Source organism: Lynx rufus, unplaced genomic scaffold (assembly GCF_022079265.1).
Source record: "Lynx rufus isolate CCGP_SWC_20201006 ecotype Redwood Valley unplaced genomic scaffold, mLynRuf1.p SCAF_9, whole genome shotgun sequence".
Classification (NCBI taxonomy): Eukaryota; Metazoa; Chordata; class Mammalia; order Carnivora; family Felidae; genus Lynx; species Lynx rufus.
The window spans coordinates 20,047,156-20,190,751 of record NW_025814897.1 but is presented as its reverse complement, the minus strand read 5'-3'; the positions used below and the strand labels follow the sequence as shown (position 1 = coordinate 20,190,751).

At 45.4% G+C, this 143,596-nt stretch overlaps 2 protein-coding genes and 1 pseudogene across 4 annotated transcripts; 1 reads left to right on the top strand and 2 right to left on the bottom strand.

Annotated features, from left to right (window-relative positions):
- Positions 1 to 23,715: 23,715 nt before the first annotated feature.
- On the bottom strand, positions 23,716 to 23,900 carry LOC124504630 (COP9 signalosome complex subunit 9-like; annotated as a pseudogene).
- Positions 23,901 to 43,287: 19,387 nt separating this feature from the next.
- BSX (brain specific homeobox) lies at positions 43,288 to 47,010 on the top strand. The gene is made up of 3 exons (XM_047070678.1): positions 43,288 to 43,549; positions 45,535 to 45,731; positions 46,771 to 47,010. The coding sequence occupies exons 1-3, from the start codon at positions 43,288 to 43,290 to the stop codon at positions 47,008 to 47,010; spliced, it is 699 nt and encodes a 232-aa protein (XP_046926634.1).
- Positions 47,011 to 68,348: 21,338 nt separating this feature from the next.
- On the bottom strand, positions 68,349 to 126,916 carry JHY (junctional cadherin complex regulator). Of its 3 annotated transcripts, XM_047071769.1 has the most exons (8): positions 126,515 to 126,916; positions 112,566 to 113,082; positions 93,216 to 93,329; positions 87,044 to 87,705; positions 80,879 to 81,173; positions 72,374 to 72,454; positions 71,455 to 71,583; positions 68,349 to 68,661 (listed from the first exon to the last, which is right to left on the bottom strand). In XM_047071769.1, exons 1-8 carry the CDS (start codon positions 126,847 to 126,849, stop codon positions 68,464 to 68,466), a joined length of 2,331 nt encoding a protein of 776 aa, XP_046927725.1. In that variant the 5' UTR covers positions 126,850 to 126,916; the 3' UTR covers positions 68,349 to 68,463. The 3 variants fall into 3 exon arrangements, with proteins under 3 accessions (XP_046927725.1, XP_046927726.1, XP_046927727.1); XM_047071770.1 differs by lacking the exon at positions 72,374 to 72,454; XM_047071771.1 differs by lacking the exon at positions 93,216 to 93,329.
- Between the last annotated feature and the right edge of the window lie 16,680 nt (positions 126,917 to 143,596).

The window sequence follows — 143,596 nt, the reverse complement described above, 5'->3', positions numbered from 1 at the left end:
GACGCTCAACTGACTGGGCCACCCAGACGTTCCTGCTTATTTTCTTCTATCTGCTTGTGGTATTAGCCATTACTATCATTCCCCATCACCTCTGCATGACTGAACCCTAATTTCTTTTTATCACCTCTGCATGACTGATCCCTAATTTCCTTTTACAAAACCCACTCAAATGCCACCTGCTACAGGAAGTTTCCCTTGATTTATCTCTCTCCAAACTGGAAAACATTTTCCCTCTCCCGTGAGTTCTTCTAGCATTTTAAACTAACTTCTTCATGGCTCTCACAGTATAGCTTTTTTTAAAACTATGTTATGGTTATTTACTTGCTATATACATTTTAATCTCCTTGTGGGCTGAATTCATGTCTTATTATTGAGTTTTATATTTCCACCATCTGGAAAATCAGCTAACACATATTCACTGAGGGCCTAGTCTGTGCCAGACATGGTTTTTATTTTATTTTATTTTATTTTATTTTATTTTATTTTATTTTATTTTATTTTATTAGTATTTTATTTTTTAAATTTTGTATTATTTTTTTAATGTTTTAACTTTTATTTATTTTTAATTTTAAGTTTATTTATTTATTTTGAGAGGGAGACAGAGAGAGTGACCTGGGGAGGGGCAGAGAGAGAGGGAGAAAGAGAATCCCAAACAGGCTCTGTGCTCTCAATGCAGAGCCCGACGCAGGGCTCTATCTCATGAACTGTGGGATCATGACTGGAGCTGAAATCAAGAGTCGGATGCTTAACTGACTGAGCCAACAAGGTGCCCCTCTTCGCGTGTGAAAAAAACCCATTTTTCTCTGACCTTCCTCCTAAAGAAGTTTCGTTTGCTCTTAAGCATCCTCACCAGAGCAACTCGGGCAACTGTGGACCCTGAGAATCCAAGGTGGGAATTCCAAAGGGAGGGCAAAGGAGTTGGACAGGAGACCCGGGGGATCTGCCCTGGGGAGCGTGAGGCTGCCTGCAGGATCTGCATTGTGGGATGCTAGAGACTAGGGGGGCCCGAATGCCTGTGCTTGGTTATAACGCCCCAGGGTAGCCCCGTAGGCCCTGGATATTTACCGAGCACTTCCTCTCTTAGTTATTGTAGCATATCAAACTACTCTGAAACTTAGTGGCTTACAACACTGATAATCGTTTCTTTCCTCTCATGATTTCTGTGAGGCAAGAATTCAGGAGCAGCTTGGTTGGGTCATTTGGGCTCAGGATGCCTTGTGAGACTGCAGTCAGGATGCTGACCCAGGCTGCCTCATCCGAAGGCTCGGCTGGGGCTGGCCGGTGTACTTCTAAAGTGATTTCACCCACACGGTTGGCAGCTGGCACAGGCTTTTACCCGGAGGCCTTCATTGCTCTCCACAGTGCTGGTTGAGCATCTCTATTAGTATTTTAATGCTGCATATTTAATGCATATTTAAATGCAAGCACTTAGTGGCTTCAAACAACACCCATTTATTATCTCCCAGTTCTGTAATAAAAAAGCCCAGGCAGGCTCAGTTGGGTTCTCTGCCTAAGGTCTTACAAGGCCAAAATCGAGGTATCAGTGGGTCTGGGCTCTTCTCTGGAAGTTCTGGGAAAGAATCTGCTTCCAGACTCATTCAGGTTGTTGGGAGAATCGTTCCTTGCAGTCATATAGGAGTGAGCTCCCCATTTGCTTACTGGCTGTCAGCTGAGGGCGGCTTCCCGGTTTCTAGAGGCCACTTTTAGGCCCAGCTAAGTTACAACAGTGCATCACATCTTTCTCATGCTTTGAATCTCTCTGGTGCCCCCTTCTGCCACCAGCTGAAGAAAAGCTCTCTGCTTTTAAAGGACGCCTATGATTTGAGGCACCTGGGTGGCTCAATAGGTTGGGCATCTGACTCTTGATTTCGTCTCAGGTCACGATCTCACGGTCTGCGAGATAGAGCCCCAAGTCGGCTCTGTGATTGGTGTGGAACCTGCCTGGGATTCTCTCTCTCTCCCCGTCTCTCTGGCCCTTCCCCACTCTCTCTCTCTCCAAAAAAGAAAAAAAGGGACTCATGTGATTAAATGGGACCCACCCAGCTCATCTCCCTATCTTAAGGTCAACTGGTCAGTAACCTTAGTTACATCTACAAAAGCCCTCTTGCCATGCAACCTAAGATAATGATGGGAAGACAGTAGAGAGCAAAGGTCATTGGGGCCAGCAGAATATGAAGATTGCTGTCCATCCTCCCAAACACTTGGTATTATATGTCTTTTTCTTTTTCATTATTCTGGTTGGCCATTTAATACCATTCATTTAGCAGGCACTGGTCAGGTCCCTACTATGATGTGCTAAGGGTAGCATCTAAAACCGTGTCTAATCCAGATGGCCAACTGACACATGAAAAGATGCTCCACATCACTCATCATCAGGGAAACACACATCAAAACCACAATGAGATACCACCTCACACCTGTCAGAATGGCTAACATGAACGACTCAGGCAACAACAGATGTTGGCGAGGATGCGGAGAAAGAGGATCCCTTTTGCACTGCTGGTGGGAATGCAAACGGGGGCGGCCGCTCTGCAGCACGGTGTGGAGGTTCCTCAAGAAGTTAAAAATAGAACTGCCCTATGACCCAGCAATGGCACTATTAGGTATTTACCCAAAGGATGTAAAGATACAGATTTGAAGGGGCACACGCACCCCAACGTTTATGGCAGCATTATCAACAATGGCCAAACGACAGAAAGAGCCCAGGTATCCCACGACTGATGAATGGATAAAGATGACGTGGTATACATATACAATGGAAAATTACTCAGCCATCAAAAAGAATGAAATCTTGCCATTTGCAATGACATGGGTGGAGGTAGACTGTATTATGCTAAGTAAAATAAGTCAGTCAGAGAAGGACAAACACCATATGATTTGTGGAATTTAGGAAACAAAATAGGTGCATATATGGAAAGGGAAAAAGGGAGGGAGGCAAGCCATAAGAGACTCTTTTTGTAAAAAAAAATTTTTTTAATGTTTATTCATTTTGGGGAGAAAGAGGCACAGCACAAGCAGGGGAAGGGTAGAGAGAGAGGAAGACACAGACTCTGAAGCAGGCTACAGTCTCTGAGCTGTCAACACAGAGCCCGATGCAGGACTCGAACCCATGAGCCGTGAGATCATGACCTTAGCCAAAGTTGTATGCTTAACTGACTGAGCCACCCAGGCATCCCAAGACTCTTGAAAAAAAATTTTTTTTATGTTTCTTTATTTTTGACAGACAGTGTGAGCCAGGGAGGGGCAGAGAGAGAAAGGGAGACACAGAATCTGAAACAGGCTCCAGGCTCTGAACTGTCAGCACAGGGCCTGACACAGGGCTCAAACCCACGAACCGTGAGATCATGACCTGAGCTGAAGTCGGACGCTTAACCGACTGAACCACCCAAGCGCCCCCGGGCATCCAAGACTCTTAACGGTAGAGAAGAAACTGAGGGTTGATGGAGGGAGGTGGGTGAGGGGTGGGCTAAATGGGTGATGGGCATTAAGGAGGATACTTGTTGTGATGAGTACTGGGTGTTATATGTAAGTGATGAATCTCTGAATTCTACTCCTGAAACCAATATTACACTATATGTTAACTAACTAGAATTTAAATAAAAATTTGGAAAAAATTAAAGAATAAAATGCTAAGGGGCACCTGGGTGGTTCATTCAGTTAAGCGTCTGACTCTGGGTTTCGGCTCAGGTCATGATCTCATGGTTTGCGAGGTTGAGCCCACACTGGGCTCTCTGCGGGCAGTGCAGAGTCTGTTTGGGATTCTCTCTCCCCTTCTCTCTCTGCCCCTCCCCTGCTCCCTCCCTCTCTCTCTCTCAAAATAAATAAACTTTTAAAAAATGGGAAGAAACATATTTATTTCACAAGAATACTGTTAATTAAAGGATAATGGTATGAAAAAAAGATAACACATAGTCATTAAATATATCTATAGAAAAAACCTCTATACAGATGGGGAACACTGCCCAGAATCACAATAACAGACAACATCTATTTTTAAATGGAAAGAGGAAGGTTCAGAACAATGTGTATATTAAACGCTTACTCTGTTACAAAAAGGATGTTTGTAAATATATACTGTATAGGGGCAGCATGTCTCTGGTAGAAGATTGCCTTTTGGGAAGAGAACTGGCTCTTTGGAGGCAAGGGTGGGAGGGAGATCTCTCTCTTTTCATCTTTTGTGCCTTTTGAATCCATGCACATGTAGCATCTATTAAAAATAAAGTCCTTTCTTGGAAAGAGATAGTAGGCATTCACCAACCATTTCCTGCTTTCCTACTCCCTTCCCTTAACACAGTCACACACAGCTAGAACTCTCTGCACCCCCCCACACCTTCCTTCCACATGTACACTCTGAACAGTAAACACACAGCCAAATGTTCTCCCTTGCAACCCCAGAGCGCTGGTATGCTCACAAGGGAAGCCGTGCATCTCTGTGCTCAGACATCCCCATGTACACACCAGACAGCCTGCAGTCCTGTGTGTGACATGGTCGTGTATGTATATATGTGTGTGCGTATGTGTATATGTGTGTGCACACACATACGTGTATATGTGTATATGCACATGTATCTATGTATATGCATGTGTACATGCACACATGTACGTATATGTATATGCACATGTGTCTGTGTATGTACACACGTGTATATATGTATGTGTGCACATGCATACATATATATGTATATGCATATGTGTCTAGGTGTATCTATATGCATATATATGTATGTATGTACATGCATATGTGTATATATGTGTGCACATGCATATATATGTATATGCATACATGTCTATGTGTATATATTTGCATATATGTATATATTTATGTGTGTGCATGCATATGTGTATATACATGTATGTGCACGTGTCTGTGTGTATGTATATGCATATGTTTATATACGTATGTGTGTACATGCATACGTGTATATATGTATATGCTTATGTGTCTATATGTATATATGCTTGCATGTATATGTATGTACATGCATACACGTATGTATGCGTATATACACATGTGTCTCTGTGTACATGCATATGTGTATATATGTATGTGTGTACATGCTTCTGTATGTGTGCACATGCGTACATATATATGTATATGCATATGTGTCTACGTGTATCTATATGCATATATATGTATGTGCGCACATGCATATGTATATATGTGTGCACATGCATACGTATATATGTGTATATGCATACATGTCTACGTGTATATATTTGCATATGTATATATTTATGTGTGTACATGCATATGTGTATATACGTGTATGTGCACGTGTCTGTGTGTATGTATATGCATATGTTTATGTATGTGTGTACATGCATGTGTGTATATGCGCGTGTATGTATATGTGTCCATGCATATGAGTATATATGTATGTATATGTACGTGAACATGTGCATATGCATCATGTGCCTTTGACCTAGTCCCTTTATCCTCTACCCTCACCGGTGCCTGCTTCCAATGTGCGTACACCTGGATGGATGCCCCAATTACAAAGTGAAATAGGTTAAAAGTATCCTATTCAAAAGCATTAAAGGGGCCTAATTGTAGGTGACTGTAAAACTCTAATTAGGGGAGGCCTCATTAGCTGCTAAACAAGGAGGAGGATGCAGACCCGAATGACAAAGGCAGCCTCCTCAGACAGGAGAGAGGGGCTTAATTGCCCTTTGACAAAACTGGAATGGGGGGAAGGGAAGGAGGGGAGGCGGCTAATCAAAGGAGGGGGGTCCCCCGGGCAAGGCCTCTCCCCCCTGCTCCTCCAGCATCTGCCTGGAGGCCATTTGTATGTAAACAGTCACTTAGCTCCCATTGCTGGCAGACAAGTAGGGGACAGCATCCTGTTGTCCCCTTGCTCCCCTCTCTGAGCTGCCTCTGAGCTTCCACAGGAATCCCAAGTCCTTCGTCCCCTGCCACCTGTCAAAGTCCATCCTCTGGGGGCTGCAAACACGGGGAGGGCACGTGTTCCAATCCTGGCTCAGCCACCCTCTAGCTGTGTGACCTTTGTGAGTCATTCACCCTGAACAAACCGGTTTCCTCAGTGACAAAATGGACTCACGACCCCTACCTTCCAGAGTTGTGAACAGGCACGGAAGGGTAGATGATGAGAGCGCTTGGCAAACTCCAAGTTGCTACCAAATTATTACCCGTGGTGGTCACATCACGTGTTCCTGGAGGACAGGAATTCGGCCTTAGTCACCTTTGCTCTCGGTCTCCTGCCACGTGTATCTCACAGGGTGGAATTCAAGAGTCATCCTCACGGTGGGTGAAATGGAAGAACGGAACGAATCAGTTGTCTCTGCCTTGGTGTGGACAAATGGACAGACTTCCGCAATGGGACGGAACGGGTGGCTCTACCATTAATTCTTTTTTTTTTTTTTTAAGTTTATTTATTCGGGGCGGGGGGAGGAGGTGCAGAGAGAGAGGGAGAGAGAGAGAATCCCAAGCAGGCTCTGCACCAGCAGCCCTGAGCCCAACGCGGGGCTCGAACTCAGGAACCTTGAGATCATGAGCTGAGTGGAAACCAAGGGTCAGACGCTCAACTGACTGAACCACCCAGGCGCCCCTGTACCAGTAATTCTAATCTTTATCGAGCATTTACGGCATGGCAGAACCATCCGAAACAGTTTCGGTTGCATTCGCTTACTTGCTCGTCACAATGTCCTGAAGAGGAAATGACATAATCAGCATCATCCCCGTTTTGAAGACGAGGAAATAGAATCTCAGCTTTAGGGACTCACCCAAAGCTTCGCTGCTGGTAAGTGGCGGAGCAGGTTTGGAACCAAAGTAGCCTGGCTCTCAGCTCCCACTCTTGACCGTGTAGTTTAGGTACCAGCAAGCTGGGTGGTGAATGACACTTGGGGTTTGTGGCTTTTTTTTGATGCTCTTGAGTTACAGCTAACATTTCTCGAGTGCTTACAATATACCAGGCACCGTGCCTGGTAAGTTTACGTGTGATCTCCTTTACTCCTTCAAACCACCCAATAAAATAAAGGCTACTGTTTCTTCTTCCCATTTTACAGGTGGAGACACCGAGGCCCAGAGAAGTAAAGTAAATTGCCCAAGATCACGGTGAGAGATGCCTTTGGAGTTAATGTCGGAACCTTGTTAGTCTGACTCAGTAGCCACATCCTGAACCGAGTATTATTTTGCAGGTACTTTGCCTAAGCGGTTGCCCCCTTTGTTGAAGCATTAAGACTGTTCTATGTGGTCTGGCTAGTCTGGTTCTGCAAGAGGAGAAAGGTCTGGGCTGGAGGAGGGGGAGGGGGAGCGGCCTTGGAGGTAGAGAAGAGATTGGGCCAATCAGGACCATGTGACAATGACAGTGTATCTTTTTTTTTTTTGTATGTTCTTATTTTATTTTTGAGAGAGAGAGACAGAGTGCAAGCAGGGGAGGGGCAGAGAGAGAGGGAGACACAGAACCCGAAGCAGGCTCCAGGCTCTGAGCTGTCAGCACAGAGCCCGACTCAGGGCTCGAACTCACAAACTGCGAGATCATGACCTGAGCCGAAGTCGGACGCCCAACAGACTGAGCTACCCAGGCTCTCCGACAGTGTATCTTTTAAAAGCAAGATATTTTTCTAGTCGCTTTGGGGTGAAAGCTGTTAGAGGTCTTCAAAGAGTTTGTGGTCTGGAGGTGCACAAAACTAACCCTCAAATGATCCTGCTGTGAGGCTTATGTGTTGAAGAGAGGTGCAGTGAGCTTTGGAGGTTCATCACGGGGAGCATATGGTGGATGGAATCTGAAAAAGCGTCATGGATAAGGAGGAAAGGGTCTTGAAGGGAGGAGAGGATATCAGTAAATGAAGGTAGCTGAGAAGGGCTTTCAGGGGGCTCTGCTTGTGAGGCCTACACCTTTCTCTTGGCAATGGCCCCACACTTGAAAGATTTTGCCTCTCCAAGTGGACCTACCGAGTAATACATTTTCCTATTTATAATTAAAGTCAACAAAACTGTCGGGGCGCCTGGGTGGCTCAGTCGGTTGAGCGTCCGACTTCGGCTCAGGTCACAATCTCGTGGTTCGTGGGTTCGAGCCCCGCGTCAGGCTCTGTGCTGACAGCTCAGAGCCTGGAGCCTGTTTCCGATTCTGTGTCTCCCTCTCTCTCTGACCCTCCCCCGTTCATGCTCTGTCTCTCTCTGTCTCAAAAATAAATAAACGTTGGGGCGCCTGGGTGGCGCAGTCGGTTAAGCGTCCGACTTCAGCCAGGTCACGATCTCGCGGTCCGTGAGTTCGAGCCCCGCGTCAGGCTCTGGGCTGATGGCTCGGAGCCTGGAGCCTGTTTCCGATTCTGTGTCTCCCTCTCTCTCTGCCCCTCCCCCGTTCATGCTCTGTCTCTCTCTGTCCCAAAAATAAATAAAAAACGTTGAAAAAAAAATTAAAAAAAATAAATAAATAAACGTTAAAAAAAAAATTAAAAAAAAAAAGTCAACAAAACTGTCGATTAAGGGGCGCCTGGGTGACTCGGTTGGTTAAGGGTCCAACTTCGGCTCAGGTCATGATCTCCTGGTTCATGAGTTTGAGCCCTGTGTCAGACTGACAGCGCAGAGCCCGCTTCGAATCCATTGTCCCCCCTCTCTCGGCCCCTCCTCAGCTCGTGCTCACTCTCTTTTTGCTCCCTCAAAAATAAATAAACGTTTAGTATAAAAAAAACCCACAAAACTGCTGATCATCACAAATTAGCCAACGTTTATTCAGCAAGCCAATATTTAGCACCTTCTTTGTGTGCTGGGTACTTGGAATACATTCACAGTAGATTGATAGATAAGATACTGCCCTTCCTTCAGGGAAGTCTCTGAGTTTAACAGTTGAAATCCTGCGTTATGTCGGGTAAAAAAATGTACATCTGTTATCAGGCCTTTTGAAATATTTGAAAAGAAAAGCCGGTACCAGGGCGCCTGGGTGGCTCAGGTGGTTAAGTGCCCGACTCCCGGTTTCAGCTCAGGTCATGATCTCACGGTTTGTGAGTTCGAGCTCCGCACTCTCTCTCTCCCTCTCCCTCTCTGCCCCTCCTCTGCTCACTCTTTATCTCTTTCAAAACAATAAATAAACTTCAAAAAAATATATTAACAAAAGAAAAGAAAAGGAAAACGGTTACTATTTATTGAGAGACAGCTGTGTGCTAGGCACGCCTTGAGCACTTTACATGCATTCGGTTTTTTTTATTCATGTGTCCTTTCCACCTTCTGTTGGAGGCAAGCTCCGCATTTTGTCCATTGCTGTATCTCTGGGACCCACAGTGATGCCTGCCACGTATGGGTGGTCAACAAATACTAGCCGAACTGGCCAAGTGAGTTAACTCTTATCTCTCAACAACCCTGCAACGTGGTTGGAATTATTTTTCTTTTACTGATGAGGCATCCAAGACAGAGAGACTGAATACGTTGGTCAAGTTCATGCAAACATCAGTGACAGGACAGGAATTTAAATCTCAGATGTGTTTGACTCCTCCTGTTCTGTTCTTCTGAGCCGCAGATATGCCTAAAGCCAGGCACGGTAGGCTGGACAGCTCTGAGCTAGGACGTGAATATGCAACAGCCTGTTTGAGCAGGGGGAGTAGTCAGCATGCCGGGCAGAGGGAAACAAGGAATGGGGCAAGGCAGTATGGAGGGCCCAGAAGGCTGAGGATGTGACCGGATTTGGAAGGCACTGGGTAATGCAGATTCTCAGTTTGATTGAAATTGTATTTTGGAAAGATTTACAGGATGTAAGAGTGGTTTGGATTTTAGAAAGGTGGGAGGTGACAAGTGTCATTGATTTGCCGACTGGGGGAGAGGTACCCAGTAATGGAACGGAGGCAGTAACAAGCATGGACAGGAGGGATGGTGTTGGGGTAGACTCAGCTGTCCCAGGATAAAGCTTGGAGATCAATTTGCAGCGGGTGAGGCAGCTAGTGTGGATGGTTTTCTCCCACTCCTTAGAGTTATCTCCAGGTGGGTAACAGCCTCTGTTTCAGGAGCACAGCTTCACGCTAGTCATCTTGGCCGAGTGTATGACTAGCCGATTCTTTTTATTTTTTATGTTTATCATTTATTTTTGATAAAGAGAGAGAAAGACAGTGTGTGTGTGTGTGTGTGTGTGTGTGTGTGTGTGTGTGTGTGTATGTGAGCGGGGGAGGAGCTGAGAGAGAGGGAGACACAGAATCCGAAGCAGGCTCCAGGCTCTGAGCTGTCTGCACTGAGCCCGATGCGGGGCTCGAACCCACGAACTGCGAGATCGTGACCTGAGCCGAAGTCGGACGCTCAACCGACTGAGCCACCCGGGTGCCCCTGGCTAGTCAATTCGAGAGAGCAGATGTTTATGGAGCACTTAGTATTATACGCTCATGGCACCACCAGCAGTTTTCTTTGCAACGTGGGTTTAGGTCAATAGAATACCTTAAGGCCATACGGTGTTAGGGTTTGGAGATTCCAGGAGAACAGATATGCGGGACCCTATCAGGCTTCCTAGTTCCATCCGTATGCAACCCCTGCCTGAGGAGTTGATGAGTTAATGCAGGTTAAGCAAATAGCACAGTGCCTGACACACAGTAAGTGACTGGTGTTTGTTTAAGACTAAGCCACTCCCCTCAAGGTCACAGTCATGTCATTGGGTTCATCCAGTTCATCAAGACATTGCAATAATAGACATACATGCAAGGCACAGAAAGTGTTCGAAAAGGAAGTGATTCTGTTTTGTTTCACGTTTATTTATTTATTTTTAAACATTTTCAGAAATGCTTTATTAATTTTTGAGAGAGGGAGAGAGTATGCAAGCAGGGCAGGGGCAGAGAGAGGGGGCAAAGGATCCAAAGCGGGCTCTGCGCTGACAAAGCGAGCCTGATGTGGGGCTTGAACTCACGAACTCAGAGATCATGACCTGAGCCAAAGTCGGACGCTCAACCGACCGACCACCCAGGTGCTCCTATTTATGTATTTTTGAGAGAGAGAGAGAGAGAGAGTGAGCGAGCAGGGGGCAGAGAGAGAGAGGTAGAGAGAATCCCAAGCAGGCTCCCTGTTGACAGAATGGAGCCCGATGCAGGGCTTGATCTCACCAGAGATCATGACCTGAGCTGAAATCGAGAGCGGGACGCTTAACCGCCTGAGCCACCAGGCGCCCCTCGAGGGAAATGATTCTTATAGATACTTGTCTCTTGCTCAGCCCCATCCCTCCCCCTGACAGCCAAGCTCTTCATAGTCTCTGAAGCTACTGTGTCATCCTCATTCTTCTCTGCAAACTCCTTGATGACAAAATGACTTATTAACTCGACCCAAGCCCTATGGCGCTAGGACTTCCCAAGAGTCTGCAAGAGTCAGAGCCTGGAGGCAGTTTTGGAGATGACCTTTATCCCTTGCCAGCTCAGCAGACCTGCCAGGAATTAAATCTTTGCTTGGGACAAATGAGATTATGTTCCCTTTGGAGAGAGGGAAAAAAAAGATAATCTTCAACTCTCCTCGGACACAGATATTCATTTGCCTGATCACCTGCAAAGCAGATGAGCCTCTGAGACGCCCTCTTTCTTGTTCACTTAGGGGTGAAAAATTACCAGCAAGAAACCAATTAGCATCCTCTATGAGTGGGTCCCAAGCCTTCTGGAGTCCATTCTTTTACTCTCTCTTCTGTACATAAGCAGCATCTGCTTTGGGGGTCTTGTCCTAATTGGGTCGAACCTGTGCTGTGATCATTTGTTGATCGTAGCCCCCAGAGGAGAGAGGGAGGGAGGGTGGGAGGGACGGGGCTCTGTGCTTCCTTTGTCTCCAGCCTAGGAGGCGGCAACTGAGAGACAGGGTGATGGGACCAAGGGGTCAGAGGTCAGCCACACAGGAGCCACCTAGATACCTAGGTGGCTGGTTTATATTCAGTGACGAAGAATGAAAAGACTCTTTCTTGAGCGCTTACTATGCACCAGGCACTATCGTCAATGCGTTGTATGGATCAACAGATGTAATCATCACCACTCTGTAAGTTAAGTGTTCTCATTCGTTTCCACTTGACATTGAGGAAAACGGAGGCACCAAGAGGTTACGTACCTGCCCGAGTCACACAACTGGTTGGAAGGGAAACCAAGATTTGGGCCTTGACGTTCCTGCCCCTGCTTCTGCGCTCACGGCCACTCTGCTGCTGTTTCTCGCCTCGGCTGGCCCGCTGCTGTCCTGGGCGAGCCCGGTCGTCAGGTGCACCGTTGGAGCAAAGACTCCGGTTCCAGCCGCTGCCGCTGAGACATAACCAAGCCTCCATCTTCGGGAGCTCCTAGTGGTCTGCTGGGAGAGCCTTGATGAGCATCAGGTATGGGCAGGTCCCTGAATGCAGAGCACTGACCTGGCTGCAGGGGAGGCGCCGAGGCAAGAGAAGCAGGTCTTTCTAGGGAGCCCTGGTCTAATGGGGAAGCCGGATGCACAAAGAATCAAGATCAGCGAAGGCAACGGTTTGAAACCCAAGGCCCAAACCCCCGAGTAAGGCGAGCGGGCCCCTCACTCTGTGGCTTCTGACAACGTCCCCGCCTCAGGGTGCTGCCTTGAATGGGGACTGAGAAGAAGAAATTGTTTTCCTCTAATACAGCCTCTTCTCATGTCAACCCTACTGGCAAAGCCCGACACGTCTCTCGCTGGAGTAAAACTGCTTGGGTGTGAATCCAAACGTCAGATTCCAGTCGTTCTGTTTCCTAGAGCACAGGGCTGCATGCTCAAGTGCCCACGTGGGCCAGGCAGGTCAAACCAACAAATAACAGAGGTACAGTCCACTAGTGAGCGGCCCAGCCTGTCTCAGCCGGAAGAGCACACGTTTCTGCCTAAAGGCATTCAGGGTAAAACGATAAAAAACCACTGGGTGTGTAGCAGGCAAACCCTCCGGGTCCATCACTGTAGGCTCTTAGCTCCCAAGGCGGGAGGAGCGAGCGGAGGGGACCCGGAATTTCTCCTTTCCTGTGGATTCCTTTATGGAAAGGAAACAGCACAGCGGTTCGTCCACACTGTAAAGGCATGCATGGATGCTAAAGCCAATGGCGTGGTTTTGATGCCAGCTCTGCGGTTTATTGTCTCCGTGACTCTCGGACAAGTTGTACGCCTTCCTTTGCCTCAGTTTCTTCATCTGTAAGATGGGGAGAATGTTAAGTACCACTTCGTGAGAGCTATTGTATGAACTAAGTGAGTTATATGTAAAGTGCTTAGCCAGCGTCTGGCACACATTTTTTTCTTCTTTTTTCAATATATGAAGTTTATCGTCAAATTGGTTTCCATACAACACCCAGTGCTCCTCCCAAAAGGTGCCCTCCTCAATGCCCATCACCCACCCTCCCCTCCCTCCCACCCCTGGCACATATTTAGTGCCAACTTTCTCTCTTCCTTCATTTCTTTCTTCCTTCCTTCATTTTTCTTTCTTTCTTTCTTTCTTTCTTTCTTTCTTTCTTTCTTTCTTTCTTTTTCTTTTTCTCTTTTTCTTTCTTTCTCCCTCCCTCCCTCTCTTTCTTTTCCTTCCTTCCTTCCTTCCTTCCTTCCTTCGTTTCTTTTTTGAGAGAGAGAGATTAAGAGCAGGGGAAGAACAGAGGGAGAGGGAGAATCTAAAACAGGCTGCATGCCCAGCGTGGAGCCCAATGCAGGGCTTAATCTCACGAACCTTGAGACCATCACCTGAGCTGAAATCAAGGGTCAGACACGTAACTGACTTAAGCCACCCAGGTGCCCCAACAACTATGTCCACAGCACACGTTTCACAGGTCCTGCATGCTGTGCACGTATAGCAATAATCTACAGTTCTTTAAGCAGTCTGCCAGAAAGGAGGTAATCAAGAGTTATATTTGTGGCAACATCTCTAGCTTTCTGGGTTTCTTAGAGCCCACAGTTACATCTCTACTTATTACAATTAACAGTGATAAATCATTAGCAATACTGTTAGTATTACGTATTTATAATTATATAATATAATTATTATTTATTATATAATAATAAAATAAATAAAAAGTAAGCATGGTAATAGATTACACAGAGTGCTTTCTGTGAGTTGGGCGGCACACTAAATGCTTTCCGTTGGTGTTCTCTCGATCTTCACGGTAAGCCTGTGTGGCGAGAGCTATTACTTTCTCCATTTCTTTTTTTTTTTTTTTTAATTTTTTTTTTTCAACGCTTTTTATTTTATTTTTGGGACAGAGAGAGACAGAGCATGAACGGGGGAGGGGCAGAGAGAGAGGGAGACACAGAATCGGAAACAGGCTCCAGGCTCCGAGCCATCAGCCCAGAGCCTGACGCGGGGCTCGAACTCACGGACCGCGAGATCGTGACCTGGCTGAAGTCGGACGCCTAACCGACTGCGCCACCCAGGCGCCCCACTTTCTCCATTTCACAGATGAAGTTACTGAGGTTTTGAGAAGTTCAGTAATTTGCCCAGTTTTTAAAAAGCACCCCCAAAATGTGCTGCCTAGATTTAGTAGACTCCTCTGCCAATGTCTGCGAATCTTATGGACGAGAAGTGCTAGGGGGTAAGGACCACTTTCTAAAAGGAAGCTTGTCTGGTGCCTGTTTCCAGGGAATGACCTGTGTGCCTAGACCTGAGACACCTGCTTGGAGCAGAAGGAAGCAGAGAAACTTAAGGCTGAGAATGTTCATTTTGAACTTCTGCGTAGCATTTGACATCGTATTACAAAGGTTCTGCCTGCTGCAGATCCTTTTTAAAACAAGGCATTATGTACCTACACACACAGTGTTGTCACATTCTTTTTCTTGAACAACCCTCCACAACAGAACTGGGAGCCAGGCATCATGATCCTCATTTAAAAAAAAATTTAATGTTTATTTATTTTTGAGAGAGAAAGAGAGACCGAGCGCAAGCAGGGGAGGGGCAGAGAGAGAGGGAGACACAGAATCCGAAGCAGGCTCCAGGCTCCGAGCTGTCAGTACAGAGCCCGACGTGGGGCTCGAACCCACGAACCGTGAGATCGTGGCCTAACCAAAGTTGGACACTTCGCCGACTGAGCCACTCGGGTACCCCATGACCCCCCATTTTACAAATGGGGAAACTGAGACTGGGGAGGAGAGGTTAGGCGACTTACCCGAGTTAAGTGCAGGGCTGGGATTCAAACCTGCATCTCACTAGTTACTATCTAGCATTCTTTCCCTAGGCCGTGCTGCCTAAACAAGTTCATGTCACTGCTGATGGAGTCCGTCCAGTCGCCATACCCTCCCCACTGTACTAAATGCCACAGAGGAATCAGAGAGTATCCAGAGTATCCTTTACCCTTTATGGTTAAAGTGGACGGGCAGGATACACCCGGGACAAGAGTTGATGATAGAAGTGTCCCAAAGCGGTTCAACTGGAAATGGAGGGAAAGCAGCTCTCAAATGTCGATGGGGGGGGAGTCAGATTCTGTGCACATCAAAGATTTGTGCACAAAGTATATGGAAGATACTGACCCAATAAAAGAAGCCAAAGAGGACAGAGGCTACTGCCCCGCCCAGCCCCGCAGCCCTACCCGGCCCCCAGCTGAATCACAGAATCCCGTATTACCACAAAACTCTCTCCTCTTTCCTCTTCTCCAGTTCCATGTGTGTTTCATTGTGATTTTGACCAAGGGCTGGGTAATTCACGTCCTGCAACTCTGCTCTCCAGCTTGCTCCTATCACTCTGCTCTGCTGAGCTGACTACTTACCTAAATACTTCTGGCCAACAGGCGGGCTAGGGACGTTGGGGCTGGTGTACCTATCACCTTCCTCCTCTTCCCACTGCAGTGCCGCCCCCATCTCAATTCCAAAGGCCCAGCAGTCTGCATGGGAGTAGAGCAGCTCCATTTTCCTCCAATATTAATAATTATGACATTAGAAGGGTGATCTGTTGCAATTCAGCCTTTCTATTTGCAGGCTGGTGGCTGCATATCAATGGCATGATTAGGCAAATGAAATCAGATTGGCACTGTTATGAAATATTTACATGGCCAGAATGCATATGCTTCAATCTCATTGTTCCCATTATTAAGCCATTTTATAATCTCATAACATTTAGACTCACACTTTGCATTTCTAATTAACTTGAGGAGTGACTTCGCTGGGAATTAATTGCAACTTGTGCATTCTTATACACACAAACTCCCTGAGAAACAAACTCTGGTTGGCAATCATGCAATTCACCCCTAAGATGGACCCTAGGCTGACTTCTGTTCGAAACCGTCTTTTCCGTCAGTTGGGAAAAGTGGCTGGGGACATTGGTTTTCATTAAAATTTGGCTACAAATCACATGCAGGAACAGTTTGAGTGTGAGAGTCCCTTCGGAGGGACTAGTTTCCACCTGAATAGCTTTTCACAAAGAAGCAGTTTGATATGGGGTGATGGTTTTTCAGCCTTTTGGATTTTGTGGATCAATCACATCCCAATAATGATAATGATAATGATAATGATAATGATAATGATAATAATAAAAGATTTGGGACATTTATTTTAAAAAAATTATTTAGTTTTGGGGAGAGCGCAAGCAGGGGAGACGCAGAGAGAGAAGGACAGAGGATCTGAAGTGGGCTCTGTGCTGACAGGCTGACAGCCGTGAGCCCAACGTGGGGCTCGAACTCATGCACCATGAGATCATGACCTGAACCAAAGTCAGATGCTCCACCAATTGAGCCACCCAGGTCCCCTAAGATTTGGGGTATCTAAATAGCTGTTAGAGTGACTTATTATATTGCCTTTATTTAAAATTGCTTCCGTATGAAGAGTTAGCATTTGAAAGTCTCTAATCAAAAGTCCGTACCTCTCAAGTGACTGCTACAGCCACCTCGATGAACTTCACCCCCTGTTCACACCAGCGTTTGCTAATATGAACAACTGGTGTCAGAAAAGGTGTTTTTTTTTTTTTAATTTTTTTTTTCAACGTTTATTTATTTTTGGGACAGAGAGAGACAGAGCATGAACGGGGGAGGGGCAGAGAGAGGGAGACACAGAATCGGAAACAGGCTCCAGGCTCCGAGCCATCAGCCCAGAGCCTGACGCGGGGCTCGAACTCACAGACCGCGAGATCATGACCTGGCTGAAGTTGGACGCTTAACCGACTGCGCCACCCAGGCGCCCCAGAAAAGGTTTTTTACTGGCGGAATGAGTGGTATTCAAGATACGTGGATTGGTTAGAAATATCGATCTGGCACTTTCCTCTCAGGGATGTACAGGGAACGTGCTGTAAGCGTGCCCGGTAGCCTACGCCCTTTGGAACACTGCCTAGCCCTAGAAAGGTCCCTGGTTATACTCTAGGAAGCTTGGACAGGATCTGGTCGCCTGGCTCTGATTAAGAATTAATATATGAATCTACTATGAGCGAACCTTGCTTGCAAGATGCCTTGTTTTGGAGTGAGGATTCTCAGCTGGGGACAATTTTGCCCCTCTCCCACCAGGGGAGGTAGGGGTGAGGAGGATGAGGCAGGAAAGCATTTGCAATGTCTGGAGACGTTTTTGTTGTCGCAATTGTGCGTGTGTGTTGTGTGTGAGGGTTGCTACTGGCGTCTAATGGATATTGGCCAGAGATGCTGCCCAGGACAGCCCCCTCCCCCAAGAATGACCTAATAGTGGCAAGAAATTCTGGAAAAGGACGGAGAGCTCCAACTTCACTGAGCTCATGGAATTGGCTGTATGGCTGTTATAAAAAACAATTTTTTTTAAACTTTATTTATGTTGGGGGAGGCGGGGGAGGGCAGAGAGAGAGAGAGAGGGAGAGAGAATCTGAAGCAGGCTCTGCACTCTTAGCACGGAGCCTGACGTAAGGCTTGAACCCACCGACCTGTGAGATCATGCCCTGAATGGCATTCAAGAGTCGGATGCTTAACCGACTGAGCCACCCAGACGCCCCTGTGTGGCTGTTTCTATATCTAATTGCTAACGTTTGTGCGTGTGACAGTGTTGCAGGATTTTTTGCCTCAAGACCTGGGATTTGTCGTCTCACTGCTTCGAAGAATGGAGAGGCGGGCACAAAATGAGCAGCAGCCGAAAGTGTATTAACAATAAGATCAGGGGCGCCTGGGTGGCGCAGTCGGTTGAGCGTCCGACTTCAGCCAGGTCACGATCTCGCGGTCCGTGAGTTCGAGCCCCGCGTCAGGCTCTGGGCTGATGGCTCGGAGCCTGGAGCCTGTTTCCAATTCTGTGTCTCCCTCTCTCTCTGCCCCTCCCCCGCTCATGCTCTGTCTCTCTCTGTCCCAAAAATAAATAAAAACGTTGAAAAAAAAATTAAAAAAAAAACAATAAGATCAGAAAGTAAGAATAGTATGAAAGCTCTCTTTACAGAGAGGGGACATTCAAAGGTGAACACCCCCGACTATAGGCAAGGGACTTTGTTTTACAGAGTTTTGGTCTCCCCCCCCTCCCCTTCCCCCTTGCTCCTTCTCAAGTCCTACCTTTATTGGCTTGATAACTCCGGATGCTGGGTTGTCCGTTCCCGATTGGCTCGATTCTGCTGGGTGAGGACTCAGACTATGGCCATGCTGTCCCTCGTATAGCGTAAGTGTTATGGTTTACTTATTAGGTAGCTTGATCGTCAGACTCCTGAGGGGAATCTGAGGGAGGGTAGGTGGAGCCTGTTCCAGTCTTAAGAGGAACCTTAAGCCCCAGGGGGTTTGCTGTGGCCGGAGGCTCCTAGCATTGTTTTAAAATGTGTGTTTTTCCAGGCGCCTGGGTGACTCTGTCGGTTAAGTGTCTGACTTCAGCCCAGGTAATGATTTTGAAGTCTGTGGGTTCAAGCCCCTCGTCGGGCTCTGTGCTGAGCTGACAGCTCAGAGCCTGGAGCCTGCTTTGGATTCTGTGTCTCCAGCTCTCTCTGCCCTCCCCTGCTGGTGCGCTCTCTCAAAAACAAACAAACATTAAGAAAATAAAGAATAAATAAAATATGTGTTTTTCCCCACCCAGGGACCTAAGGTCCTAACCTTTCCCACTCAGCCTATTTTATCCTATCTTTCCCTATCATAACAGAATTTGGTCTGTGGCTCTCTTAGTAATATACAACCTGATGGTGAAATTGCAGGAGGGAAACATAAAGCTTTTTTCTTTTCCTTTTTTTAATTTTATTTATTTGCGGGGTGGGGGGGTGGTGCAGGGAGGGACAGAGAGAGAGGCAGAGGAATCCAAGCAGGCTCCACACTGTCAGCACAGAGCCCGATGTGGGGCTCAAACTCACAAACTGTGAGACCATGACCCAAGCCAAAAACAAGAGTCGGCCACTCAACCAACCGACTGAGCCACCCAGACTGAGTCCCCACCTAGATCTTTTTTCTATGTCGACTAGTTAGTGGAGGTTATCAACGTTCATCAAAAAGAGCCCCATAACTGTGCATAACCACGTCGTCTTAGGTCAGTTTGCAACAATGATGCGGATTCTCAGTTTTTTTTAATTTTGGACAAAACTTGGAATTTTGTGAATTCCTGACTTTAAAAAGAAACAACTACCGGGGCGCCTGGTTGGCTCAGTCATTGAGCATCTCATTCTTGATTTCGGCTCAGGTCATGATCTGAGGGTTGTGCGATCGAGCCCCACGTTGGGCTCTGCACTGACAGCATGGAACCTGCTTGAGATTCTCTTTCTCCCTCTGCTTCTCTCCCCCGCTTGTGCGCTATCTCTAAAATGAAAAAAGAAACAACTACTGTCTGCTATTATCATGATATAATAACAGAATAAAAAGCTTCAAGACACCAAAGACATCATTAAGAACAATGCTTTAAATAAAACGTATTTAGGGGTGCCTCACTGGCTCAGTCACTGGAGCACGTGACTCTTGATCTCAGGGGTCATGGGTTCGAGCCCCACAATGGGTGTAGAGAGTACTTAAAAATGATGAAATCTTAAAAAAGAAAGAAAAATAAATTTAAACATATGTTTAACTTTAAAAAAAATCCTCATTTTTCTCAATTCATCACATTAGGATTTGGTCTAGTTTCCCCTTATACTGAAGAACATGCCCAATTTAGAAGCAAATGTTGCTCTGTCTTCAATGTTTTTGTTTGTTTGTTTTTGTTTTTAGAGACAGAGAGAGAGAGAATTGGTTAAGTGTCTGACTCTTGATTTCTGCTCAGGTCACGAGTGAGTTCAAGCCCTGCATCAGGCTCTGTGCTGACATCAGGTGGAGCCTGCTTGGGATTCTCTCTCTCTCCCTCTCTCTCTGCCCCTTTCCTGCTTTTGAACTTTCTCGTTCTCTCTCTCTCTCTCTCTCTCAAAATAGATAAATAAACGTTAAGAAAAAAAGAGACAACTCGGGGCACCTGGGTGGCTCAGTCGGTTGAGTGTTCAACTTCAGCTCAGTCATGATCTCATGGTTCGTGAGTTCGAAGCTCTGCGTCGGGCTCCGTGCTGACGGCTCAGAGCCTGGAGCCTGCTTTGGATTCTGCGTCTCCCTCTCTCTCTGCCCCTCCCCTACTCACACTCTGTTTCTCTCTCTCTCTCTCTCTCAAAAATAAAAGTAAACACGAAAAAGAATCTTAAAAGACAACTCTCCAAGAGAAATTGAGCTGTATGAAAGATTCATTACGGTGTCTTTATTGAACTCGTTTTATCTTAATCAATAAAAAAAACCTCATTACGTGTCACATGGTCCATAGACCGGCCTCTGGGAACTCTGGATCTACTGCTTTTGTCTGCTTCCAGGGACAGATCCCTAAGTTATCCCAGATGGAAGGAAATCAGAACAAAATTTAGATGTAGTCTGGGTTCTCACAGGGCTCAGGGTTCATGGCTCAGGTGGGAGATGGCAGGCGATATGGGCGCCATGGAGTAGTGTGAACCAGGTATCTGTGCTCACAGTGCTTGGCGCTTTGGTGAAACCAGTAAAGTGGCATTTTCCGCCTGACCTTACTTTGTCTGCCTTGCCTACACCCTCGATAGGAAGTTTGGAAATCCTCCAAAACATCCTAGGCAACTTTCTGCGTCTCAGTTCACCGCTGCTTCTCAGCAGCCCTGGGAGGCTAAGTTCATTTCATGCTTAGGGAAACTGAACCCCAGGAGGAGACCATCTGGTGAGGCTGGAATGGCTTTAGAACCAATCCCGGGATCTACTCCGGGAACAAGTCAGAGAGTCCTCTCTGTTCGGAATAGAAAAGGCTGGAAACATATTCTCCAGGTCTCTGTGACAGCAACCTGGTTTGTTTTCTCTCCTTAATTGTTTGGGCTCCACCTCTTCAAAATCCCCCTTCCTACTCTGTCCCAAGCAGTGACCTGGGAGTTCAGGGCAATGAGTTTGCACGGCTAATATCTCTTCCTTGCTGAGCTGTCCAGCAGGCTCCGAGATGGCAGCGATTCAAACACTGAAGATTATACCAGAGAGAGAGCGTCATGAAAAGACAGCAACAAGAGGGGGGAGATGCAGACCCGAAAGTCTGAAACTGGAAGCTTGTTCAGTTAGCTCCCCGGTGCCACCGAAATCCTACATGTGGAAACGAGAAGGCCAGGATCTTTGTCCTCGCTTGACGGTTGGGAAGTAAATACCAAGCTTCCCCTACTCTGCGTGAGCGTGGTTGGTTTTGTTCTTGGGAAAGGGAATCCTGGCTGGCTGGGATCTTTGGGTGACATCATGTCTCTCCTTTGGCCTCCAAGCAGGGCTGAGTTTGCATTATTCCTGGTGGCTTACCAAGATCTCTCTCTTTGGCCTTGAGAAGTATGAAGTAACTTTGTGAGGGAGATGCCCCTCTTTCTCTTTTATTCTTTAGGCCAAGGCTAACAATGAATGTGTGGTCTCTGAGCCCGTAACAACTGAAAGCCAAAGGGAGAACCCCAGGAAGCATGGTTGGATTGAGAGCAACGTCCTTGGAATAGTGCTTGGTCACTCACGGATAATCTTCAACATGCGCCATTAAGAGGTCATTTTTCTGGAGAATATTTATTTTATTATTTCGTATTAAGATATAATGATCATGCAACATTCTAGTTTCAGGTGTTTGGCATTGTGATTTGCTATTTGTAGATACTGCAAAATGATCGCCACAATGAATTTAGTTATAAGCCATCACCATACGTAATTACAGATTTTTTTTTTTTTTTTTCTGGTGACGAGAACTTTTAAGACCTTCTCTCTTAGGGAAAGAGACAAACCAAGAAACAGGCTCTTTTTTTAAAAAAGTATTTATTAATTTCTTTTAGTAATCTCTACACCCAGTGTGGGGCTTAAACTCACAGCCCCAAGATCAAGAGTGCCATGCTTTACTGACTGGGCCAGCCAGGAGCCCCAGCGGACTTCTAACTATGGAGAACAAACTGGTGGTTTGCCAGAAGGGAGGTGGGGGCGGGGATGGGTAAAATAGGTGAAGGGAATTAAGAGCGTACATATTAGGGCACTTGGGTGGTTCAGTGGGTTAAGCATCTGACTGTTGATTTCGGCTCAGGTCATGATCCCATGGTTCATGAGATCGAGGCCCACATCAGGGGGCTTAGGATTCTCTCTCTCTCTCTGCCCCTCTGCTGGAGTGGGTGTGCTCTCTCTCTCTCTTAAAATAAAATAGAAAAAATAAATTTATTTATTTTAATAAATATCTTTAATTAATATCTTTAAATAAATCTTATTTTTAATAAGACACGTGAGCACACGTATCTCTCACTCTCTTTTTTTTTTTTTTGAAAGCCCACAAGTTCCGGTGGTGCTCTTTTTATTTATTTATTTATTTTAATGTTTATTTATTTTTGAGACAGAGAGAGACACAGCATGAGCAGGGAAGGGGCAGAGAGAGAGGGAGACACAGAAGCAGAAGCAGGCTCCAGGCTCCGAGCTGTCAGCACAGAGCCCGACGCGGGGCTCGAACTCACCAACTGTGAGATCGTGACCTGAGCCGAAGTCGGACGCTTAACCGACTGAGCCACCCAGGCACCCCAAGCACACGTATCTTAATGAGCGCTGAGTAATGTATAGAATTGTTGGATCACTATACTGTATGCTTGAAACTAATATAACACTGTATGTTAACTATATTGGAATTAAAATTAAAAGCTTAACAAAATTTAAAAAAGGATTTACTCTCTCTTTGCAACTTGCAAATGTACAGTGCAATATCATTATCTATAGTCACCATCCTGGAAAGGAAATCTTGTATATATAGCATTTATTAAGGTATTTAATATGTATATCCATCTATGTGACTAGCTTAGTTTCTGCTGGCAATAAATGTTGGATTAATTAATTGATCAATGAATGAAATTCAATATGTATATCTATCCAACATTATCAGACCACATTTGGACTTTTATGTGTAGTTGAGGCAGGCGCCCTTTATTTTTTTTAATTTTTATTTATTTGTTTGTCTTATTTTTATCCGGCAAATGATGCCATCATTTTTTTTTTTTTTTAATTGAAAGACAAAAGTTGGTCACATTCGGAGACTAGTGGGCCTCACACAGAGGGTTAAAACCATCCTTCTCTTTCTTGGTTAACCATCTCTTAATTTCAAGTACTGTCCACAAGTTCTTTAGAACCATTTGAAGTTGTTCTTTATTTAAAAAAAATTTTTTAATGTTTATTTTTTGAGAGAGAGGGAAAGAGAGAGAGAGAGAGAGAGAGAGAGACAGAGCGCAAGTAGGGGAGGGGCAGAGAGAGAGGGAAACACAGAATCCGAAGCAGGCTCCAGGCTCTGAGCTGTCAGCGCAGAGCCCAATGTAGGGCTCAAACCCTTGAACTGTGAGATCATGACCTAAGCCGAAGTTGGATGTTCAACTGACTGAGCCACCCAAGCGCCCTGAAATTGTCCTTTGAGGAGATCCACCACACCAATACGTGACAGAGTTGTGACCACACGCATCACTGGACCATACCTCACTGGATACCATCATCATCAAAGAGATCTTCAAAATCATTTAAAAAAAAAAAAAAAAGTCTGCATGAACTGCCTTTTCACTGGCTGCCAAGTTCATCAGGAGCCCGGTGCTGCCTCCTGCCTCTTCCAGGTCCACGTAGAGCCCAGCGCCCTCAGGGAACACCTCATCGACCACTGCCGTCATCTTGCTTCCGGTGCCTCCCACGTCCTCCAAGGCAAGTACCCTTTAAAGTTGAGAACCCCAAAATTGTAAGAGGGTGTAAAACTCCTATGTTATGAGGGGCTGTGCAGGTTCTGGGTAAGAGAATACTCAGAGCAAACAGTAGAGCTTTTAAAATGTTTGTCTTTGTTGTTGTTATTGTTTGTGTTTTAATATTGGAAAAGCTTCTCTGTAGCAGAGTTTTCCATGTGATTCCGGAGGTCAGAACAGGAATCAGTAGTTAGAGGTTATCCAGAAATAAATTGAGGCTTCCTCTGGGGAAGTCATTGAACTGTCCCCGACGTTTTAGGTGGGAGGCCCACTTTGGGTGGAGGTTGGGCCAGATACCCGTTAAGGCCCTTTCCTGCAATAAAATTATACTATACAGGGGCGCCTGGATGGCTCAGTTAATTAAGCGTCTGACTTGATTTCCAATCAGGTCACGATCTCACGGTTTGTGAGTTTGAGCCCTGCATTGAGCTCTGTGCTGAGAATGCAAAGTCTGGTTGAGATTCTCTCTCTCTTTCTCTCTCTGCTCCTACCTCCCTCATGTTCTCTCTCTCTCCAAAATAAATAAACATTTTTTTTTTTTAAAGAAAAATATGCTATACAGCTTACCCACGACAGCACTGGTTGTAAGTGCACGGGTTCACCCACACGCAGATTTGTTTCGGTAAATACAGTGCAGTACTCTCCAGGTATTTTCTCTTCCTTATGAGTTTCTTAAATTTTTTTCCTCTCGCTTACTTTATTATAATACAGTATATAATACATATGATGTGTAAAATATGTGTTAGTCAACTGTTTATGTTATTGATAAGGCTTTGAGTCAACAGTAGGCTGTTAGTAGTTAAGTTCTGGGGGAGTCAAAAGTTATACGTGGATTTGTGACTGCATGGGGTGGGGGTTGGTGCCCCTAGCCCCCCCCCATTGTTTAAGGGTCAACTGTATGTGTGTGTGTGTGTGTGCGCGCGCGTGTGTGTGCGCACGCGCATGTGTGTATGACCTATGGCTCTCCTTCTGTACTCAGATGTAGGTTTTTGTTTGGTTGGTTTTTAATGGGTAAAATGTGGGTATGACTGTTCATTCTCTGAAAGTACACTATTTGGGGGAATGTGAACACGATCATATGTAGATTTACATATAAAGACGTATAAGCACATAACAGGATTGCTTAGACACACTAACCACTTCCCAGGCACTGTCTTATTAAAAGATCCCCACCATCCTGAGAGGAAGGAGGGACCATTTATTTATGTCCCCATTTTACAGATGAGCACGAGGCTCCTGGAGGTCACAGATAATATACCCAAGGGCACCCAGCTAGGTGTGTTGAACATCCAGGTGTATCTGATGACCAGCCTTATAAAAGAGAATGTGTGTGGGGCACCTGCGTGGCTTAGTTGGTTAAGCAGCTGACTTCAGCTCAGGTCACGATCGCCTGGTTCATGAGTTCAAGCCCCACGATAGGCTGTGTGCTGACAGTTCAGAGCCTGGAGCCCGCTTTGGATTCTGTGACTCCCTCTCTCTCTGCCCCTCCCCTGTTTGCTCTCTCTCTCTCAAAAAAAAAAAAAAAAAAAAAAAAATTAAAGTTAAAAAAAAGAGAGAATGTGTGTTATTTATTTATTAAGCATTTATTAAGATAAATAATATCTTTTTATTTTAGAGAGAGAACACACGAGCAGGGAAAGGGCAGAGAGAGAGGGGGACAGAGGATCCGCATCGGGCTCTGTGCGGACAGCAGAGAGCAGGATATGGGGCTTGAATTCACAAACCCCGAGATCATGACCTGAGCCAAAGTCAGACGCTCAACCAACTGAGCCACCCAGCTGCCCCGTGATTTGTATTTAAACACGGACACACATCCGAAGGCCGTGTATGTGTTACAGAGACAAGTTTCAAAGGGTAGAGCCACGTAAACACCTGCTTCTGTGCAGTTCAGTCACCGGCTCGTCAGATGATGGGAATAAAGAGGGGGTGACTTTGTCTTTCTGATCCACTTACCACACCCTTAAGGGGCCATGCTGGGCCCCTGCCACAGCCCGTCACGGGATGTAAATAGCCTCAGATTTCTTTAGTTGAAGCGAATGAAGTTTTCCGTGACTTATTTCTTTTTGATATTTGCGTGCTTTGCGTCTGTGTGTAGCTGTGCACGTGGGTTTTCTTTTTTTTTAATTTCCTAGTGGATGAAGTTAGCTCAGCTCTTTTCAGCCTAGCAGAAGCCTCCAGATGAATAGGGATGGTTAAATGAGAGGAGACGCTTTCCATAATTTGTCTCGAACAATCACATAATGGGCCCAGAACGTTTCTGCGAAATGGGTGAATAGCGTGGGTCCAGCCCCTCAGTGAAGGAAAGCCCGCTGGCTTTTAAGACCCAGGCAGCAGACAAAAAGTGGTCTTTATCCTCACACACCAAATCTGTGCGTCAGTAAAGTGCAGGCCCTGACAGGAATTTCAATTATTTAATCAAAAAGAAAATGAAAGAGGTCTTAAGTGTTGTGATTCGAAGACAGCCTTTTCATAGACCAATCTAGTGTGTGCTCACATTGAATATGAAGCAAAATGGGAAGGAAATTAAGGCAGCTTCGGCTTAAATCATGTGATTGCAAATAGTAAATTAGTTTCTCGATGTTTTCATTTAAGTGTTTAAGTGGAAGGTTTTATTCCTAATGTAGTGTAGTGACACAGAAGAGAACCCTCAGCCAATTCCAGCTTCCCCGTCCTCACTACTGTGATGCATTTGCCCTTGGGAGGGAGAGGGAGGAAGAGAGGCTAAGATATAGAGAGACAAGGAAAAAGCAAAGCCTCAGGCACGTTAAGGTGCTTTTGTTTCAAATTGCTACCAAAGTACGCTTTCACCGCAAACTCATTAATCGAGCAGATGAGTAACGTCTGTTGAAAATGTACTAAGCGAAACGCATTTAATTTGGAAGGGAAATCAGGAACTGCATTAGTCAGAGCAGATAAATGGCAACATCATCCATTCTGCTGTTGTTTTGTTTGATGTGGACCCACTGAATTTGTTCTGAAGGGATAAGGGCCGGGTTAAAAAAAAAAAAAAAAAGGTCAACATTGAGCTTGAGAGAAAAACATACTCCTCGGGCTTTCAAAGGCTTCTGGGTGGCTTTACGCTGGCTCCAGCTAGAGCCTGCTGTTGGGATGGGCTTGGAGGTCAGGAATCTCTCGGGGAAAGTACTAATTGGGTTGGACTGAGTTGACCTCTGACGGTGCAACAAGTAGCTGTGGGTCATTTCTTTGCAAATGAGCGTCCCTTTGTGTTTGTAATTAGCTTTGATTATTCGGCGGCGGCTGGGAGCTCACGCGGTGCACCGTGCACCGTGGGAGGTCAGGCTCTGGGTTCACTCTCTGGACCAACTGTGAGTGGACTTTTAATATCAAATTAGGCAATGAGGCTCGGGCATCTTTGAGTGTCAGACTCACCAGCATCTCTCCTGCAGCCCACGTGGGAGAAGCGTGGAGGTGAGTGTGCCTTTAAACTGACAATTGTCCAGGCTCTGCTCAGACCCTCCGTTCTTTCTGCCCATGCACCTTTCTGTTGCGTTCACCAAGTCCCTCCCCAGGCCAAGACCGCTTTCTTCTCCAGACTCCTAGAAAGCTGTTGGTCTGTTCCTGGGCTGCCTTCTGGACGCTGGGTACTGAGCGTACCCTGACTTAACACACCACGTCCGACCTTTTTTTTAATGGTTGAATAATATTTTTGCTTTTTCTTTTTATTATGGAAAATTTCTGACAAATACACAAAATAGTATAAGGAACTTCCATGTATTGATCACTAAAATTTAAGTTATTTTTTTAATGTTTGTTTATTTTTGAGGGAGAGAGAGAGAGAGCATGAGCAGGGGAGGGGCAGAGAGAGGGAGGGCCAGAGGATCCAAGCGGGCTCCTCCTCGCTGATAGCAGCAAGCCCAACGCAGGGCTCGAACTCTTGGTGAGCTGTGAGATGGTGACCGGAGCTGAAGTCGGGCGCTTAACCGACTGAGCCACCCAGGCACCCCGAAAACGTAGCAGTTATTAACGTATTGTCATATTCATTTCATCTCTACCCCACCCCTGAAGTTTTCTTAAAATATATTCAGACAATATGTTTCACCTAAATTACTTAAAAATACACCTTTAAAAAAATTAGAAGGAGGGGCGGCCTGGGTGGCTCAGTCAGTTAAGCCTCCCACTTTGGCTCAGGGCATGATCTCACGGTTCGTGGGTTCAAGCCCCGCATCGGGCTCTGTGCTGACAGCTCAGAGGCTGGAGCCTGCTCGCACTCTGTCTCTCTCTCTCCCTCCCTCTCCCTCCCTCTCTCTCTCTCTCTCCCTCTCAAAATAAAGAAACATTAAAAAAATTTAAAAAGATATTTTCCTATATAACCACAATGCCATAATCACCTCTAACAAAATTAACAACAATTCCTTAATATTTGAATACCTCGTCTATATTCAAATGTCTCTATTTCTCTAAAAGTATTTTTTTTTTTTTTTTATGGTTGGTATGTTCAGAGCAGCACCCAGTCAAGGACCGCGGACCGTGTGTCTTAAGTCTTGAGTTCTCACTTTATTCTTATTTTCCTCAGGGCATTGCCTTTGCCGAAGGAAATGGGGAGCAGTCCATACAGTGTTGGATATTTCTGAATGCTTCCACATGGTATAGCGTAGCTTGTTTTCTATCCTCTGTACTTTCTGTAGCTTCAGGTAGGGTCTAAACCTGATTGGGCTCAGGTTAAAATATTTGGCAGGAATATTTTGCAGGTGATGGTGTATCTAATGATCATAAATGTATTTATCATTTAGCATCATCACAGGGCACCTGCGATGCGTGTCTGGTTGTCCCACTGTGACGGCTGGTCAGATTGACCCCTGGGTCGATGTGGTGACAGCCTGATCACATCACATACAGTTACACTTGCCTGTTTGTAAACAGCAAGTAACCTGTAGGGGGATACTTTGGTACCAGGCAAAAAATCCAGTTTTCCCCATTTCATTGCAAAATCAAATGAGGGCCAAAGAACGCAGCTTTAGAGAGTTTCCTATTTTCTGTACCGCTTAGGAGGATGAGATATGGAGTAACATTCCCCGAGACCGACTGGTTGAAGGAGTGAACGGATGAGTGGATGGATGCGTGAAGTTTTGAGGGAGTAGAATGAAAAATTGAACATACTGAGAAAGTGTGCAAACCCACGGTGACTGACGTATCGGTGAAAGAATCCAACATCTTTGGGAATCACGAAATGGTAACACTTCAGGGGGTGTAGAAAGACTCTTTTTTTCTCCTACCTCGGCTCTTCCAATAATTTGCTATGTGTGACTGGACAGACCACTGACCTTCTCTGAAATTTATTTGTACAACAAGGAGTACAAAAAGGAAAAAAAATCTCTAAAGTTCTACCCGCCTTAGCATTCTAGGGTTCTAAAAAAAAAAAACCACAAAAACACAAAAAACTATTTGGGCCGGGTAGTTGGGACCTGCAGATCTTACACCCATTCGAATCTGGGTTTTTCCCGGGCACGACGGGCTTGTGGTATTTGATAAGCTTACAGGTTGTCATAGCAACCACCCTCCTCTCGTCTTGTTATCTGCTAACCAGCCTTTCCAACTCCACCGCCACCTACAATCTCGGCCCCATTTGCTACTGAATCAGAGAGGTGAGCAGGGAGGATTAGCCTTCGTGCCACTCTGTGAACAACAGAAAACACATGTAAAGTCGAATCTCTCCGGCTGGATCATCCGAGTGGCTTTCACCTATGTGCTTATTTAGTTATTCACATTACAGTTCAGGGAAGGAGATAAACGACTGAAGAGGCAGTTTCGATACAGTGAGAAAAATACGATGATACCAGAAGTGCGTGGTAGCACACGGGGCAGGGCACCCCTCACACCCTGGGGGCATCCGGGAAGACTTCTGGGAGGAAGCAATTTTTTTTTATTTTTAAAAAGAATTTTTTTTTTTAACGTTTATTTATTTTTGAGACAGGGAGAGACAGAGCATGAACAGGGGAGGGTCAGAGAGAGAGGGAGACACAGAATCTGAAACGGGCTCCAGGCTCTGAGCTGTCAGCACAGAGCCCGACACGGGGCTCAAACTCAGGGACCGCAAGATCATGACCTGGGCTGAAGTCAGAGGCTTAACCGACTGAGCCCCCCAGGCACCCCTGGGAGGAAGCGATTTGTTCTGAGACCTGTCGAGGAGTGAAAGCCAGGGTTGGAGAGATGGTTACAGCAACACATGTTGCTGGCGGGGAAGGTAACAAAACATGCTACCAAAGGATTTTAAGCACGGACTACGGACTAATGTAATCAGATTTGCACTTTTGAATCAACATTGTGGCTCCTGAAGAAAGGATTAGAAGGAGCGATGAAAGCTGTTAGCAGTTAAGATCGTGCCATTATCATGAGGTTTGAAAGTCTGAATAGCAGAGACCATGTGGTATTTATAGTTATATTTTCTTTTTTTTTTTTAAGTTTGTTTATTTATTGTGAGAGCAAGAGCGAGAGTGAGCACATGTGCCAGCAGGGGAGGGGCAGAGACAGAGAAGAAGAGAGAGAATCCCAAGCAGGCTGTCCACACTGTCAGCATGGAGCCTGATGTGGGGCTTGAACCCACCAACCCGTGAGATCATGACCTGAGCAGAAGTCAGAGGCTTAACCGACTGAGACCCCAGGCGCCCCTATATTTATATCTTCTGAGCTATTCTTACCATGTCTGACATCCAGAGAAAGGGCCTCATAAATATCTGTTGAATGAACGGATGGTTGTTTTTTGACTGAAATGGCTGCATGGACCCGTCTGGAAACATCGATACTTTTTGCACTTCTGAGTGCCTCTCCTCTAACTCCTCATGCATAAAGACTTGACATAAAATGTCCTACCACATTATCATCCACAGTTACAGCTCTTTTCGGAAAAACCTTTATTGGCCACTACCCTCACCCCACCGCCCTCCAAATTAAGAATGAAGTCTTCTGAACTATCTTCCAAAGTACCCATCAATAAGGCCCAAACCACATTTCCAAATCCCGCTCCCGGTCTCCACTCCAGTTACGATGGTGTCAGGATCCCAAAAATACACTTGTTCTACCCTCTCGCTCTGAATACTCGTATTTGCTATTCTCCTCTATGGGAACAGTGTCCTCACCTCCTTCCCCCCAAATTCTACCAATTCTTCACGGTCTCTGGTTGTGTCTTGCATGAGCCCCTCACTCTTTCATTATGTTTGGTAGATTTAAATGACATTTTATAAAAATTAAAGCGGTAATACTGTATTTACTTAAATCATAAGTCAAATGCCCAGTCATTATATTGTATACCTGAAATTGATAGAACACTGTATGTTAATTACACTGGATGAAAATAAATAAATACATAAATACATAAATACATAAATAATTGAATGGAAACAAATTATGAGTCAAAGTGAAGTCCAGTGGAAAGAGCTCAGTCTTTGAACCCGTGCAGACCTGGGTTTCAATCCCTCTTCTGTCCTTACCAGATGTGTGGCCTGTTAAGTCTAAGTCCTGTCTCTGAGCTTCAGTTTCTTGAAATAGAAGTCCAAAGCAATTATGCTCACTTTGCAGTATAGAGAGAATACATTTAAGCGTGTAATACAATGCCTATCATGGTTTAAGGGCTAGAAGCGGTTACCCTTAATAGTAATTAACATTTTCCTCTTGCTGGACAGTTTTTAAAGCTCTTTTGCCAATTTTCCTCACAAAATAGTCCCTACAATAGGTCTCTGAGGTAGGTGGCATTGTACCCACTTGGCGGGTAGGGTAACTGAAGCTCTCAAGGGTTAAGTGACCTAAAAACCAGGGTTTTGTACCTGACGTCATTTGCCTGTGAATCACCTGGGGTTCTTTCACGTGCCACGGATGAGAATATGAATTGGTATTCCATTTATGGAGTACAGTTTGGCAAAGAGAGTCCAAATTACAAACTCGAGGGGCGCCTCAATGGCCCAGTCGGTTAAGCGTCTGACTTTGGCTCAGGTCACGGTCTCACGGTTTGTGGGTTCGAGCCCCACATCGGGCTCCGTGTTCACAGTGTGGAGCCTGTTCGGGATTTTCTCTCTTTCCCTCTCTCTCTGCCCCTCCCCCACGCATGCTTTCTGTCTCTCTCTCTCAAAAATAAATAAAATTGAAAAAACAATTACACGCTCAATCCAGCAATTCATCGTCTAAGAATGCCCATGTGTAAAATAATATGTGTATATGGTTATTTATTGCATGTATTTAGTGCAGCATTGTTTGTAACAGCACAAGATTGAAAACATCCTAAATATCTTAAGAAATCATCCTGGGTCTCATAGAAAGAAACTGGTTAAATAACCGTGGCACATCTGTACATGTTACAATGTGCAACCAAAAAAAAGTAAAAAATCAAGGTGTAGAAAGTATGTAGGAGGCTACCCTTCTCCCTTTGTTTAAAAAGAGGGAGACGGGGTGTGTCTGTGTGAGGAATGTATATACATATAGATTTCACCCATACATTTATTTATTCACAGATATGTTTGTTCATGTATACGTATGTGTGTGTATGTACATATATAATCTGTATACGCTTAAAATATGTCTGGAAGGATACTTAGAAAGCAGTAACAGCAATGGGCTCCAAAGAGACGATTGGCCAAGAGAGGGAAAGGGGAGATGTTTCAATTCATAACTTTTTCTAATTTTTGACTTTGGAATTATTCGAATAGATAGCCTATAAAAAATGATCTAGTTGGAAGACAGAACATGGCAATGAAAAGAGATAAACCACGTCAATATAATATTTAGCCTATTTCATTTTTTTTAATTTTTTTTAACGTTTATTTATTTTTGAGACAGAGAGAGACAGAGCATGAACAGGGGAGGGGCAGAGAGAGAGGGAGACACAGAATCTGAAACAGGCTCCAGGCTCCGAGCCGTCAGCACAGAGCCCGACGCGGGGCTCGAACTCACGGACCGTGAGATCACAACCTGAGCCGAAGTCGGCCGCCCAACCGACTGAGCCACCCAGGCGCCCCATATTTAGCCTATTTCAAAAGTGAGGGGCACGTCTGCCAATACTATGGTGATTCAATACCAAGGAGGAGTGGTTTTCTGATGGAGAAGGGAATGATCTAGGTGTAGATTTGGATGGAAATTACCTATGTAGATGGGAGCTGAGAAGGATGATCCTTCCAGAAAGACAGACGAAAGCAATTTTTACTAATTGAATTAGGTGAGGCTAAGACCTCAGCGTGCAAAGCAGAGGTTCTATTAAAAAATTTTTTTTAAATGCTTATTTATTTTTGAGGGACAGAGATGGAGCATGAGTGGGGGAGAGGCAGAGAGAGAGGGAAACACAGAAACCAAAGCAGGCTCCAAGCTCTGAGCTGTCAACACAGAGCCCGACGCGGGGCTCAAACTCACAAGCTCTGAGATTATGACCTGAGCCGAAGTCGGGCACTTAACCGACTGAGCCACCCAGGCACCCCAGAGGTTCTATTTTAGTTCGGTGTGAAGAGACTTCCCCAAATTCACCAGTCCATATCTCTTCCCCCCACCAAACCACATGGCATTAAAAAAAAAAAAAAAGATATGGCGTCACCACACCTTCTTAAGGAGCTGCCTGCCTTTCATTCAATGGGGAGGGATCTGGTAACCAGGACTCAATTATTTTACCTGGCAACTGTCAAATAATACTGCAATCAATCATAGAAGTATTTTCGTGTCAATTTTGGGAAAGTCCACTGTGCAGTGGAAAATATTAAAGACATAGTAGATAAAATTAAATCCTTGGCTTAAAAGTGGAAGCAAAATATACACCTATGAGAAAAAGTCTCCAAATGCATACCCACCTTTTCCCAAGGTACATGTTCAATAAATGTTTGCAGATGAAAACTGAACAAATCACAGAGGTTTTGGCCTTACTGTCTCTATTATTTTCTATTCTAATTACAATTGAGCCTATATCATCTTAGTGATGTTTTCCTAATGAAGCAAAATACACACAGAAGCTCTTGGTTAGTTTTGTTTGTTTTGCATGTTTCGAGTTACATGTATTGTGTGTGTGTGTGTGTGTGTGTGTGTGTGTGTGTGTGTGTCTGTGTATTTGAAGCAGACGTAAGCCTTCTACTTTTGTTTCCTGTACTTCACTACCCTATCTCTCCAAACCACCTCATACAGAGCCTAGCAAAGGTAGGATACTTGGTAGACAATAAATGCTCTTTGCCAGATTGTTCTCTTCTGGTAGAGAACACCACCAGACTTGGTGTTGATCTTACAGTATTTTCTAGTTTAATGTTTTTGAACTCTGGCGGGGGAAAGTTAGATGATGCCATCTTCAATTTTTTTTCATAAATGTTTTTTTTTAATTTTTGTTTTAGAGAGCACGAGAGGGGGAGAGGGACAGCGGGAGAGAGAGAGAGAAGGAGAGAGTCCCAAGCAGGCTCCACACTCAGCATGGAGCCTGATGCAGGGCTCGGTCCCATGACCTGAGCCAAAAGTCAAGAGTTGGATGTTGAACGGTCTGAGCCCCCCAGGAGCCCCAGATGCTGCCTTTTTCCTTAAAATCTTCTTCAAGGTGTCTTCTAGAACTAAATAGATATTCCCCACTTGTTCCCATTTGTATGCAGGAGAGTACTATTTAGGCACTGTCTCCTTCCCAATACCTTCCTTTTTGTTGTTGACAAGAAACTCTTTCTGGGATTATATAAGCTCCTTTTATGTAACGATACGATGTTGGATGTGTTAATCACCCATGTCAATAGTAGTCCCAGGGTTCCAGAATTGATCCTGTGGTCTTGCTTGTATCGGTCAGGCCACCATCAGTCTCCACTATCCCTGATATCACCATCACCAACAGCATGAGCAGTGGTCATAGGATTACTTACTGAGATCTAGCTGTATGCCAGGCACCGAGCAAAATGCTTTACATATATTACCTTTTAAAAATTGAGGTATCGGGGCGCCTGGGTGGCGCAGTCGGTTAAGCGTCCGACTTCAGCCAGGTCACGATCTCGCGGTCCGTGAGTTCGAGCCCCGCGTCGGGCTCTGGGCTGATGGCTCAGAGCCTGGAGCCTGTTTCCGATTCTGTGTCTCCCTCTCTCTCTGCCCCTCCCCCGTTCATGCTCTGTCTCTCTCTGTCCCAAAAATAAATAAACGTTGAAAAAAAAAATTGTTTTAAAAATTGAGGTATCATTGACCTAAAACATTGGCTATGTTGAGGGTGTATACATTCTCTGAATCACTCCCCCTAGCTGTCCTATGAAGTAGGGCTTAGAGGGGTTAAATAACATTCCAAGTTCATAGAGCTAGCATGCAGCGATGACGGAGCCAGACTGTAACCTCCAAGCCCTTTTCTGTTTACCATTGGCAACGTTCACCTTGAAGTGATGATGCGAAGTGTGTGTGTGTGTGTGTGTGTGTGTGTGTGTGTGTGTATTCATATTCCAAAGTTAAAACCTTGAAATATCCTTTCTGGTATTTGAGATTCTGGGTATCGAAGGTAATGGTATGAATTTATAAATCCTCCAAGGAGGACTGGGAAGATGGGTGTTTTAAATCAAGGGCTATCGTTTTAGGTTTTCCTCCAGATGAGAAATAAACAGCATCTGTGGTAGCTTTACTTGTTTATTTTACAAAGATAATGTGGTTGAAATGAACAGACTATGGACGCTGGGGTCAGAGAAATCTGAGTTCATATCCTGACATACAGAGCCGAGTGATCTTGAGTTCATGACTACCGAAGGGGTACTCCATGTCTTTATATGTAAAAACAAAAGAGGTGCGATCTTCAAGTCAGAAAGCAGCACAAAGCACGTGATGTATAATGTAAATACAAGAAATGTCCATATCACCATCATTGAAATAGTCAAAAAGTATTCTTCAAAGACCTTTCTGTAAGTGATTACGTAGGTATTATCCCTAATTTCTGGATGAGAGTGGGGTGTGTGATTAACTTTTTGAAAATCATAAATATAGGAAAAAGCATTGCAGGACCTTTACTAAGGAATAAAACTTTAATGTCCTTTATAGGCAAATGTCTGTGAAACACAACTTTATACTACTTTGGGTTCAGTAACTTAGGGAAAAGGGCTAAAATCATAATGTAACGTAGTGAATTCTGATTTGGACATTTTGGGGTTGAAGTAAAAGAATTCCTTTTTCCTTTAGGTTTTAATTTTAACACGATTGAGTTTTTAATAACACCACATTCATATGATTCCCATTCAAAGGGTACAAAAGGGCATGTAGGAATTGCATCAAAGTGTGAGACTGATTATTTCCCCCACAGTTTTGCCAACAGGAGTGGGCAATTAGATTTTTTTATTTCTTAATTCCATATATTAATGATGCTGTCTCAGTGTAGCTGATCTTTCATTAGGCTTCTTTTTAGCATTATGATTAGCCTCTTTGAAATGTTTAATAGCCACGGGTGCGTGGGTGGCTCAGTCAGTTGGGTGACTGACTTCAGCTCAGGTCACGATCTCGTGGCTTGTGAGTTCGAGCCCCGCATCAGGCTCTGTGCTGACAGCTCAGAGCCTGGAGCCTGCTTCAGATTCTGTGTCTCCCTCTCTCTCTACCCCTCCCCCACTCATGCTCTCTCTCTCTCTCTCTCTCTCTCTCAAAAATAACATTAAAAAAATAAAATGTTTAATAACCATTTATATTTTCTTTTTTTGTGAACTGTTTCTTCGTATCTTTTGCCGATTTTTTTTTTTCAACGTTTATTTATTTTTGGGACAGAGAGAGAGACAGAGCATGAACGGGGGAGGGCCAGAGAGAGAGGGAGACACAGAATGGGAAACAGGCTCCAGGCTCTGAGCCATCAGCCCAGAGCCCGACGCGGGGCTCGAACTCGCGGACCGCGAGATCGTGACCTGGCTGAAGTCGGACGCTTAACCGACTGCGCCACCCAGGCGCCCCTCTTTTGCCGATTTTTAAATTGTTCTCTTGGCCTTCTTCCTTATTGATCTGTAGGAACTTTTTATATATAACAAATTATCCCTGTGTCTGGGATATGAGTCACAAATACTTTCTATCTGTTTTGTTGTTTGTCGTTTTCCTTTGCTTTTGATAATTTTTGGCATGCAGAATTGTGAAAAGTTAATACAGTTAATTTTATCAGCATTTTCTTCTTTGGCTCCCAGGTTTTAGGTTATACATAGAATGACTTTTCTTATTTTCTGTTTATTCAAGAAAACCTCTCAGGGACACCTGGGTGTCTCAGCCGGTTAGGCTCTTTATTTTGGTTCAGGTCATGATCTCATGGTTTCTGAGATCAAGCCCTGCATCCGGCTCTGCACCGTCAGCTTGGGATTCTCTCTCTCCCCTCCTCCTCTCTCTCTCTCTGTTCCTCCCCCCATGCATGGGCTTGCTCTTTCTCTCTCTCTCAAAATAAATAAACATTAAAAAAAAAACACAACCTCTCCAATAGTTTTTCTGCTGTTTCCTTTTAAGATTAACTACCATCTTGGTCATTGTTAAAACCACTTCAATGCTATCCTCTTGTAGTGCAAACATTTGTACTTTCTATTTCTTTTGGTCCACTAACTTGATTGCATTATCAACGAAAGTCGGAAGAGCAAAAATCAATTCGTCCTCGAGAACAGTATTCCCAAACAAATATAGCCGATCCACCATTTTAACAAAAATATACCAACTATTTAGTTCCATGCACAAAGTCCTCTTGGGAAATATTTACCAAGTCATCTCCACGCCTCCTAATAGAGTTTGAAAAGGTTTTACAATCTCTAACATCAGAAACTCGCAGTTCATAATGGTAGCATTTTATGCCCCATAATTTTCAAAGCTATGCATACTAATTTGGTGTTGTTGTTTGAAGTACATTGTATCAATAGGTACCAAATTTTAAATCTGCGAATAGAATTTGGATGGTTTAGAATGGAAGAAAAGGATATTTAAAAGGCATTTTGATTAGCTTATTGCTTTTTCTCCGGTAATACGTTTGGTTACTTTTTTGGGACTTGATGAGGAAAATGGTGGGGATATTCTCATTTCACTATGTGTCTTTTAGAGGATTAAGTATTTCAAACTCCAGGTCTTTCTATCGCTTTATGAAGCATGTTTTAAATCAAGATGTTAAGGGCAGCACAGAAAACTTTGAAAGAGAAATGAACGTTTTTAAAATTTAATTTTATTTATTATTTATTTTTGGGAAATGAGAGTATTTTTTAAAGTTTATTTATTTATTTTGAGACAGAGAAATAAAAAGCATGAGTGGGGGAGGGGCAGAGAGAGAGAGAGAGAGAGAGAGAGAGAGAGAGAATCCCAAGCAGGCTCTGTACTAAGAGAGTGGACCATTAGTTCATGACCTGAGCCGAAGTTGGACGCTCAACCGGCTGAGCCACCCACGTGCCCTGAGAAATGAAAGGTTTTGACCCTATAGACTGACATTGTCCTGAATGAGCAAACTGGATGGTCCTTACCTGAGGAATACTGTGATTTGGATATCTTGAATGTGTTCTCATGGGAGTTCACATCCTAATTTCTGGGGGTAAGGGCATTATTTGAAGATGCATTTGCAGGAAGCATTCAGTGACGCCTGTTCTTTCTCTAGACATATCATCCACTTTGATAGTGCTTAAAATAAAGTACTCAGAAAGTGAGCTGAAACTGACAAAAAGCAATATAAGACAAAATGTTATGAGTAAAGCATGTTACTCGGATCCTTCTAAAATACATTTCCCCCCTTATTTTGAAGGCCACTGTATAGGCAACGTGGCTAATGGCACCAGTCTCTTCCTTTGATCATCAATAGAATTATCTTTTTGGGAAACCAAGTCCCAGCTCAGATGACAGTTTTAGATGAGGCAGACATGAAAGAGAGAAGGATTGTTTAATTATTTGCTCCCCGAAAAATATGTCTTTTCTCTCTTGGAATTCGTAATTCTTCAGTTGAAACCATAAGCGGGAGCTCTATCAGCTCTTGAGGGTTGGGTGGGGGGAAATGCATGTGATCTGTATTTATTTTTTGCTCAGGGCAAATCCTGAGCAACAGTGTGCAATCCTGTTTATATGTCAGCCTATCATATAGCTCCAGCCTGCTGGATCTGGGTGACAGATTTTAGTCAAACGAGAATCAATAAATGTGGGTCCATTTATCTAATGTCCTAAACCTTGGGGAAAGCTCGGGAAGGTGTGTACTGAGTAGCCTGGCATATAGTCGATGTTCGGTGAATACTCACGATAATCGTATATAATGCATGGGTAAAAGGCAAGCCTACGAAAGTGCTAGGGTGGCTTCGGCCACTGCTTCCCATTTTTCTGTGTATGTCTACCTACACTGTAAAGGGGTAAAAGGGATTATGACAATGAACTAGCCATGTGCTTCCCAATAGGTAACTAATAGTTTAACCAGTAGCCACGTGCATGTGGTTACTGAGCACTTGAAATATGGCTAGTAAAAACTGAGATGTGCAGTGACTATAAAATACACGCTGGGTTTTGGAAATTTAGTATGAAAAAGCACGAAGAAATTAATCTATTTGTATTGATTGGATGTTGAATGGTATTCTTGGTATATTGGGGCTAAATGAAATACATTAACGTTTCACCCGTTTCTTCCTACTTTTTGCAGGTGACTAGTAGAAAATTTAAAACTACCTATGTGGCTCACATTATTGGACAGTGCTGGGCTATCCTTTAGAGATAATCCAGGCAATGAAACATCTCTGCTTTTAAGGGGTGAATTGTTTATAAGCTACCTAAAAATATAACTTTGGGGCACCTGGGTGGCCCAGTTGGTTAAGCCTGTGGCTTTTGATTTCGCCTTAGGTCATGATCTCACGGTCTGTGGGATCGAGTGCGTCTGGCTCTGTGCTGACAGCGCAGAGCCTGCTTGGGATTCTCGCTCTCTCTCCCTCTCTCTGTGCCCTTCCCCCCTCTCTTTCTCTCAAAACAAATAAATAAGGTTTAAAAAATTTAACATTGTTGAATTTATTTTTTGAGAGACAGAGCGCGAGTGGGACAGGGGCAGAGAGAGGGAGACACAGAAACTGAAGCAGGCTCCAGGACCTGAGCTGTCAGCACAGAGCCCGACGTGGGGCTCAAACTCACTAGCGGAGAGATCATGACCTGAGCCGCTGAGCCACCCAAGCGCCCCAATAAATAAGTTTTTAAAAAATAAATAAATATATAACTTTTACCCTTTAGGTAGATTGGCCCTAAAAGGGCCAGGCCAGGTGGCAGGGGAAGGCCTATAAGCTCTGGAGTGCCTCTTCCTCCTTTGGTAGGACAGACCAGAATGGAACGTCAGAAGGAGGCTGGACATCTTGGGGGCCTCCTTCACCCCAAAGCAGAAGTAGGATGGGCCAGGCCAGAGCCTTGGGGGGAAGGTAGGGAATGGGTTCTGGTAACCCTAGCATTTCTACATTAGAATACACTAGAAACTCAGCTTCTGCTCAGCAGCCCCACCACCAAAGAGAAACTTCCCAGCTTTCTTGACTTTTCAATTTCCCCCAAGGGTGTGGGCCACAGCTCCAGAAGGAGTCTGAGGCCAGGACTCAACAGGCACGTTTCCAGCACAAGGTTTCCCTGTACGGCCTGCCTATTGGCAGGCAGGGCTCACCCCCTAGAGCTCTCAAGATAAGCCCCAGCTGTGATTATTGGAGCACCCTGGGAGGAGGGGTTCGCCCTCATGGAAAAGGGTGGTGACCGAGGAATCCCTGTCTCCGCCTCCACTTCCGATCCTAGTTCCGCCTCGGCGTCCCCGGGCCTGCTTTGGTGTGGGCTGCTGGCACTCTCAGCTACAGAGCTTTGTTTCCTTTCGGTACAGAAAGGGGAGGCGGAGGCGGAGGCGAAGGAGGAAGGAAAACTCCCGCAGTCTTCGAGGTCCTACTTCTTTCCATAGCCATCCAGTTTCCTCCCTTCCTCTTTCGTCGTGGTAGGTTCCTGCTGGGGCCTAGGCAAAGGCAGGATAACTGGATTCCCCAGGGAAATGCCTTCAACTCTCCCTCGGTGGCGCTCAGCGCTTGGCTCAGGAAAGCGAGTCCCAGCGTGAGCAGAACTAGAAAAAGGGGAGCGTGTCTGCCAGAGAGTGGGGGGAGGGGGGGCCTGGAGAGTTCTGGGGGAGAGCGGGGAGCTGAGTCCTGCTGACGTGGAACAAGGGGGAGGGTAAGGACCCAGCAGGCAGCCTATCCCTCCCCTCCACTTCTCGGATCCCCCCATCCCCCCGCCCCCAGAACACCCTGGTTCTTGAGTAAGGCTAAATTCTGACAAAGGGTTGCAGTGCCTTGACTCAAAGGTAACTGTCACCTAAACACATTTTTAACTGCTCCTGCTCCCAAAGGGACATTCACTAGTGTCCTTATTTCTGTTTCCCAGGCTCAAGTTAGTCTCTGAGCCCAGAAATGAGGCTGAAATACCACCCCCCTACCCCCGCAAGGCTGGGTGCAAATATGTAGGGATGGAGTGCAGGGTGCGTTCAGGGTCTTTACTGAGGCCAGGGTCTGGTTGTACACTGGCCATGCCTTCAGTAGCCACTCAACTCAGCCTTTAGGGTCTTAGGAGACAGGATGGCTTGGCTTTCACTTGCTGTGTAGGGTCTCACTGAGAGAAGTGAGCATCGGTAAAGTGTGGACTGTCACCCCCAGCGCCACTCCCCAAGTCTCCTCGGTTTCGGTTTCCCTCTAGCCCTGCGGAAGATAAACAGACCAGGGCTACAGATGAGGAAGGACTCCTGAAAGTCCACTCTTTTCCTTCTCTGTGGATGCCTGCTCTCGAGTTTTCAGTTATTATAATCAGTTGAAAGAAAGAAAGAAAGAAGAAAGAAAGAAAAAGAAAGAAAGAAAGAAAAATGAATCACAGTTGAGACTCCAGGACAAAGCATTCTGATTTTGTTTGGATGGCCTACTTGCCGAGATCTTATCTTAAAGTTATTTCTCCCCCTCTTCCCCCCTTCTTCTCACTCCTCATCTATTTACCATTTACCAGTTCATCCGTATGGAATACGACGCTCCCACTTCGTGGAGCACCGTAGTTTGGGGCCTAATTGATTCTGGTAATTAATTTGTTCTACCTGCTGGATCAGATGGAAATCCTACCCGAGCGCCCAAGGATTAGCACTTGGCTTTCTAACACCTCCTCTAATTATCTAATAGCATGGGTTGTGAGGACTCAGTCTCTATTAAAACACTTTTACTATTAGCGGTGGTGATTGGAATTGTGAGGACGACTATATTTCAACAAATTAGAGCTTAAAAATGGGGAGATGGAAGAGAAGTGGCTTCTTTTAATTTCCCCGAGTTTAACATCAATAATTAGAGCAATTTTCGGAGATGCGAGCTGAAATTACCCCTGCTGTGCTGTAGATGATCACCTTAATTTTAGCAAATTGACTCCAGGGAAATAAATGGGACAGATTAGAAAGAGACAAACAGAAAAACAAAACAAAACAAAAAAAATTAAAAAACCAAAACCAGAAGGATTGGGAGTGAGGGAAGTGAAAAGAAAGGCTGGGAAATAGAACAGGACACAAAAACCGAGGACAATTATTTGGGGGGGGGAGCTAGCATGGAAAGGGGGTAGAATAGCAGAACTAGGAAGCTGTGTGAGTGGAATGAGGAGGAAGTAATGGAAATCTGAGAAGGGATGGAGACTGGCATTAAGAAGTAGGTCTGGACATACTTACACAGACCAAATTACTTGACTAATGTAGATAAAAGTCACACCACTCTCTATAACTGAGGGGAAGAATGTTATGATCATCAACATTTTATTTATTTACCTCGACAGTCCTTCCAGGCCTCAGCCATCAGTTTAAGTTCGGTGTAGCGGATATGGACTTTTTCTCCTCACGTCTCCCTTTCTCCTTTGCTATCGTCTCTCTAAAGTTTTAAAACCTAGGCCCAACTGCCAAAATAAGTGCCTTATCCCTATTGCTTTGGGGTCGTTTAAATGCCTTTTGCTCTCTAAAGAGGAGTCTGTCGAAAGACAGAGACTTTTTATTTATAGCTTTCTTTTTAAATGGCTGAAAGCAAAGCAGCTCAAATTGAGATCGAGAAACCAACCTGGTAGAGAAGCGAGAACCCTGTCCGCTCCGCTCCCTCTGGGCCTGGCCGGTTGTATTCAGCACAGCGGACAGCTCCCCGCCCCGCCCCGAGCCCACCGCACCCTCCCCTCCGCGGCTGGCAGCTTTGCCATTGGCTCTCCCACCTCCCCTTCTCGAAGCTGCCGATTCTACACATAGACCCAACCTACCCAGGAGCTTGTCTTCTCGCCTCTCCAGCGCCCGGGGTAGCCCAGGCCGGGGAGAGAGCCTCGAGGGTTTCTGAGCCTCGGAGGGTGGTTGTCGGCTCTCGACTAGGCTTGCTGAGTCGCTGCCTGCTTCCTACACTTCGTCTCCGGCCCTCGCCCTGTGGCAGGCGCTTGGCTCAAGATGAATCTCAACTTCACCTCCCCTCTGCACCCGGCGTCTTCTCAGAGGCCCACGTCCTTCTTCATTGAGGACATCCTGCTGCACAAGCCCAAGCCGCTAAGGGAGATGGCCCCTGATCACTTTGCCAGCTCTCTGGCCTCCCGGGTGCCTCTCCTAGACTATGGCTACCCCCTCATGCCCACACCCACCCTCCTGGCTCCTCACCCTCATCACCCTCTGCATAAGGGAGACCACCACCACCCTTATTTCCTCACCACCTCGGGTAAGTAACAGGGGCCTCAAGGTTTGGGGAGCGGAAGAGCAGGTCTCCCACTACCGGCCCTAAGTCTGTGATGGAGCTGAGGAAAGGCCAGAGCTGGTTCGGCCTGGCTTGGCGGCTTCCTTCCCTAAGTGACAGTGGAAGGTTGGGGATATGGCTGAGCTCCCTTGAGGCATGCCAACCCATGGGGAGCACTCATGGTCACTCTGCATTCTTTACAATGGAGGAAACGTTCCTATCCAAGAGGCGACTGGAGGGTTTTGATGACAGTCTTGGTAGACCATGCTCAGTCTCCTTCCTTGTGGTCTTCCTGGCCACTTTGGTCCAGCTCTCAATCCTGATTCTCTGCCTCTCCTCATTCTAAAGGAGACTCCTGACCACCCCATGGAACACAGCTCAACTTTCCAGCTCATTAGTTCCAAAGGCTCCGGGCGGGCCAGCTCTCTCCTCTCAGGCACTGAGCATTCACGGATGCTGAAAGGGCTTAGAAGTGAAAGAAGGTTTGGGATATTCGGAGGACTGAAGGTTTGACGTGGCCGGAATAGGGGAAAAATGAACCGGGGCACAGGAGGAGGGACGCTGCTCCTCTTGAACTCTCCTTATTCCAGAAGTCTAACTCACAATCTTGGGCTTGGCTGCCCTCCTCTGCCCTGGTTGCTGGCTGAGCTGGAGCCCTACGCCAAAGTATCTTGATTTTCCGTGAATGACAAGGACTGGGGGGAGGGGCAGCAAAGTGTGGTTGGGACAGGGAGAGGTGAGGAAATACCCAGATTTTTTTTTTTTTTTCCTGCTCTCTGAAAGGCCACATTCACGCCTTCTTCTCTGGCATTTTCATTCCAGTTAAAACATAATAGTTCGCTGCGTGCAGGTGCAGAGCACGGCCGAAAAAAACAACCCTGGTCTGGGGGAGAGCCGTGGAAACACATGAGGCAGTTTGCGAAATGTGGGCTCTGGGATCTACGGCGAGAGCTAGAAGTTTTTGTGACGCGGTAAAACCCCGATTCTGAGGCACCAGGTCGGAAGGGCGATTACAAAAGCTATGTGGAAGCCTGCATTTTGGTATTGTCTTCACTGCCTGGCCAATGACAGTCTCTTCTGGGTTCCCCCCAAACAGCAGTGGCCAAAGCCCGTGATGACAGAACTGCTTGTTTTGTTTTTGGTTTTTCCCTGGGATTGGCAGAAACGGATGTCTGTGGCGGTTTACTTGGGGGCATCTCAGACCCTGTAATGCCTGTGAAGGTCAGGAAAGACAAGATAAGTCTCCCCAGACCTGGTGGGGGTGGGGAAAGCACTTCAGTCCTTCTGCCTAGGGTCCGAGAGAAAGAATGAGGGCCGGATTACAGGTCTGGGTCCCCAGCGGGCCTCCTCCTTCCGGAACGTGCAAGGCGGGCACTGCCCCTCCCTTCTGGCCCTTGAGCTTCTCCTGATGAGTTTTCATCTGTTTCCTTTGGCCGCAGGCGGGAGAATGGGGGCAGCCCGGGAAAGAGAAAGGTGTTTTTTTTAGTGAGGTGGGGAGGCGAGGCCACAGTCGCGCCTCTAGTAGCCCAAGAGCAATGCTGAATGTCGTCAGGGGTGGGGAAGGGTGGCGGGTGGTCAGAACAGCTACTGGATCAGCGGGCGATCGCAAGAAAACTTCGGGAGGCGCCACAGAGGACTGGGAGCTGGCAGGCGTTATGGAAGTCTTTCAAGAGACATTTTTTAAGGCCCCCGATTAAAAACAATTTCTTTCCCGTTTTACTTCACCGTTGATTGTCTGCGTGTCTAGATGGCCTTCCCGATAAAGACCTTCCAGCTCTATTCTTGTGATGTGTTCTTTCCCCTGCCCTGAGGTTCCTGGGAGAAGGGCTGGAGTAGGTCTGGGGCGGCGAGGGGACCAGCGGAGGCACGCACGAGGCGGCGGGAGGCGCTGGGGACCAGGGGAGCGCGGCGGCGGCGGCGGCTCCCGGGTGTCAGGGCTCGACCCACTCGGTTGCTTTTCTCTCTTGCAGGGGTGCCGGTGCCGGCGCTGTTCCCGCACCCCCAGCACAGCGAGCTGCCGGGGAAGCACTGCCGCCGCCGCAAAGCTCGCACGGTTTTCTCGGACTCGCAGCTTTCCGGCCTGGAGAAGAGATTCGAGATCCAGCGCTACCTGTCCACGCCAGAGCGGGTGGAGCTGGCCACGGCCCTCAGCCTGTCCGAGACGCAGGTGGGCCGGGGAGGGGCAGATCCGATCCCCGCCCCGCTTTCCTCCCCGGTAGCTCCCGCCGCCGCGGAGTTCTGGAGTGGGAGTGGCCCCTCTCCCCGTTATTCTAGGCTTCTCCAAAGATCCTTAGTAAAGGTACCGACACCTCCAACCTCGGGTCAGGCTTCCCGAGACCTGATCTCATCTCTCTCTCGAGCGCTAGACCTGGAAGAGAAACACCTTTGGTGATCCTGATGTCCACTGTCTGTGTGTCCCAGGACCGCTCATTCCTGTGCCGCCCCCACTCCTCTCCGAGCCGGGCGGTAACCCTGGTCGGACGTAAAAATCAGAGACTAGGCCGGCTCTTGCCCCGAGAGAAGCGCGCACGGAGGAAAATTCTTTCCTTACTATTTTAATCTCTCTCCCGCCTGCGAATGCAGCCTCCCCACTCCCCTCCTCCTTACTGCCCTGTCCTGAGTGGAAGAACTGTTTTTTTTCCATCTCCCAGATGCTGTTCACCTGCAACCTTCAAACTCCTTCCTCCACTGCCTCTCTCTCTCTTCTCTTCTCTGTACCCGGGAGCCCCGCCGGGCGCCAATGGTTTTTCTTTCTGATGAGAACCAGCAAGATTGATTCTCCCCCTCCCGTCCAGGAGTCTTGCTGGACCGGGTGTTTAGAGGTCATAATCAGGAGAACGTAAGGTAAACACGAAGGAGATTCGCCCACGTAGCACTTACTACTGGCCATTCTAATTAGTAACATTAATTAGATATTAGTATTAACCAGTATTAACTAACCACACCCGTTTGACCTTTACTATTGTTTTGGATAATGACTTCCAGGAGCCTTAGGATGTCTGGTTCTCATTCAGCCTAAGACGGTAACTTGCGAGCAGTTCAGGTGTGACTTAACCCAAGGAAGAGATGGTCACAGCTCCTGGGTAATTCGTGAATGGGTCGCGGTCCATTTTCCTAGCCCCCAGCAGTCTCTGAGATCTTAGTAACTATGGGTCTGAAGGGATGACGCGGTTGTATATATTTTTTTTTTCCCTCCCTGCAATCAGGTGAAAACGTGGTTCCAGAACCGGCGGATGAAGCATAAAAAGCAGCTGAGGAAAAGTCAGGATGAGCCCAAAGCGCCCGATGGGCTCGAGAGCCCCGAGGGCAGCCCTCGCGGCCCAGAGGCCGCATCCGCCGAGGCTCGGCTGGGCCTGCCCGCCGGCCCCTTCGCGCTGACCGAGCCCGAGGACGAGGTGGACATCGGGGACGAGGGGGAGCTCGGCTCGGGGCCGCACGTGCTCTGAGCCGCGTGGCGGGGGAGGCGGGGAGGACGCGGCGGGGCGGGGCGCGGGGCCCTCCGGGATCCGGAACACTCGGACTCGGGGCCGGGGGCGGGCCTCGGAGACAAACAAAACACACCTGTCAACCCTCGAACTCGTGCGGGGGCCCCGTGCTCGCGCCCTCCTCCCCCTGCGGCCCGCCGAGGCCCTGCCGGGCGAGCGCGCACCTGCGTTAGCTCATTCCCGCGCCCCGCGTCTTAAGTGGCGCAAGCTGGACCCCGCGCTGGCGGTTCTCTTACCTCCGCCGCGATCGCAGACCCTCTCGGCCCTCACCTCTCCGCCACCTGCCCCCAGCTCCGTTGTGCAGGCTCCGCGACCTCTCCACCGGGACCCTTTGCCCTTCCTTGGGTAGACCGATTGGCCGCAGGTAAGGGACCGGGTGGGCGCCTCCCGCTCTGCGGGGAGCCAGGTTGAGCCACAACCGGATGCTTAAGACGCCGGTGCCCGACCGACTCGCGCGCTGCTTGCCACTGACCTCGCACTCGGGTCCCCCGTCTCTAACTCCAAAGCGAAAGCGACGCCCCCTCCTCCGGGCGGCGCTTCCCATCCTCTCCCGTCGCGGGTCCCTCCCGAGCTTGCGGTTCGCAACCCTGGCACCCCTGGTTTGTGGCCCCCGGGTACCCCTGCTCTTGACGCCGCCTCGCCCCCGTCCTGAGCGGCGCGCCCACCCGCGGCGAGAAACTTGGGCAGAGAAAACACCCCCGGGCGACGTCTGCCTCCTGACCTTGCCGCACCTGTCCCGCAACTCTTACACGTCCCAGGGGCTACAGATACTTTGAAAATGAGCGTTCCTTGGCTTGCGTGTGGAAATGCCCATTCTCCTTGCATTTTAGGGATGCGGAGTTTTAGCGAGATTAAAGCTCAAGGGGGAGACGCATGTCCTGGGGGGCGGGCACCTGTTTGTGGTCTCTTGAGGTGGGGCGGGAGTCCGGCCCAGCGCGTCGCCCCTCTCCCCTCTCCTTTTCCCCTACGAGGTCTCCTATTCTCTCCCCGGGCTTGCAGTCTCTTTAGATAATAAAGGGCTCGCCGGGCAAAACTGGGAACGAACACGAGTTTCCGGGAATCGTTTTGTTACCGCGTCCTCCTCCGAGCACGCCCCCTCCCCTCGGCTCTGGGTGGTTTCCTGTGCTCGACCGGAGTGAACGGGGCTAAAAACCTTTCCGTGGCCGACCCCCTCACAGCCACCCCGATTTTCCTGTTTTTACTCGTTTGGTATAGTCGTGAGTTTCACCTACACGGAAAAGGTCACCGCAGATGGAATTTTTTTTTTTTGACTCTGAAACACCGAAGGGACAGAGATTACTCGGTATTTGGAGTTTGAAATTCTACTACCAAATGGTGTGTCGATGCTACGCCCCCAGTACGCTTAGAAATGCAGCGGCCAGCTAGAGGCGAGCTCGGCTTGCGATCTTCCTTTGGCCCTGGTTGTGTAGTTAGGTAGGGAGCCCAGAAAGGCTGCAAAAGGGCGTGTGGCTAGGTGGAATCCTGACCCTTGGGTCCTAAGGATGAATAGTAATTCTATACGCCATGGCGGTGTGAGCTTGGGTTAGTTACATTTAATCTTTGTGTTTCCTTGTCTCGCTAATAAGAGGACAATCCTAAATATCCTTGTAGGTCTAAGTTCTAGGATTCTGTGAATGTAGCCATAGGAATTCTTTTCTTTCTTTCTTTTCCCTTTCTCTCCTTTCTTTTCTCTCTAACAGGTTTGTTCCAGGAAACCTCAATTTAAGCAAAGATAAGTGTCAGGGTGAGACCTCTATCCAATCTGCATCATTTAGGATGCAAAGCTATTGCTTTAAAAACGTAAGGGTTGTATAGGTGTTTGGATTTCCCAAAGTGCTATTTATCAATCGAGATCTTGTGAGTCATGACAAGGATTAGTTTTCCCTTCCATAGTTAAGAAAATTGAGGCTTGGCAGGATGGAAGGATCTACCCACGAAATCAGGACTAGCTAACAGCCAAAGCAGGACCAAAAAAATCTCTCTTCTGGTTCCTTGTTCATGTCTTTGTTCAGTACATTGTTTTCTTGTAACAACGTACCGGTCGGCATTTTGCCTCTATCACTTTATGTGAACACCTCTCTCCTTGAGTTAGAATGTGTGGATGTGCGCTATTAAAAACAAATTTACACTCAGGTTTCTCCTCTCTCCCTGTTCAGATGATACCTTTTTAAGGCCGGGGGTTTTTTGGCAAGTGCTCTACAATAAGACAAAAGGCTTGGTTATGGGGGGGGGGTGGGGAGAGGGGAAGTGATTTGTGAATAAGAATGTTCCCAGTAGTTGGAAGGTAAAGTAGATACTATTCCACAAGGGGGAGAATCTCAGATTCTTCTTCTTTTAATGTTTATTTTTGAGAGAGAGAGACAGACTGAGCACAAGACGGGGAGAGGGAGACACAGAATCCAAAGCAGGCTCCAGGCTCTGAGCTGTCAGCACAGAGCCTGATGCTGGGCTTGAACCCATGAACCACAAGATCATGACCTGAGCCGAAGACGGACGTTAACTGACTGAACCACCCAGGCACTCCGGAGAATATCAGATTCTTTGAATACTAGAAAGAAGAGCTACCGAAAGGAATTTGGGGAGAATCTTTAAAGTGAGTAGAAATACTTTTTTTTTTTTTTTTAAGTTTCTTTTGAAAGCGAGAGCATGAGCCAGGGAGGGGCAGAGAGTGGGGAGAGAATCCGAAGCAAGGCTCTGTGCTGTCAGTGCAGAGCCCAATGTGAGGCTCCATCTTCAGAACAGGGAGCTCATGACCTGAGCTGAAACCAAGAGTCGGACGCTTAAAAGACTGAGCCACCCAGGCACCCAGAAATACTATATTTTGGAAAGACATTAAAAAATTTTTTGAATCGGATGGTTAACACAAACCCCAAAGCCCCAGACATTTAGATCTTTCTCCTCCTGTCTTCACAGGAAGATGCTAGGGTCTATTTTGGCCCTGACAGAAGCAGGTGAGGCATGTCTCCTGAACTTTTGAAAAGGCAAGTAGATAGGAAACATTGTTAGCGTGGGCACCGTTCTGCCTGATCAGAGGCAGAGTGAATCCCGGAGCCAGGGAATGGCCTTGTCTTTGATTCATGAGCATTACATGCGGAAAGAAGTTTGTTCTGCCTTATCGTGGCCGCCTTATGTGGCTGTTTTCTGCCTAGAGTAAGTGGGAAGGGAAGAGCTCACCTCTGTAGCACCTGCCGCACTGACTGAGGCACGGTTTTCTCATCAGGCAGCGTTCCCTGAAATTGATGGCAAACAGCACAGTTCTCCTGGTTTTTCTTTTCTTTTTCCACACACAGGGGCGATGATAGTCGAGGACAGACCCAGTTAAGTTTCAGTTTAATGTAACACGATGGCACTGGTTTTGGCTTTCAAGACCGATCAAAGCCTCCATAGGCTGAAGAGGTATTTTGTCTGAATTACCTAGGCTTTTGCCTCGACGCCGTTTCCCTTGGTGGTGAAGATCTGACAAAACCACATTCATTAGGAAGGATTAAAGACCCAGGGCTGGTTCTGAAGGGGCAAAAACATCTTAAACTAGCCGAGGTGGCCTACCGGGAATCCCAAGTGTAGTAAATACTTTGTTCCGGGTTTGTTCTCAATGCTGTTGGCAACGGACTTCGTAGACTCTCAGAGATGGACTCTTGACGCTATTTCTGCTCACGTGACACAAGAAATGGACAACACCCCATTCTGCCCAGTACTAGCTGAGAGTCTTCCACTAAGAATTAGTTGGAATTCATGACCCCACTTCAGAAGGTAGAAGACGGGCTCCGAGTGTTTGATGACTAGAGATAAAGATCTGTGAGGGCACAAAGCAAGCAGAATGCTTCTTGGTGCTAAGAGAATCCTGCAATAAACCTGTTTAGTCGAAGCAGTAACTCTCTGGTCGTCTTGAGCTGGGCTCGGTGCAGACCTAATGAGGTGACTGCAATATTTATGTTCTTAGCGTCACATTTTATTTTTTTTATTTAAAAAAAAATTTTTTTTTCAACGTTTATTTATTTTTGGGACAGAGAGCATGAATGGGGGAGGGGCAGAGAGAGAGGGAGACACAGAATCGGAAACAGGCTCCAGGCTCTGAGCCATGAGCCCAGAGCCTGACGCGGGGCTCGAACTCCTGGACCGCAAGATCGTGACCTGGCTGAAGTCGGACGCTCAACCGACTGCGCCACCCAGGCGCCCCAGCGTCACATTTTAAAGAGGGTGTTGACAAGCTAAAATCCATCCGGTATACAGCAACGTGGATAGTCAAGGTATGGAAAACAACGAATAAAGGAGTGTGAGCTTTAGGGCTTGGAGGAGCAGAGTCGTGGAGGGGGGCAGGAGAGGGGATTAGCTATGGTAGTTTGGATGGTTGTAGGGCTCCTCGTATCAAGGGCTATATCTATGGGGCTATGCTAAAGAAGGCAGAACCAGAACCGATGGGTGGTTTCCAGGGAAACAGATTTGGGAACAGCATTTGCGTACCTCCTATGGGCCAGGTACTGTGCTGTCCGTTAACAGGACAGGCTAAGTCCAGAAGACACTAAGCACCTTTCTCTAGAAAAGTCGGTCAGAGCAGAAGCTGGAAGGCTCTGTTTTGGTTCATTGTTAGTGGGAAGTCAGACCCGGTTGGTTCTTTCTAACGCTTAAGGACCTAGTATCCTATTTTTTTTTTTTTTTGTTTTTTTTTGTAGGCAAGGAACTATAAATTCCAGCTTATTAAAGTTATTGTCCTCTCATTAAGATTTCCGTTCATGTACTCTAAATATGTCCATAACAATTAGAAGAATTAAACAGGAAAAAGAAGGAAAAGATCTTTTATTCATTGAAGAAGTCCCCAACACCTCATTTGAGAAAGGAAGCAAAAAATAAGGTGATTATCCATGCAATTAAGGACAAATGTATGTTCAGGAAAGAACTGTCCGCGTTAGAGACATCTGACAAAATCTAAGCCCTTCATTTTAGAAGTGAGGAAATTGGGATCCAGCTATAATGAATGTATTGTCAATGTTAAGTAGACGGCAGAATTAGGACGAGAAGCCAGTTTTAATGATGCCACTTTAAAGTGTCGGGGGGTTGGTGTCATTGTATTATGTAGAAGGATCTCCCATAGTGATTTTGGATGTAAAAATTATATTTAATTTTTTAATGTTTATTTTTGAGAGAGAGAGCGTGCGCAGGGGAGGGTCAGAGAGGGAGGGAGACCCAGAATCCCAACCAGGCTCCAGGCTCTGAGCTGTCAGCACAGAGCCCGATGCAGGGCTCAAACCCACAAACGTCAACATCACGACCTGGGCCGAAGCCAGATGCTTAACCAGCTGTGCCACCCAGGCACATTAAATTTTTAAAAAATTTTTAAAATTTTAAAAATTTTTAAAAATTAAAAAAAACTTAAAAATTAAATAAATTTTTAATTAAAAAAAATTAGCTGGGAATTATCTAGTAAGATCTTAGATCAATGTATGGAAAATATTTGATTAAGGGCAATCTGAAATTTAAATTTGGCTTTCCGAGGAGGTACTGCACTCCTTAGCCCTTTACATTCAAGCCAAAGTTGAATAACAACTTGCTGGAATGTTTTCGGAGAGGTTGACACATCGAGTAGGATGAAAGATGAAACTAAAAATTTTGCCCTAATCCTTATGGATAAGGTGACTGAGAAAGAGATTGACGTGTTCAGTGTCTTCTAGCCGATTAATCTGGCAGGTTACAGAATTAATACATGTAGAGTTCAGAGAGCAGTCCAATAAATATTTAGAGTGAGGTAAAAAAAAAAAAAAAAAGTATGATGCTTCTGTTTTCTGTCCAGATTCTCTCGCTTGTATTTTCTGGTTTTAATTCCCCCTCCCAAAGATTCCTTTCTTTTTTATTTACTCCTTCCTGCTCAGAATTCTCTGTGTATATGCCAGTTAACCTTTCCTCCACGATTTCATTTATAATTCTGTGGGCCTTCTCTTCTTACCCTCTTCACAATATTGTGTAGCTGCATTTGGATTTGGCATCATGGCCACTGGCTAGATGGGTTGGCTTGGAGACTTAAATTCTAATCTTCCTTTTGCAAGGATTACGTTACTTCCCTTACATGACCTCAGAAACACGAGAGTGTCTTATAAGTTACAAATGGCGAGAAGATGTGATATAAGACGTATGAAACTACTCCCCTGAGGGGTGCCTGGGTGACTCAGTCGGTTGAGTGTCCAACTTCAGCTCAGGTCATGATTTCATGATTCGTGGGTTCGAGCCCCGTGTCGAGCTCTGTGCTGACAGCTCAGAGCCTGTGTCTCCCTCGCTCTCTGCACCTCCCCTGCTCGCACTCTTTCTCCCTCTCAAAAATAAATATTTAAAATAAAAGTACCTACTGTGAGATCTTCCCCTAGCACTTTTCATCCAAGACCATGAATTTACGGATCTGAACATACCAGGTTGGTTCTCGATATCACACTGTGGGTAGGTCTGTATAAGACTGCAGTAGTAATGGGGCCCCTGGGTGGCTCAGTCGGTCAAGCATCCGACTTTGGCTCAGGTGATGATCTCACGGCTTATGGGCTCGAGCCCCGCGTTGGGCTCTGTGCTGACAGCTCAGAGCCTGGAGCTGCTTCGAATTCTCTGTCTCTCCTTCTCTTTCTTTCTGCCCCTCCCCTGCTCATGCTCTGTCTGTCTGTCTCTCTCGCTCTCTCAAAAATAAACATTAAAAAAAAATTAAAAACTGCAGTAGTGACATGGTTAATTAAAAGGTGTGTGCCATCACTATCATTATGAGGAGTTATTCTGTCCGTTTCTAAGGACTTTTTAAAATCCCTTATTTCTTGGTCATGTGTGTGGACTAAGAGAGGAGGTGGTTGCCCTGGATGAAATAGGGCCACACAGGGCCACTCAGTTGCATTGAGGATCCTTCATTTGGAATGTTCCTTCTCTCCCCCTTTCCTATCCCACCCCCATCCCGCCCCAGTGTTTCTATTCTTCCTGGCAGACATAAATAGAGAAGGACGGTATAATTCAAATCTATGGGAGCCCTGGTAAGAGATTGAGTTGCCTGTTTCCAGTAAAAGCTATATACCAGGGAAATCCAAGCTTTTTTTTCCCCAAAGCCTTTAAGACTTGTTCTCTTTTTTAGTTTAAAAAAGACCTGCCTTATGAATGTGTCTCTGTGACAAGAATAACCAAGAGTTGCTTAAAAATGTGGACTAGTAAAATTCTTGGGTATTATCTGAATATTTGTAACCTCCATTCTCTCCCTGCCTCCATGGCTACAGATAATGGTATAACTCGGTGCACTTGTCAATATTCTAGCCAGAAGTTAGACAATGGCCAAATAGTCTTTATTCTTCCTCCGAGCTTGACATTGAATGGGAAATAGACTGTAGAAAGCGATGGAAATAAGGGTAGAAGGGTGGCTCTTTATCCTGAATTTCAAATGGAGATCATTTATAAGCTAAAGACAAAGTACTAGTACTTTAAGCTTGTTCTCTTTTCCCCGTGTATTTTTCTTTTCCAATTCCCAAGTTCATTTATTGAAGATTTGAGCTTCATCCTTTACCCATGCACATTGTTTCTAGAGTCAAATGGTTCTACAAGGATCGTTTAAGGAAGCAGCAGTCCCCTGACCCCTTCCCTGTTTTCTTGACTGCAGAGGCAATCAATTTCTAGTACTGGGTGATTCTTTTTGTATTTTCTCTTCGTGTTTCTAAGTCCCTGCTGCACTGCCACTTTCTAGGTATTTTACCTTTAGGCATCATCTAGTATTTCCTGCTATAAAAGACGAAAATTTAGTTCTTTCTTCCCTGTTCCCACCCTATCTGTGCACCCTGTTCGTCCCTTCTCTCTGTGTTTTGATTTTGGTTAGGTCCTTTTTTTTTTTTTTTTAATTTTGATTTTTTAAAAATATTTTTGATGTTTATTTTTGAAAGAGACACACACACACACACACACACACACACAAAAAGCTTGAGTGGGGGAGGGGCAGAGAGAGGTACAGAATCTGAAGCAGGCTCCAGGCTCTGAGCAGTTAGTACAGAGCCCGATGCAGGGCTCAAACCCATGAACCGTGAGATCATGACCTGAGCGGAAGTTGGATGCTTAACCAACTGAGCCACCCAGGTGCCCCTGGTTAGGTCCTTTCTAGGATATGCATATCTGACTCTCAGCTAAGCCGGGTAATCAACTCGGATTACTTTTTTTTTTTTTTTTTTTTTGCAAGACTTTGTTGTTTCTTGGACTTAATATTTGCCTTGTTAATCTTTAATGTACTTGTGACCAGTTTAACTCCAGACTGTTGACTGCTTGTCCATACCTGATTCTCAAGATCGTCTTGGGAAGATTTCATTTTCCTGAACAAATCTCTCCCAGAGCTCCCCTCTGGATTTTATGTCCATGTGTCTCTCTTCCCCTTCATTCTGGGATTCCTTTCAGTTTACTCTTGTATCCAGTGTTTTCCTTTTTCTTGGTTTATTCTCTTATTTTGGGGGAACACAGTCTCCTGTAGTTTCCTGATCCATGGGTGAAAGGTAAATGTGTTGAGCTCCTCCTCCTCTAAAGAATATTCTAGTCACAGGCTTTATTAGTATTTTGACTAAGCGTAGAATTCTATGTTGGAAATTATTTTTGAATATTTTGAGTCATTTTAAAAGCAGCAATTGATTTATTTTTCGTTAACTTCCAGTTGCTGCTGTATACGTGGAAAGCCATTTCGATTGTCGATTCTTTGTCCTGTTTATTCATTTGTTTTCCTTTTTGGAAGCTTCTGGGACACTTTTCTTTGTAGCCAATGGACTGAAATCTTACAGATGTGTGCCTTGGCTGGAGGTCTGTTTTCACCTGTTGTTCTGGATCCTCAGTAGGTCCTTTGAGCCTGAAAACTCCTTCAGTTACAGGAAACTTTCTTGAATTAACTCTAAGAGAATTTCCCTTCTTTGTGTTTTTTATGGAACTCCTATTATGTGGATTTTTTTTTTTTTTTTGCTTCCTGGATTTATGCTCTAAATTTGTTGTTTTTCTCTCCCATTTTCTCTATTTTTATCTTTTTGCTCTGCTTTCTGGGAAAATTCTTCAATGTTCTAACTGTTAAAATGTTACATTTCTGCTATCCTATTTCTAACTTCCAAGATCTCTTAATTTCCTTCTTTGCCTTTCCATTGGCTTTCCTGTATGGTATCCTCAGACATGTAGAGATGGTCAGTTTTCTGCTCATGTTTAAATATGAGAAACAAAAAGGCTAATAGGAAGCAATGAATACACAGTGGGATGTTGTGGGGAGTGGGGTATGCTTTTCACTATGAGCTTTCCGATAATATGGTTGAATTCTTCAGCTGGAGAGCCTCTGAAGTCAGAACTTAAATGTTAAAAAAATTTTTTTTTTAATTTATTTTTGAGAGACAGAGACTGAGCACAAGCAGGGGAGGAACAGAGAGAAAGGGAGATGCAGAATCTGAAGCAGGCTCCAGGCTCTGAGCTGTCAGCACAGAGCCCGACATGGGGCTTGAATTCACGAACCGTGAAATTATGACCTGAGCCGAAATCGAGTTGGACACTCAACCGACTGAGCCACCCAGGCGCCCCTGAAGTCAGAATTTTTAAGTCTCTTTAGGGTGGTCAGATTCTCCAGGGAAGGATTTTCTTTTCTTTTTCTTTTCCTTTTCCTTTTTTTTTTTTTTTAAATTTAAAATTTTAAGTTTGTTTATTTTGAGAGAGCAAGTGAGCAAGCAGGGTAGGAGCAGAGAGAGAATCCCAAGCAGGCTCTGCACTGTCAGCACAGAGCCCGATGCAAGGCTCGAACTCCTGAATCCCGAGATCATGATCTGAGCTGAAGTCGGACGCTCAACTGACGGAGCCACCCAGGTGCCCCTCTTTTTCTTTTTTCTTTTAGAGAGCATTCGAGTGGGGAAGAGGGGCAGAGGGAGAGAAGAGAGAGAGAATCCCACGTGGGGTTCATGCTAGAGCCTGACGTGGGGCTCGATCCCACGATCCTGGGATCATGACCTGAGCCAAGGTCAAGAGTTGGATGCTCAACCGACTGAGCCACCCAAACACCCCAATCAGGGAAGGATTTTTCCAAACTCCTGCTCGTAGGATGAGGGCTCAGTGTTCTGGGAGCCAAGCGGGAGAAGAAGACCAGAGGTCTCTGAGTTTAGAATAAGTTCACCATCGACTCTGCTTTCCTTCCTGTGTCTCCCGGCAGAGCCACTCGTCCCTCCCTTTGGAGGTACTGTGCTACCCTCTGGGGAGAGGAGAGCCATCTTTTTGGGGGGTAGCGAAGGGGCAGTAGTCCTTCATTTAGCCTCCCCGCCGCACCCCCCCTCCCCCCAATCCCGTATTCTCTTCTTTAAGAGGTAATCCATGCCATCCGTTCCTGAGCATTTTGGATATTCTGGAGCATAAATCAGACTGATTCTTGGGTTTCCCATTTGCTAGGTTAGAATTTTTTTTTTCCCCCAACTCTTTTATCGGCTTTCCTGCTTTCCAACTTTTATTACTATGGTCTCTCGTCCTGTTCTTGTATGCTTATACCTTCTAAAAACTTTTACTGTGATTTTAGCATGGGTTTGCCAACGGTGCATAGATGTACGTGTGTTCGTGTGTCCCGTCCAAGGTATTTACCTAGAAGCCTTGTCGTCTGAACTTCATGTTATTTTACTCTGGCTTTTACAGTGAGCGATGGAGGTGTTGATCTTTCACCGGATGTTTCTTTTATGCACCTGTGTTCATAGAGGCTCGGGAGACTTCTACTCTCATTAGAACAGATGAAAAGGCTGACTTCGTCGCCAAAACACGTAATAGCTCTTCCCTCCTGCCTCCTATTCGGTACCGGTGGTGCGGGATCGCCAGTTGGGGAGCTTTGGAAGTTAGTCCTTGAGAATCTTGGTCTGTGAAAGGTCCAAACGGTTTTCCGGGATCTTCTCAGACATTTATTTCAAGGGGAGGGAATTGGTTGTTTCAACTTCCTTGCTCTCCAATTAATTGAAAACCTACGTCCCTGATTCTGAGTAGAGAAACAGGATAAACAAAAAGCAAAGCAGCTACAGACCTGCAAATGCAGAGAGACAGGCGGAGGCAGAGACAGGCGGAGGCAGAGACAGGCGGAGGCAGAGACAGGCGGAGGCAGAGACAGGCGGAGGCAGAGACAGGCGGAGGCAGAGACAGGCGGAGGCAGAGACAGGCGGAGGCAGAGACAGGCGGAGGCAGAGACAGGCGGAGGCAGAGACAGGCGGAGGCAGAGACAGGCGGAGGCAGAGAGAGAGACGCAGACGCAGAGACAGGCGGAGGCAGAGAGAGAGACGCAGACGCAGAGACAGGCGGAGGCAGAGAGAGAGACGCAGACGCAGAGACAGGCGGAGGCAGAGAGAGAGACGCAGACGCAGAGACAGGCGGAGGCAGAGAGAGAGAGAGAGAGAGAGACAGGCGGAGGCAGAGAGAGAGAGAGAGAGAGAGAGACAGGCGGAGGCAGAGAGAGAGACGCAGACGCAGAGACAGAGAGAGACGCAGATGCAGAGAGAGAGACGCAGACGCAGAGACAGAGAGAGACGCAGACGCAGAGAGAGAGAGAGACGCAGAGACAGAGAGAGACGCAGACGCAGAGAGAGAGAGAGACGCAGAGAGAGAGAGAGAGAGAGACGCAGACGCAGAGAGAGAGAGAGAGAGAGAGACGCAGACGCAGAGAGAGAGAGAGAGAGAGAGAGAGACGCAGACGCAGAGAGAGAGAGAGAGAGAGAGAGAGACGCAGACGCAGAGAGAGAGAGAGAGAGAGAGAGACGCAGACGCAGAGAGAGAGAGAGAGAGAGAGAGAGACAGACGCAGAGAGAGAGAGAGAGAGAGACGCAGACGCAGAGAGAGAGAGAGAGAGAGAGAGAGAGAGAGACGCAGACGCAGAGAGAGAGAGAGAGAGAGACGCAGACGCAGAGAGAGAGAGAGAGAGAGAGAGACGCAGAGAGAGAGAGAGAGAGAGAGAGAGACGCAGACGCAGAGAGAGAGAGAGAGAGACGCAGACGCAGAGAGAGAGAGAGAGAGAGAGAGAGACGCAGACGCAGAGAGAGAGAGAGAGAGAGAGAGAGACGCAGACGCAGAGAGAGAGAGAGAGAGAGAGAGAGACGCAGAGAGAGAGAGAGAGAGAGAGAGACGCAGAGAGAGAGAGAGAGAGAGAGAGACGCAGACGCAGAGACAGGCGGAGGCAGAGAGAGAGACGCAGACGCAGAGACAGGCGGAGGCAGAGAGAGAGACGCAGACGCAGAGACAGGCGGAGGCAGAGAGAGAGACGCAGACGCAGAGACAGGCGGAGGCAGAGAGAGAGACGCAGACGCAGAGACAGGCGGAGGCAGAGAGAGAGACGCAGACGCAGAGACAGGCGGAGGCAGAGAGAGAGACGCAGACGCAGAGACAGGCGGAGGCAGAGAGAGAGAGAGACAGGCGGAGGCAGAGAGAGAGAGAGAGAGAGAGAGAGACGCAGACGCAGAGAGAGAGAGAGAGAGAGAGAGACGCAGACGCAGAGACAGAGAGAGACGCAGATGCAGAGAGAGAGACGCAGACGCAGAGAGAGAGACGCAGATGCAGAGAGAGAGACGCAGACGCAGAGAGAGAGAGAGACGCAGACGCAGAGAGAGAGAGAGACGCAGACGCAGAGAGAGAGAGAGACGCAGACGCAGAGAGAGAGAGAGACGCAGACGCAGAGAGAGAGAGAGAGACGCAGACGCAGAGAGAGAGAGAGAGACGCAGACGCAGAGAGAGAGAGAGAGACGCAGAGACAGAGAGAGAGACGCAGACGCAGAGAGAGAGAGAGAGAGAGACGCAGACGCAGAGAGAGAGAGAGAGAGAGACGCAGACGCAGAGAGAGAGAGAGAGAGACGCAGACGCAGAGACAGAGAGAGAGACGCAGACGCAGAGACAGAGAGAGACGCAGACGCAGAGAGAGAGAGAGAGAGACGCAGACGCAGAGACAGAGAGAGAGACGCAGACGCAGAGACAGAGAGAGAGACGCAGACGCAGAGACAGAGAGAGAGACGCAGAGACAGAGAGAGACGCAGACGCAGAGAGAGAGAGAGAGAGACGCAGACGCAGAGACAGAGAGAGACGCAGACGCAGAGACAGAGAGAGACGCAGACGCAGAGACAGAGAGAGACGCAGACGCAGAGAGAGAGAGAGACGCACGCAGAGACAGACAGAGAGAGAGAGACGCACACGCAGAGACAGAGACAGAGAGAGAGAGACGCACACGCAGAGACAGAGACAGAGAGAGAGAGACGCAGACGCAGAGACAGAGACAGAGAGAGAGAGACGCAGACGCAGAGACAGAGAGAGAGAGACGCAGACGCAGAGACAGAGAGAGAGAGACGCAGACGCAGAGACAGAGAGAGACGCAGACGCAGAGACAGAGAGAGAGACGCAGACGCAGAGACAGAGAGAGAGACGCAGACGCAGAGACAGAGAGAGACGCAGACGCAGAGAGAGAGAGAGAGAGACGCAGACGCAGAGACAGAGAGAGAGACGCAGACGCAGAGACAGAGAGAGAGACGCAGACGCAGAGACAGAGAGAGAGACGCAGAGACAGAGAGAGACGCAGACGCAGAGAGAGAGAGAGAGAGACGCAGACGCAGAGACAGAGAGAGACGCAGACGCAGAGACAGAGAGAGACGCAGACGCAGAGACAGAGAGAGACGCAGACGCAGAGACAGAGAGAGACGCAGACGCAGAGACAGAGAGAGACGCAGACGCAGAGACAGAGAGAGACGCAGACGCAGAGAGAGAGAGAGACGCACGCAGAGACAGAGACAGAGAGAGAGAGACGCACACGCAGAGACAGAGACAGAGAGAGAGAGACGCAGACGCAGAGACAGAGACAGAGAGAGAGAGACGCAGACGCAGAGACAGAGACAGAGAGAGAGAGACGCAGACGCAGAGACAGAGAGAGAGAGACGCAGACGCAGAGACAGAGAGAGAGAGACGCAGACGCAGAGACAGAGAGAGAGAGACGCAGACGCAGAGACAGAGAGAGAGACGCAGACGCAGAGACAGAGAGAGAGACGCAGACGCAGAGACAGAGAGAGAGACGCAGACGCAGAGACAGAGAGAGACGCAGACGCAGAGACAGAGAGAGAGACGCAGACGCAGAGACAGAGAGAGAGACGCAGACGCAGAGACAGAGAGAGAGACGCAGACGCAGAGACAGAGAGAGAGAGAGACGCAGACGCAGAGACAGAGAGAGAGAGAGACGCAGACGCAGAGACAGAGAGAGAGAGACGCAGACGCAGAGACAGAGAGAGAGAGACGCAGACGCAGAGACAGAGAGAGAGAGACGCAGACGCAGAGACAGAGAGAGAGAGACGCAGAGACAGAGAGAGAGACGCAGAGACAGAGACACACACAGAGACAGAGAGACACACACAGAGACAGAGAGACACACACAGAGACAGAGAGACACACACAGAGACAGAGAGACACACACAGAGACAGAGAGACACACACAGAGACAGAGAGACACACAGAGACAGAGAGACACAGAGACAGAGAGAGAGACACACAGAGACAGAGAGACACACAGAGACAGAGACACACAGAGACAGAGACACACAGAGACAGAGAGACACAGAGAAACGCAGGGAGACGGAGAGATACGGGGAGACACGGACGGAGAGACAGACACACAGCCACGGAGACACGGAGAGACAGACGGAGACAGGGAGACACACAGCCACGGAGACACGGAGAGACAGACGGAGACAGGGAGACACACAGCCACGGAGACACGGAGAGACAGACGGAGACAGGGAGACACACAGCCACGGAGACACGGAGAGACAGACGGAGACAGGGAGACACGGAGAGACAGACAGACACACGGAGACACGGAGAGACAGACAGACAGACACGCACATACTCGCCTGAAGAGAATGAGGCAAACGGGACAGGGAGAATTGGAAGGTGATCAATTAAGACATCAAGTGTCTTGTGACACATGGACGCATCTGCATTTTGCCCTGATAACAAGGCCATCAGCTCGTTTTCAGAGGGCTGCGCCTTCCTCGGCTCAATCCTCAGATCAAAGCAAAACTGTCTGCTTGCATTTTCCAATCAGAATGGGGATGCTAATTTATCCTCCTTAATGTGTGATGGTAAGAGACTCCTTCAATTAACTGAATTCTATAGCCGGCAAAATAAAAGGTATACAAAGAGGCCCAGGTTGGAAGAGCCGAAATTCTCATTAAATCAAAAGGTCCGGCATTCATTACCTCGTGCATCTGAGGCTAAACACTAAATATGGGGATCATCAAAGGAGGTTTAATGGGTTAAATTGAGAATATAATGTAATTAAAATATTAGACATGGCTAAATAGTTCTTTGATATTCCTCTAAAGGATTCATTAAAAATAGACACTTGAGGTTTGTGTGGAGCTCATCAATTTTAGGCAGAGACAACAAATTCGGGGACCTCTTCAGCTTCAGTGCCACCATTGTGTGCAGGCAGGGAAATGGGAAAGACCTCACTGCCAGGTGACAGGTTGGAACTACGAGGTAAGGCCACCCAAGCTTCACGGCCGTGACTTTGATAGTCGTCAGGATGGCAAAACGAGAAGTGTAAGATCAATTCTGGGAGACCTATTTGCCACAGAGAAAAGAGTAGGTTTGGGCCCAAGTAATTTAACTGTGCTATATAACTATATGTAATTTAACCGTAGCCATACTATATTATACTCTAGATAGCTACATTTTTTTCAATAAAAAAATATATATATACGTATATGCTGTTATCTACTTCCTTCCCCGACGTAGACAGCTTCCCAAAGGATAATTGGTCACACTTTTGGACTTTACATATCTGAAGGTTATTTCCCCCACTGTTGACTTTGCATCCTAAGGATACCCACCGTTTCAATATCTCTTGCTAAAGCTTGGGACCCTAGCGACCGCAAGGGGACCCTGAGAAGCCCGTCTGGCGCTATTGGGGCGGGTCTCAGAGACGAGCTGTCAACTCAGTAAAGGACATTTATGAAATCTTACTCCAGATCTCCAAGCCTTCACTAAACATATTTGCCTGAAATGTTCGTATCATTGTAACCCTCTCAGCCTATTAGAGCTGTTTAAGTGCGGAAGACCATTTTCTCAGCTTATTGAAAATTACTTACTTACATAGCTCAGGTTTGCAAGGGAAAATGAAAAGGCAGTGGAGATCAGCCCTGCCCACCAAGTTCTTGTTTCCTTTTCCTCCCTTCATGTGCCGCCAAGAGCCTTCCCTGTAGCGGGGGCTGCGAAATCTAGTTGGCAACTTGGTCTTGCGAGGTGATATCTCCACAACACTTTGGGAAGGGCCCCCAGATTCCAGGTATTTCACTGAGCCCAAACTAACCAAACACTGAAGAATGGAACTTTTAAGACCGGGGGGAAAAATTAATAAATGAATGAAAAATCTGCCCTCTAAAACCTTTTGCTTTCCATTGACCAGATGTTTGCTTAGAAAATCCAGATGTATGTTTTCTCAGTACCTTTTGTGAGAAGATGTATGGTTTTGCTCAACAAAGCTAGAGGGGGAGTAGGAGCAAATATTTTAGTCTGGAGAGGTGGGGTCAAGGGACAATTTTGGATATCTACATATATATGATTTTTTTTTTTTTTTTTTTTAAGTAAGCTCTAGGCCCAACATGGGGCTTGAACTCACGCCCCTGAGATCAAGAGTCGTATACTCTACTGGCCGAGCCAGCCAGGCAGCCCAGGGGGACGCTTTTGAATATTAGATTTCAGCTACTCCGGAATCTTACTTTAGTGCATTTTAAAGAGTGGAATACCTAGGGGTGCCTGGGTGGCACAGTCAAGCTTCCCATTCTTGATCTCTGCTCAGGTCATGATCTTGCAGTTCATGAGTTCGAGCCCTATACCGGGCTGTGTGCTGATGATGCAGAGCTTGCCTGCAACTCTGTCTCTCCTGCCCTCTGTTCCGCCCCTGCTTATTTTCGCTCGCTTGCTTTCCAAGTAAGTAAATACACTTAAAAAAAAAAAAAATTAAGAGTGGAATACCTGAATAAAATTTTTATTAGATATCTTCCTCCTTTATTTATTTTTAAAAAAAATTTTTTTTAACGTTTATTTTTGAGACCGAGAGAGACAGAGCATGAACGGGGGAGGGGCAGAGAGAGAGGGAGACACAGAACCGGAAGCAGGCTCCAGGCTCTGAGCCATCAGCCCAGAGCCCGACGCGGGGCTCGAACTCACAGTCCGTGAGATCGTGACCTGAGCTGAAGTCGGACGCTCAACCGACTGAGCCACCCAGGCGCCCCTATCTTCCTCCTTTATATTGCCTTTACGGTATACAAATTTTGTCTGACCGTATAGATGACTCCTTATCATCCGGGATGAAGGGGGAGTGAGACGCTCTGGATAAATAAAGTTCACAATTTATTCTTGCTCTAATAAAGTTAATCTTAAAAAGATTTAGGAGAGCAACTTGTAGGAGAGCAACTTTTTTTTTTCCTTAAGAATCTTCTATTTCCAAATGCTACTTTGAATGTGATGGGTCATCTATGTTTTAAAGAAGATTTTGGAAAGAATTAGCTAAACTTGATATCTTAAGACTATGACCCGAATTCTATTCATCCTGTTCTATTTTTCAATTAGTAATTAAAAAAGAATCCACACCACCCTCTACCCCCGGCCCCGTGTTTATCTAGTCGGCTGTTGTAGACCATTTGCTATCAACTCAAAGTTCTCAATTAGCTCCAGTGTTGTTATAATTACTGGATGTGTTTTCAAACAACTCCCAGCTAATAACCATTGGGATGAAGAGTCATTTTCTCACTATAGATTGCACGCTCATGCTCGCTGTGATGTTTCGACAATGATTCATTAACCAATAATAGGGCCCCAATTGGAACCATTAAGCATTGGTGCCTTTGCTAGACTTACCTTTTATTTTGTTCCTCAATATTGTCTTCTCTGGGGCTGATTTCTGGATAACTCCTAAGAGACTCCTTAATATACAAAACAGTATCATGAAGACAGCTGTTATTGAATTCACCTACTTGGAACAAAGCTTCCTCTTAACAGGATGTTCTCGTTGGAAATTGAAGATGGAAAAGTGCCATAAAAAAAGGAGTCTATAATGCGAGAATGCATGATTTAAAGGTCCTTTATACCAGTTCATAGAGATTAGGCAGATTAGGCACTGTGTCTTTTCAGTGGCACATCTAACATCCGGGTAAATATAAGCCCTCCATCATTCTATCACTCAGATTTAAAGTTCCTTGCTTCCTAATGGGCAGAGTGTTTTTACTTCTTAAATATCTGAAGCAGAAATGCTGTAAAAATTGATCACTGATCCACTTGGGTCTACGAAGACCAATGTTGTTGCCATTAGCCTTTATTTTCAAGGCAGGGCAAAGAAGTATTTGTCGTTCACTATTTCTGAGAATCGTTATCGTCAGTATCATGGTAGCTAGATCTTACGAGGTGGGGGCCAAAGGCCTCTTTTGGTTCGTTCTTTAATCTCCTCCCCCAGCTTCTGGCAAGTGTGTTCTACTTGCTAGCCGTAGCCTTTTAGATGCCACTTGGCCACTTTTAATACTTGTGTACAGAGGACTGTGAGGGTTTATATCCTGGCTGCGAAACACTTGGTTTGGAAGTAAAGATTCTGTGAACTGTTTGACGTCGACTACACCATGCCACCTGCTTCAGCTCTGTGTGATTCTTGACAATGGGTGAAAGGGTTCGAAGGATTTAAAAGTGCTTAGGCTGACAGAGAAACGGTTAGGGGGAATGTGCAAAAGTGAAATTGTGTCTTTTATTAGGCAACATCTGGGTTGCTTTATATGTAGCTTTCAACTTTAACAATGTAATCGTGCAGTTGCCAGATGATACGCGTTACGTGTGATCGAGTAAGTAGTCCTGCACATTTCTAAAAAGGGAACTTAACGATGGAAGTTCACGTCCCAAACTCAAGTTCATAACACTGACCTCCTCCTTTCCTACACCGTAAACAAAACTACCACTTGCTACAAACACATACTCAAACAGTGCTGTCCTGGGTGTTGAAAGGTTGAAGTTTCGACCTGGAGGCTCCCTCTCCCGTTACTATCAGTAGGACTGACAGATGTCCGTCATTTATCCTACGTTGATCTCCATGTCTTTCTCTGAAAAATTGGTAGGTGAACAAAATACACCAATCCCAAGCTCTACATTCTTTTAAGTACTCTAATAGAAATGGGATATTATTTTAAAAGTTTACCCTGTCCCTTTAAATTTAGAAACGTTGCTATATGCGTTGCTTAAACTTCCAGACTAAGCTTAAATTTAAGGCTATTTGGGAAAAACAATTCAATTCTTAAGCTTCTAGAAAAGTCTTCATCATGTACCATGAGGGGTCTTCTTTTACAAATACATTTTAGGATCACTTTGGGCTATGAATTTCCCTGGACTAATGCTTCACATAGATTATTTTCAAAATCCCACTGAAACACGATTCGTCGGTTTACTCTTTATCTTCAGATATGCATGATCATTCAAGACTTTCAATTCTAACTGCTTCCAGTTTTAAGAGAAAGTTATGTACAAGTAGCTTTTATGCCACATCATGGTACCTGTATAGATCAACAGATTTCCCCCTAAATTATTTTTTTTTCCAACGTTTATTTATTTTTGGGACAGAGACAGAGCATGAACGGGGGAGGGGCAGAGAGAGAGGGAGACACAGAATCGGAAACAGGCTCCAGGCTCCGAGCCATCAGTCCAGAGCCCGACGCGGGGCTCGAACTCACGGACCGCGAGATCGTGACCTGGCTGACGTCGGACGCTTAACCGACTGCGCCACCCAGGCGCCCCTTCCTCCTAAATTATTGTTAAAACTGCCCGTTTCTGGATATGTCCATCTAAGAATGCAATGCCCACCTAACACAAGTAAGCAAAAATTAAATTCTTCAGTGATTATTTTAAGACCTGGTAATTTTACAATGTTTATTCAGTCTCCTCAGATAAAAAGTAAAAAATATTTATTAATATTGACACTCAGTAGTAAAGTATGGGATGCTTTTTCCTCTTCCCTAGTATTTTGTGTAAAAGCACGGATGTGGTGCTATGTCAAGATGTTTGTGAGGGCAAGACGCCTGGGATATTTACATACATGAGTAAGTAGCTTTGAGAGAAAACGTCTTTCTCAGATTTGCCTGAATGGGTGTCTCTGGACTTGGATTTTTTTTTTTTTTTTAAGAGAGAGAGAGAGAGGGGTGGGGAGGGGCAGAAAGAGGGAGCAGGAGAATCTTGCTGATAATGCAGAGCCTCACATGGGCTCGATCCCTTGAACTGTGAGATCATGACCTGAGCTGGAATCCAGTCAGACACTTCACTGACTGAGCCACCCATGCACCCCTGGACCTGTTGGCTCTCTAATTCATGTCTTTCTTTTTAATATATATTTTTAATGTTTATTTATTTTTGAATGAATGAGAGGGAGAGAGAGCATGAGCTGGGGGAGGGGCAGAGTGAGAGGGAAGCACAGAATCTGAAGCAGGCTCCAGGCTCTGAGCTGTCCGCCCAGAGCCTGATGTGGGGCTCGAACCCATGAACCATGAGATCATGACCTGAGCCAAAGTTGGACACTCAACCGACTGAGCCACCCAGGTGCCCCTCTAATGTCTAGACGCTCTGTTAGAATGACACTGGGATATGTTCTACTTAAGTCGGCAAACCTAGATGTGCCTTTGTTTTTTCAATTTTATATACAAACCTTTACTAAATTGAGAGATTTTGTTTATTTTAACTTAGTTTAGAACTATTTTGGAAATAGTTCTTTTTTTTTTTTTTAACGTTTGTATTTATTTTTGAGACAGAGACAGAGCATGAGCAGGGGAGGGGCAGAGAGAGAGGGAGACACAGAATCTGAAGCAGACTCCATCCAGGCTCCCAGCTGTCGGCACAGAGCCCGACGCGGGGCTTGAGCCCACGAACCGCGAGAGCTGAACTGAGCCGAAGTTGGACGTTTCACCAACTGAGCCACCCAGGCGCCCCGGAAAGACTTCTGATGTACTGGCAGTTAGTTAGTCCAGTTTAAGTTCATTTTAGTTGAAACTGAAGCATTCATACCTTTTTCTTATCTGGAGGGTAAGAGAGCAGCATAGTAGATACATTTATTACTGGGCAACTTCAAGGTTTTCATTTATGCAAGGATGGGTAGAGATTGTTTAAGGAAGCAAAAAATCCAATCTACAACTAAAAGCCTTTATTCCCTAGTTCTTATTCAAATGGAATGAGTTCAGAATTCTGATTTGAAAATAAATAATGAAGAAAACATTCTTTGTAGAACCTAAAATGTGGCACCGTGATGTGGTACGGCTCCATATTTTAAATTCTGCACAAAGCGACCATGGACCGCAGCTGGAGGACATTGGGTCCTCCCTCCCCATGCAGGGAGGTTGGTTGGCCCTCTTCCTCCGTGTCCAGTCCCCGGGCATTTTTGGTCTCTGATACATGTGTTGTCTACACAATGTGAAGGGCTTTGAAAGCGGCCACAGCCTGTTTTTCCCTTTCGTGTCTGCTCTGCAGTATTTCCAGCAGGGAGATTTCAGGCAGAGTGTCTTCCTTTCGAGCATAGGTTGGATTTTTCTTCTCCTTCGATGCTCGATCAGTCAGATTGGAAGGTTTGGGTTTGGGGATGGTCTTAGCATATTCCAAAGCCTAAAAGCATAAAGATAAAATGTTATTTGAGATGGGAAGTGAGCCCCGGGTTCCTTTAATGATGTGGAGTCTTAGGAAATGCTTATTAGCCATATGAATGGAGCCTCCGGCCACAATAACCTACTGAGATGTGGGTGGGAATGGAGAGAGAATGGGGTATGCAAATCATGTGAAACAACACACAGTGTCCACCAAATAGCCGCGTAACCGTGTGCTGTGGAAAAGAGCCGAGAGATGACACACAGATTTGTGCCTTTGGGTGTTTTCGTTGTAAAACGGAGTTTTATTCGAGTGTTTGAAAGTAGATTTCTCACGTGTGGGCTCTACTTAGCTTCTGGCCGTCTTCTTAAAACCAAACTTCTATTGAGGAGAGACGGACTTTACCGTTCGAAGTGGATTTGTTACAGCTTGAGACCAAAGATCTCACTGTCGTCGATGAGCCTCCATTATTACATCCAACTCTTCCTTATTCCTAGGCTCTTTGAACTCTAGCAACTATTTATCAGAGGTTGGGAATTATTCTGTTCTTTAGCATATTATCTATAGAAACCCGGAGACTGGAAAAAGACTTTTTTTTTTTTTTCCTTCACTGACGTCCGTTCCGAAAGGCACTACAATAAAAATGAGATCACGAAATAGATTTCTAAACCTGCCTTTATATCAATTTTATATTTTAATGAGCGTTTCTTGATAGCTGAAATGGGAATAGTATATTTAGGTCGTGGGGGGGGGGACCTCCAGACTCCTCCGTATGTGTAGGTGATTTCTGTAGGAATTTCTAATTACAGACTTGTTGCCTTGACTCTCTTCATGAAAAAATAATGGATTGGAGAGAAAAGAAAAAATGGCACCATGGAAACTCAGTCGAGTGGGCTGAGGTCTTCAAGGTCCGAGGAAGAAAGGCAATAAAGAGAAAATATGATGGTCTGTGAGAGAGAACATGAAGTACAAATTCCTAAAAGCACCAAAGGGTCACTTGTCCCTCATGCAAAGGGTCCCATGTTCTTACTGGGACGGAGACAGAGACTTTGCCCTGCAAGGCTCGGTGTTTCCCCGAATGTACTTCATTCACATCCTGACTTCTAGCTGGATGACCTCTGAGACGGAGAACATTCTGTATTTTATGAAATATTTTTTTTGTGGCTAGAGAAACCTATATATTACGGTCCCTTGGGAACAATGTAGGGGAATGAAATTGAAAAAACAGTGAAGGACTTTTCTTTTTTTTTTTTTTTTTTAAATTTTTTTTTTCAACGTTTATTTATTTTTGGGACAGAGAGAGACAGAGCATGAACGGGGGAGGGGCAGAGAGAGAGGGAGACACAGAATCGGAAACAGCCTCCAGGCTCTGAGCCATCAGCCCAGAGCCCTACGCGGGGCTCGAACTCACGGACCGCGAGATCGTGACCTGGCTGAAGTCGGACGCTTAACCGACTGCGCCACCCAGGCGCCCCATTGTGAAGGACTTTTCTTTGACATACCTACTCCTAAATGACACGACGACTCTAATTTCTTAAAATTTAATGCTAGCGAAGGAAATTGATAGGATTCTATCAGGATTGCTGGTTTCTCCTAAGAAATCCCCCTACTATCCAGTGAAAACGGTTTTAAAGTTTTGAGCCGAGTTGACAGAATATTGCATTCGTTTCCGGTGTGCAGCATAGTGATTTGACAAATCCGTAGGTTAGGCTGTGCTCCCCACAAGTGTAGTTACCATCTGTCACCACGCAGGCCATGACAGTATCGTTGACTATAATCCCAGGGCCGTGCCTTTCGTCTCCATGATTTCCTTCCATAACCGGAGGCTTGTACCTGCCATTCCCCTTCACCCATTTTGCCCCTCGCCCTCACCACCTCCCTTCTGGCGACCATCGATTTGTTCTCTGTATTTATGGGTTGGATTCTGCTTGTTGCTTGTTCATTTGGTTTTTAGGTTCCACATAGGAGTGAAATTGTGTTTCTTTCTCAGTCTGACTTATCTCACTTAGCATAATACCCTCTAGGCCTATCCACATTGGCATAAGTGGCCCCATTTTATCCTTCTTTAATACGCCCCATCTTCTTTCTCCATTCTTCTATAGAGGGACACTGGGGTTGCTCCCGTATCTCGGCTACGGCAAATATTGCAATAAACGTACGTGTGCATGTATCTTTTCGAATCAGTGCTTTTGTTTTCTTTGGGTCAATAATGAGTAGTGGAACTATTGGATCATACGGTGTTTCTGTTTCTAGCTTTCTGAGGGGTCTCCATCCTGGTTTCCACAGTCACCGTATGACCTGACATTCCCACCAGCAGTGCATGAGGGTTCCTTTTTCTCCGAAGGCTCACCAACGCTTGTTATTTCTTGTCTGTTTGATTCTAACCTTTCTGACAGGTGTAAGGTGATCTCATCGGGGTTTTGATTTGCATTTCCGTGATGAGGAGTGATGTCGAGTATCTCTTCATGTCTGCCGGCCTTACTATTCGGTTTGTGGGTGGGTGACAAATTTGAAATACTGTACTTGGAGGAAACCATGGAGGGCTAAAGACCATGACGAACTTCAGGCTAATCTTACAGCATCATATGTGTGTACGTGTTATTTGTATCACTGTCTGTATCAATCAATATCAGTATCTGTGAAGGATGGACAGCTGCAGGAACAGCAGTAGCTAAGACATCCCTGTGTTCCAAAAAAAAAAAAAAAAACCAAAAAACAAAAAAAAACCCAAAAAGGTGGGGGAACTTAAGAGGTAACAAAGGTTTCCTTTTCACTCTAATTGCAAAGCTAACGGCCTTGCTGAGAATTTCTTACCTTCTGCCGAGGGATGGCCGATTTACTTTTGGTTTTTGCTGTTTGTGGTTTCGGCAGGAGGGATAGCGTCTTCGTGTTATACTCCTGAACTTGTCTGGCGTATTCCTTTTTTTGGATTAATTTCTGCATCTGTTCGGAGAAACAAAGTTACGACCGTGCACAGGCCCTGCTAGATCTCCCCGTTCTCTCCTTTTAAAAACAGCACTCGTTTTAGCCGGCTGGGCGTATGGTAGCGTCTGGGAGGCACCAGGGGAAACGGGGTTACCATGTGTAAGGCAACGGCGGTGAGATGGTTAAGTTAATGTTTCTCCTAGAAACAGTCTCTCTCGGAGGGGGCGGGACATCACCGCAGTAGCACACCCAGTGTTCCCTTAACAGGGGCTAAATCACATTCAGCTCTTTCTTTGTTGCATTTACCCAATTTATTTTCATTTTGGCTTCCAACTTTGAACTATACTCTCTTTTCATGCCCTGAGTGCAACCGCAGTTAAAACACATTAAATGAAGATCTCCTTTCACTAGAGGAAAGGAACTAAAGTGGATGCACTTTTCATGGGTTGGGGAACTCTTATCCTAAGCGTCTTCTCTGTAGCCACTCTTTGAAATTACCAAGATCACTCTATTGGGAAAGACCAATGACCGTCTAACACACACATCTCTTTTCATGTGCACATGGCCCTCTTCTGTGCGGGCCCTCAAACCTAACTAAAAGGTGGATACATAAAACATCATTGGCTGGGTAATTTTTATGGTAAAAGGCGTATCCGGGTCTCTATTACCAATGCTATTTCAGAAGAGTCTACTCAGAGGGAGACATTTGGATGAGGACTTGGTTCCGGGGCACGGGTCTGTGTGGTTCTGCTAAAAGGCAGGTCGGCAAACCCAAGCCTACAGAATGCTGTACGTACGTCACACTCACTTTGTCTCTGATGGACTCAAGGTCAGGTCCAAGGCCTCCAAGCTTCACGTCTCTTTTCTGATAACCTTTCAGCTTGGCACTCTACAGATACAAAGAGACAGTTTCTATTAAGGAACTGTGTGTCCCCCCCACCCCCGCCCAGCTGTCCTAGCCACACAGGAGAGGGAAGAACGGAGGTCCGTGTGGACAGCTGGGAGAGTGTGGCCGCAGTTCCTGATAGTTCTTCCACGTTAAGGGTAGCTCTTGATAATTTGTAGCTTCTTGGGTAATTTGTAGCTGGTCGGCTCTCGGGCAGTGACTTCTCCGACTTCTGCAACAACAACAAAGCTGGAATTCTGAGAATTACAAATAAACATTTTCGAGTGAACGAACTGGTGTTTTGTTATTAACCTTTTGAACAACATCTGCTATTACTGTTATGTCTGATCTCCTACAATGACCAAACCAAATGATTTCCTGGGAAGAGGCCATCTAAATCAGGTAAGCATTGCTTCAAAAAGAGGAGTGCCCTGATGATGTCATAACATTCAAAAGACAGTACATTTTTTATCTTTTAATGTTTATTTATATTTGAGCGAGACCGAGAAAACGAACCAGTGGGGGAGGGGCAGAGAGAGATGGAGACAGAATCTGAAGCAGGCTCCCGCTGGCAGCACAGAATCCAACGCGGGGTTCGAACTCACAAGCCGGGAGATCATGACGTGAGCTGAAGTCGGATGCTTAACCGACTGAGCCACCCAGACGTCCCAAGATAGTAAATTTCTAAGGGTTAGAGTCTAGGCAAGATCTACTGAGAAACTCCTTTCATTCATTGTGATTTTTGGATATTTTGAAGGGTGTAATTTTATATGACCTTCATAGTGGTATTGCATATTTAAAGGGACAGTAACATGATGACGACATTTGAGCAAAATTAACAGGCCGGGAAAACACTAATGCTCTCCAGACTGTAGATTAGATGATGATATTCCCCTGACTGCTGCTTTCAGTGTTAAAACTGACTTGCTGCTTGGGGCAGATGACCTTGTGGAGATACCAAGTCTCCCCGCACCCCTCCCTCTTTTTTTTTTTTTTTTTTTTTTTTTTTTTTTTTTTTTTTGAATTTGTGAGTTCATTTGGTTTCCTTCCTTGAGCAGGGTAGGAAAGGACCATCCCAAAGAGCTAGTTTGGACGACAGTAGTTCCGTTCAGACAGATCTACGTCAACGCTTCAGCTGGAGAAAGAACAGCCATCCTCAAGAGGCGACAGCTCTGCCCTGTTTCATCTGCACGTGGTACAAAGCTCAGTGTTTCTCTAAATCTCGAAAGCTCTCGTAAATTACGATAAGGCCTAAGATAAGCAGTACATCTAATAAGTTCTTCAGACAGAATTTGGCAGAGAGCGTCCAGAGACTTAAAAAAAAAAAAAAAATATTAGGTTGGATACAGTTACTGCGTATCATTCCTTGATGGGAACTTCGGTATCCTTTGTATCAGCTGTTACAAGAATGTGTTCTCCTCCCACTGGGCTATTGGCCAGACTACCCACAGCTGGCCCCAGTTAGTTAGTTTCTCCATTGCCTTTCCCCACTATAGAATCTTCGAGCCAGGTACTGTGTTCTGCAGATCCGAAGCACTGAGCTCTGGCCCGTGCGGTATAAATGAAAGTTGGCAGGGGGAAAGCTTGTATCTTAGGAAGCTTTTATCCGGGCTGGCTCGGCCCCTCTCTTTTTCTGTTTTCTCGCCTTGAATGCGGATATGGTTCTTGGATCCGGAACAGCAATCTTGGGTCGGGAAGGGAACAAGAGAACCATACAAATAACTGGTTCTGGTGTTGTGAGCTGTGTGGCTCTCTACCTGTGGGTTAATCATATGTGAGAAGGAGCCCATCTTTTTGAAGGTATGGTAAATCGTAATTCTGTGACTTGGAGGTGAAAGCAATATTTCTAACGTCTTGGTGCTTCAGAGAGCCAGAATCTTGTGACTCGTAGGCAACATTTCTACGCTTCAAGGATCGAGTTCTGCAAACCCAATTTCCCTGATTAGAATGTTCAAAACTTACAGTCGAAACTCTTTGGGCATATCTAACTCTAAAAGGAGAGAGAAGGTTCCTTTTTTCGGAAGAAGTTGTTGGGCTAAAAATGGTTTAAAAATATTAAACTATGGAGAGAAAATGGTGTTCGTTAAAGGCTCGTCAAAATCCGAAATCCCCTTGAAGAAAAACGATCACCTGGCAAAACCATTCTAGTTGCTTCTTGCCCTTGATATTTATCTGTTCATGCTTGGGTAAAATTGTCAAGTGCTACAAATTAGATATTTTCACTAAGCATTTTTTTTTTTTTTTTGAGAGTGAGAGAGCACACACATGCGTGAGTTGGAGAGAGGGGCAGAGGGAGAGAGCAAGAATCCTAAGCCTGCTCCTCGATCAGCACAGAGCCCCAAGTGGGGCTCAAACTCACAACCACGAGATCATGACCTGAGCGGAAATCAAGAGCTGGATGCTTAACTGACTGAGCCACCCAGGGGCCCCTTCACTAAGCGTTGTAGCATTATACTGCATTTCCCCGTCATTGGTTTCCAAAAGTGACTTCCATACATAACATTCTGTCTTCTGGTTATAGTTGCATTATTTAGCTATTCCTCTAAATGTCGGCCATTTAAGATGTCCTGGCAGTGAGCGTTGTTTGTGGGCTACTGTGAGAATTGCTTTGAGATCAGTTAACAGAAGTGGAATTATTGAGACAAAATCATGAACACCTTTAAGGTCCTTCATGAACACTTCATTAGCAATGTGTAAGAATGGCCTTTTTGTGCAAGCCTTGACTGCACTGTGTGTGATCACATTTAAAAATCTCTGCTAATTACTAGGTGAATGAACCCTCGTATCTTCTACGTGGCAGTCGCAAACTTGTTCTTTATCATCTGACCTGTTGTTTTGCAATCGCTGAAATTACCATTTGCCAGAGTAAACCAGAAATGAAAACGGAGAGAACCTCGCTCCTATCCAAGTCCTAAATCCAATTTGTCCAAAACGGATGAGAAATGATCAGTGTGTCCGGAAATCACAAACTTAATGTGAAGCAGCTTAACTGTAATCATTGCACGGACTCCCTAAAAAGATACATTGTGAAGCGTGAATGATAGCTCCCTGCTCCCGGGTTCCCCCAGTTTTTACTATCCCCTCGAATAACCAGAATCTACATCTTGGCTGTCCTTGAAAAACAGAACACGGAGGGACTAGCATTACCTATTTACAGAGTAAAGAGTGTGGCCCGGAGGGGAGGGGGAATCCAAATGCTCCAAACTCCTTTTCCGGATCGGGCTGCTTCTAGCCAGAGACCTTTCTCAAGGGGGAGAGAGCATGCTCCGTAACGAAGTTTGCTCTGGGTGACTGGCGATGAAAAATCCTAGATTTGCTTAAGTTTGCCTCAAGTAATCTTGATTGCCGCTCAGTGCTGTAATTCCATTTGATCTCTTTCCATCAGAAATCTTCCTAACAGCTTTACTGAAATTGACTTTGCATACCACAGAACTCCCCCATTTGAAGTTGTACCCATTAGCAGCCGCTCCTCCCCGCCCCCCACCCCGGCCCCCCACCTCCAGCACTAGGCAACGACTAATCTGCTTTCTGTCTCTTCAAAAGGCTTTTATAAGTAAAATAATCCTCAGAATTTACTTTGATTTAGTTCTCCTTGGCTGTTACAAGACTAAAAGGTCACAATAGCATCCCCCCCCCTCCCCACACCCTGAAAATTAAATCAACAATGATCGCCCTGTTAGGTCTCCAAACACGGGGTGGGTGGGGGGGGAATACAGTCCTGTTCTCAATACGCCCCTGATGGGGTTCGCTGCTAGTCTTTGCCTAAGATGTGCCCAAGCTGACCTCAGCCATCACTGGCCCTGCCTGATGATGGCAAAGACCAGACCCACCCGTCTGAACTGCTGTTCACTGTTGATGGCCCCTTTAGCAGAAGATGGCACGGGACTGTCCTGATGGCATATTCCTGCCGGTAATTAATCACCCTTCACAAGCTAGAAGAGTGATGTTTTCTTGTAAACTTGGGGCGAAGTGTGCTCGAATTGAAAATGACCTTGACTGTCTGGCGAGGACCTGTTTCAACTCTGAAACGCTGTACCCTGCTGTGGGGGACACGGCGGGGCTTTTCTCCAGAACATTCCTCAGACGTATAAGCAGGGGAAGGCTACTCAAAAGCGGGACAATGAAAAACAATGCCTCAGATACTGGAGAGAACAGCAAGCGAAGGGAATTTGCTCTGTGGTTGCGAAATTTAATCCAAATAAACCTCTCCTTAAAAGCAGTCAAGCAGCAATACCCAGATTGTCTGTGACAACAAACACACGAGTTAATTACTGCAGCTCGGCTGCGGGAGAACCCTGTAAGCAGTGGTTTTTGTGGTGGGTTGAGATAGATACTTTTATGCTGTTTGTCGTCCCGGGCGCTGCGTCAGTCTCTTGCTGCCTGACGTCTGGCTTTAACAGCACGGACGATGCTTCGTGTTCATCAGTCAGTCCCCTCAGAACTGCCAGGGGAAGGGGAACGGTGCGTGGGCCCTCACATTTTTAATGTGCTTTGAGTCGATTCCCTTGGAAACCACAAGATTTGCTGTGACTAGCAAATGGGCATGACCCGGATAATGATTCCCCCCGTCTGGTGCCCCGGCTACCTGCTGTCCTACACAAATAGCTCTGTTCGAAATCATTTGAGCTTCTGGAGTAGCTTAAAGGACAAAGGGCGCTTCTGTGCATTTGTCAGATGTAGGTTGAAGGTGTTGGAGCGAGAAAATGGATACGGGTGGATGGTAACATTCCTGAAAGAAAGCAGGAAGGGAAGGGCTTCTCTGACTTGGAAAGAGGGTTTGGGCGGCAGTAACTGAAAGTTCTTTTTCCTTCCTCTTCCCTACCCTCCCATGCTCTCAGACTGCTGGGGACACACACTGTCACAGAGGTACTTTCCTCCCCCTCTCCTCTGTAAGACCTGAATTTAGGTTACTGAGAGAAGGAAGAAGGAAAAGGCAACTAATTGATTTGATGGTCTAGTCCTCACTAGGGACGGAGATAAGGTGTTGGTTTTTTTTTTTTTTTTCCAGATTTTAAAGTTTATTTTTGAGAGAGCGTGCGTGAGCAGGGGAGGGGCAGGGAGAGAATCCCAAGCAGGCTTCTGTCTGTCGGAGCAGAGCCTGATGCGGGGCTTGAACTCACAAATCGTGAGATCGTGACCTGGGCCAAAACCAAGAGTCTGACACTCAACCGACTGAGCCACCCGGATGCCCCTAAGCTAAGGTTTAATACATTGTTTCATGTAATTATCACACCGAATCTGCAAAAAGAAGGAATGATTTCTGATTGTGCATGTGAGGAAATGGGCTCAGGTGACTTACTGACTTGCCCAAGGGACACCGGTATTAAGAGAGCTGAGAAATTGGGAATGGCTGAGTCTGACTTCCACTTAACCCTGCTCACTAAGAACGGAGTCCAGGGGCGCCTGGGTGGCTCAGTCAGTTGAGCATCTGACTCTTGATTTCAGCTCAGGTCAGGATTCCAGGATCATGGGATTGAGCCCTTGGGCTCTGTGGAGAGTGTAAACCTTGCTTGAAAATCTCTTTCTCCCTCCTTCTCCGCTCCTCCTTCTCCGCCCCTCTCCCCACCTCCGCCCCTCTCCCCACCTCATGCTCTTTCTCTCTCTAAATAATAAGAACTGTGTTTAAAGCTTGCATTTAAAAACAAATTATTTTGAGAGCGCATGCATGCAAATGGGAGAGGGGCAGAGAGAGAGAGAGAGAGAGAGAGAGAGAGAGAGAGAGAGAGATTGATTCTCAAGCAGGGTCCACACTCACCACAGAGCCCAACACGGCACTTGAACCCAGGAACTGTGAGCTCATGACCTGAGCTGAAACCAAGAGCCAGATGCTTAACCAACAGAGCCACCCGGGTGTCCCTAAAAGCTTGCATTTTTAACAACAACCCCTAGTTGGCAAGAAACCTAACGCAGAAGATCCTCTTCTGAGGAGTGTGTTGGAGCTATGGCTCAGGCCGTTGGTAACCTATCAACCCTCGAGTCAGCAGGCCCTCCTCACCCTGAGAATGTGCTGGTTCCAAAGCTCTGAATGGATTTCTCTTTAGACATAATAGCCTGCGTGGTGTCTGCCTTCCTAGTCTGGCCTGCAAGACCCCTTCTATTTACGAAGGACTTGAGAACAGCGCTAATCCTACCGCAGAACCTAACTACCACGTAATGATGTTTCTGTAGAAAAAGAAGGAACTTGGGATCCCAGAAACACGCTGCTCCTTATTTACAGGGAGACTGGGGCTTTTCCCAGCTCCAAGCCACTGATTGTGGTTCCCATGGCCTGGGCAGGGATTAGGGACCCCCTGCAGAACCGAGGCTAAGAGGGAGTAGGGTCAGAACAAGGAGTCCAAGGAGCCGCGGGGTGGGGGTGCGCGAGGGAGCTGAGGCAGGGACGCCAGGGTTATGAGGGGGGCTAGAGTCCTGAGGTAGACAGGCCTCCAAGGTGGCAGCTGTAAGGAGCTGGCTGGGCTGTTTCCTACCCATCAACCGCTGACGTCTTTGCCCCAAGCAGATCTTTCTTTTCTTCTCTTAAATATGCATAAAGTCCTTCTCCATATGATAAGCAGGCTCCTGTGAGACCTGGCCCCTACCTACTGCTCCACCTGCTTCCGTCCACACCCCGTGCTCCCTGTTTCGGGGACAGCAACACTGACGTGCTGGCAGTTCCCAGCATGCATCGCGGTGTCTCCAGCTTCATAATAGCTGCTCAGGCCGGTCCCTTTGCTTGGAATGCTCTCTGTCTTTTCTTATTCACTGTTGATCATCTAAAACTCCGCTCGGGGGAGCTTGGGTGGCACTTAACCAGTCGGTGAAGCATCCAACTCTTGGTTTCAGCTCAGGGTCACGATCTCCCGGTTTGTGAGTTCGAGCCTCACGTCGGGCTCTGTGCTTGCAGTGTGGATGGGATTCTCTCTCCCTCCTCCCTCTGTCCCTCTCAAAATAAACGAACCCGAAAAGAAAATAAAACTTGGCTCAGAATTATCCTCCGAAGCTCTGCTTAACCCCGCCACCCTCCCCCCAAACTCCTTGGTGCTCCTCAGTGCAGCCCACACATACCTCTTTTTTCTTTTCTTTCCTTTCTTTTTTTTTTTTATGTGCAACATTATACTGAAGCCATTTTCATGTGTGTCTACACGAGGAGGGGCCGTGGCTCATTTTCTTTACACCCTGGCACCTACCACTGTTCCTAATAGGAATTCGACACCTATGTGGAACTGAGCTAAGGTTGATGCCCTAAACTGCCTTCTAGGGAGGGTCCCTCTAGACCGAGGCACTCATTCCCCCACTTGCTGGGAGTGTTGTCTGCTGTGGCTCACAGTTGGGTCCCTCCCTAAGAACTGCCCTCAGCCAGATGGCGCTGTGGTACCCAAAGTTACAGCCCTTCCCCAGGGACAGTCAGTAGCCAATGGCGGGTCCATGTGGGTCCTGTACCTTTAAAGGGCCATCCCAACTTCAGAGTCCCTTTGGGCCTCTCGGAGGCTTCTTGCCGCCCCTGTGTCATGGGCACACACTCTCCCTCAGACAGCCCTGTCCCCCCACCCCCCACCCCCTTACAGGGGTGGTTCTAGAAGCACTCGTCAGTAAGCCTCTTGCAAGGAATCTCCACTTCAGAGTCTATTCCTCGGGAACCCAGTCACCACATTCCCATATTGCTTCCCACTGGGTCTTGCCCTGTTGCCCTGTAAACCGGAATGCACTTTCCAGTTGTTTCCTGACCACTTGACATTCGAAGCCAGTGACTTTCCTGAGGGGTTTTTATTACTTGCAACAGTGGAGAAATGCACAGGACATAAAAAGACTCCTTCAACGTTCCTTCAGGTTCTCCTGGAAAGACTCCACTAGGAATCCCCCCTCTGCCCCTTTTCCGCTTATTTATCTCTACAGACTGGATGCGAAAGATTTAAATGGAGCAAAGGTGCTCATAATGGTGACTCTTACAAAGAACTCAGAAGAGATGAGCCAGTGTTGCTGAGGGAAGCCCAGTCACTGGTTGGTCCTGGGTCTTGGGGTGCAGGAGCTGGGGGGGGGATTAGGACAAGAATTGTTCCCCGGGGTGGAGGGACAGCGGGATGGAGCGGGTAGAATGCAGTGACAGACTCCCTCCGCCCTACTTTGTCTCCTCTTTTCAAATACGAGCCCGTGTGGAGAGACTCAGCCTAGGCTAGGGGTTGAAATGGGGTGTGAGGAACCCAAGCGTGTGACGTCTAACCTGGGGCTAGAAGGAGGACTCTCGCTTCTCCGCGAAGGTGCACCCTTCCCAGAGATGAGGCACAAAGTAGGGACATCTCAGGCGGCAGCCAGGGACGGATGAGATCAGGAAACGCCTCAGGACTTGGGCCCACCCGGAAGGACCTGTTTCGGGGCTGGGCGTAAGGGAATGGCCATGCCCACCCGCGTTACCAGAATTGAAAGGTTATTTGGTAAAAATGCTTTTATTACCTTGGTGCTGCTGCTTTTCCTGTGCTTTTTTCCTTTTTCCAGCTGAAACAGATAGCCTTCGGAGTTGCTCCGACCCACTTTCACTTGGTTTCTTTGGCTTGTCTCCGCGCTGAGTTGGGATTCGCTTTCTACCCTGGACAAGATAGGTGGAAATGTGACGCTGGGCGAGGCCCCTTCGTTAGGCTGCACCTCGGTCAGCTGCTTTAAGGCCTGCTGATGGTGCTCCATGATCTGAGCGAGCCGTGAGTCCGGAGAAGCTCTGACAGGCTGGCTGTCAGAGGGAGAATGGAATTTCCTGAATGGGGAGAAAAACAAAAACAAAAACACAACCCACAAATCTGTTAATGATACCTGGGTATATAGGACGTTTAGCAGAAAAGTCTTTTTGAACTTGAGGTATTCATCGCTCTCCAAATCAAACTCATGACCTTCAGCTGAATCTTTGCATAAATACATTAACCTCTTAAAATCCTCCTAGTTTTTCTTTAGGGTAGTTTAGCTCTTGTTTGAGGACTTGCATTTAGTGAATTCGAAATCGAAAAACAAAAACAACAGACGCCCCTTGGAAACGTCAAAGACCTTCCCACTATAACATGCCTGGAAATGTTGGGTTAAATTGGAACAAACATCTTTTTAGTGAATACATAGTAGAATTTATAAGAGAGACAGGGAAACTTCAAGACCACACACAAAAAAAGGAACTAAAAGTAAAGCAGATTTTGGATAAGCTAAAGCTATGGCTTTCTTGGTGGGAGTTTTGCACCTATGGGCTTGAGTTTTGTTTTTTTTTTAATGTTTATTTTTGAGAGAGAGACAGGATGCGAGTGGGTTGGGGGCAGAGAGAGGGAGGCACAGAATGGGAAGCAGGCTCCAGGCTCCAAGCTGTCAGCACAGAGCCTGATGCGGGGCTCCAAGTCGCGAGCTGTGAGATCATGACCTGAGCGGAAGTTGGACGCTCAACCGACTGAGCCCCCCAGGCGCCCCTGGGCTTGAGTGTTAACACTTAACGCTGGTGTAGGATATGTGAAATCTTGGCCCCGTGTGGCATGGGGAATCAAGGGAGACGCCCGCATACAGGCCTTGGAGAGCTACGTCTTCAAGAAAAAGTTGGGTTAGTGAAAGTCACCAGCCTTGAGAATCTGCAAAGCAAGCCTGTTTGTCTTGATCTAAGCTCTCAAGTGGAGAAAAAATTCCTTGTGAATTTCCACGGGACAGCTTTTGGGGTTCAAATTTACCTTCTCCACACAAGTGTGGATTCCAGCACCAAAAAAATTAACCTAAAAATGATCCTAGAAGAGGGCTCTCCCTGTTGTATCTGGCAGAACCAAATATAAAAGTTCTCTGGGGTGCCTGGGTGGCTCAGTTGGTGAGTGTCCGGCTTCACCTCCGGTTATGATCTCACAGTTTCTGAGTTCGAGCCCCGCGTCGGGCTCTGTGCTGGCAGCTCGAAGACTGGAGCCTGCTTCGGATTCTGTGTCTCCCTCTCTTTCGCTTTGTCCCTTCCCCACTCTCATTCTCTCTCTCTCTCTCTCTCTCTCTCTCTCTCTCTCTCTCATAAACATTAAAAAAAAAAATTCTCTGGAGGGATAACCTCCTTCTCTAGCCTGCCTACGTGTCTTTGGACAAGATAGCCAAGCATACATTCACAATCCCAAATCCTAGAATATATGAGGAAATAATCCACTAAGTAGAAGAGTCCACAGGCGCACATGCACACGCACAAGAAACAGTGATGGATTTCTACGAACTTCTGATAATAGAATTTTAACATTTTAAAAAATTTTTACGTCTTAGAGAGTGAGCTGGGAAGGGGGCAGAGGGGGAGAGAATCTTTTTTTTTTAAATTTAATTTCTTAATTATTTATCTTTTTAAATATTGTCAAATTGGTTTCCGTACAACACCCAGTGCTCATCTTTTTTTCAATATTAATCTTTATTTCTGAAAGAAAGAAAACACGTATGAGTGGGGGAGAGTCAGAGACAGAGAGGGGGACATAGGATCCAAAGCAGGCTCTGTGCACTGACAGCAGAGAGCCCGATGTGGGGCACAAACTCACAAAAGGTGAGATCGTGACCTGAACCGAAGTCAGACCCTTACTCGACTGAGCTGGGCAGGCACCCTGGAGAGAGAGGATCTTAAGCAGGCTTCAGGAGCCTGACACAGGGCTGGTGACCCCAGGATTTTTATTCTCAACTCACTGAGCCACCCAGGAGCCCCTAGATAGCATTCTGAAGCATGTTTGAAGATTTTATTTAAAAAAAAAATTTTTTTTAACGTTTATTTATTTTTTTGAGACAGAGAGAGGCAGAGCATGAACAGGGGAGGGTCAGAGAGGGAGACACAGAATCCAAAACAGGCCCCAGGCTCTGAGCTGTCAGCACAGAGCCCGACGTGGGGCTCGAACTCACGGACTGTGAGATCATGATTTGAGCCGAAGTCGGACACTTAACCAACCAAGCCACCCAGGCGCCCCAAGATTTTAAAGACCTGAGAGAAGAAATCAAAACCCTGAGAAACCGATTTTGGGGAAAAAAAAAAGTTTTAATCAGAACTGAATAAAAATTCTAGACATGAAAAATACCACTATTGAAATTTACTAAATTTTGATTAAAGTGCATACTAGACTCAGCTGAAGAAAGTTAGTGCATTGGGAAACTGGTGGGAGGAAATTTCTCAAGCACAGATAAAAGATGAAATAAGAAACCGTTAAAGAGACCCAGAGGCGAGAATAACAGAATCTAGTATGCATGTATTTGGTGTTCCCGGAGGGAAAACAGTAACTATTTCCTGAGACAGGAAATATTCATAGGAAATAGTACATAATAATCAAAGGGGAGATGGATGGTAGTTTTTATGGAATTTATGAAAGCGATGAATCCTCAAACTTAGGAATCACAAGCAGGATTAAAAACTTCATATTGAGGGGCGCCTGGGTGGCTCAGTCGGTTAAGCGTCCGACTTCGGCTAAGGTCACGATCTTGCAGTCCGGGAGTTCGAGCCCCGCGTTGGGCTCTGGGCTGAGTGCTCAGAGCCTGGAGCCTGTTTCAGATTCTGTGTCTCCCTCTCTTTCTGACCCTCCCCCGCTCATGCTCTGTCTCTCTCTGTCTCAAAAATAAATAAACGTTAAAAAAAAAATTAAAAAAAAAAACCCACTTCATATCGAGACCTAACACAGGGAAACCTCAGAATACCAAAAACAAAGGGGGAAGCCTTAAAAGAGAAAAACAAAAGGAATGATAATTATATTGACAAAAACTTTTCAAAGAAACAGAAACCAGGAGATAGGAAAATGTTTTCCAGCTCTTTACCAGGTTGAACTATAACTCAAGATAGAGAGTAAAGGTCCTTCAGGTAGATTTAGCAGTGACCTACCCTTGCTGAAAACCTTTCCAAAAGATCTACCTCAGGAAGAAAGAGTCAAATGGAAGAAAAATGGTGAGGCAGAGACATTAATAAACAGTTAAATTTGAAACACTCTCTACAAGAAGCCGTAACTTTTGGAGACCTAGGAACTACAAAAGATGCTGGAGGATGATGCGTGACTCAAAGGGCGATTGGATTAAAACAATCCAGCGATTCTGAATATGCTCTGGAAGAGAACAGAAATATTTTGCCTGGCTAAGTAAGTTTTTCAAAAACCTAAGTTGGGTGAATCTAGAGGGTATTATGCTAAGTGAATGAAGTCTGAGTCAAATACCATAGGATTCCACTCATAAATGAAATCTATAAACTCTAAAAAGCAGAATCAGTCCTGTAAATACGGAGAACAAACTGACAGTTGCCGGAGGGTAGGAGGTAGGGCGTTGGGCAAAGTGGGTGATGGAGAGAGGGAGATACAAGGCTTCCAGTTATGGAATGCATAAGCCACAGGAATAAAAGTCATTGCATAAGGAATACAGTCAATGATAGTGTAATAGCAATGTGATGGGACAGAGGGCAGTTACACTTGTGAACGTAGCATAACGTATAAACTTGTCAGATCACTAGTTGTGCAGCCGAAACTAACATTGTGCGTCAACTATACTCAAAATAGACAAAGCGTATTTCCAAGTCAGGGGAAAAAGTAACAATTCTATTCAATAAAAGACACAGACACACACACACAAAGGATAGAAACAGGGTGATAGGACAAATTACGATGATAGAAATAAATCCAAATATGATTATTACAGTAAACATAAGTAGATTAAAGTTGAAAATCTGCCCACAAACCGAACAAAGCCAAACAAAAAATACATGTGATCTAAATGGTTTTATAGGAAAATTCTATGAAACTTCAAGTAATAGAGAATTCCAATTGTATATCAAGTGTCTAGAGGATGGAGAAAGGGGGAATACTCTGCAACTAGTTTTATAAGGTTGGTATAGTCTTGATAACCCATTCAGATAAGGCTAGTGGCAGATAGGAAAATTTTAAGCCAACCTCACTTCACGCATGTGAATGTTAAATCCTAAATAGTGTTAAAAAATTAAGCAACATATTAAAAATACAATGTGAGAAGTTAGGTTAATCCTAGGAATAAAAGGATGATGTCACATTAGGAAATCTATTAATAGGGGCACCTTCGGTGGCTCAGTCAGTTGAGTGACCGACTCCTGATTTTGGCTCAGGTCATGATCTTGTGGTTTTGTGGGTTCAAGCCCCATGCTGACCATACACAGAGCCTCTCCCTGTCTCTGCCCCTCCCCTACTCATGCTCTCTTTGTCTCTCTCCGATAAAAATAAAAATAACTTAAAAGGAAATCTGTTAATATATTTAACTACCTTAAAGGATTTAAAGAGAAAAATTTTCAACTGATGCAGGACAAGTCTTTGATAAAATTAAGTATCCATTTGTGATAAAAGCTCTTGGCAACAGGAATAGGAGACATTTCCTGTCTCCCCTCCCTGTCTAGCAAAAGTTAAATATGTTTAATGGTATGAATGTTAGAAGCGCTCCCTCTAAAGTCAGGAAAAAAGACAGGGATGCCTGCTACCTATCACGATCTCTTCTAGGAAGCCAGTTCTGAATTTTATTGACTGTTCCATACCTCCAGGTGAAGCACTGAGATGTCTTCTTACTTCAGACATGCAAAATTGTCTACCTACTTTGAAAGTAAGCTCCTTGAAGGCACCCAGGCATCACACTACTTTTGAACCTTCTATATAGCATTTTAGCACTGGATTTAGTGCATATCTGGTGTGTAATATACACATTCGATTGAATGACATCGGCACACGTCCCCTGATGTGAGTTTAAAAATAACTTTTTTTTTTTTTTGGTCTGACGATGGAAGCAATACATCTACACCGCAGGGAACTTGAACAATTCAGATTCAGAAAGTATGCACAGGACATTAAAAATAAGTCCAATTTCTCTTGCCAGAAATAATGGCTATGGACATTTTGATGCGTTTTTCCTCGTTGGTGCCTATTTCTGCATAGTAGAGCTCCTACTCCTTAGGTGTAAATTTGCACCTTACTGTTTGCTTTTTATAGAAGTATTTCTTTAAAGTAGGTTTTTTTAATGTTTATTTTTGAGAAAGAGCACGAGCGGGGGGAGGGGCAGACAGAGAGGGAGACACAGAATCCGAAGCAGGCTCCAGGGCTCTGACCTGTCAGCACAGAGCCCGAGGTGGGGCTCGAACCCACAGACTGCAAGATCATGACCTGAGCCGAAGTTGGACCCTTAACCGTCTGAGCCACCCAGGCGCCCCTAGAAGTGCTTCTTTATAACCAAAGTTTTTTAATGGTTGCGTGACATTAAATACCATCATTTACCTAAACATTTCCTTATTGTTGGATTATTGTTGTCATTTTGGTAAATGATGGTATTTGGGGGCATACCTATATTTCCTTAGGATAACCATGTTGGAGACAGTTTCCTCCAAACATTACTTGTAACCCTCAAAATATACTGATTTTTTTTCCCCCCCACCGGGTCCTTCTCTCTCCTCCCATCCCTCCAATCTCTGGCTTAACTACAGTGGGAAAAGTAGAGGAGACTGGGAAGAAGAAAAGAAATACCTCGAAAGTGGGCTATGTGAGGCAGAAATCAGAGCCAAGGACATTGCTAGGCGATGTTTTCCTCTCCCTTGACCGTCCCCATGACCCACGCCTTCTCCTGTCTCCAGTGGTCTCTCATAGCTCCTCTAGGAAAAAGTTGGGAAAAGGGAATTCTTACCATAATATTTCTAAGTTCTTATATTTCGTCTCTGTGTAAATCTGCTTGGGTTGCTTCTTATTTGTGGTTGATCCATTAACATTTACTGTAGGAACAGACTGTGAGCCTTTCTGGCTCAGGGGCACTTGTCTCTTACTAAGCTCGTTTAGGTGGTTCAAGCCCACATTGGAAAGAGTGTGGATGTGTGGCTGCTGGTGTGACGGTCTTTTCTCGTCTTGGCCTTCGTGTCCTCTTTGTTTGTGAACATCCGTCACTGACTGATACCCAGTAGAGTTGTTATACGATGCCTTATCAGAAGCCTGCTGTGCTGGGCCAAGTTTGTTGGAGGTTACTTTGGGATCCCCGCTCCTAAGTGCACTTGAGTCTTGTAAATCATCATTCGGGGCATTCGTGATTACAGTTGTTTCGTGCTTTATTGAAGGATCAGTGGGCTTATTCTCGTTTGGTTGCTGTCTGGGAGTGCTATTCTGGTTTCCCTGACAGACAGCCAGCTCCTCAGTCACCAAAGACTTCAGGCCACGCTGGCGTTGGTGCTGTTTCCGGATGCGGCGCTTGGCTGGTTTTCTGGAAGGCTGCTGACCGTTGGTGGTTTCAGAAGATTGACGTCTCAGTAGGTTGTTTGATTTTGCACTTTCACATTGAGACCAGTGTTCTTGGTGATTCTAAAAAGAGACCTTTGGTTAACGTAAAGCTAAATGATCAGCATGCTTCACAATTTATATTAGTATTTTCCAAATTGCCGGTTAAGACTTCTGGAAAGTGACCCCAGAATCGAAAGGAGATTATGAATGGGGGGAGGGGGGAACCTTTCCTAATTTCAGGATATGAGAGTGATTGAGTAATTCCTCTTGGCAATTTCAGATTATGAATTTTCTAGAAAGAAGAAGAGAGCTTAGAATGCGCTTTATATTCAGGACTAGTCTTTGACTTCAAATGTAAAACGATGTATCACCACAGGGTGGGGAGGGGAAGGGGCTTTACCTCTACAGGGCTGCATTACAAAGAAGGTGCAAATCTATACCAAAATATGCAAGTTTATTCTAACCAAGACGAATATTTTTAAACATCTTAACCAGAAGGGACATCAGTGATCTGCTTACCAACCAGGTACAAATCTAATAGGAGATACAATTTAGATGATCAGATCTTCTTACTCATATGGGTCAGAAGCTAGAAATGACCTCTTCACCAGATGAAACAAATTAGATTTTATTCAGAGGATTATAAAAGAGTCTGCACTGTGATAGGACATCCGTGAAACCACAAGGGTTGTTTTGCTTCAGTTCCTTAATATAGCCTGTACTTAGGCAATCAAACATCTGGGGGAAATATTTCAATTTCAGAAAGGTCTTTATGCTTTTCAAAGTCTTGTAACAACAAAATGTACTCCTGGTATAATAGATACACTATGTAACTATATTGTGCTAAGCCATTTAGAAATCTTTTCCAAGGAATAAAGCACTCATTACTTTGTGAAAAACTAGCAGAGTTAAGAGGCCTTTGGAAAAGAATGATTAAATGCTTAGTAAAAATAGTAAAGACCATATGCATCAGTGTGGAATATACCTGTGCCATATTTTTTCCTTTCTGAACACCTACTAAAAAATCTCTATGGCCTGTATCTATGCAATGTTAATTGAAAAATCCAAGTTACCTGGATCACTCGAGGGGGGGAAACACCTTTTTTTTTTTTTTTTTTTTGCTCAGATTGTTTAAGCTTGCTATGAACAATGATTAAATTATTGCAGCGAGTTCAACTTTTTTTTCACTTTTCTGGTAGAATTACTAGGACATCCTGTTCTCTGTAATAATAGATGGCATTCTATTTCTAATGAAGTCTCCTTATAATGATTAGGTCGAGACTGTTAAATTTAACACAGTAATATACAATATTACTTTGCATTGTCAGATTTTTAAGTGAGAATGGCTTATCTGAAATTTAGACTATGTTCTCCTCAGAATTTGACTTTCTGGAAGATTGGCCAGGCTCTGATTAGCTCGTCTAAACTTTACATTTTTACCTTTGGTACTCGAAAAAAGAAAAACTTCCTTTTTTTTTTTTTTTTTTTTGTATTTCAGTTAAGAAAGGGGCACCTGGGTGGCTCAGTTGGTTAAGCATCTGACTTCGGCTCAGGTTATGATCTCGTGGTTCATGAGTTTGAGCCCTGCATCGGGCTCGGTGCTGACCGCTCAGAGCCTGGAGCCTGCTTCGGATTCTGTGTCTCCCCCCCCCCCCCCACACCCTCTGCCTATCCCCTCTCAAAAATAAACATTAAAGAAAAACAGTTTTCCTTCCATGTGGTATATGGAGCTGCACGGGAGAAATGTGGGTACAGAGGCTCTGCAAATAGATAATCCAAGAGCATCCTTCCTTAAAGTGGACCCAGAAGAAAACGGCTATTTTACAGTCGTATCAGTGTGTTAACGAAACACGGTGGCTCTTTTCATGCCTGTCATCCGTGTTTATGAAGGCAAAAAAGAAAAATCCCCTTTGCTGTGATCTCTAAATATTTATTGATGCTGATAGTGTCATATAGAAGAGTATCTGTTCTGGGGCGCCTGGGTGGCTCGGTCGGTTAAGCGTCTGACTCGTGATTTCAGCTCAGGTCATGATCTCACAGTCGCGAGTGAGATCGAGCCCTGCGTGGGGCTCTGTGCTGATAGTGAGGAGCCTGTTTGGGATCGTCCCTCTCTCTCTCTGCCCCTCCCTGGCTCACACTCTATCTCCGGCTCTCTTCCTCTCTCAAAATAAATAAACAATTAAAAAGAAACTTGTCCAGCCTTTTAATTGCTAGAAAAATAAGCGAACAGGAATTCTTTCTGCTGCCATCCTAGCCCTCCCTCCTCATTCCCACCGACAAAGGGGGGGGGGGATAAAGCTACCAAGAATTCTTTCTCTGGGGTCCCAGACCCAAAATCTTGGGTTACCACTTGGTTTTAATCATGTCCCACCTTTGCTGCTGACGATTCAGATTACAGTAGTACTCTTCTTAGGGGGCTTTGTCAACAAGGCGGAGGACTCCTCATTTGAGGAAACTTCAGTTGTCTCGAGTGTTAAATCCGCTATTCACGTGAGCGTAAGTGCCCAGAGATGGCATTTCAGTCCCCAGAAGGGAAGACATTTACGGGTTTGCTGTGATTTCTCTCACCTTGTGAGCAGGCTACTTGAGCTGTGTGGTTTCCTGAAGATTTATTTCCCTACAATTGAGATGCCAGGTGTCACTTTTTAGGTCACAAGACCTGAGTTCCCTCAAGGTAACATACAAAGCCATTCTCAGGCTATTTAATCTCCATCAGCGCTGAAATCCTCTATTTTATCCTGCTCTCAACGGGGTTCTTTTGTTACCAACACTCACAACCGGTCCATGCCACATGCACTCAGAATAACGGCTTAATGGCACTAGGGTTCCCTGGCCCACACACACCCTTGTCCATTGGAACAGCGTTTGCGTCGGGGAATCCTGATGCCTCACGCTGGGAGGATGATTTCTTAGTAAGATCCGCGCTTCGTTATTAACGTTTGTTCATACCGTGCCATCCAAGGGTAGTTTGCCCCCAACCCCGCAAAAGGCAGCGTCTGGCTGTTTCTCTTTGGCGGCTTTCCTGTTGCTATGCCATAAGCAGAGAGGAGGATGCATGGTCGTCTTAACCAAAGGTTCATCTGCTTTAAAACAAAAGCTGTTCTTGTCCTTAGTGACCCCGATCGACCCTGGCGTCCTGAGGGTTGTGCCTGGGCTCCAGGGTCAGCTCTGATGTTGAGAAGTGTCTGTTGTGTTTATTAACAATGAAACACAAATACTTTGAACTTGGGTTAGAAATTCCATTGGATAATAGTAAGAAAACTTAGAGCACACGTATTAACTGGCTCTAATTTATAGCATCAGGAAGGGAGGGTTCTGTGTTCAGATGAACAAAAGACGTCAAGAAGTCTTGACAGTGTTGGAGCCCAAACCAAAATAATAGGTCTTTGGAAAGGTGGGAAGTTACTTAGGATGTGATTACAAGGAACCTGACATTAACTAGTCAAAGATCCTACATACCCTGTCCTTCCTTTGCCTAGAAAGTCAAGAGTTATTTCATTATTTTTTAAATGTTTATTTTTGGGAGAGAGCTCTCCTGAACCATGAGATCATGAGCCAAAATCAAGAGCTGGATGCTTAACCAACTGAGCCACCCAGGCGTCCCAGTAGTTATTTTTTTTTTTTTAAGTTTATTTTTGAGAGAGTGAGAGCTCTCATGCACATGAGTGGGGTAGGGGTGGGGGACAGAGAGAGAATCCCAAACAGGCTCCGTGATGTTACCATGGAGCCTGATCTGGGGCTTGATCTCAGGATCTGTGAGCTCATGACCTGAGCTGAAGTCAAGAGTCAGACGCTTAAATGACTGAGTCACCCAGGCGCCCCAAGAGTTATTTTAGAGTGGCAAGAAAGCAAATCTCCTATTTCATTTTTTTTTTTTTTGAAGCTTTACTTAATTGGAGAACTTTGCATTTCTTTCTATTGGTGACCTGTTCCATGCCTGGGAAAGGATCTTCTGCTATTGGGAATGTGCTCCCTCACACTAGTCAGCAAAGTACTGGGTCTAGTTCTGGATACACAATGGAATTGGGATTTGGAATACCCAGGAACGTTCACAGGACAGCACAGAATGATTCAGGACAAGACCTATGTGGAAAGGTAGAGTGAAGAGGGATTAGTTGGTTTAAAGTAGAGACCTTAGGCACAAGTAGGATGCTTCCATAGAAAATAATGATGATGGGGCGTCTGGGTGGCTCAGTTGGTTAAGCATCCGACTTCAGCTCAGGTCATGATCTCGCTGTTTGTGGGTTCGAGCCCCGCATCGGGCTCTGGGCTGACAGCTGGGAGCCTGGAGCCTGCTTTAGATTCTGCGTCTCCCTCTCTCTCTGTCCCCCCCCCTCCCAAAAAGAAACATTTAAAAAAAATCAAAAAAAGAAAAAAAATGATTATGACGACCATCAGTTGTCAGTATTTTTAAAGTGAGGGTACATAAATTTAAATTGTCTCGGGACCTTGTTTCCGGTGTCTTTTTCTTGAGATGTTCATGTCTCGGGTTCCATGGTCTTCCATCCAGAAAGAAGGCACTAGATTTGGGTAGTTGAAGAGGAAAAGGAAAGGCAGCCTGCAGCATTGGTATGCTGAACGCCTGACTGGTGTGTAGGATGCAGCAGGGAATTAACAAATCCTTTTGAAATGAACAAATCCTTTGGAAGCATCCCATGGGCCACTCCGTATTGCTGCCATGTTAGGTCTAACGATCTTGAGATACTTGGCTCCTCTTTATCTTCCTTCAGGAGTGGGTTATAAACAAATGAGTTCTGGGCCGCCTGGGTGGCTCTGTCTGTCGGTTAAGTGTCTGACTTCGGCTCAGGTCATGATCTTGTGGTTGGTGGGTTCAAGCCCCACATTGGGCTCTCTGCTGTCAGCACAGAGCCCTCTTTGGATCCTCTGTCCGCCCCCCTCCCCCCCAAAAATAAACAAACCTCAAAAAAAATAAAATAAATGATGGGAATGCAAGCTGGTGCAGCCACTCTGGAAAACAGTATGGAGGTTCCTCAAAAAACTAAAAATAGAACTACCCTACGACCCAGCAACTGCAATTCTGCCCATCTGGGCAGAAATCAGTCTTACCTATGGTGGGTAACTATTCTCAGGCATAAGAATAGACCTGTAGGGGCGCCTGGGTGGCGCAGTCGGTTAAGCGTCCGACTTCAGCCAGGTCACGATCTCGTGGTCCGTGAGTTCGAGCCCCGCGTCAGGCTCTGGGCTGATGGCTCAGAGCCTGGAGCCTGTTTCCGATTCTGTGTCTCCCTCTCTCTCTGCCCCTCCCCCGTTCATGCTCTGTCTCTCTCTGTCCCAAAAATAAATAAAAAGCGTTGGAAAAAAAAATTAAAAAAAAAAAAAAGAATAGACCTGTAAATAGAGGTGCCTGGGTGGCCCAGTCGGTTAAGCATCTGACAGCTCAGAGCCTGGAGCCTGCTTTGGATCCTATGTTTCCCTCTCTGTGCCTCTCCCACTCGCACTCTCTTTCTCAAAAATAATAAACATTAAAAAAAAAAAAAGAATACACCTGTAAGTAATAAGTCAGTGGTGGATATTATTGATATTTAGCAGTAACCCTCGAAACCCATTTAAAATTCAGTCTAGCAAGTAACCTTTAACTGTTGGGCTCTTTGATGCCATTTGTCTACAGGATCAATGGCAGCGTTTTCAGTCTCTTTGGCATTCTGAATGGACGTCTTGTCAGTTACACTGATGGAGTAGGAGATCTAAGAGGGTAAAACAGAGAGAGCATGTTAACAAGTTTCTTCTTAGTCTTAGAGCCACGAGGCTCATCCGTGTAACCTAGAAAGAGACCCTGAAGGGCTATGTTTTCCTTTCGGTTCAAGGATCTATCTCGGTCTTCAGGGACCTGGATTGTTCCTAAGGAAAATGGGAATAAATAACGTTTCCTCCTGTAGGCACGATGTGAGAATTGGTGCTTTGAGGTCAAACTATTTATTTATTTTTATTAAAAAACTTTTAAAAGTTATTTATTGAGAGAGAGAGCAAGAGTGCGGTAGGGGCAGAGAGAGAAGGGAGAGACAATCGCAAGCAGGCTCTGCACTGTCAGCACAGACCCTGATGTGGGGCTCGAACTCCCGAACCGTGAGATCATGGCCCGAGCTGAGATCAAGAGTTGGACGCTTAACCGACTGAGCCACCCAGTCACCCTGTACTTTAAATGTTCGATATATACTCAGGGGACCCAGTTTTCGAACAGTTACCTGAACTGAATGTAGCCACAAATGTCGAGTATATCAAATGAGATACTAACGTAGTGAAATAACGCTGTACTTGAAGATAGCGACAACAACAACAGAAATAACAATATTCATTGGATGTGCATGGTGCGCTAGTAGCTGTCCTAAGCACTTAGCATATATTCTATCAGTTATAATATATTAAAGCTGATCAGGTATGTAACTATTAACTATTAACAGATGATCTGATTATCATCTCTCAGGTTAAGTAACTTGTCCAGAATCAACAGCTAGTAAGTAGAAGCACCAAATAGTCTAATTCCAGAGCCTGATATTTCGCAATTTTGCTCAAGTAACTCACTTATTACAGATATCATCTTTGGGGTGCCTGGGTGGCTCAGTCGGTTGAGCGTCCAACTTCAGCTCGGGTCACAGTTGGTGGGTTCGAGCCCCGTGTCGGGCTCTGTGCTGACAGCTCAGAGCCCGGAGCCTGCTTCAGATTCTGTGTCTCCCTGTCTCTCTGCCCCTCCCCTGCCCATGTTCTGTCTCTCTCTCAAAAATGAATAAACGTTAAAAAAAAATTAAAAACGTAAAAACATAGAGAGCAGTATCATCTTTGACTTGCAGAATTTGTAATGTTGGCACTTAGCGAATTTGAATGATGGAGAGTGAGGTTCTCAACTTTAGTCAGATGTTGGAATGACAAGATATCAGGCGCCCCTGAAGTGATACAGTCTTAATGTTGGTAAAAGATTCTAGAGGTAATCCAGTATAACTATAGTACTTCTACACAATCCATTTGCTATTTAGACACATGCCCCAGGGGGCGCCTGCGCAGCTCAGATGGTTGAGCATCCAACTCTTTTTTTTTTTAATGTTTATTTTTGAGACAGAGATAGAGCATGGATAGGGGAGGGGCAGAGAGAGAGGGAGAGAGAGGGAGAATCGGAAACAGGCTCCAGGCTCTGAGCTGTCAGCACAGAGCCCGACGCAGGGCTCAAACTCACGGACCGTGAGATCATGACCCGAGCTGAAGTCGGACGCTTAACCGACGGAGCCACCCAGGTGCCCTGAGCATCTAACTCTTGATTTCAGCTCAGGTCATGATCCCAGGGTCCTGGAATCGATCCCTGGGTCGGGCTCCGTCCTGAGTGTGCAGCCTGCTTGGGATTCTCTCCCCTTCCCTCTCCCCCCTCTGCTCTTCTCTCCTGCTCATGTGTGTGCACATGTGCATACTCTCTCTCCCTCCCTCCCTCCCTCTCTCCCTCTCTCTCTCTCAAAATAAACACACACCCGTCTGTGTCACTGTAGGTTTATTTATTTATTTATTTAAATTTTTTTTAAATGTTTTTTAATTTATTTTTGAGACAGGGAGAGACAGAGCATGAACAGGGGAGGGTCAGAGAGAGGGAGACACAGAATCTGAAACAGGCTCCAGGCTCTGAGCTGTCAGCACAGAGCCCGACGCGGGGCTCCAACTCACGGACCGCAAGATCGTGACCTGAGCCGAAGTCGGCCGCTTAACCGACTGAGCCACCCAGGCACCCCTGTGTCACTGTAGGTTTAAAATTTTTTTTTTTCAACGTTTATTTATTTTTGGGACAGAGAGAGACAGAGCATGAACGGGGGAGGGGCAGAGAGAGAGGGAGACACAGAATCGGAAACAGGCTCCAGGCTCTGAGCCATCAGCCCAGAGCCCGATGCGGGGCTCGAACTCACGGACCGCGAGATCGTGACCTGACTGAAGTCGGACGCTTAACCGACTGCGCCACCCAGGCGCCCCTCACTGTAGGTTTAAAGACCTTCTGTGGACTAAGGAGGCGAGAAGGCATAAGGTGGCTTGAGAATATTCCTTTTTTTCTGTGGGAGACCTGGTCCTCTCGACCATCCCATGGAGTAAAACACTAGCTCTCTTAATCCCTGTTTCGTGGATGGTGAACATACTGTCGCATCACTGAGCCACCCAGTTGCTATAAAATTTCTTCCTATGAGAGCAGAAATACATCTTCCTGTAATTTCTAGCCTGCTTCCTTCTGAAATAATGGAGTAAGTCAAACAAAATGAGACTGTTTGGCTCGTTCAGACGATGGCCCCAAATAATAGAAGCCGACTGTGATGCCTTTGCTAAACCTCCTCTTATTCACGGGCGCGGTGGCGAGATTTCTTTGCCATTCGTCCTGGGACAGGTTACCCAGCTTGGGTTCCTTTGGCCACCGTGCCCGATGGCTCGTCAATGTCGAGCTTGCCCTTTCGAAACTGATATAACTTTCATATTTAGGTTTTGGATCTTATACTTGTTTTATTAAATTGTCCCCGGTGGGCTGCATAGCGTGACGAGCAGCGAGCCGTGTAATGCAGGAAGAAGCATGGGGTTTAGGGTCCGTTGTGTGCGTTCACGTGTTCCCATTCTCCTGCTGCTCCGTACTCCGCACACATGCAGAGTCAATACAGGGAAGAGGGGGAAATATTTGTTACATATTAATAAGTCAGCGTCTGACAGTAAAGATAACCTCATTCCTCAGGGCGCCTGTACTTAGAGGTTGATCTGAAAACGGAGAAAAATGAAAACAAAACTTCTTGATGCTCGAACCATCCTGGCAAATACACGGAGCGACTTGTGCCGTTGGGTCATGGGGATTTTTCTGATTACAAATGGGACTGATCAGCAGATTTTGAAGGATTACCTACTCCGCGAAAGGAAAGCTTCCCAACACCACGAAACAGTGTAACTTGCACTGAGATAGTTAAGAAATATGAATGCTGCCACCCAAGGTCAGGAACCACTGTGTCATGATGCCCACGTCTCCGTCCCTCTCATGGCACCGGTTCAAGAAACACAAGGGGATTATACAAGCATTAGGGTTTTACAGCTTTTGCTCCTCTTACTGTAAAGGTTTCCATCCCTTGTTGCCATGATGTTAAAAGGAAACACCACTCATTTAAAAGTAAAATCATCTCTTTCCTGGAGGAGAAATGAAGGCCAACAGAGTTTAAAAAAAAAAAAAAAGTTGGGGGGTTGGCGCCTGGTGGCTCAGTCAGTTAAGCGTCCGACTTTGGCTCAGGTCATGATCTCACAGTTCTTGAGTTCCAGCCCCGCGTGGGGCTCTGTGCTGACAGCTGAGAGCCGGGAACCTGCTTCGGATTCCGTGTCTCCCTCTCTCTCTCTGCCCCTCCCCAGCTCATGTTCTGTCTCTCCTTCAAAAACAAATAAACATGAAAAAAATTAAGAGTCTAAATAGGCTGCCTAAGCAGGCAAGGAAATAATCCTTTTTCCAACCTCAAATGAGCGACGTCTTGGACAAAAACGTTATCTGGAGCCTGGGAGAAAAAGTTGGGTTGATCTCCTAGAGCCTCCACTAGGATGTTTGATTCCCTGGGCTTCTGGGAAGGGGACTGGGTTTCGTTAACTCAGTTTTTCACTGGTGATATCGATGGTTTGACGACCAGTTATGGGCTCCCCTACACAGCCTCTGGTAAAGAATTTACAAATTAAAAATGCATTGCCCTACGCTGCCTTCCCCAGAGAATGTGAGCTGCGTGATATTTCCATCCACACGCTGTTTCGGTGGACTCCGTGTCTGAATCACCCCAGCGAGAGACTCCGACCAAGTAAAGCATGCTTCTTTCTACGTTATCTCTTTGAAAGTGGAGTGGGACACAACCTCTGCCAGCTATTTTTTTTTTTTTGTGAACCATTCTATTAATACCAATCAAATCGAGAAAATGATCAAATGAAATTGCATTTTGAGCATCATAAGCTGCGTAATGTCTATTCTGTTAAATTGGGGCCTATAATTGCTTCTCTACTGAAAAGATACAACAAAGACAGCAATCATGGCATGTCATTATCCCAGACTAGAAAACCGGCCTTTGCCGGGAGGACTTCAAAGGCTTGTGGTTCTCGAATTGCATTTGGCTGCTATTGATGAAGCGCGGGCAATCCTGATTAGGTGTTTACACTGAGGTAAGGCGCAGAGCAGAGAGCCTGAGTGCCTGGGTCTAGAGCCATTAAAAAATTGTACATTATGTTCCTTGCTTTGAAGTGAGGGTTTGTAGGAAGGAAAGCAACTCAGATTGAGTACAGCTGAGCTAGACTGGGCTGCGGCTTCTCTCTCAAAGAAACTAGGCAGGTTCTCAGAATCGGCACCGCACAAAAAAGTTGAGGCTTTAACCAAGAGCGATATGTGAATTAGCGTATCTGCACGACACATGCTGAGTTGTGTTTGCAAAGCGTATCAGCCTTAAGTCCTGTAATCGCTGGATGTTTGGCTCCTTTATTCCTTGATGTTGTGTGTTTTTTTTTTAACTTTATGGGGAGCCCCACCATTAATTTGTTTTCTTGTTATTCCTTGAGGGTATTAACTAGCACGTGCCCAAATCAAAGCAGATCAAGGAGTCTGATTTCTGAAATGTAGCGTTCGCCCGCCCTCACCCCAACACGTCTGCTACTGAAACCCTCCCTTCGGTGCATAGTCGCCGGATTCAATGAGCGTTTGTTAACTTGGCTGACGAGCGATCTGCTGTATTAATTCTGTCCTATTTCTCATACATTCTGCTCCATGTCAGTCCCCACCCACTCACATGGGTGCTGCCACCTCTGTTCATACGTGGCCAGCAAAACAGGTGGAGGCCTGGCGGTCCAGAGAGCCTGCCGTGGTGGGGCTCCACCTCCGATACGTCGCACGGCTACTTGGATTGTCTGGGGACCTGTAGTAATTATTCAGCTGTTTAGAGACAATACACGTGAGATACTTTGGCTCCCGTGGGCCGCTTTCTCCGTGCCTGCCGATCACTTCCTAATGTATTTCACAAGTATGTGTTCAATAAGAATTTGAGGGCCTCGAGACCTCTGGATCTATTATTTTTTACATTCATTCTCCCTATAAGATACCGCAGCTTAAAAAACCCCTGAACTAATTATGCTAAGCCACCACTTTAAAAAACCCTTCAGTGGGCGCCTGGGTGGCTCAGTGGGTTCAGCTCAGGTCATAATCTCATGGGTTATGAGTTTGAGCCCCATGTCAGGCTCTGCTCTGACAGTGTGGAGCCTGCTTGAGATTCTCTCACACTCTCACTCTCTCTCTCTCTCTCTCTCTCAAAAAATAAACTTAAAAAAACCTTCAGGGGCGCCTGGGTGGCTCAGTCGGTTAAATGTCCGACTTCGGCTCAGGTCATGATCTCACAGTTCATGGGTTCCGGTCCCGCTGGCTCTGTGCTGACAGCTCAGAGCCTGGAGCCTGCTTTGGATTCTGTCTCCTTCTCTCTCTGCCCCTCCCCACTTGTGCTCTCTCCGTCAAAAATAAAGAAATGAAAAAAAACCAAAAAAACAAACCTTCAGCACTTTTCCGTTGTCCTTAATCTTTAAAGGTTTGTAAGGCCCTGCATCCTATACTTCTTGGTCTTTTCACACCGTATTTTCTCAGTTCTATGGTTGGGCCACATGTACCATTATGTCTAGGTCCGCACATAGGCCATCCTTTGCTGAGAAACCCCTCTTCACCTGATTTATTCTGACCAATCCCATTCACTGTTCCTGTTCCAGCCTTGGCTGAAATATAACTTCCTCCAGGAAGCCCTCCTTGACTCCTCAGAGGTTACTTACCAATAGAGGCACCTGAGCTTATGGCCTTGGCACTTTGTACTTTCCCTTTTGTAACAAGTCTTACCTTGGTCATTAGGTTCGTTTCCCCTCTAGACTCTAAGTCCCAGCTCTAGCGGCATGACTCACAGGAACTGCAGGGTGACCCTGAATGTGCCTGGCACAGACGTGCTCAGTAAATATTACTAAGTGAAAAGACCTATCTGCATTGAGCACTGAACTCTCCATTGACATCAGAACACATAGAATCTACTTGTTAATCTGGCTACATTTGTGGTTTATGAGGAAGCCGGGTCGCCAATTGTCAACAACATAAGGTGCAAAGTAGGCATCCTCTTCCCTTTCCCTTGCTCGCCTGGCCTAGGACCACTGGCCCTTCACACTCTTCACATGTGCTGTTCCTTCTTCCAGGAACACTCTTCCCTCAAATGTTTGCATCATGCGCTCTCTCACCTCCTTCGTGACCTCTTTAAAACTATAATTTCCCCCCAGCCCCAAATTCACCATTTCTCTGCTCTATTTCTCTCCCTTGCACTGATTTATCTATTCTGTCTATTGTCCGTCTCCTCCTACTAGAAAGTTAGCCCCACGGTGGTTGGAATTTTTTGGAATTTGGTTCAGTGATGTATTCTAGGTACCTAAGACAATGCCTGACCCACCATAAGCTGATAATAAATATAGGCAAATGAACAATGCAATTAACTGTTTTCAAGAATACGAAAGAGATTTTGTGTTCGATTAACCAGCAGCCCGAGTTCTATATAACACAACTAAGAATATGGACGTGGGACCTCTGGATGACCACATAATTCAAATTGTTCCCTTACTAAAATCCTTCAATGATTCTACGTCGTGTAGAGGAAAAGATACTTCCTTAGCGCAGCATTCTAAAACTTGAGCATGTATTGGAATCACTTGGAGCGTTTATTAAAATATGGCTGGGGGCGGGGGAGGTGCCTGGGTGGCTCAGGGGGTTGAGTGTCTAATTCTTGGTTTCAGCTCAGGATCCTGATCTCAGGGTCGTGGGATGGAGCCCCGTGTCAGACTGTGCACTGAGCACAGAGCCTGCTTAAGATTCTCTCTCTCTCTCCCTCTCCCCCTCTCCCCCGCTTGTGTGTGTACTCTCTCCAAAATTAAAAAATAAAATAGATTCCTGGGCCTCGCCCCAGAGTTTCTGATTCAAGAAGTATAGGATGGGGCCCAAGAATTTGCACGGCTAATAAGTTCCCAGGCAATGCTGACGCTGATCGAGGGACCACATTCTGAGAGCCCCTGCATTACAGTGACCTACAAGGGCCTGCATGAAAGGCACCAGCCAGTTTCTCTGCCTAAATACCTACACTCCCATCCACACAATCTAGTCCCATGCAACACGGAAGTATTCGTCGTCTCAATTTACTGGATTAAGTAATACCCTCTAGTCCTTCTTTAAGATATCCTGGGGCGCCTGGGTGGCTCAGTCAGTTGAGCGTCCGACTTCGGCTCAGGTCATGATCTCATGGTCCGTGAGTTCGAGCCCCGCGTCGGGCTCTGTGCTGACAGCTCGGAGCCTGGAGCCTGCTTCAGATTCTGTGTCTCCCTCTCTCTCTGCCCCTCCCTTGCTCGCTCTCTCTTTCTCAAAAATAAACATTAGAAAAAAACAAAAAAGATATCCCAACTAATGCACACAGCCAGATGCCATGACTGGCCAGCTGCTCTCTAAGATGCCTGGGTATTTCTGTCTCCGGTAGTTGAACTGTATGTTTACCAGCAGTTCTTTCTCCATTTGTTTGCAAACCTATTGATTTCTATTACACGTGTTATTAAAATTATAAAATTCATTGGAAGGTCAGATTGTTTGGAGAAGTCTGTGTGTGAACAGAGAGTCGTTATTTTCATGAAAACTAAGTAAAATAACTTAGAATGACCCAGTAAAGCAAAAGGCAAAATGACAAGTAGGGCAGGGGGAAAGCTGTAAAAGATTATGGAAATGGTTATTAGCAAAATCAAAGATTATGTTCTTAGATCCTAGGCTTTTTAAGTTTTCCCTTTGCTTTTAAGAAATCCAAAGTATAAATCTTAGCTCTCAGACTGATTCAGGAAAGATGACGCAATACCCTGGTAGCATATGCACGGACAGAAGAGGCCTTGGCCCCTCTGTTAAAGGTTGGTGAATTAACGTATGTTTATATACTTTACGTGAAAATCAACTATCTCAGATTATCATTGTTCATATCTGCTTTGACTGCTTTTTTCTTAGGTTTATTTATTTATTTTGAGAGAGGCAGAGCAGGAGTGGGGAGGTGGAGGGGCAGAGAGAGAGAGAGAGAGACAGAGAGAGAGAGAGAGAGAGAGAGAGAGAATCCCAACCAGGCTCTGCTAGGCCAGCCCAGAGCCCGACATGGGGCTTGAACTCACGAAACTGAGATCGCGAGCTGAGCCGAAATCCAGAGTAAGATGCTTGGGGTGCCTGCGTGGCTCCGTCGGGTAAGCATCCGACTTCAGCTCAGGGTCATGATCTCACGGCTCGTGAGTTCGAGCCCCGTGTCAGGGTCTGTGCTGACAGCTCGGAGCCTGGAGCCTGCTTCGGATTCTGTGTCTCTCTCTCTGCCCCTCCCCTGCTCACACTCTCTCTCCCTCTCAAAAATAAACATAAAAAAAAAAAAAAGAGTGAGATGCTTAACCAACTGAACCACCCAGGCACCCGAGCCACTTGGATTGATTGACCAAATACCATTCCTGACCTGTATCCTAGAGGTTCCCACTGTACCAGGGGGCTTCTACCTAAACAGCATCCTCTCAATGCTTTTCTAAAAAAATTTACTTTTAACATTTATTTATTTTTGAGAGACAGAGACAGAGAGCACGAGTGGGGGTGGGGCAGAGAGAGAGGGAGACACAGAATCCTAAGCAGGCTCCAGGCCGTCAGCACAGAGCCCGACGCGGGGCTCGAACTCACGAACCGTGAGATCATGACCCGAGCTGAAGTCGGACCCTCAACCGACTGAGCCACCCAGGCGCCCCAGCATCCTCTCATTGCTTTTACACCATTGCACTTCACTCCCTAGGCCTCAATACTTTTTCCGCCCACCGCCACCTGCTAACTTCTGCTGCTTTTTAGAGAATCTGTTTAACGATTGCCTCTTCTGTGAAGCCCTCTCTGACTTCCCCTGCCAGACTTGCGCACTTTTTCTTCTGTGTTCCTTCGGGGCCGTACGTGTCTCTACTACAGCAGCTGCTACCTGGTACCCACTCTTTACTCTGTGGGCTTGCCACGGGGCCAGAAGGTCCCGAAGAGCAGATATACTGACAGCCGCAAAAGAACGGCTTCTTCCCGTTGCCACAGCTCCCGACCGTACCACAGAGCCATGCCGTATGGCCTGGGCAAGATGGCACGGAAGGGGTGGGCACACTGGGCGCCTCTGTGCAAGCTGTCCTGAGACACGATTACTCGTGTTACGATCACTTCTGGCTTTCGAAAGGGCATGCTTTCGTTACGTGGAAAGGTTCTCTTTTCGTGGATCCCTCCTCAGTCACACGGAGTTAATGGAGTGCCACTCTATGGATCATACAACTGGTAGCCCAAGCCAGTGCTAAACAGCACGCGCGGAAAGACGCCTTAAGCAACACACTGGACAAAACCGTAAAGTTCAATTTAAATTAGGCTGTCGTAAGTAAGTGCTCTTGTTGCGGTCGCACGGGGCAGAAGAAAAAAAAAAAGGCCAATCAATGAACGCGCAGAGTACTTACTCTGTAGAAGAAACGTTTTTACCAGCATAAAGAGGTGAGACTCGAACATGCCATCAGACTGGAAGAATTCTCTAGAACGGGATTCTACGTTTCTAGCCAGATGTGCTTAGAAAAAGATGATCATCATTTAAAGGTAAAGCCTGATTTTCTAGACAGCCAAACGTCTTGCTAAGGCTGAAACTATGGAAAAGGCAAGCAATGTATCACTTAACTGTTAATCTTCTCTAGTGGGAGACTAAGTTCAAATTAAATGTCAATAATAAGAGACATGTAGGGCGACATGCCCATCCAAGGCTTTCACACATAGTATCTCATTCGGTCATCCCAATAACCCTGAACCTGTGGTACAAGGCCCAGGCCTTTGAGCTGCATCGCAAGAGGGGGGTACGGTTTTCCTAAGCAAACAAGATAGGGAAGGGTCGTCTATCAGTGTGGCCAGAAACACAGGGGAGATGCTGGGTTCGGGGAGCCACGAGCTCCCGGAAGATGCAAGGGGGAGGATGACAAAAAGTAACTAAGACTGAAGCAGCAGGAAGGGGCTGGGTCTCGGAGAGGGTGTGCGAGTCTGAGGGTCTGAGTCTGACCTACAACATGGCAAGCGTGAAGTGTCCCTCCGCCTGCCCGCTTCGCGGACGGTCTTCTGGGGGTCCTGCCGTCGACCGGGCTGGCAGGGCATTTACATGCTATCCTTTTAGCTACACTTTCTTATCCCACCTGAAGCCCCATCCCTTTCCTTTTGCGTCACTGTAACCTGAAAAAAGAAAACAATCTGTTTAGAAGCCGTGGCTTCGGAATGCCCAGTGTTGGTAACAGCTTCCCTCTGCTGAGTGTCTGCAGTGCGTCGGGGGCTTTGTATAATTTTTTTTCCAATAAGCTTCCAAGGCAGTCGTTGACCCCACGTAATAGATGAAGAAGGTAAGGTTTAAAGAATCCCTTGCTCAGATGTCTAGGAAGTGCCACCACCTAGGACGTCGGGGGAGCCAGGATGTATAATCCATGATGGTCTGACTCCCAAACTAGCGCTTTGTGTTGGTTTTGTTTTTTTCTCCCATGACATCGTGTTGCCCCTACGGGAGAACGCTGCTCCCAAGGCTGGCACAGACCGAACGAAGCTGGTCCCCCAGAGCTCCCGACGTTTTCCCTTTGCCGTCCGTCCACGCCTCAACTTGGACGACGTCTCCGAGCCCTTCCCAAGAACCCAACCATCCCGGTTAGGCTCCCCCTCGTCATTTTATTAAGTAGCTATTCAGCATCCTCTGAGGCTTTTATTGGCGTTTGAAATTATTTTGTTACACGTTTCTTGCCTCTGTCACGTGACTGGAAGGTAAGCTCCTTGAAGACTAGGCTGTGTGTGTCTTGTTTTCTGTTCCATGCTGAGCACAGCACCGAGCACATGGTTGGTGCTCATTAAAGGTGTGGGGGCTGACTGACCTGCTGTCGCAGCAAGAGCCACAAACGTATGTTGACCTTCAAAATGGGTAGTGGATACTTACAGGGCTTTACATTGGCTTCAAGGCTATAGGGCGACTGAATAACGTTTCTGTATTTGCACTTGAAAAGCATCTGTACTTTCTAAGGAAGGACAGGAGAGGACTAGCGTGTCTAAAGCTGCTCCTGCTGTTTTCCAAGCATGCTAGATTTCACCTGTATCAGTCTTCAGAGTCATTCTGGAATCAAGACACAAAGGCAGCTCCTTTTTCAAGACCCCACTTTCTTTTCATGATAGATCATACATGGGCTCAAATCCTGGTGCGTTTCCGGCAAACGCTGAACAAACCGTGAATAAAAAAGTTAAGCCTTGAATACTCCCCAGCAAAGCTCCTGGCTGACTGTGATACTTAGGTGCCCTCTAGTGTGTGTTCGTTTTTATATCCGTTCCTTGCGTTCCACGGCATGTGATAAAGATCTTCTCGTGCATTTCAAGGTGATTTCCAGTGCGTTTTAATGTACGACCAGCAGATGTGTGAAAAATGGCACACACAAAAAATTGCGGAGCAATTGAATCGAAAAGTCGGTGGTTCGGAGTCGTTATTTAAAAGCAGAGAATGCATTTTAGGTCACCCCCAAGCACTCGGGGGTGTATAGTTACGAGGGTTATTACAAGATGTTGTGTGTTGTGGATCCATAGGTATGGTTCCAAAGAGAGGAGCTATCAAAGGATAGAAAGGGAAAAGCTGTGCTCTCACTCTGCACCCCCCCCCACCCTCTGCAATTAACGCCCGCCAGTCCTATCAGGGTTTTTTATGCGTTCCGAACAAAACGTGTATCTTTATTCTTCCTCACTTTTCTTACACTGTATGTGCCATTCTTCTACACCTTTACTTTCTCTGTTAATAAGCCCTGATAAGTTATCCATAAGAGGTCATGGAGAACATCCCCATTCTTTTTTTTTTTTTTTTTTAACAGTTACAGTGTCCTCTACTTTATGGATGTACTATAATTTCAGTATGCCCCAAATAGTAGACATTTGGGTAGTTTCCAGTCTTTTGCTATTAAAAGTAAGGCTGAAATGAATAATCCTATACACGATTTATTTAAAAACTGCACATACCTAACTAGGAAAAATGCCTCGGAGTGGAATGTGTTGGGTCAACTAAAAATAATTGCGGGGTGCCTGGGGAGCTCAGTCGGGTAAGTGTCCAACTCTCTCTCTCTCTCTCTCTCTCTCTTTTTTTTTAAATGTTTGTTTATTTTTGACAGAAAGAGAGAGACAGAGCATGAGTCGGGGTGGGGCAGAGAGAGAGGGAGACACAGAATCCGAAGCAGGCTCCAGGTCCTGAGCTGTCAGCAGCACAGAGCCCGACGAGGGGCTCGAACTCACAGACTGCGAGGTCGTGACCTGAGTCGAAGTCAGAAGCTCAACCGACTGAGCCACCCAGGCGCCTCTCTCTCTCTCTTTTTTTAATGTTTATTTATTTGTTTTGAGACAGGGTGCAAAAGGGGGAGGGGCAGAGAGAGGAGAGAGAGAATCCCAAGCAGGCCCTGTGCTGTCATCACAGAGCCCAGTGCGGGGCTTGATCCCGCGAACCGTAAGACCATGACCTGAGCCAGAATGAAGAGTTAGACGCTTAACAGACTGAGCCACCCAGGTGCCCCAAGTGTCCAACTCTTGATCTCAGCTCACATCTTGTTCTCAGGGTCGTGAGTCCAAGCCCCGCATTGGGCTCCATGCCGGGCACAGAGCCTACTTAAAAAAAAAAAAATCATAATCATTGCTAACACTTGTATAGTGTTTGCTATAAGCCAGGCATTGATCTAAGCACACTCCCTATATTAACCCATTGATTTAATCTTCTTAATAATTCTGGGAGGAAAGTACTATTATTTATTTTTTTAAGGATGAGGAAACTGAGGCACATAGAGGTTAAGCCACCTGCCCACGGTCAGACAGCTAGCAGGTGTCAGTGCCAGCCGCCGTGGCTCAAAAGTCTATTCTCTTAGCCATTATGCTTTATTTTTTCAAGGAGTAAATGTATTTGTATTTTAAATAGATATTAACAAATTGTGTTCCATATCAGTTATACTAATTTATTCTCTCACCAACTATTCTGTACTGTTTTGGCCTAAAGGCTGAGGCCTAATGACTGAGGTTGGGATCTTTTCATGTTTCATAGATACAGGTATTAACTTTTCTGTGAATTATGTATTCCCGCCTTTGTGTATTTTTATATTGGGATTTTTTGGTCTTGATTTCTAGGAGCTCTTTGTATATTGGAGATATTAGTGTTCCATCTATGATATGAATTAGAAGTATTTTTCTACTTTGTTCTTTATATTTTGACTTTCTTAGGCTTTTTCTCTGCAGAAGTTTCTGATACTTATGTAGTCAAATTTCTCAGTCTTTTATAGATTTTGGACTGTGAACCATTTTGAGGTTATAGGAGAATTTTCTTGTTTTTTTTTTCCACCTAGTATTTTTACGGTTTAATTTTTTCAATTAAATATTAGGCCCATTTGGAATTTAGCTTGTTGTATGATATGAGGTATGGATATGACTTCATTTTTGCCCAGATGGCTACCCATTTGTTTTATCGAACAAGCCATCATTTCCTCACTGACTTGAGATCCTGCTTCATCGAATCGTAGTGTCATATCCTATACTCCCGTATGTAATTTGGCTCTGTTTCTAGACTTTCTACCACTTTTTAATGTCTGTATATGCATTAAATGTTACCCTAGTATTTAATTATTGAGACTTTATAATACACTAAGTGGTAGTACTAGATTCTCTCAGGATTCTTTTTTTAAAATTTTTTAAAAATTTAATGTTTATTCATTTTGAGAGCGGGAGGGGCAGAGAGAGAGGGAGATGCAGAATCCAAAGCAGGCTCCAGGCTCTGAGCTGTCAACACAGGGCCCAACATGGGGCTCGAACCCACGAACTGTGAGATCATGACCTGAGCTGAAGTCGGACGCTCAGCCGACTGAGCCACCCAGGCGCCCCTCTCGCATGATTCTTAATTTCCAGAGCTTTCTTTATTATTCCTGGTTTTAGATTTCATCTGAACTTAATACAGCTTTTTTTTGAGTTTTGTTTTTTACAAAAACTGTTGACTTTTTTAAATGTAAATTTCTTAGATTTACTTTTTTTAAAAAAAATTTTAATGTTTATTTATTTACTTGAGAGAGACAGAGACAGTGTAAGCAGGGGAGGGGCAGAAAGAGAGGGAGACACAGAATGTGAAGCAGGCTCCAGGCTCTGAGCTGTCAGCACAGAGCCCGAAGCGGGGCTCGAACTCAAAAACTATGAGATCGCGAGCTGAGCTGAAGTTGGATGTTTACCCAACTGAGCCACCCAGGTGCCCCTTAGATTTAGTATCAAATCTTCCCAAGTATAATACACTACTTAAGACCCTGTATTACTCAACTGGGCAGGGATGCTTGCAACAATAAAATGTATTAAGAAGCTGGTTTTCTTGGCTGTGTAATGGCAATTGACATTAAGTCATTCATTTGGCAACAGGTGTCATTTGTCCTTTCAGTATTTCTAGTTGTAAGACACTTGTCATCTTTTTCAAAGAAATTAGGAGACAATAGATTTTCAAATATGAAAACCTTCCAGATAGATGCTGCTTAATCTAAAACAATAACTTCCGCACCTGCCACGCCCAATACTTAACCTCCTGCTCCCAAATCCACAGAACAATCCTATCAGCCATTGAAAACATCAATGCTCTGTGGGTACTCACGTACCCAACTTTGACTTTGGGTCTCTGGAAACCCCTGTATGTGCTTTATGTGTGGTCCAGCAGCCTTGACATCACCTGGGAATTTGTTCGAAATGAACACTCTTAATTAAGTCTCACCTCGGACCTACTCGATCGAAATCTGTATTTTAACAAGATCCTGAGGTGGCTCATTAGTGCCTTCGAAAAGTTTGAGGGGAAGAAAAGATCCGTGATTCTCAGTGGGCCTGATAGCAGAAGTGGCATCACTCAGAACCATGTAGAAAATGCAAATTCTTGGGTCCCACCCTATGCCTACTAAATCAGAAACCCTAGGTTAGGTCTAGCTGTCTGTCTTAATAAACTCTCCAGTTGGCTCTGATGCACACTAACGTTTGGGAACCACTGTTGTTGTTGTTTTGAATGTTTATTTATTTATTTTGCAAGAGAGGGGGGCAGAGAGAGAGAGGCAGGGAGAGAGAATCCCAAGCAGGCTCTGCCCTGTCAGCGCAGAGCCTGATGCGGGGCTCGATCTCACGAACCGGGAGCTCATGACCTGAGCCAAAATCAAGAGTCAGATGCTTAACTAACTGAGCCACCCAGGTGCCCCTGAACCACTCCGTTACATCAAGGATTCTCTCAATCTTGGCTAAATATTAGAATCACTTGGGGAGCTTTGAAAGAAAAATACTGCCTCTCAGGATCTTACCCCGAGATGTCAGTTGGTCTGGGTGAAGCCAAGAATCATTTTACAATTCGTTTCTCAGGTGAATCTAATATCCAGTGAGGCTTTCTTTTTAAATTTTTTTTTTTCAACGTTTATTTTTTTGGGGACAGAGAGAGACAGAGCATGAACGGGGGAGGGGCAGAGAGAGAGGGAGACACAGAGTCGGAAACAGGCTCCAGGCTCTGAGCCATCAGCCCAGAGCCCGACGCGGGGCTCGAACTCACGGACCGCGAGATCGTGACCTGGCTGAAGTCGGACGCTTAACCGACTGCGCCACCCAGGCGCCCCTCCAGTGAGGCTTTCTAACCACTGCTCTGGAAATACTATTTCCCCCTCAAATAAACTTTATACTGAAGAGAATAAGTTTGGAGGTGATGGAAGAGATTCAGTTTTCATTTCCCATGTATTTACTGAGACCTTGTAGTATGTTAGGCTCATTACCACGAAGATTAAAAATCACTAAGTGGGGTGCCTGGGTGGCTCGGTCGATTAAGCGTCCAACTTCAGCTCAGGTCATGATCTCATGGTTCCTGGGTTCGAGTCCCACATCGGACTGTGCACTGACAGTATGGAGCCTGCTTGAGATTCTCTCTCTGTCTCCCTCTCTCTCTCCCTGCTCCACCCCTGCTCACACTCGCTCGCTCTCTCTCACTCAAAATAAATAAATAAGCTAAAAAAAAGATAAGTCCAAAGCATAGTTCTTGCCCATAAGGGAACTTTTAATCTCTACTGGCAGAAAGACCTGCACATATTTCATATATAAATAATGAAAGGAACACGTCATTCTATGCTATTGACTATAATTCAGTAAAACAAGTTACACGTATCATATCACTGTTAGGTCAAACTGATTTCTAGCCTGTTTATTTTTAAATTGCTACCTTTTTTTTTTTTTTAAATGGAGTAAGATGAAGGAAATATATGTTGGGAAATGATGAAGAAACACTTTCGATTATAATTATAAACAAGCCCTTCGACATTTAAACCTGGACCAAGTGGCAGACAAGGTCAATGGCCACTTCAAAGACTAATTCATGAGCTTAAAGATTGAGCGGGCCAAAAATGCTTTGAAGCTTCCTCACTGGCATAACACAGAATTATGCTGTGGAATCACTGACAGTCAATTCACCCCAATGTTGTCTGTAAATTAAGTTACAACTACTAAGAAAAATTAGCAATTAAGAAATCAGCAGTTAGGGGCGCCTGGGTGGCTCAGTCAATTGAGCGTCCAACTTCGGCTCAGATCATGATCTCACGGTCCGTGGGTTCGAGCCCCGCGTCGGGCTCTGTGCTGACAGCTCGGAGCCTGGAGCCCGTTTCAGATTCTGTGTCTCCCTTTTTCTCTGACCCTCCCCTGTTCATGCTCTCTCTCTCTCTCTGTCTCAAAAATAAATGTTAAAAAAAAAATCAGCAATTAAAGAGTTTATAATAAAGCTATTTTCACTTTTATTAGTAGACATATAACTCTTTCCTTTGGCTTCATTATTTGCCTCTCCTAGATTGGCTTCTTTGGAGAACACATTTAAAAATAAATGAAAAATATTGTTCTTGTCCAGGGAAACTACTGGCTAAGCATTTTTCACAGATACTGGACTGTTGAATTTATATTAAAATTTTTTTTTTAAATTTTTTTAATGTTTATTTATCTTTGAGAGAGAGAGAGAGTGCAAGTGACAGAGGGGCAGAGAGAGAGACACAGAATCCGAAGCAGGCTCCAGGCTCTGAGCTGTCAGCACAGAGCCCGACGCGGGGCTTGAACTCATGACCTGAGCCAAAGTCAGACGGTTAACCAACTGAGCCACCCAGGCACCCCTATTTATATTTCTAAATGGGCAATGAAGCAAAATTCACAATTCCACCTAAGCTTCATGAAACTTATGTTAACATCTAAAATTGGGTCAAAATTAAATTCCGCTAAGTGCTTTGATAATTCAGCTGAATATAATATGTCCATTCCCTTTGTTTTATTATTAGTTACAAAGGCAAGGATGTGACCCTAACCCTTTAAGACTATAAAAGGATTTTCTGAATTAAGGGAAAATCTCAAATGTTCATCTACCTCATCTCTCTTGTTCTATCAAAAAAAAAAAAAAAAAGAAAAGCTAAGGTTAGAACAGGTTAGAGCACTGTAAATAATACCAGTTTGAATCTGGAATGGGTTTAAGGGCATCCTCATTTAATACCCTTTCCTTCTTATTTGAAAATGATTCCACATTAGTAGGTAATGAATTTCAAGCTATTTCCCCAATATGGATGGTAGATATACTGGTCCGGCCCTTCTTTTCTTTCTTAACAATTTTTAAAAATTTATTTTTGAGAGAGAGGGGAGAGGGAGGGCTCGCAAGCAGGGCAGGGGCAGAGAGGAGGAGACACAGAATCTGAAGCAGGCTCCAGGCTCTGTCAGCACAGAACCTGACGTGGGGCTCAAACCCATGAGCCGTGAGGTCATGACCTGAGCTGAAGACAGGCGCTTAACCGACTGAGCCACCCAGGCGCCCCAGACCTTCTTTTCTTACGTGCACAGACATGTCCACCAGGAGGTGGGCTGATAGGATCGTTAATGAGTGCCCATGAAATAGATTTTGAATCCATCATCTGGGATAGAATTTATTCTAGAAATGATCAGATGAGAAAGGGGGGGCATTTATTCCAGTTTTATAGATGGAGAAACTAAAGTTTAATTATATCATCTGCCCAGAATAAAGGAAGGTGTAGTGATTATCAATCATGGTTGGAAAGGTAATAAAATCACTTGGAGAATGAAAAACGATGACCAAACAACCACATGTTGTACCCTGCCCCTCTCCCACTACCACACAATATGTATCTAAAATCTAAGTTGAGAATAACTTGTGTATGTGAGTTGCTGTTTCTGATGTGAGTTTGTCATGTCACCTCCGTTGTATTGGGCATTTAAGAGGGTTGAAAACCAGGTAACCAGCACAGGGAACCATACGTTCAGTCCTCTATTTTATCTAATGGAATAGGCAGTTAAAAAAAAAATCTGCATTTGGGGTGCCTGGATGGCTTAGTTGGTTAAGCGTCCAGCTTCAGCTCAGGTCATGATCTCGCAGCTCGTGAGTTCAAGCCCCGCGTCAGGCTCTGTGCTGACAGCTCAGAGCCTGGAGCCTGCTTGGGATTCTGTGTTTCCCTCTCTCTCTCTCTCTCTCTCTCTCTCTCTCTCTCTGCCCCTCCCCTGCTTGCACTCTGTCTCTGTCTCTCTCTCTCAAAAATAAATAAACATTAAAAAAAAATTTCTTTTTAAATTCTGTTTCCTTGAATGGAGATATTTTGGATATAATTGAATTATAGCATTGTAAGCCATTGATGGCTTTGATTTTGCTCTTAAGAATTAGTGGAATAACTCCCCTGATTCCTCAAAGAAGAGCAAGGACATTTGTCTTAGCCATGTGGTTACAATGACATCACCATCTCAAAGGAAGTGGTCTCCAGCCATTTCAAACAAGGGCAAGTCCCAGTCTAGGGACTGGGAGAAAGGAGCACTTACATACCTGTTCTGAGAGAAAGGAGCACTTACATACCTGTTCTGAGAGAACGTCCCCCCTTTTTTTATTGTGAAGCTGAAGATACGAGTCCGTTTTAGGAGTAGGTAATCCCAGAGTCAGCTTGTTTTTTTCCACAAAATATTGTTTGGACTTCCTTCGCCGCCGGCCACGTGATCCTGGCAGAAAAACCTCATTATGTGAACTTGAACTCTTCAAGCACCGAGAGAGCTTGCTGGACTTCTCCAGATCACGGTCGCTCAGCTCCGAAGATGGCTGGCTGTGATGGGTGCCGCGCTCATAGTTCGGGCTTAAAAATTCACTCCCAAGTAAGGAGGCAACGCTCTGTGGGCTCCTCTTCTGTTCCGCCTTTCCCCCAGGGAGTTCCATGGACGTCTCCTTGGAGGGGTACAGTGGATCTGAAGTCAGATTTTCAGTCGAGCTGTCTACAGACTCTGGCAGTCCTTCCACAGTCAAGAACTTCCTCTCCTCTTTCTTACTCTTCCAGTTTGGGTCGTATCGCAGGTCTGAATATTTATCCTCTACCGGCTGTTGGCTGCCCAAAGCAGAAGGAAAATGTCAAGTCTTTCATCAAAATGAACTTACTCATTATACTTAGTTGATTATCCTACTTGAATCTTTCTCCTATAATTTTCCTCTTTACTATCTTTTTTGTTTTTAATGTTTATTTATTTTGAGAGAGGCGGGGAGAGGGTGTGCACATGTGGGAGGGGTAGGGAGAGAGACGGAGGGAGAGAGAGAATCCCAAGCTGGTTCTGCACTGTCTGTGCAGAGCCCAGTGTAGGGCTCGTTCTCACAAACCACGAGATCTTGACCTGAGCCGAAATCAAGAGTCAGATGCTTAACCTACTGAGCCATTCTTTTGCTATCTATACGTTCAAGACCTATCTGAGGCTCAGATTAGGTTTACACGCTGTACCTGAGGACGAAAAGGTCTTAATTACCCCAGTTCATTAAATTACAGAATCAAAGTGGGGGCTGGTTAATTTATAAATGCTAGAAAAACAGCTGAAAAATAAATGTCAGTGACTCACTGTTTAAGGGAGGCTATTATGCACACCTTAAGTACTTCGGCTAATGAAGATAAAATTGATTTCACGTTTTGGCTGGTGACATACACATTTGACTGCTTATCTAGGAAGAACATGTTGTTGCTGCCTGGACGCTATTTTCCTCGGTCTGCGCCTTTTGTGAGGGAAAGCAAGATTCGTCTCAACTGAATACCCGCCTAGGTTCATCCTGCTGTAAAGCGATTTTACTTTTCACTTTGTCTTTGTAGGTTTTTTTTTTTTTTTCAACGTTTATTTATTTTTGGGACAGAGAGAGACAGAGCATGAATGGGGGAGGGGCAGAGAGAGAGGGAGACACAGAATCGGAAACAGGCTCCAGGCTCTGAGCCATCAGCCCAGAGCCCGACGCGGGGCTCGAACTCCCGGACCGCGAGATCGTGACCTGGCTGAAGTCGGACGCTTAACCGACTGCGCCACCCAGGCGCCCCTGTCTTTGTAGGTTTTATCAGCTGCGCTACAGAAAGATCCCCAAATGTTGAGAATCCAAACTCATCCTCAGTTCATATTCTTTTCATTGGTCGGATCGATGCACACAGAACAGCAGACAGGTCAGCATGCGCTTTAAGCTGTAGGACAGCCCTGTTTCAGCCAAAGGTTAAACGTAGGGTCCTGCCTTAGGGACATGGGCCAGTCCATAATCCGTGCATATGACCCCAAATAAAGTCTTCCTTTTTCCTCCTGACAGTCTCAATTTGTAAAGCACCTCCCGGTCTTAACCAAAAAAGAAAAAAAAAAAAAAAGGCTGGTAATATGGCATATTTAATGGCCCCTTTGATCTTCAAAAGCTAAATGGGGGAGATTTTCCTTCCTTGAGTACAGTACTTGCAATCCTCTAATCAAAAAGAAAATGTAAATCACCTAGGCTTTTTATGCTACTTGATATTCCCGTTTACAGAGGACGTAATTCTATGCTGGGTAAACAGACTAATGGTGCCCCTACGGCTAATTTACTTCTCTTAACGTGGACCTAGATTTCTTTTGCTTCGATGTAAGGCAAAAATTAGGGCAACACCACAAAACTCCCATGCCTTGCTAAACCGTCATTTTGAATTTGGGGTTCACGTATTAAGACGGAGAACTTCTTGGAGCTGGTTGCTTTTCTTTCTCCACCCAGGGAAGCGAAATGACACGCTCTTCCAGCAAAATGCCTGAAGGGAGATTGCGCCCACGTGTTGGGAAGCCAGACATCCGGTTGTGTAGCTTAGTCCACCCCCTAGGCAGCACGGGGTTACGTGCCTCTGGGGCTTGGAGGGGGACCTTTCTCCTGGGTGATGTCTTGTCACGTTGAACGCACTGTGTTTTGGCCTTGCCTTTCGCCTGGTTCCGTGGGTCTCTTTGGGCAGGTAGCGGGGACACGGAGCGGTGCAGCAGGGCACAATCCGGACCTGGGACTGGACAGTTCTGGGTCTGTCCTTACCTATCTGTGCATCGAATGCTGTCATCTCTGAGCCAGTCTCTCTGGTCTGTAAGTAGGGCTAAATTATATTTTGTTTTCTTGTTGGGCTTGCATAGGCATCAAAATGAGGCAGTTATGTCATAATTAAGGGTTTGTATTTGCTTATCTTCACTGTGGTAACTTTGCCTCTTGACCTAGTTAAGGTTCTGGGCAACAGGGACTTAAGTGTCACCCTTCCTTCCCTATACTCCACCCTGAGCTACGGACAGAGGAGTTAACGGGTGTTTCTTAAATAACTGGGCCTCAAAAATACTCGAGTCAACACAAATGTGGCATCGGATGTTAACTTTTAAAAACCCAACAGTGTAGGAAATTAGACTCGAAACATGCAGAAAAGCTTCTTGTCTGGAACCAAATTAGTGAAAGCTTTCAAGGCTTGGTTCGTAATGAGTTAAACATAGGGTTCATCGGCGGTGGTTTAAGGAAGAAAAGAGGAAGGGGTACCTTGATTATATCTTCAATATAATCGTATAATCTTCAGCAAAGCCATGAATTTTTTTTTTTTTTACATGAAGAAGGGTGCCGTTTCCCCATATCCAGTACATATTGAAAGGAAAACATAACGTTTAACTCTCCTTGTTCATTCATTCGCTCCGTTTCACAGAATTTAACTTCCCTCACTCGTTTGCTCACTCAGTGACTCTACAGGTATTTACTGAGCACTTACTGAGCTCGGGGACACAGCGATGGGCTCCCTGCCTTGTGGGGAATACAGACCAGGAAACAGGCAGTTTACAGTGGCCGTGATGAGGGACCCGATGACGGATTCTGTACGGACACAGCGGAGGGCAGGAGGAGGGCAGGTTGAGGAGAGCTCAGGGCGAAGCAGAGGGGAGGTCTTTGAAAGGCCTTGTGAACTCTGCGAAGGAACCCGGCCTGCATGTACCTCAGTGAAGTCGAGAGTCTGGCTTTCATTGAGCAAAAGTAACTTAATTAGAGAACAGAGGTGTTAGACACGAATACTTTCGAACAGTCCAGGCGGTGAGTTTTGGGAAGGGATCGTCTCTAGAGGTGTGCGTATGTATTTGGTGTTTCGAACAGATAGAGTCCCCTTCTTTGCACTCCGTTAAGAGTGACGCATCGCTTTGCGGACCTGCTCGGCTACTCGGTCGGGGTGGGATGTGACGGGCTGACTTTGGGAAGGCAGCATACTTATTGCGTGCCAGGGAGGGGGAGTGCTCACGGCGAATCTCCAGTTTTTCCCTTAGAACAACCCTGTGAGGGCAGTACTCTCACGCGCCCCATTTAATAGATGAAGAAGCTGAAGCCCAGAGAGCTTGTGTCACTTTGCCAAGGTCACAGAGCGAACACGTGGTGGAGCCGGGACAGAGACCGCGGCAGCCTGCCCTGGCTCCTGTCCACGGGGTCGGTGGCCTGTGTCCTGCAGCTATCCCCGCGGGCGGTCACGGAGCGAGGCCTGCCTCATGTGAGTTAGCGAGTTAGTCCACGTACACGCCGAGCGGCTCCCCGGGTGCGGAGGCATTGGAGCGTGGTGAGCAAACAGAAGCAGGCCGGTGGATCTTACCTGCTGGAAAGGAAACAGGCTTTCTGCGCCAGCTCTCACAATCAAGGGCGAAGTTAGATGTGTACAGAAACACGCAGCATATTATGGGTATTTAAAATGGGGGGCTGCACAACCTTGCTTATCACTGAAAACGTGTTAACCTCTTCTTTCCAGAGTCGGTTGCTAGATGATCACCTCAAAGTCCGTTTCAGTTCTATCCTTCTATGACCCTGTGATAAACCCACAGAAGAAGCGATAACGCTGAGGGGTGCTTATTATTATAAAAAAAAAAAATAGGTAGTCTTTGAGGATTGAAGGATATGAAGGATATGAAGGTTTGAAGGATATGAAGGTTTCCCTGGTTGTATCTCTGCAGTAAGACTAGCGCTCAGAGCGGTCATCGTATTTACCCAGCATCGGCCGGGGATGGCATTATGCCCGCAGTCGCGACCGTAGACCTTCCTCAGTTATACATCATCTCCGTGGTGCTTTTCCTGCCTGGATAATGACAGGGAGTACTTTGGTTCTGAGAAATGGTATAGCAGAGCGTCTAAGGACAGGCGGCCCACATCAGACTGCCCGTATTCACAATTCCTGATGCCACCAGTAACCGTGTGAGCGTGGGCCAATTATTTACCTTCTCTGCGCTTCCTCATCGGTAACTCGAGGATAAGGACAGCACCCATCTCACAGCGCTGTTGAGGGGATTAAGTGAATTAATACGTACGAATGCTTGTAGTTGTGTCCTTGACACAGAGTGAGGGCTAGCTGTGAAAGCCTATGTCAGTGAGCTCTGTCACCGTTCTTTGCTTGCTGAGTGTCACAGTCACCGTGACATAACAGTGTTGTGTATTGTGCTTCCTGCTGATAGATCTCAAGGGATTCTTCTCTCCCTGGGGCTTATGTTCTTTCCAGAACATAAGGCTGTCTTGTGATGCACTAAGTGGCACCTGAGTGGCCTTGAAGGATTAACACTTATCTTTAAAAATCCAATTTTTTTTTTTTTTTAAACCACGATTTAGGCACCGTGGACAATCTTTTTGAGCTATAGTTTAGGAGATGGGATTAAGAAATTTCAGCCACGTGGTGAAGTATTTTAAGAACCTGCTGAAAGATGAGGGGGAAGATAAAACAGGGAGAATTAAATTACTTTAGATCTACAGAAATAACTGTACTTTCGGGCCTCAACAAATTTCCGTTCCTAAATGCCCGTAGAACTATATCACACGCCGCAGAGAGACTGGTGTTTATAAGTGGAACCTAGAAAACACGACGGGCTTGGAAACAAGTCAGAAAGAACTAATGGCTTTGGCTGAGAAAACTGGTTTTGAACCAATCGTGTGGAGAGAAACGCTAATGATGTTTGCATAGCAGATTTAAATCTGAAAACGTGGCTCTTCTAAGAGCCTTAATTACGCTGTGCCACTTGTGCCGGCCGCAACTGTCTCAAAGTGTCCCCTCGGTCCCCCGTCTAGATGGAAACTCTACGTTGAAACAAATGAAAGGTTACGTTTCGCAAAATCGCGGGCATGGGAAGCTGTACTGTTTCACAGAAACACATCTAATGGCCGAAACAGAACATGATACTGAAGGATCCCCATTGTACCGGGCTTGTGTGCAGAGACGCTCAATTATGTCTCGTGGTCCAGGTCAACACGCGGGAACAAAATGAGCGTGAAGTGCTCCTTCATCGGTAATCATCTGCACACAAAACATGCACTTCTTTTCCTCCGCATTCGCTAGAAAGGTTACGCAGACAATGCGGACACAACTCTTTTGTTACTGTTCAGACAACAGATGCAAGGTCTCCTCTTCAGATGCCTAGGTAAGACACGGATGCAGAGAGGCAGGGGAGGGTGGTCTCATATGCATGCACCATGATATTTGCTGGCTTTCATGGACCGTATTCGAGGACTTACTGTACTCCAAACAAAATAAAATCAAGTCTCCATTTAATGAAGAGCCTCACATGTAGCATAGCACTCGATCAAAAAAAAAAACCTACTAAAATTAGAGCATGTTTCTAGCACAATTAACATCCTTGGCACTCATAATAAAATATTCAATAACTGGCCATTTTGCCTGTTGAGGAGGTGAATAAAAGCACTGCTATTAATCATTTAGCAGTTATTTATTTGCCACTTTATTTTAAGTAGGCAGTTAAATTGAAACTGCACATGTTATTATTGATTCAGGTTTAATTTAATCCTTTTAAACAGACCAATTATTCCCAATTTATATGCCATTAAATCTTTTATGCATATGAACAGCAAATTCAATTTTTGTTTAAGTGTAAAGTTTTTAATGCTTCTTTAAGGAACTATAAAACTGACAATCACTGCCAAGGATTTCTGAGTTCTAGGCTCATGTTCATCTTTTAATCAATGGCTTTTAAGTAAATCAAATGAAATAAATCCAAAGGATTAAAAAATCACTTCTGCAAATATGAAATAAAATGGTGCCACAACTATACGGATGTACTTCAAGTAGGTTGTTTACAGTTTGGGAAATTTCATTTAATGTAGGCATTCTGCTAAAAAAAAAAAAAATTAAACATTTTAATGGAAGAATGTTGCTTTAATGAACTGAAGGCCAAACACTATCTACAGAAACACACCGAAGAGAAGGGATTGGATGGTACCGAGTGGATTTTGTTTACAGCAATTATATAATTTGGGTAATTCCGACTAAAGTCCCTTCTTTGTCGACAACAGATTTATGGCGGCAAAATAACCAGATATTTGCCCCACGTTCAGCCTTGATTCAAGGGCAATCTGTGAATTAAAGGAAAATAAATGCTGTAAAGAGTGTGTGTTTGTAATCGCGGTGTAAAATCCTAGTACCTCACCTCTATCACTTACGTGAAACAAAGCCTCCCTACAGCTTCACAAGGAAAATGTTGTATGTCCAGTATTTACAAACATAATTCCTCGCAGTCAGTGAGAGTTACAGCGCTCACTAGGAATTTTCCGTACAGGTCTCGGATGTTCTTTTTAATCTGCAGAAACGCTGCCTTCTTAGAAGCAGAGCCTTGGATTTATAAAATGTCTAGGTGCTTACACTTTCTTTAGATAGAATTTCCTGTCTTTGAGATGCCAGATATTAACAGCATTGTACCTGCAAGGTAGCCGTGATGTCATGAGAAAAGCAGTGGAAGGGACAGGTCTTGAAACCTGGGTCCCAAGTCCAGATTTTGCCACTGACCGGCTGGGTGCACTTGGGTGAATCTCTTCACCGCCCTCGGCCCCCGGTTCCTCCTTTGGACGATAAGGAAAATAGGCTGGGCTTTAAGAGCCCTGCAGCTCTAAGAATCCAGTTTTATTCATTGGGTTGCATCCATTGTGCTAAACTCACCAATGTACATAAGAGAGGGGTGGCTGGGTGGCTTAGTTGCGTAAGCGTCCAACTTTGGCTCAGGTCATGATCTCACGGTTTGCATGACCTCATGGTTCATGAGTTCGAGGCCCGCATCGGGCTTTCTGCTGTCAGCGAGGAACCCTCTCTCTGCCCCTTCCTCCCTCCCTCCCTCTCTCTCAAAAATAAACATTAAAAAAAAAAACAAAAACGAATTGGAAAAAGCATTCATTTTAAATTCAATATATTCAAAATGTATAGTAATGAAAGCTTTCTTTATTTTCACACTTGCCAGGGAGTAGAAATAAAATGAATACAATAAAGGCCATGGATTAAGCCATTCCTTTAGTAACTTGGTTATAATCCGCTTAATCATCTTGATAAACTCACAGGATTGTAGGTGATGTGAATTTAAATTCTGCTTTGTGAGGTTCGGAACTCGCTATTTACTAATTTAACACAGTAAGCATCCCAATTTTGAAATAAGCCAGAACTGGTGGTGGTCTCCGAGGGCATTAAACCCCAGGGCACTGCGGCGTTAGCATTTCTGGCGGGGACTCTGCCTTTAATGGACACAATCTATGCCCACGCACATTCTTTACTTTTGTCTCTGACGGCTCATCCGTTGTGATGGCACCCTGCCTTCCCGGGGGAGGGCACCGAGGTTTAACTACAGTAGAGTTTCTGAACAAACGGATGAAAAGAAAACAAATGACTAATACCTACGGCAAAAAGTCACTTCTCTGATAACAGCCACTCCCACGTGATCAGAAACAACAAAAATGCTAGTAGCTGTTCCCCCAAATACTGTGTGGAGTAAGGAAGGCAGTGTAATATATTTTAAGTGGTTGGCCAACCGATGTCCTTAAATTGAAAATCTATCCAATAAAGTCAATAAAAATGAACATGGGTGAATGTTTCTAGAGACCAACAGGGATGAGTGGGCTCCTGGAATCTCTCACAATGTTCTTAGTAACACTAGCATGTTAAACGTGCCCTCGGGTGTCATCCTTACTCTACTAATGGGGGGCGGGAATCTCTACACCACCTGTGAAAGAAAGTCTGCCCTCAGCTTAATATTTCCAGTGTGTTCCCCAAAACAGCCTGGGAAATTTGAGGGGAAATGAGATGATGAGTTTTGCTCCTTTTTTTTTTTTTTTAACATTTATTTTTTGAGAGACAGAGCACCAGCAGGGGAGGGGCAGAGAGAGAGGGAGACACAGAATGCAAAGCAGGCTCCAGGCTCTGAGCTGTCGGCACAGGGCCCGATGTGGGGCTCGAGCCCACAAGCCATGAGATCATGACCCGAGCCCAAGTCGGATGCTTAACTGACTGAGCCACCCAGGCGCCCCGCTGAGTTTTGCTTTTTACCAAGTCTCTCTTTACCCACTGTCTCTTTTGGTTCTTCAGTACTGCTCTAAGCCCTCCACCTGATTCTTGTATTAGTAATCAGAAATAATACCTATGAAAGCATTTGAGGGGAAGATCCTATAACACCACAGCACGATAAAAATGCAGATTATTACTGAATCCATTTCTTACTTTTAGACAGTTTTGAGTATTACAGGGTAAGAATTCCTCATTGTGGGGGGGGGGGTGGGCACCTGGGTGGCTCAGTTGGTTAAGCGTGTGACTCCGGCTCAGGTCATGATCTCCTGGCACGTGAGTTCGAGCCCCACCTCGGGCTCTGTGCTGACAGCTCGGAGCCTGGAGCCTGCTTCGGATTCTGTGTCTCTCTCTCTGCCACTTCCCTGCTTGCACTCTGTCTCCCAGCACTCTGTCTCTCTCTCTCTCTCTCATAAATAAGCATTAAAATAAATTAAAAAAAAATAATTCCTCATTGTGCCTGTCTCCTGCCCGGTGATTTCTGGTATGAGGTGGTTTATTAGAATATGGGATCTTTGGTGAAGGCTTTCATTCCCAGGTGATGCAGAAGACACCTACAGGCCTTGATGAATGAAAACATTTCTGTTTCCCCGGGACAGATGCTGTAGCCAGTGACCCTGCCGCCCAGAGCAAAGTGCGATCAATGTTTGTGCATTGCAAAGGCACAGTATCCTTGAAAAAAATGTGTGTTACTTTCCCAAAATTTATAACCTTACATACATATTTAGTCTGGCCTCCATTTAGTCCATATCGAGATTGTTATAGCTTTAATTTTTGCTATCAGCCCTGATCACCTATCTAGATAACCGATAATTAGAGGATCAGGCTTTGGTTAAGAGAGCTTTCATTCAGTTCAATTTCTGGCTCTGCCACTTAGAAACGACATACACCTACACGACTCTCAAAGCCTTGGTTCCTTATCTGCAAAATGGGGATAAGAGTGCCTAAGAGGCTCTCGTAAGGATAAATGAGATAGTATATATAAAGCAAATGGTTCTACAAATGGTAGCTAATTACATGTAAGTATTCTTATTAAACACATATACTAGGTATGGTACCGCTGCCCCCTGACTTTTTTTTTTTTTTTTTTTTTTAACATATAAGGTTTCAGAGGCCCCACGACTGAAGAGGCTATTTCTAATGCTCTAGGAATTACATTGATCTCTTTCTTTGCCATTGCCGAGTTTCCTATGGCTAGTTGTGGAGTGGGGTTTAAGGATTATCACGTGGAGATCCTCTCTCTCTCCACTCTCGATTCATTCACTGTAGTCAATGCCGCTCCAATTTCCATTAAGTAAAAGGTTTTCTCTAATCCATATACATTGAACTATGGCTTGACTTTGGTGAGGTACAGGAGAGTAATTGCTTTGAGGAGGTTCTGGGAACATCAAAACAGAAGAGTGGGGCTCAAGTGATTTGTCAGGCAGCTTTTAAAATTGTTGCTTATAACAGCAAGAGGAAAGAGATTTTTCATGGTTTTAAGGCACGGCTTTGACTAATTGTTTTTGAACTACAGTTCCCAGAATACCATCTACCTCGCAAAAATGAAAGCCTGCTTGAATTTCATAGGAGAGCCTGGGATCGATTTGTCTATTTCACGGCTAGCAAACTACCCAGGGCCAAGCAACAACTGCACATAGGAAAGGTTTCTAGGACTAAAGTGAAAAAGGCCAATAGCTAACCTGAATAATATTTTTGAGGCATTATTTGGCTAAATGCTTCAGTTCTGTTTTCCTTTGTAGTGGAGAACTGGTCCTCCTCATGTTCAGTGCACGGAGCGCTACACCGCCAGACAATTACTAGGGCTAAAAGCCATTCTAACCCCGGGGATGACAGTCTGTCATTAAAGATTTCGAAATAAAATCAGTCTACAAAAAACAGCAATCTTCACGGATCTCTGAATCAGAAGACGAGGGCCCCGACCATAATTTTGATTTCTATAAGTAGTGGTCTTTATTTTGAAATATATTGAGTGGCATTTACATTGGCCTGGGGTAAGCAGCAAGGGAGAAAAGTCTGCTTCCTGAGCACTGGACTCAAAAGAAGAAAAACTCAACACTGGGGAATGAGGTCACTTAATGGATCCTTGCTTTGGTTTCTCCGTTGTAAAAGTACCGGCAAGAATGCCTATCTACTGCAAAGATCTGTCCTTTCCAATGCCCTCGTTTCTGGAGGAAAAAAACCCCCAAAGAACTACCATTTATTACCTAGGAGACTCTGACTCTCTCAACATCAGAGCTATGATAAAAACACGGCTTAAGGCACAGAGACTGTGCTTGTTTTCCACTCTCCCACTCAGCCGAGGTAATAAATGTATATAATAACAATTAAGCGTCGTGGGCAGCCTTTCAAATGGGGATCAGGGGCGCCTGGGTGGCTCAGTCGGTTAAGCGGCCGACTTCGGCTCAGGTCAGGATCTCGCGGTCCGTGAGTTGGAGCCCCGCGTCGGGCTCTGTGCTGACAGCTCAGAGCCTGGAGCCTGTTTCAGATTCTGTGTCTCCCTCTCTCTGACCCTCCCCTGTTCATGCTCTGTCTCTCTCTGTCTCAAAAATAAATAAATGTTAAAAAAATTAAAAAATAAAATAAAATGGGGATCATTGTAGCATCTCCTAACAGGGCTGCATACAGATTAAATGAGACAATATGCATAAAGTGTTTAGTGCAGGGATGGGCTCATGATAAACATCCTATAAATGCTGGCTATTGTTACGAGAACCTTAATAGTGACCTTTAGTTTCTCTTCTTCCTTCAGTCATCATATCTAATGTGTCAACAGGCCCTGTCAACTCATGTTCTCATTCTCTCTCTTTCTAAATTACCTATGCAGTAAATGAATAAAAGATTGCTAAGAAGGATACACATCCACGGAAGGGTACATACTGGTTCTCTCTGAGGAGGCACGTGGGGGAATGGGTTTGAGAAGGGGAATCAGGACACTTTATCTGTAACATTTTAGGTCTTTAAAAAAATATACGACACATATGGCAAGAAGGGTTAATCTGTAGATTAGGATTTTTGTCCTATTTTTTTAAATCTTTATTTTGAGAGAGAGGGAGAGAGAGAGAGGAAGAGAGAATCCCAAGCAGGCTTCACAACGTGGGCCCTGATCTCAGGCATCATGAGATCATGACCTGAGCTGAAATTAAGAGTCGGATGCTTAACTGACTGAGCCGCCCAAGCCCCCCAGAATTTTGTCGAAATTTAAATCAACATCAAGAACAAAACCACAAGTATCCTCCCACAGCACTATGATGTTCAACAAGTTACTTGACCTCTGTTCACCTCATTTTCCTTATCCATAAAATGGGAATAGCAGCATTTTCTTGCAGGATGGCAATGCAGAATTAAAAGAAATTACAGATGGGCCTTTAAAAAGAGATACTGTTGTCATGGCTATAAATTGTTACTATTTGGTAGTCTCTTTGTCCATCATGAGTTTACCCTCTAATTCACGATGCACCTGCTTACAGGATAATCTTCCTTACACATGGCTTCGTCTCCCAGGTGTCCCCAAGAGCCTGTATTCTCTCCCCGTGGTGTACCCAACCCAGGCCACGCAGGGGTGGCTGTCTGGCTGATGCCTCCCTGAGCCCCTCTCTCTCCCCCAGCGCCGTGGCTGCACCTTGGTCACAGCACTTACTGCTTAGAAGCAAATGCGCTTGATTCTGCAGGATGTCCGTAGTGAAAGAAATAAGGAAGGAAAGCAGAAAGGAAGAAAAAGACTCAGGGCTGGGCCCTCACTGTGGCTCCCGCAGGTGCCCTTGTTAGGACGGTGTTGCTGGGGCTGGTTGTTGGGTTCCATGCTCAATGCCCTGTCTGGGGGGTGGGCTGGTTGCATTCACTGTGGTCCCTATAATCAGGGCCCTGTGCCGTCCTCTCTCTCTATGCTCCTCTGGCACCAAGTGGGGCTTTAACGTGTCACGCGTTCGTTCTAATTCTGTTGTTGTCGAATTTTACCTTCTTTCCAAAACCCTGCCTGCCCAAGTTCTAGGCCTTCTATAAACTTTGTTCAATATATTTTACCCATTTAGGGGCGCCTGGGTGGCTCAGTCGGTTGAGCGTCCGACTTCGGCTCAGGTCATGATCTCACAGCTCGTGAGTTCGAGCCCCGCGTCGGGCTCTGCGTTGACAGCTCAGAGCCTGGAGCCTGTTTCGGATTCTGTGTCTTCCTCTCTCTCTGCCCCTAACCCACTCACATTCTGTCTCTGTCTCTCTCAAAAATAAACACTAAAAAAATTTTTTTAATATATTTTATCCATTTAGAAAAAAACCCCTGATACCTATATAACTTAAAAAGCACTTCATTCTACACACTCTGTGTATATTGATTGACTTTCACCTCAAAACTCAGTGAAGGAACTATTGTCCCATTTCAGTGATGATGGAACTGAGGCACAGAGAGATGAAGTGAACTTGGCCAAGTCACACAGCTAGTAAGTGACAGAATCTGAACCCAGACTGTCCGTTTTGGACTATATACTTCATTACCCTGTGAAAACCTCTTTTCTAATCAGTAGCTTTTAACTTCTTCCATACTGTGTCAGAAAATTAGTATTTTCGTTAAAACGGAGTACTGTACTCATTTATATTCTCTTAAATTATTTGGTAGCTCCCACATAGCATTACGTTAATACCCCATAAATACAGTTTACTAGAAATTAAATCCTTATATGATTATATAAGCCCCGGGAGGTAGCTAGGATTCTACTCCCAGAATGTATTTACTGACATTGATAGCCGTCCTGGGAGATATAGGCAGGCCAGATCAGTTTGACCGGTGAGAAAAATGAGTCGCAAGAGTTAAATGATTTATTCCAAATTACAGACTAGATAGCAGTGCCTGGACTAAATCAAGACCACCTGGTTCCACGTCCTGGTGCTTTCCTATATCACAGGCTTCCTGGAATTGCTCCAAGGTCAGGTCGTAGCAGTGGAGGCACTTGGAATATGGACAGGAAATAAGGAGTGCGTGCATAGCCCTTATTAATACCCGTCCTTGTCTTTTGCAGATTTTTTAGTTAAAAAACAACCAAACGACCAAACGTGGCAAAACCTGGCTTCGAGCTGTCCTTAGTTGCTTGGGACCCGTGCCAGACACATTACAAGGTGTTCATGACTCTAGCCTGTCCTTACTGTTGCTTGTAACTAACAATACATTTCAGAACCCACTGGTATCTTACACAAGCCAGTTCCTTACCTGGAGTATATGCCATCGTTGTGGGTATGGAGGTTTTCCTTGCCGTCCTTCTGGGCTGTTTCTCTGCTTCCTTCCTCTTCTGTCTCACTCAGGCTTTCCGGTTGAGGGCTTTCCTCCTCCAGGCTGTCAGGCTCCATATTGTCCTGGATTGGATTTCCAAGTCCAGACTGGGACTTGCTCTCTCGAGTGAAGCTTTCTGAATCGGATTCCAAGGAGTCTTTTGAAATCGGGTGTAAGTCTTTCTTAAAAGGTGGCTCTGTGGACTGGACTTTTAAGCTGGTGTGGTGGACAGGAGACCGAATTGAGAGCTTGGGAATGAATTTACTATGACTCATCTTGAAAAAATACACTTATGAATATGAATACAAATATTCTCGAGAGGAGCAGTTGGCTTGAATATTTAAAGCTGCGGTTCACAAAAGCATCACCTAAAAAACAATGAAGTTTATGTCACTTGGCGACTCCTGAAAGCTCTTTAATTCCAGGGTTACTCAAACATTTAAGTGAGTGGAACTCCGTTATATTATCTGCAGCCTTTTCGTACCCTTTTGTGGGAGGAAGGTCTATTAGAAAAACTATTGTGTTTTTCTCTCTACGGAAACACATCTGATGTGGAGCTCATAAATAGCCTGAGTAATCAAATGCAGCTTTATTGAGGAAATCCAGTGGCTAGATTCCTTCCTCTGCCTTCCAAGGGCCTGTTACAGACACGCCTGGACAAGAGCTAAATGATTAATTATTTTGAACACCCAGGGCACCAATATAAATATGCCAGGTTCAGGAGTATTCATGAATAGAATAAAACAGGTTCAGGGTCTACCTTTTGAAAAGTAGAGGAGAAAAAAGGGAAGAATGTGTTTTGGAACTGTAAAGAGGGGAGGTTTTTGTGCGTAGACCGATACTGGCCGGTCTTGTCATTTAGGAGACATGTTGGTACCCAGCTTGCTACTGGGTAGGAATGTGTAACTTAGGTGGCCATCACATGGAGGCCAACCTCCGGTCAGTATATATATTTAAGAAAGCAACGATTAGAACCGTTCAACAAAATATTTGGAGGCTTTGTGCATTCGGCCACTAAGTGACTCATAGCAGAGGCTGGACATCTACCTACCTGAGAGGGATGTTGTCCTGGAGAATGTCAGGTGGGTGGGAGATTGGCCTGAGTAACAGCGAGGGTCCCTTCTAACTCTCTGAAGTGTGTGGTTCCAGGCGAGCCTTCCCTGTCTCAAAGGGCTGTCATAAAGACCCATGAGACGGTTTATGGAAAGGGGTGCTCTGAGTTCATATCAGATTGAAAGGAGATGATGATTTTGGATTGTGATCCCTTTCATCTCCACCTAGCATTCCTATTTTGCTCTGTCTTCTTTCTCCCCGCCTTTGTGCCATTCTTTCCCCCCGTAGGTCAGGTAACAGAAACTTTACCATCAGAGATTCCTGTAACATTTTTAAGTGCTCTTGTTATTTCGGCAGACCGCTAGCTGTAATTAAATAAATGAACTTATTCGGATTCCTTGCACTGTAATCACGTGGAATCTGGTTGCTAACGTTATCAGCTCCTCAGAGGAAAATACCTTAACAAACAAAACAGACAAAAGGCAGCTTTCAGATTTAAATACATTATGAAGTGGTTTTCTTTTTAATTCAAAATCCCCCAAGGGGGTAGACCTAGTATATTATCGGTTAACTGTACAGACTAGTTTGCTGTATCAGCTCATTTGAAAAATACATAGTGTGCCTTACCTTGTTAGCTCAATATTGATAAGCAGATTAACTGTTGCTCTTTAGGGTGTTTTTATTTTTATTTTTTTAAGTTTTTTTTTTTTAAGGTTTGTTTATTTTTGAGAGAGACACAGAGTGCTAGCAGGGAGGAGCGGAGAGAGAAAGAGACAGATTCAGAATCTGAAACAGGCTCCAGGCTCTGAGCTGTCAGCACAGAGCCCGAGGCGGGGCTTGAACTCATGAACCTGAGCTGAAGTCGGAGGCTTACCTGACAGAGCTACCCAGGGGCCCCTCGGGTGTTTTTAGAAAGCAGCAAATCCACCAAGTACTAACATTTTAATGGAAAATTTGTATAAACATCTGTTAAGAGTTTTACTGAATGAGTTTAAGCCTCTGTACTTGGGATCTTATAGACAAGGCTTAATCAATTTGGAATTGCTCATGAAATCCTTCAGTCCCCTCAGTAGTTCTTAAATGAAATAGGCTAAGGTTTCTGCGATTTAACGAATAAAAAAATAATGTCCATGGAAGAAGATAATTTTGTTGTTAATGAAATCTGGGATAGTGGGGAGAGAGCAAAGCCAAACATCACCAGGCTTTGGTGGAGGCCTGATCTCATAAAGGCGTGAGATTAAAGAGGGGAAACTAGTATCTTGAATAAATGAGCACACGGGCATTTTAAATGTAATGAAAGTGGCTCCCTAGTGGTACAGTTGTTTTTCACTGAATTTCTGACCTAGAGAGGCTGACAAATCTCGTTACAAAGTAAACAAGACAGGCTGGGATGTCGCCATTGGTATCCAGGCGCTGAGACTCGGCCAGTTCCCTAGGGTTCTCTTCAAGACCTTGAGTCTCGTCCTCTCATACGGGGAGGAACGAATTTCCTTCTGTAGGTGAAAGGGAACTCTGCGTGTTCCGGCTAAGAGGAAAAGTAGAAAGTTGTCCTGTTGTGGAACAGCCTGGAAACTGCCTGTACGGGGCGGCCGGTTTGTTTTCTGTATTTGCCTTTTTCCCCCCACCCTGATGATCAAGACTGGGCAGCAAAGGCGTTTTAAGATCAGGGAAGTGACGGGTCCGTGCCCTGCACGGGTCTTAGTCAACAGAGGACAGGGCTGCTCTGGGAGCCTGGGCACCGAAGCCTTTCCAGGGGCCCTTGTCCCTGCCTCGCCACGGTCCCCCTTCCCGCCTGGACCCCAAATGCTGTCTAGCACGGGCTCCTTGGGTGTCTCCTGGTCCTGATCCAGTTTCCTCTGGAGGTTTCCTGCTGTCCCCGTCCCCCCCCCACCACCAAGTCTCAGCTCTTCCCATTTCCCTCCCGGGCACGCGCACCACCCCCCCCCCTTCAGGAGGCAACCGCCTGTCACCTGCCCAACGCTCCTCGGAGACCGTGACCCCCGCAGCCCGCATTCTCCAGTGCCGCCACCAGTGCCGCCTCCCTCCCGCCGCCCGGCCCCGCCCCGCCCGCGTCGCAGGTGCTGCCCTGGAGACCGCAGCCAACAAGACTCAAGCCACGAACTCAGCTAGCGAGGCGCCGGGGGCGGGGCCGGCGCCGGGGGCGGGGCCGGCGCCGGGGGCGGGGCCGGCGCCGGGGGCGGGGCCGGCGCCGGGGGCGGGGCCGGCGCCGGGGGCGGGGCCGGCGCCGGGGGCGGGGCCGGCGCCGGGGGCGGGGCCGGCGCCGGGGGCGGGGCCGGCGCCGGGGGCGGGGCCGGCGCCGGGGGCGGGGCCGGCGCCGGGGGCGGGGCCGGCGCCGGGGGCGGGGCCGGCGCCGGGGGCGGGGCCGGCGCCGGGGGCGGGGCCGGCGCCGGGGGCGGGGCCCGGGCGCACGGCGGTGGCATCTCCTGCTCTTGCAGAGAGGGTGGGACCAGTTGTGATGACTGCGTTCAAATGCGATAGAGCAATGCAGAGAGGGATCTTAAAAATGTTGAGGAAGAAAACCCCTCAAAATACGTACTGTGTAATCTTGTATATAAAGTTAAAAAGAGGAAAAACTAAACTGTGCTATATTTATGGATGCACAGTTTGTGTCGAAAACTAAAAAAAAAAAGTAGTGATTCTCATAAAGTTAGGATTGTGGTTAGCTCTGGCAAGCAGGCTGGGGGGGGGTGGTTGGCGTGAGAGACAATGGCTTAATAAGCAACACGGCAATACTCTGTTCTTCACAAATCCCTAAGAATTAGCACATACAAGGAAAGCCATAAAGTGCATTGTTTTTATCTGCTGCTATGGTAATACCAGCGATACTTTGTGTATGAGTGACACTTCCCAGGGTTTGCAAAGTGCTTTTCCGTGTATTATCTGCTCGGAATTAAGCTGTCAACCTGACCATCACCAAAACACAAAGAAAAATGAGAAAGATAAGGCAAAAAAATCATCAATATAGATAGGTTAGCAACGCCGGAGTGATTCTCATCCTTCCCCACCCCCACTCCGTCTATCCCTTCTCCCTACTGTTTTTTTTTTTTTTTATAATTAATTTGAGAGAAAAAAGAAGGGGAGGGTCATTAAGAGAGGGAGGGAGGGAGAGAGAAAAAGAGAGAGAGAGGGAGGGAGGGAAGGAGGGAGGGAGGGAGCGAGAGAATCCTAAGCAAGCTCCACACCATCAGCACAGGGCTCAACTCGGGGCTCAAACTCATGAGCTGTGACATCATGACCTGAGCTGAAATCAGTAAAATCCTCCCCTAGTTCTCCCCTCCTGGACCAACTTCTACCCAGTTACATGACCTTGGTGAGCTTCCTCTCCTACAGGAAGAATTTTCAGACAGTCCCCTGACACTGTCCTCATGACCCTTGGACCCGGGTAGTTCTCAATCCTGGGCGGTATTGTCCTCCCGGGGACATCAGTGGTGTCTGGAGACATTTTTTACCGTCATGACTTCCAGGAGTGCTTCTGGCATGTACTGGCTGGAGGCCAGGGACGCAGCCAAGCAACCTGCCAACGAGTAGGGCGGTTTCCACCACCAAAAAAACCACTCAGTTCAAAATGTAAATAGGGCTGAGGTTGACAAACCCCATGCAAGACTAATGGCCCTTGGTCTGTGGCCCCACGGTACCCAAGTGCATGGTCCTGTCCTTATGTAGGTATGGTAGTGTATTCCTTATTAGTCACGTGTTAATGATTCTGTCACCTCCTTACTACAGGGTTAGCTCCTGGAGAGCGAGGACTAGCATTGTGCATGACACTTAGTAGATGCTCAATAAATGCTGAAAATCCCCAATACCTTGATAATTTAGCCCTTGCATGGAGGGTAGATAAGCTCTTTTAATAGAGATATACTCTTATTTGGCACATAACTAGGATGATTACATCACTTGTTATTTAAGCCCAGGATACACTCAAGAATAAAAAATATAGGCTATTAATAAATATCAACTGAAATCTTCACGGGTAGCTGGAAAGTGCCGTCATTCTAGGCATAACTCTAACAAGGTTAATTGTCTGGTTCCGTCGCCTATATGTTAAATTAGAAGCAGCAAGTTAGAGATGGATAATGAAAGGCACGCAGAGGACAGAGATGGGACACTACCAGCAAGTGAAGAGACAGGAATATCACAAAAGTAAGACATGTTCAGGAAAACAAAGCAACTTGCAATCATTTGGTGTAGGCACCCGGGAAACTTGTAGCTGAAAACCCTGTGTGCCAGTCAGGGGATGATAGCAAGTACACGATTAATTTCCATAATGATTATTTATTTTTACAGTGTCAACATTTTTATTTTCCATTTGTATTTAAATTTATAACAAATCCACAAATTTGTAAAAGTATGCAATGAAAAAATGGTGTGACTGAGCATGTAAGTGATCACTCTTTTCGCCGTTAATAGATACTTAGACATAAGTTATTAAGAACAGAAGGTTCAGTCGAGAAACCGAAACCCAAAGAGCAAGGGACTTGGCCACGTCTCAGGCTTTGATAATACAACTTGAAAAACAGCCTGAATTCTCTTCCACATTCTAGCACACACATATTCCGTTTCCATGGCTAGTTGGTAAGTTCCTTGGTATTGGAGATCTAGCTTCTAGCCCAGGCAGTTTGTCTCTGATTAGCTGTGTGACCTTGCGTGGGAATTAGACCATTAGGTCCCATAGTCCTCATCTGGGAGATGGAAAGAGTTAGATGAACTGTGGTTTTCACACTGTGCTCTTTGGTACCCTGTGGTTCCCTGGGGAGGGCAAGAGGGCAGCTGTCCGTATACCAACCTCTCCCAGTAGAACAGCTCTGTTTTTAATCACTTTTTAAAAAATTATTTATTTTTTAATTTACATCCAAGTTAGCGTCTAGTGCAACAATGATTTCAGGAGTAGATTCCTTAGTGCCCCTTACCCATTTAGCCCCTCCCCCCTCCCATACCCCCTTCAGCAACCCTCTGTTTGTTCTCCATATTTAGGAGTCTCTTCTGTTTTGTCCCCCTCCCTGTTTTTATATTATTTTTGTTTCCCTTCCCTTATGTTCCTCTGTTTTGTCTCTTAAAGTCCTCATATGAGTGAAGTCATGTGATATTTGTTTTTCTCTGACTAATTTCACTTGGCACAATACCTTCCAGTTCCATCCACGTAGTCGCAAATGGCAAGATTTCATTCTCTTTGCTGAGTAATACTCCATTGTATGTATATATGTATGTGTGTATATATATATATATATATATATATGTATACATATGTGTATATATATATATACACACACACATATACACCACATATTTTTTATCCATTCATCCATCGATGGACATTTGGGCTCTTTCCATACTTTGGCTATTGTTGATAGTGCTGCTATAAACATTGGGGTGCATGTGCCCCTTTGATAGATGCTGTATCCCTTGGATAAATAGTAGTGCAATTTCTGGGTCGTAGGGTAGTTCTATTTTTAATTTTTTGAGGAACTTCCGTACTGTTTTCCAGAGTGGCTGCCCCAGTTTGCATTCCCACCAGCAGTGCAAAAGGGATCCTCTTTCTCCGCATCCTCGCCAGCATCTGTTGTTGTCTGAGTTGTTCATGTTAGCCATTTGGAGAGGTGTGAGGTGGTATCTTATTGTGGTTTTGATTTGTATTTCCCTGATGATGAGTGATGTGGAGCATTTTTTCATGTGTCGGTTGGCCATCTCAATGTCTTCTTTGGAGAAGTATCTATTCCTGTCTTTTGTCCGTTTCTTCACTGGATGATTGCTTTTTTGGGTGTTGAGTTTGATAAGTTCTTTATAGATTTTGGATACTAACCCTTTATCTGATATGTCGTTTGCAAATATCTTCTCCCATTCTGTCGGTTGCCTTGTAGTTTTGCTGATTGTTTCCTTCGCTGTGCAAAAGCTTTTTATCTTGATGAGGTCCCAATAGTTCATTTCTGCTTTGGTTTCCCTTGCCTCTGGAGACGTGTTGAGTAAGAAATTTCTGCGGCCAAGGTCAAAGAGGTTTTTGCCTGCTTTTTCCTCGAGGATTTTGATGGCTTCCTGTCTTACATTTAGGTCTTTCATCCAGTTTGAGTTTACTTTTGTGTGTTGTGTAAGAAAGTGGTCCAGGTTCATTTTTCTGCATGTTGCTGTCCAGTTTTCCCAGCATCACTTGCTGAAGAGACTGTCTTTATTCCATTGGATATTCTTTCCTGCTTTGTCAAAGATTAGCTGGCCGTACGTGTGTGGGTCCATTTCTGGGTTCTCGATTCTATTCCATGGATCTGAGTGTCTGTTTTTGTGCCACATAACTATTAATTCTTAAAAACTCATAGAGTAGATCAGTTAAGTAAATGCTGAGTAGAAAGGTAAAAATCATGCAATATATTTTATAAAGAAATGTTTTCTTCTTCTTTTTTTATTTGAGAGAGAGAGAGAGAGAGAGAGAGAGAGAGAGAGAGAGAGAGAGAGAGAATCCTAAGCAGGCTCTGTGCTCAGTGTGGAGCCTGACTTGGGGCTTGATCCCACGACCTTGGGATCATTAACTGAGCCAGAAATCGAGACTCGGATGCTCAACTGAGCCACCAAGTTGCCCCTGAAATGTTTAAAATTTCAAGGGACAAACTCTCAATTATCCACTCCCTCCCCCCCGCCCCCACAAAGCATTTCTTTAGAATAACCAGTCTTGAGAATTTTAGAAGACTGAGATTGTAATCGATATATGTTTATATAGACCATGCAGTTCCACAGACAGAAGTACAAGTAACCCTAACCCTGTTCCAGAAGGTTGAGTCGAGTGCTGGGGCCCACCAGAGTGGAAGAGGGGGATTCTGCCTGGCTGGAATCAGAGGCTTTAAGAATGAGATGATCCCATAGGATGGCTCTTATGAATATAAGTAACAAGTCATTAACATCTGTCTTTTTTCTTTCTTTTTTTTTTCTTTCTTAAAAAAAAATTTAAAATGTTTATATTATGCACATTTAAAAATATATACAACAGTAGAGAGGAAAGTATGAGAGGATACATGAAGGCCCTTCTCCAGCTTCAGCAAAGACCAACATGTGATCAGTCTTGTTTCTAAACATACTGTGCTCAACTCCCACTAAATTATTTAAAGGTGAATCCCAGCTGTCATATGGTTTCTCTGTGAAGTACTTCAGGATGTATCTGTAAGAGATCATTTTTAAGTAACTGCAATAGAATTATCACATGTAAAATAAAATTAGTGACTCTTTAATATTGTTTGTACTGAGTCAGTATCTTCCAGGTATCCTTTTTGAGTTGGTACGTTTGAATCAGGATTCAAACAAGTTCTACAAAGTGGTTTTTGAAATAACAGCTTTGAGATATAATTGACATAACACACAGTTCACCCTCTAAAAATACATAATTCAGGGGCGTCCGGGTGGCTCAGTCGGTTAAGCGTCCGACTTCGGCCTGGGTCACGATCTCACGGTTCATGAGTTCGAGCCCCACGTCAGGCTCTGTGCTGACGGCTCGGAGCCTGGAGCCCGCTTCGGATTCTGTGTCTCCCTCTCTCTCTCTCTGCACCTCCCCAGCTCATGCTCGCACCCTGTCTCTGTCAAAAATAAATAAACTTAAAAAAATAACTTTAAAAATACATAATTCAGGGGCGCCTGGGTGGCTCAGTCGGTTGGGCATCCACCTCTTTGATTTCCACTCAGGTCATCATCTCATGGTCACGAGATCGAGCCCTGCGTCAGGCTCTGCACTGAGCATGGAGCCTGCTTTGGGTTCTCTCCCCAACCCTGCCATCTCAGCCCCTCTCCCTTGCTCACACGCTCTCTAAGATAAAAAAAAAAAAAACAAAAAAACAACTACACAATTCATTAGTTTTTTGGCATATTCACAGAGTCTTGCAACCATCCCAACCGTCTAATTCCGGAATGTCTCAAAGCCCCACACGCATTGGTCCCTCCTCATTCCCCAGATCCTGCCAGTGGCAACCACTAATCTACTTTGTCTCTATGGGTTTACCTCTTCTGGTCATTTCATATACATGGAGTCAGACGATATATGGGGTGTGTGTGTGTGTGTGTGTGTGTGTGTGAGAGAGACTGGCTTCTTTCACTTAGCTTCATGTTTTCAAGTTTATCCATGTTGCGGTTTGTATCAGTATTTCATTCTTTTTTATGGCCACATCATATTCTACTGCGTGAATATGCCACATTTCCTTCATCCGTTCATCAGCTGATGGACACTCGTACTGTTGCTACGTTTCTACTATTACGGACAAGGCTGCTATGAACATTCATGGGCAAGTTTTGTGTGGACGTATGTTTTCACTTCTGATGGGTATGTGCCTGGGGATGGGAGTTGTAGTTCATATGGTAACTCTCTGCTTCACTTTTTTTTTTCTTTTTAGATTCTGTATATTAACCTTGTGTATTTAGTAATATACATATTGTACTCTACATAACTTGGTTTTCTTCCTAAAATTATCTTTTTTTTTCAATATAAGAAATTTATTGTCAAATTGGTTTCCATACAACACCCAGTGCTCATCCCAAAAGGTGCCCTCCTCAATACCCATCACCCACCCTCCCATCCCTCCCACCCCCCATCAACCCTCAGTTTGTTCTTAGTTTTTAAGAGTCTCTTATGCTTTGGCTCTCTCCCACTCTAACCTCTTTTTTTTTTTTTTTTCCTTCCCCTCCTCCATGGGTTTCTGTTGAGTTTCTCAGGATCCACATAAGAGTGAAACCATATGGTATCTGTCTTTCTCTGTATGGCTTATTTCACTTAGCATCACCCTCTCCAGTTCCATCCACGTCGCTACAAAAGGCCATATTTCATTTTTTCTCATTGCCACGTAGTATTCCATTGTGTATATAAACCACAATTTCTTTATCCATTCATCAGTTGATGGACATTTAGGCTTTTTCCACAATTTGGCTATTGTTGAGAGTGCTGCTATAAACATTGGGGTACAAGTGCCCCTATGCATCAGCACTCCTGTATCCCTTGGGTAAATTCCTAGCAGTGCTATTGCTGGGTCATAGGGTAGGTCTATTTTTAATTTTCTGAGGAACCTCCACACTGCTTTCCAGAGTGGCTGCACCAGTTTGCATTCCCACCAACAGTGCAAGAGGGTTCCCGTTTCTCCACATCCTCTCCAGCATCTATAGTCTCCTGATTTGTTCATTTTGGCCACTCTGACTGGCGTGAGCTGATATCTGAGTGTGGTTTTGATTTGTATTTCCCTGATAAGGAGCAACATTGAGCATCTTTTCATGTGCCTGTTGGCCATCCGGATGTCTTCTTTAGAGAATTGTCTATTCATGTTTTCTGCCCATTTCTTCACTGGGTTATTTGTTTTTCGGGTGTGGAGTTTGGTGAGCTCTTTATAGATTTTGGATACTAGCCCTTTGTCCGATATGTCATTTGCAAATATCTTTTCCCATTCCGTTGGTTGCCTTTTAGTTTTGTTGGTTGTTTCCTTTGCTGTGCAGAAGCTTTTTATCTTCATAAGGTCCCAGTAATTCATTTTTGCTTTTAATTCCCTTGCCTTTGGGGATGTGTCGAGTAAGAGATTGCTACGGCTGAGGTCAGAGAAGTCTTTTCCTGCTTTCTCCTCTAGGGTTTTGATGGTTTCCTGTCTCACATTCAGGTCCTTTATCCATTTTGAGTTTATTTTTGTGAATGGTGTGAGAAAGTGGTCTAGTTTCAACCTTCTGCATGTTGCTGTCCAGTTCTCCCAGCACCATTTGTTAAAGAGACTGTCTTTTTTCCATTGGATGTTCTTTCCTGCTTTGTCAAAGATTAGTTGGGCATACATTTGTGGGTCTAGTTCTGGGGTTTCTATTCTATTCCATTGGTCTGTGTGTCTGTTTTTGTGCCAATACCACGCTGTCTTGATGATTACAGCTTTGTAGTAGAGGCTAAAGTCTGGGATGGTGATGCCTCCTGCTTTGGTCTTCTTCAAAATTACTTTGGCTATTCGGGGCCTTTTGTGGTTCCATATGAATTTTAGAATTGCTTGTTCTAGTTTCGAGAAGAATGCTCGTGCAATTTTGATTGGGATTGTATTGAATGTGTAGATAGCTTTGGGTAGTATTGACATTTTGACAATATTTATTCTTCCAATCCATGAGCAGGGAATGTCTTTCCATTTCTTTATATCTTCTTCAATTACCTTCATAAGCTTTCTATAGTTTTCAGCATACAGATCTTTTACATCTTTGGTTAGATTTATTCCTAGGTATCTGCTTCACTTTTTGAGGAGCCGCCAGATTGTTTTTCCAAAGGGGTTGAACCATTAATTCCTACCAATTATCTATGAAGATTCCCATTTCCCTGTATTCTTTCCAGAACTTACTATTGCTTTTTTTTTTTTTTTTTTTTTTAAATCATAGCCATCCTTGCGGGTATGAAGTTCTAACTCATTGTAGTTTTGACTAGCATGTCCCTAATGACTAATGATGTTGAGCATCTTTTCATGCGTTTATGGCCATTTTTATTACACAGGGACTGTAATGATGTATTTCAAATTTCGTATGAAAGATCTGATGTCTGAGCAGTCTCTAAAAGTGACTAATAAGTTTAACTGTCACGAATTCATGAATTTCAATGTATTTAACATGTTACAGGTGATCAATGAATTTTTAAAGGATTATTATGAACTCATGGGTTTTAATTTATTTAATCCTTTACAGCTTTTTCTCTTTTTGATGCTTGAATTGTTTCATTTTGAGCCAGTGGAAGTCCCTGAAGGGTATGCACAGATTGGTTTCTGTGTCCTTCAACACAGCCCTGGAAGAGTCCTTGCTTTCTAGTACAAAACGTTCCAGGCTCATCTTCATACGTTTCTCGCTCCAACCTGAAATTAGCCATTTCTGCAAGGAATCTTGGGTCATTTTAGTGAGAATACTATTTAGAGACCACAATCTGGGCACCAAGGATGCTTATTGGTGCTGGAATGGTTATGGTCTCCAGGTCTTTTCAGTGGAAAAAGCTAGGAAATACACTTTTGTTTCTTTTTTTAAGAGAAAGATACGCGTGCGTGCTTTTGTTTCCAATTTAGATGTAAGAACACAAGGCTTTTACTGAGCTTCCTTGATTTTATGTTTATGTCTCTTTCGTGCTGAGAGTCTTAGAGCAGTCATATTAACATAATTAGTTTACACGCATTATCCTACACAATGTGTATTATACTTTCAAAGTGGCTATACTAATACTGTGACTAACAATAGGGCTACTGAAAGCAATTTAAATTTTTAAAAAAATTTTTTATTACATTTATTTATTTTTGAGAGACAGAGTGAGACAGAGTGGGAGTGGGGGAGGGGCAGAGAGGGAGACACAGAACCGAGCGCGGGGCTCGAACTCAGAACCCGTGAGATCATGACCTGAGCCGAAGTCAGACGCCTAACCGACTGAGCCACCCAGGTGCCCCTGAAAGCAATTTAAATTTTATTTGCAGTTCTTCTTGTCATTGGGATTTATCCTGATGATATATGCGCTCAAACGTCTGTGTTTGATTTTATTTTTTTGAGAGAGAGAGAGTGCGCACGAGTGACGGGCAGAGAGAGCGAGAGAAACAGAGCTCACCTGAAGCGGGGCTGGAGCTCACTGGAAGCCAGGCTTGTACTCACCCGATGTGGGACTTGAATTCAAAACCATGAGATCATGACCTGAGTGGAAGTCAGATGCTTAATGACTGAGCCACCCAGGTGCCCCAAATGTCTGTGTTTTAAAGTAACCTGAGCTAATCCTTCTCTGTGTTGCAGTTTTTGTAAGGAAATTAATTTTTAACTTTGATTTATTTTTTTTGAAATTTTTAATGTTTATTTATTTTTGAGAGTGAGAGAGACAGGGCATGTGTGGGGGAGGGGCAGAGAGAGAGGGAGACACAGAATCCGAAGCAGGCTCCAGGCTCTGAGCTGTCAGCACAGAGCCCGACGCGGGGCTCGAACTCACAGACTGCGAGATCATGACCTGAGCCAAAGTTGGCGGCTTAACCGACTGAGCCACCCAGGCGCCCCTTGATTTAATTTTTAAAATGATTAGGTAAGTCCTTTATGTAGTTCCAAAGTCAAAACTATAAAACCAGATGCATTTATAGAAGTCTAGCTTCTATCCCCATCCCTTTACTCAGTCCTCTCTTAGGGTATAGAGGTGATGATTTTTGTCAGTTTTTGGCTTAGTTATATTTAAAAAAATATAATGCAATATGTACACGTTTCTAACCTCTCCCCTTTCTTAGATTAATGGGATATATATCTTCCGCACTTTGCTCTTTTTTCGTTCAATAACGCATCCTGGAGATGACTGTGTAGACCTATACAGTGAACTACCTCATTATTCCTTGGTATAGTTGTGTAATACTCCACTGTCTGCCCCAATCACCCCCTACTGATAAATACTTGAGTTATTACAGGTGGTACTGCAATGAGTCGTTGTGATGTTGTGATATAATACGAAATATATAAGGGTGTCTGAGTGGCTCAGTCAGTTAAGTGTCCTGACTCTTGATTACGGCTCAGGTCATGGATTCCACGATTCGCGTGATTCATGCAGAACCTGCTTGCGATTCTCTCTTTGCCCCTCCCCCACAGGTGCACATGTATGTGCTTGTGCTCGCGTGTGCATGCTCGCTCGCTCTCTCTCTCAAATCTTTAAAAAAAAGAAATATATATTTGGTAGGCATCCTGATACCCGGCACAGAGCTCCCAAACCGCTTGTCCTTTCCTGATCGAGAAGGGTGATAGGAGCATCGTTTATTATAATGTTTGGTCTTTGTCTCAGGTTTCTGAAACAAGAGCTGCTGAAACCCTTGGAATATCCTGAGTGATAGGTGTGAGAGGAGTATCTTTTGTTATTTATAATAAACCCCTTTCAGCCATATCGGAGTTTATGCTGATGAGGTGACTCTTGGTGGGCCCTCAGATAGCTTTAGGATGGCAGCTGGTTGCCATAGGAACCAACCAGGTGCAAGGAACTTTGGGCCCCAACTCAGGAGAGGGAGGGGCTGGAGAATGAGTTAATCGCCAATGGCCAATGACTTAGTCACGCCCACTTAATGGAACCTCAATAAAAAACCCCTAATAGATGGTGCTCAGGGAGCTTCTGGATTGGTGAATGCATCCATGTGCCAGAAGAATAATGCAACCCAACTCCACCGGGACTGAAGCTTCTGTGCCTGGGAATCTGTGGTGTATAGCTGGTCAGTCAGAAGTACTGGTGGCCTAGAACTTACGATTAGCATCTGAAGTGGGGGACAGTATTGTGGGACTGAACCCTAAACCTGTGGGGTCTGCGCTAACTCCAGATAGTGTCAGAATTGAATTGAATTGAATTGAATTGAATTGAATTGAAGGATAACCAGTTAGCATTTAGAGAGTTGGAAAATTGGTTGGTGTGGAGGAAAAAAGCCACACACTTGTTGTCAGAAGGCTTGTGAGTAATAAACAGTTCATAAACCTTGTGCATGAGTCAAATTATGCTTTTGCCATTTACCTTTGGGTTTGATTCCTGAAAGTGGGATTATTGGATCGAAAGTAAGTACTAATGTAATTTTGCTAGATTTTGACAAATTCCCCTTCGTAGAGGCTCTATTATTTTCCATTCCCACCAGCAACAGAAGAGAGAGCTTGTTTCTCTACAGCCTGGCCAACAAAGCATGCTGTGAAATGCTTGAATTTTTGCCAATATAATAGACAAGAAATAGTATTTCAGTGACGTTTTACTTTTGCATTTTCTTTATGTGTGGTTTTCATACATTTAAGAACAATTTGCCCTTTTTTCCTGTCTTGTGTGTGCAAATTTTTTTCCCACTTTGTCATTTGTTATTTACATTTTTTTTTTGTCCACCAGAAGGCATTATGTAGTCAAATGTAGTCAAATTTATCAATCTTTTGTGCCTCTCCACTCCTCCCCCCCCCCCCCCCAAAATCCAAAGGACTTCTGGATTTTGAGTCCTTATGAGGGAACTTTATCCCAACTGCAGGTTATGGAACGATCAACCTATGTTTTCTTCTAGTGTTTCTGGGCTTTCATTTTGTACATTTCAGTGTTGCGTCCATTTGGTTTTTATTTCTCATCGATGGTGTGAGCAACGCTTCTAATTTTACTTTCTTCCGTATGGATGCCCAGTTAGTAAAATGTGTATCTTTTCCTATCAATTTGACATACTACCTTTATCACGTATAACATTTTTATTTGATAGTCGATATTAAAACATATTCTTATAATTGCTACCGATTTCTTATGAGGTGACCAAGATCATCGATAGTCTCCAGTACCACTGAGTCTTTCTGCGTGCCTGTCTTCAATAGCTGTTCCTTTGTGCCCTGTTAGCTTTGAAGGTAAAATTCTACATGTTCAGTTGTCAGGTGTGCCCAGGAAGGACACCGAGACTCTGTGGTCTCCATGCCATTGTCTCAGACTCACACAAGCAGAAGACAATCTAAAGTAGAGGAGAGGGGAGCCTGGGCCCCTCAGTCGGTTAAGTGTCTGACTCTCGATTTTGGCTCAGGTTATGATCTCACAGTTCTTGAGTTTGAACCCCAAGTCGGGCTCCACACTGACAGTGTGGGGCCTGCTTGGGATTCTCTCTCTCTGCCCCTCTCCTGCTCACTCCCTCTCTCTCAAAAATAAATAAACTTAAAAAAAAAAAGAGGAGAAAAATACTGACATTTGTTATGTATTTATTATGTGTCTAATACTGGGCTAGACATTTTTGCCGGTATTATCTCATTTCATTTAATCCTTACACTAATCCTCTGTGAGGAGAATTGTTATCCTCACATTACAGATGAGGAAATTGAAGACCCAATAGGTTATTCGTGACCAAAACCAACTAACCACAATTTGGGAATAAGGAATTAGAGGGAAGCAAAAGAGGGAGAGCAGTTTCTCATTTTAAAGAGAAATATTCGTTTGTTTTATGTTTGTCTCCGGTAAAGGGGGTAATTCCATTAAAAAATTTGGTCTGGATAACTGAGGCTTAGCCTTCCTCAAACGACGTTGGAAATCCCAGAGTTCAGTATTTTTCCAAAGAGATACAATTTTTATTTCACGGATGAGGACCCAATTCAAAAGACTTGTTCTGTGTTAATGAAAAATTGTGACCCACTGTTTCGTGGGATTTGCAGAAGACCTGGCAGAATTTTCTTCGTTTAAATGTCTATATATGGCGGTCTCACAAAGTTAGATCTTTCTACAGTTAGGCAACATATCTCTCCCCACCCCACCTTTTTTTTTTTTTAGGTAAACTGTGAGACGTTTGGGGAGAATATGTTTTTGCTGCCTTGCTTTTGGTTTGCCTCTATCTAAAAATCAGATGTAGAGCAGAAAAGGTAGGAAAGAATTAACATATTCACCAGGTCTAGAGTAATGATCTGTGATGACACATTTGCTCATGAATGCATCACAGGAAGGAAAAAAGCTCTCTCTTCGAAGGTGTGGCGCTGTAAAAATAGAACTACATTTCATCTAGATCAAAACCCCATTATAAATATAGCAAATTACCATGACCTCAACCAGAGGAAGTAACAAGAGATTATGTTGTTAGGTTAAATTAGTGGACTTGTGAATGATGGGCAATTCAATTTTCAGTTCAATAGTATAATCTCGCTCTCTCTTCCGTTTACCTAATAATAGATGGCACAAATGATGCTTGGAGCCAGAAAATTTGGTTTGAGGTTTTTGTTTTTGGTGGGGTTTTTTGTTTGTTTGTTTGTTTGTTTGTTAGTCATTTTTGAGAAAGTAATAGAAGCATCCTTTTGACTTAGTTCCCCAAAATGAAGACGTTCATCTTTTAGTTCCCCAAGATGAAGAAGGATCATTAAATGGAAATGTCTCCATTGTTCTTTAGCTCCATGTCCCGACGAGCAAGAAGATGTGAGCATGAAGTCCTCTGTTGGTCATTTCAGTTCTGTGTAAGGAGAGGAGCAGGGTCCTGTTTTGGTCTCTTTAGGAGCCAGGATATCAAGGTTCCAATCCCCACCGTTTTACTA

What these genes read in the sequence shown, in the direction of transcription:
- BSX (XM_047070678.1), top strand. Translation starts at nt 43,288, where the DNA reads ATGAATCTCAACTTCACCTCCCCTCTGCACCCGGCGTCTTCTCAGAGG. An exon ending in TTATTTCCTCACCACCTCGG is followed by an intron (nt 43,550 to 45,534) that starts GTAAGTAACAGG and finishes TCTCTCTTGCAG; the next exon opens with GGGTGCCGGTGCCGGCGCTG. An exon ending in TCAGCCTGTCCGAGACGCAG is followed by an intron (nt 45,732 to 46,770) that starts GTGGGCCGGGGA and finishes CCCTGCAATCAG; the next exon opens with GTGAAAACGTGGTTCCAGAA.
- JHY (XM_047071769.1), bottom strand. Translation starts at nt 126,849, where the DNA reads ATGAGTCATAGTAAATTCATTCCCAAGCTCTCAATTCGGTCTCCTGTC. An exon ending in GGAAAAGCAGCAGCACCAAG is followed by an intron (nt 72,455 to 80,878) that starts GTAATAAAAGCA and finishes TTGTATCTGTAG; the next exon opens with AGTGCCAAGCTGAAAGGTTA. An exon ending in CGGCCATCCCTCGGCAGAAG is followed by an intron (nt 68,662 to 71,454) that starts GTAAGAAATTCT and finishes TTATGCTTTTAG; the next exon opens with GCTTTGGAATATGCTAAGAC.